Below are 144,179 nucleotides of genomic sequence, written 5' to 3'. Positions count from 1 at the left end.
GGATGAACAGGCTGGGTCTCTCTTCACTTGAAAAAAGAAGGCTGAGGGGTGACCTAATAGAGGTTTTTAAAATTATGGAAGGTTTTGATAGTGTAGATACAGAGAGAGAATTTCCACTTGTGGGGAAGAGCATACCTAGAGGCCATCAATATAAGATAGTCACCAACAAATCAAATAGGGAATTCAGAAGAAACTTCTTTACCCAGAGAGTGGTGAGAATGTGGAACTCGCTACCACAGGGAATGGTTGAAGCAAATAGTATGGATGCATTTAAGGGGAGGCTAGACAAGCATATGAGGGAGATGGGAATAGAGGGTTATGCTGATAGATTTAGATGAGGAAAGACGGGAGGAGGCTCGAGTGGAGCATAAACACCAACATGGACTCGTTGGGCCGAATGGCCTGCTTCTGTGCCATATATCTTATGTAATTCTATGTAACCATCATCTTTGCCCCTACAAGAAACTCTGTACCCTTGCCACTGATTCCATCATTCTCCCCGGCCACTGTTTCTGGCTGAACCAGACTTTCCACAACTTCAGCGTCCTTATTCAACCTGAAGTTCAGCTTCTGACCTCATATCCTCTCCTTCATAAAGACTGCTCACCTCCCCCTCCGTAACATCACCTGCCTCTAACCCTCCTTCAGCCCAACTGCTGCTGAAGCTCATCCTTATCTTTGTCACCTCCAGACTTGATTGTCCCTTACCTGCCTCCCATCCATAAACTTTGGCTCATCTGATACTCTGCTGCCCATATTCTATCCTGCAACTAGTCTCGCTCACCCATTATCCTTGTCCTTGCTCCCAGTTCCACAAGGTCTTTAATTTAAAATTGTTGAATGCCTCGTGCCAAATCTCTGCATTGCCTTGCCCCACGGTCAACAACCCCCAGAACCTTGCAATTCTCTGAACCCCTCCCTTTTCTCCAACATTTGCAGCAATGCCTTCTTCATTAATCTAGGCCCTAAGCCCTGGAATTCCCTTCCTGAACCTTTCAGCCTCTCCACCTTCCTCTCCCCTTGAACACCGTCCATAAAATCTACCACTTTGGCCGGGTTTAGGTCACCCTACCTAATATCTCCTTCTTAGGCTCAGCATCCATTTTTTGTCTGATTTCGCTTCTGTGAATTGCCTTGGGATGTTGCTCTAGGTTAAAGGCGCTATGTAAAGGAAAGTTGTAGTTATTGTTGGTTATACATTAAAATTAGCTGGGCCAATTCTGTGAGTGAGCCTCATTTTAATCTCAGATATATCATGACAGAAAAAAACATGATGATGGCCCAGAAATTCGAGTCAGGGGCTTCCCGCGGGTGCAAGCCCCTGACCTGCACTTACCTTGCGCGCCAGCCGTTGAGCTGTGGGCCCCTGTGGAATTCTGATCCGGGGCCTGGTCCAGCTGCCGGCGCGCAGTGCTTGCATATCCCAGGGGCGCAGTTAGTTCGATGCATCCCCTGGGATCACGTGGGCCATGGGGAGCCAATCGGAGCAGGGAATGCTCCATTCATAAGTCTGACAGGAAGTGCTGTCAAGACTTATAAATACTACGGCCCCAAAATAGCACTAAATCTTCAAATACATTTTTTTTAAATCACATTTTTTAAATCTATATATATAAATCGGTCGATCTGTCATTCTGTCTGTCATTCTGTCTGTCATTCTGTCATTCTGTCTGTCATCGCGTGTGCGTCTGGCGGGCTATGCACTCGAAAGTTACAGGGCGTACCTACGCGCGCGTTACCTCCAAAGAAAGCTTACGCTTCCGAGACGGTTTTAAGCGTATTTACGTTTCGGCCGGGCTAAAATCGCGCCTGCGGTATCCCAAAAACCTTCAACATTCCGCTCATTAGCATCTCATTATCCGCTCATTAGCGACAGAGTGACCTCGAGCTCGACCAATCGTACGCCGGGTTGCTGGCGTGTGCCGCCGGGCCAATCGGTGCGTGTGTGGCCGGGCCTTATCGTTCTGAACCGAGGTGAGTTGCCGCCATCTTGCTTCCAAACTTTTCCTTTCTTTTTCCCGCTTTCTGCGTCTTTAAAAAAAACGTTGCTTTTAAAACACATATTGTTTTTTAAAAAAATGATTTAGAAATGAATTAACTTATCTAATCTCATTAATTTTCCTACCTTTCCCCGTTTTTCCAGGTAGGCCTCGGAGCCTCGGCTTCTCCTCCGCACCCACGCCCGAGCTAGGCACCTCCCGGCCCCACTCGAAGGCTGGAGGGGCGGGCCTCAACCCAGCGCCGCTACCTTACTAAAGGGTGCGCGCGCAGCAGGATCTGAGACGCGGCATCTCTCTCTGGCTCGGCCAGGGGGCGGGGCTTGCTGAGCATCAATGGTTACCCTGGCAACCGGGCCCGCCGGCCGTCTCGCACAGCCGCAATCGGCGGTCTTCACCTCGGGGGGGGGGCGCGACCCCCGGGGGGCCGCGACCCTCGGGGGGCCGCGACCCTCGGGGGGGCCGCGACCCTCGGGGGGGCGCGACCCTCGGGGGGGCCCCCCGCCCTCCCTCCCCTCCCTCCCCCCCGCCATCCCTCCCCTCCCTCCCCCCCCGCCCCCCCTCCCCTCCCTCCACCCCCCCTCCCTCCCCCCCGCCCTCCCTTCCCCCCCTTCTCCCCCTTCTCTCCACCCCTTCTCTCCCCCCCTTCCCCACCTCCCCCCCTCCCCCCCTTCCCCCCTCCCTTCCCCCCTCCCTTCCCCCCCTCCCTTCCCCCCCGCCCTCCCTTCCCCCCCCGCCCTCCCTTCCCCCCCCAACCCTCCCTCCCCCCCCCCAGTCACTCTCTCTCTCTCTCTTCCAACAACAACATGCCCTCGAAAAAGCCTCGGCACCGCCGGGCACTTCAGCTAGTAAACTATAAATTACATGAAATAACTATTTTAAACAATAATTTAAATTTTTGAAAAAATAATTTTATTTTCTAATGGGGCTAAAAATAAACTTACCTTGCTTTAAAGTATTTAAAAATAATAAACCTGTGGAAAAAATGTTTTAATTTTAATTAATTCACTCCTTACCTTGTAAAAAGCAGGCCTTACGACTGCTTTTTACATTTCTAAATTCTGCAGGCTTACGTTCCCGGGATAACCTGTAAAAAAGACCAAAGTTCGATGTGCACGCGCAGCCCCTCCTGCGCAGGCGTTCAACCTCTGAACCCCTTCGTTCGGAGGAACCGACGTGCCGGTTTCCCGCGCATGCGCAGTGCATGCAGGAAACCGGCACTTCCATTGGGCCTACGGGTGAGTACCCCGTGCGTACTCACCCGTGGAGACCTGAATTTCTGGGCCGATATATTATAGACAAAAATGCCTAATTTTTTGTCAGAGCACCTTCCACGTGAACCTAAAGATTAAAGAATATTACTGGTAAGGGAAGATTCCAGGAAACTATAAAAAATAACGTAGGAGAAGGTAAACCAACCTGCTGGGCTTTTATCAAATTTCCCGATTTTTAAAAAACTGAATGCAGAATTTCAACTACATTCTCTGGATTATTCGTCAAGTAACATAACCACTACACTACTGTATGCGGTACAACAACAACAACAACAACTTGTATTTATATAGCGCCTTTAATGTAGTAAAATGTCCCAAGGCGCTTCACAGGAGTATTACTGATGCGCTATCAATTACTCATAAAAGACTGAGAGTTAAGAGGGTAACTAAAGGCTTTTATTAACAAAAGAGTGATGGTCTGCCTCGAGTGGTCGACCGGTCCAGAAATACAAAGGGCTGGGGAGCAGTCACCTTTATACTAGGACTTGTGGGAGGAGTCAGCCGAGGCATGTCCAGGCATGTACACAGTGGAATACAAACAGTGGTTTACCACAATTACCAGACAAAAAATTTGACACCGAGCCACATAAGGATAAATTAGGGCAGGTGACCAAAAGCTTGGTCAAAGAGGTAGGTTTTAAGGAGCGTCTTAAAGGAGGAAAGAGAGGTAGAAAGGTTTAGGCAGGGAATTCCAGAGCTAAGGGCCTAGGCAACAGAAGGCACAGGCACCAACGGTTGAGCGATTATAATCAGGGATGCTCAAGAGGGCAGAATTAGAGGAGTGCAGATATCTCGGGGGGTTTGTGGGGCTGAAGGAAATTACAGAGATAGGGGGGGTGAGGCCATGGAGGGATTTGAAAATAAGGATGAGAATTTTGAAGTTGAGGCGTTGTTTAACCAGGAGCCAGTGTAGGTCAGCGAGCACAGGGGAGATAGGCGAACGGGATTTGGTGCGAGTTAGGACACGGGCAGCTGAGTTTTGGATGACCTCAAGTTTACGTAGGGTAGAATGTGGGAGGCCAATCAGGAGTGCGTTGGAATAGTTGTTGTAACAGTGCGTTGGTACTCACTGATCGAGCGCAGAGCAGTCTTCTGACTTCAGGGATGTGGGGCAGAATGGAATGAGTTGTCTCTTACATCTTCTAGACCAGGAAACAGGAACAATCACTTGGGGGGGAAGGAATGACAGGGACCATCCTCCCCCAAATTCTTTTAAGTATGCATTAAGTCCCCCTCCCTTTTCCATTCCAAAATCTTGGAATTGCTCCTGATGTCCGACCCCCCCAACCCCCATTCTTCTTTATGTGGTTGTGCTGTAAGGGGTGGTGGTGGGTCAGCTTCACCTCTGACTTGTGAGCGGTTCGAATCGCTCCCACTCCCTTGGTTCTAGACCTGGGACTTATTTGGGGATAGTGATGAAAAGTGCAGCAGACAACTGAATTTTGGTGAAAGGAACAAGATCTTTATTGAGAAAGAAAATATACAACACAATAATCTTAACACTCTAAATTGGGGGAACACTTCAGAATATACGAGGGAAAATAACAATAGACAGAATACTTCACCCCTCCCAATCCCACTTCACTAGCTAAGTTGGGCTCCAGAGGGCCAGGGATGATGCTCACCAAAACGACTTCCTTTGACAGTTGTAAAGGTTCGCGATCTTGGGGTTCTCTAGATGTGTCGGTTGGGGCCTGCCATACCCCGGACATGGTAGAGGACTTCACCTGCGTGGTTGGTCAGTCTTTGCGAGTCCGCTGATGCGGTAGGGTGCGTATTGGATCTATCAGGTAAGAACGCAATTTCTTTTGGTCAGAAGTAGGGTTTAAAGTCTTTTCAGTAAAATCTTACCCAGGGGTAAGTCAGGATAGATTGTAGAGTGGAAAAACTTGCGGATCTTTGGTTTTCTTCTGAGTTGGGTTTTGTTGGTCGCGGTGGCCCAATATTACCCGGTTGCTGGTAATATTTGGTTGTTTGTTTTATGGGGCCCCGGTGTGTTACTTCTTTGAGAGGGAGAACTGCTTCGAGATGGACTTCTTGATCCCGATGTTGGTGGATCTCTTCTGGGTCGACGAATCTTAACTTGAACTCGAACGAACTCAACTCTGAACTGACTGCTGTAAAAACAGGCCCTCAATTATATCGTTTGAGGCCTGCTAATCTGCATGCCAAATCAGTTCTGTCTCTTTGTTAGTTTTGGCGGGCTCGTTAACATTGATGGGTTAAAAATTGCTTAATAGGTTTCGGGATGGTCCCATCGATCTTAATTGGTTTAAGATTGCGCGAAGTGGTTTTGGGGTGGACCCATCGATTCTTAAGTGGTTTTAAGCGATTGTTTAACCTCTTGTTTAATTGCAGTAACATTTGTCTTTTCCTGTGGGGCCCAAGGTTCTTTTGTTAGTTGGTGGCATGTTCTGCATTATGTATACTTTGGATGGTTCTGTAATTTTGGGTGGGAACTGCAGTTCCGTTGGTCTATTGTCATTATGTAAAATGACTGAGACAGTCCAGATAGTCCCCAGACAGCTTGGCTAAATGCCAATACTCAAAACTGTCCATTTACAGAGGCCAATCCCAATTCCTTTTGTTGCAGCCCCCTTTTCTTCCACAGGCTCGAACATGCTTTTAAAATAAAAACCAAAATCCTGGAGTCCTTGATTTTTAAAACTCCCCTTAGGTCCAATATTCTTATACCATTCTGACATGGTTTATTGACAGTCCAAAAATCCCTTCCTTAGGGTAATCTTCTTGGTTTTGGGGAATCTGTTGAATTTTGCGAATCTTACAGTGCTACTTGTAGTACTTGAGTCTAACAAGCGTGATTGAAGTCAGGCACTGGAATATCAGTGACAAGCATGTTCCTACCAACTCTAACTGCCCTTTTTCAACAAAGAAGTTACCTTATTTCCATTAAAACCTTTGTTAAAAATGCACATGAAGGAGTTTCATTACTAATATCTTGATTTTGATCTACACACCCCCACCACCAATAATAATGAATAAATAATCAGAAGTTGACAAGTACCCGACTTTCCTTCAATATGATACGCAGCAGTTTTTGCTCAGAAATCATGTTCAAGGTGAACCACTTTGCCATAACATCACATGGAAATAAGTGACCTCTTGCAGCGAGTGCCAGTGTGTGCTGTAGTGCTGTGCAGATTTTAATTAGATTACCCACTGACTGACTGGATAAATGGAGAGCAAAAAGATGTAAAGATTTACATGTGAATGCATTGCAGAAAAAACATGAACAGGGAAATTAGAAAAATGACTTAAACCTCAGGGCTCTTTTTATTGTTGATGTTATTGTGTCATCTTTGTGTCTTTGCCTTTCATGTGTTACTCGTGTTTCCTCTTGAGACTCGGAGAGCTGAAAGCAGTCAATAAACTGTGACAATCACAAATGATATCCAGAATTAATAGTTTGACGAAACTCCATTGTATGAGCCTTTTCATGTCCCTTCAAGTGTAGCGAACTTGAAATGACATAAAAGTGACAATGAGGTATTGGTGTCTTGTGCAAGAGTACAGGAGCATAACAGCGGTACAAGCTATGTGGTAAGATGTGATTCTGTGCCCCCAGTTTTCCATGCAGAAAGTTTTGATACTCATCGGTGCCATCGGGACAAGCACTCAGTGAAGCCCTGGGATTCTCACAAAAAAGCTAGGAGAAATCAAAGGGAAAGTCATTCCCCCCTCCTCAGGATTCTGTCACACGGTGGCTAAGTCAGTACAGGTAGACTACCCTTTATCCGAACTTCCGAAAATTGAAACCCTCTAAAAACCGAAGGTTTTTTTGTTCAGCGTAAGTCATGCGCACGACTTACGCTGAGCAGAGGGTCAGTGTAAGTCGTGCGCACGACCCCCTGCGGACCCCCCCCCGCGGACCCCCGCGGACCCCCGCCGGCCCCGACCCCCGCCGACCCCCCCGCCGACCCCCCCGCGGACCCCCGCCGGCCCCGATCCCCGCGGAACCCCCCCGCGGAACCCCGCCGACCCCGACCCCCGCCGACTTACGCTGAGCGTCAGCGTAAGTCGTGGGCACGACCCCCCGCCGACCCCCCCGCGGACCCCCGCCGGCCCCGACCCCCGCCGACCCCCCCGCGGACCCCCGCCGACCCCGACCGTAAGTCGGCATCGGCGGGGGTCCGCGGGGGGGTCGGCGGGGGTCGGGGCCGGCGGGGGTCCGCGGGGGGGCCAGTGGGGGGGTCGGCGGGGGTCGAGGCCGGCGGGGGTCGGCGGGGGGGTCGGCGGGGGTCGGCGGGGGTCGGGGCCGGCGGGGGTTCGCGGGGGGGTCGGCGGGGGGTCGTGTGCACGACCCCCCGCCGACCCCCCCGCGGACCCCCGCCGACCCACCTTCCGAAATCCGAAATTCTCCGAAAACCGAAACACGGCTGGTCCCGAGGTTTTCGGATAAAGGACAGTCTACCTGTACTGACCTTAACAAATATCTGGCAGCTGGAGGATTTTCTCCCATCTTAGTCTTGGACTGCTGCTGGAAACAGAGAGGACTAAACATTGAGAAGTAACATTTTGAAAAAGGAATGGCGGGGGAGAACAAGACAAGAGATGGGAACTGACGCGAAAGGGAGCTTGTAAAAAGAAGCTCATAAAAATTCAAATGGAATTATTCAACCAGTGATCTGTAATACTGTAATACAATCACCTAAATTCATTGACATTTAAGAAATCACATAACTGTTCAAGCCAGCCCTAATTCTCAATTTACTATGCAAACAACATCATTGGAGCCATTTATTTAATGCAAAGTATACTGTAATAAATAGGACTTTGGTGTTGGGGTTAAGTTAGGTGGTTTGGGCAGGGGGACAGTGTCTCCCTGTTTATGTTCTGCTTTATTGCTGGAGTTTCTGCTACATTGGAGTTGGCCATTTCTATTTGGCTCACGTCTTTCAGGACGTCTTGTCCTGCTTTTCTTGCCAATATTTGATTGTTTTAACTCCTGACTGGAGTTACGGTATGTGACGTTGGCCCTGGTCCCCGTAACATTATGGCTTCCAATCTTTGAGTTGCTTGCTCTAGGGATGCAGTTTATTTAATCTGGAAATGACCTGGCTCCTGAGTGAACCTCCTTTGCTAAACGTGGTTTAACTACGGAAGACACCTTTTGTCTTCCTGTATTCCAGTTTTCAACTTTAAAGGTGATGAGCAGTACATCCTAGACAGCATTCTTATTGCTCTGCATTGCTGGCCCAGTGCATGTGTGAAATCCTGTGCCACATTATGAATCCCCACACGTAAGAATCATGCTACAGTTGCCAATCCAGGTTTAGTATTATCGATAGAGTTACAGAAGGGTTGGATATTTCCTCATTTTTGTAACTGAGGTAGGAATGTAAGTTAAAAGTTCTGTAAAATAGTATCCCTGATACCAACAGCTGGAGTTATCTCTTAACATGTACCCCTGGGATTACTTTGTGATACCTACCATTTGGAATTACCTTTTCACATTAGCTTCCACATTAAATGCTCTGACTTTGAGAGCTGCAAAATTATGCAATATAAAAGACCAAATCCATTTTCTTTTGAACGCATTCCGTGGTTTTGTGAACTGATTGAATGTGACTTCACCACATATTGCACTGCACATCCATAGAAGTTTACACAAAATCAGTATTGAATGTAATGTAAAAGATATCTGCATCTTGGAATTGAAAAAGTCCTTTAAATAGTGTAAGAGTTAAATGCGCTATTTAAGTTGGGTTGGAGAGTTTGTTAGTAAAACAAAATGAAAATATTTTTCAAGATATTATTTTTGAAATATCAAAACCACCCCTCAGACTGGAATGTAATATTTCAAGCATTACTGATCTGAATATATATTTTACAACTCAACATTATTAAGGGAAAATGAACATTTTGGACACATATTTCTCAATTCCATGAATTCCAATGATCTGAGTGGCTGACAAGGCTCCAATATATTTATAGTTTCATTTCTGGATGTCCTATTAAACACATCTCAGTTATTTTTGAGAAGCCCATTTACATCTGCACTGCAGATCAAAATGAAGGGCCAAGTGCAGGTTTCAACATTTGAAGCGAGTAAGAGAGAAGGCAAGACAATCAAGAAATGTATATGTGATCCCAAACTTGTTTTTTTTTAAATTCGTTCTCAGGTTTTTGACATTTACTGTTAAGGCCAGCATTTACTGCCTGATGTAAAAAGACTACTAAGCATTTGGTTTGAGTATAAAACAAGGCTTTAATCAACTGTTTCACAACCATGAGTTTCTAGTTACATCACTAGTTCCTGGTTACAGAAACATCCTGAGCAAGCTGGGCCCACGCCCGCGTATTTATACTCCTTGGACGGCGCCACCAGCTGGCCGCCCAGTGTTACTTCATGAGTCATGATAAGATTCATGACACTGCCCATCCCTAGTTGCCCTTGAGAAGGTGGTGGTGAGCATTTTGCTTGAACCGGGATCCTCTGGTTCCATGGGCATCCTTGTCTGGATAGACCATTGCAATGCTTTCACCTTCTTAATGCATAGAAAGAGGTGAGGGTCCTGAAAGTAATTGCCTTCAGACACTAACAGGACTCTGGACGGCAAGACTGGCAAGGAAAGGCTGCCAAAGCTGAGGGAATGTAGAAAAAAAAATCTCAGGACAACTCCCAGACTGCAGGGCTGATGTTCCACAGCTTTAATAGTCCCAGGTTGTTGACATGGCGCAATAATGGCCTAACTCACTTATGCCATTATTTCCTGGAACTTTTATCTTTCAATAATGGTGCACACCATTCCTGCATCATTGCTATGGAGCAAGTTTCGAGCAACGTCCGGCCCTAGGTTTTAGAAAAGATTTGCTGTCATCTCACTGCATAAGTAAATGTCTGCATTGCTACTTAGTCTGGCAGGGTTTCAGGTCTTACTGCGTAGTAGGTGAAGTCTTACACAAAAACAAGAAGTGTTCAAGTGTCTGCCTCTATTCAGTCAGATTGTTATTATTTAATCAATCAGTACTTAGCTAGCAGTTGTATTATTAATTTTGTCTTTGTTGAATAACGATTTTTAATTGAAATTTTCAACCTGCTAATGAGATTGTAAGAACATGAGCTTTGGAAATGTGTTGGTCCCGACAATATAATTGTGTCAGCAGGTGTGAGCATGAAAATCAGCAAATCACAATCCCACCTGTAATAATGATCCTTTAACACTTCTCGAGCAGCAAGCAGGCCAATGAACTGTTAGAACGGTCAGAAAGTTTACGAATACTTCCCCCTATCTGGGATGGCTGTTCCAGCACCTCTCTGTGAGGTACATAATTTGGATATGCAAAATGGACTTGCGGCAAATTTGAAAAGCCTGATTTACAGACCAGGCCCCGTGTGCACTGGTAACCACTGTCATGCAGTGATGTGGGCAGAATCTTGGTAGGGAGAATAGTCCCAAAGTAATAAAAGGAAGCTGCAGTGTGGCAGGAAGCCATAGCAAGCTCAGCACAGTGCTGATAAATCTGAGGACCTGGCTAGTGGCCTAGAAGAAGTTACACAACTTAAAAAAAAAGCATAAAAGTACATGAAGTGGAAAAGCATGTACTGCAGGAAGGAATTTCCAAATGCCAAAACACCCTGGCCTAGATTTTCAGTGTGCTGTGAGACGGGCTTTTAGGCGGGCGGGGGGCAAAAATCCCGAATTCGGGGGTCCCGACACCATCCCGCCCAAAACCCGCCTCCACGTAAGTTTCAGAGGAGGCGGGTACCCACCCCGCACTGGGACCCGCCGACCCGAGGCGGGAAGGGATTAGTGCCAATTAACTGCCTGTTAACAGGTAGTTAACAGGCAGTTTTTAGCCTAATCCCTATTTTGAGGGGTGTCGTGTGGGATTCCCGACGGCTCCAAACCGCGCCAGGTTAGAGCAGGCGGGTCGTCGGGTTGAAGGACTTGGAGGGGTCGCGATATCAGTGTTCAGGTGAGTGATGGGTGCATGAGTGCAAAGGTAAGAATTTTTTGCATCTGTTTTCACTATGGAGAGGGACGATGTAGACATAGAAATAGGGCGGGGGGACTGTGATATGCTCGAACACATTAACATCGAGAGGGAGGAGGTATTGGCGGTTTTAGCAGGCCTAAAAATGGATAAATCCCCAGGCCCGGACGAAATGTATCCCAGGCTGCTGTGTGAGGCAAAGGAAGAGATTGCGGGGGCTCTAACACACATATTCAGAACCTCTCTGGCCACAGGGGATGTGCCAGAGGACTGGAGAACCGCTAATGTAGTTCCATTATTCAAGAAGGGGAGTAGGGAAAAACCGGGGAACTACAGGCCAGTGAGCCTAACATCATTGGTGGGAAAATTATTGGAAAAAATTCTGAGGGACAAAATCAGTCTCCACTTGGAGAGGCAAGGATTAATCAGGGATAGTCAACATGGCTTTGTCAAGGGAAGATCATGTCTGACTAATTTGATTGAATTTTTTGAGGGGGTGACTAGGTGTGTGGATGAGGGTAACGCAGTGGATGTGGTATACATGGATTTCAGTAAGGCCTTCGATAAAGTCCCGCACAGGAGACTGGTCAAGAAGGTAAGAGCCCATGGAATCCAGGGTGCCTTGGCACGTTGGATACAAAACTGGCTTAGTGGCAGAAGGCAGAGGGTGATGGTCGAAGGTTGTTTTTGTGACTGGAAGCCTGTGGCCAGTGGGGTACCACAGGGATCGGTGCTGGGTCCCTTGCTGTTTGTGGTCTATATTAATGACTTGGATATGAATGTAAAAGGTATGATCAGTAAGTTCGCGGATGATACAAAAATTGGTAGGGTGGTAAATAGCGAGGAGGGTAGTCTCAGTCTGCAGGACGATATCGATGGGTTGGTCAGATGGGCGGAACAGTGGCAATTGGAATTTAACCCGGAAAAGTGCGAGGTGATGCACTTTGGGGGGACTAACAAGGCAAGGGAATACACAATGAATGGTGAGACCCTAGGCAAGACGGTGGGTCAGAGGGATCTGGGTGTGCAAGTACACAGATCCCTGAAGGCGGTGGAACAGGTGGATGAGGTGGTAAAAAAGGCATATGGGATACTTGCCTTCATTAGCCGAGGCATAGAATATAAGAGCAAGGAGGTTATGATGGAGCTGTATAAAACACTGGTTAGGCCACAGCTGGAATACTGTGTGCAGTTCTGGTCGCCACACTACAGGAAGGATGTGATAGCTTTGGAGAGGGTGCAGAGGAGATTCACCAGGATGCTACCAGGGCTGGAGCGCTTCAGCTATGAAGAGAGACTGGGCAGATTGGGTTTGTTTTCCTTGGAGCAGAGGGGGCTGAGGGGGGACATGATTGAGGTGTACAAAATTATGAGGGGCATAGATAGGATGGATACTAAGGAGCTTTTTCCCTTAGTAGAAGGGTCAATAACTAGGGGGCATAGATTCAAGGTAAAGGGCGGGAGGTTTAGAGGGGATTTGAGAAAGAACTTTTTCACCCAGAGCCTGGTTGGAGTCTGGAACTCACTGCCCGAAAGGGTTGTGGAGGCTGGAACCCTCACAACATTCAAGACGCATTTGGATGAGCACTTGAAATGCCATAGCATACAAGGCTACGGACCAAATGTTGGAATATGGGATTAGATTAGACAGGGCGTGATGGCCGGCGTGGACACGATGGGCCGAAGGGCCTCTATCCGTGCTGTATAACTCTATGACTCTATGACTCTATGTAAGTGTGTTTGGTGTGTCTAAATTGTGTAAAGAAGTTTAAATTACCTGTACTTACCTTAACAGCCTTTCTTCCTCTAGGTTTCGGGAGTCCATCACACAGCCGGCACTGAAAGCAAAATTGCTGCGATCTGTCAAAAGTGACAGCCTTCAGCTTTTAGTGCCGGTGAGAGTTCTAACTGAGTCTATGTAGAAGGACTCAGGTTAGGAGTCAGACTGTCAGTGTTTGATAGCTTCAAACAGCTGTGAAATGCTGATATTTCATCTGTCAAGACCTCTTGACAGATGAAATTTCAGTCTGTGACATCACCTGTTGCCGGGTGGCCCTTAATTGGCCTGCTGAGCCTGCTGGGCGGGCTCAACAAGGTCAATCAAGGGAAAATCGCGTGGATTGGCCGCATCTCGATGTAGGCGGGCCTAAAACCCGAACGTTGTAGTCCCGCCTCCTTCCCGACAACTTAATGCAAATCGACCCCCCTGTCTCAATCCTCACTGCACTTATCTTTGATGGCAAAACTTGCATATAACAGGAGTCACAACATGGAACAGTTGATGAACTCTACAACATGAAACATCTGACTTCTTATGAGGCTATGTTGAACTTTTTAAAAATTTGTTCATGGGATGTGGGCGTTGTTGGCAAGGCCAGCATTTATTGCCTATCCCTAATTGCCCTTGCAAAGGTGGCAGTGAGCCGCCTTCTTGAACCGCTGCAGTAGCAGTTTAGTACAACTGAGTGGCTTGCTAGGCCATACCTGCTTGGGATGGAGAGCTTGGACCAGAATGGAGAACTCATAATATAGACCACATTATTCAGTCTATGATTTTCTTGCCATGAACACAAGAGGAGAGTTCAGCAAAACACTGATCAGAATAGCATTGTTAATATGAAGAAAAGCAAGAAGAACTGTGATGGAATGAAAGATTGAAGGTGAGAGGTGAGGGAAGGATTGCTGTTGGACACCAAACTGTATCACGTCCACAAGTGTGAGAGAGGTGCTGGAACAGCCATCCCAGATAGGGGGAAATATTCAAATCTGAATAGATGTGAAGGAATAAGCAATATACCTATTCAGAAAAATATACCATTCTATGAAGAATTCTGACTTTATTAAAACATGACAAACTGGGCTTGAAAATCTATAAACCTAACAATGGAGAAGCTGTAAACAGCATACAAGCTATTGAGATAAGATAAGTTGTTGACACTGAATCAATAGCCTTATTGAAACAGGAGGTTGGAGGTTCCTGAAAGTCTGAAGCCTTAGACAGAACACAATGGTATACCCTGTTAAGGTGTTTTAAAGTACACTTTGTAAAGAAACACATAACATTAAGAAACATATGCCTTCGTGGGGATGGCATCAAGTGGGGGAGGCACCAGCTGTCACATTGCTTTTGTGTTGAACTTGGAACACCTAGGAGGCACGAGTCTGTGTGGCAACCAGTTGAGGTAACTAAGAAGACAATGGTGCACCCGGTTGAGGTGTTTTTAATTTACACGTTGTAAAAAGACATAAATAGAATACTTTGGTAAGAATGACATCAAATAGATGCACCTGCTCCACGCCATTTTTTATGATACATTCGAACATCTAAAGGAGAGACATGAGTCTGCAATGCTACAAGCTGATCTAACTGTAAAAAAAGCAGGGGTCAGCAGAAAAATGATGAGATAATTAGCTTACATCAGCAGAAAACTTCAAAGGAAATGCCACTGAGAAAGTGTATAAAAGTTGAACTTTCAAATGGGAAGACAGATTCGCTTGAAGGGGCAAAGCGATTCTCGGCTTCAGAGGCAAGCTTTGTAAGTCTACAACTCTTTGAGTCTCGGGGGTCAACGGTATTGTATTTGATTTTGGTGGATATCCTGGAATAAGACTAAGCAATGTAAAAATGTAATGAAGTTAAGATTTGAGAATAAGGATCTCTGATAATAAGAATTGTAAGCTTTTTGTATTTGGAACTGTTAATGTTGCGATTGAAACACCAACTGTAAATTACATGTCGGTTCTTTAATAAATCTATATATTTTTAGAATTGTCTCACTTCTGTATCAAACTTGCAAACTCAATCTCTGTACACTCTTTGGTGAGGAGTTGCAGAATTCTGGGGGAGTTTTCTGGACCCTCATAATATCCGGAATGTTACAGTCTAGCTAAACATATTAAAAGTGCTATCTGGAGGATGGTAACATCTTCAGATTGTTCCTTTCCTTTAGGGAGAGATAGTCCGGACCTTTAGACCCAATTAAGCGTCTTTAGGATGCGGCTACCTCTAACTTTAGTTGAAAGTGAACGTCTGGGGAATACGCTTGATCCGGGGTAGCCCTAAAGGGGCTACGACTAATAATTATCCCTTCATAGACAGGCTTTATAGAATGTTAAGAGCCTTTGAGGAGTAAAGAGATGGTTGGCATGAAAGAGGCCACCAATGTTGCTGAAGGGAGCTTTAGCAATGGAGGAGCTGTGACAGATCCTGAGGTCAAGCGCATCAATAGATGAAGAAGGAGAAAGGGGTGAGAAATCAAAAGTAAAAGATGATGTGGATAACTTTCAACTTCAGTGGGGAGTAAAACTGGTGGTATTGGATCAGCTGCCTGTTATAGACCCTGTCCAATCTTCCTTTCTGCTGACTCCTATTTAGATTTGCGCATGTCGTGAAGAAACATTTAACATACATCTATATGTACGATCTCAGAAAAGGGCCTAGGAAATATGCATTAATCTTGACGCCAGCTTGTTGTGGTGTATTGGGTGATGCTTCTCTTCCTATATATTAAACCCAGGTCAAGTTTTCAACCATCATTGAGTGTTAAACCCCTAATAGTTATACATTTTAAGTGAAGGAGCCTTCCCTCAAACATCAGATGGCGCCAATATGCTGCATGAGAGTTGCTGGATGCAGATCTACGTTTGCAACCTTTTGCAATGAGTTCTTCTTCTTAGACAGGGCACTGAGGGGGTGATGCCAGTTGAACACAGCTGAAATGGAGGGGAAAGACAGCTCCACACTCACATCCCATTAGTATCTGATTCATGGTCGCTTTGACATAGGAATGGGAGCAAGTTGGATGGCTGTTTTTTTCTGCTGGGGATAATGGGGGTGACATTTGTCCTGGGCAATAGCCTGCAATCGGGCAGGGTGTAAAGTGGGTGGCTGATTTGCTATTGCCTGTTTTGTGTTTCCGCCCAATACCAATTTCACCCCTGTGAGAGTCGGGGTGAAGGGGAAATCCAAGAAAGGGACCAGGGAAAAAATGCCTCAATATATATTTAAAAATACACTATATTTGGCCCAGAAATTCGGGTCGGGGGCTTCCCGTGGGTGCAAGCCCCCGACCTGCACTTACCTTGAGCGCCGGCAGTTGACCTGTAGGGCCCCGTGGAATTCTGATCCGGGGCCTGGCCCAGCTGCCGGCGCGTAGTGCTTGCGTGTCCCAGGGACGCAGTTAGTTCGATGCGTCCCCTGGGATCACGTGGGCCATGGGCAGCCAATCGGAGGAGGGAAAAGCCCATTCATAAGTCTTGACAGGAAGCCCTGTCAAGACTTATAAATACTATGGCCCCAAAATAGCAGTAAACCTTCAAATATTTTTTTTTTTAAATCACACTTTTTAAATAATCTATAAATTACATTAAATAACTATTTTAAACAATAATTTGAATTTTTGAAAAAATTAATTTTATATTCTAACGGGGCTAAAAAATAAACTTACCTTGCTTTAAAGTATTAAAAAATAATAAACCTGTGGAAAAAATGTTTTAATTTTAATTAATTGACCACTTACGTTGTAAAAAGCAAGCCTTACGCCTGCTTTTTAAATTTCTAAATTCTAAAGACTTAACCCTCACGGTAAAACCTGTAAAAAAAACATAAGTTCAAAGCGCACACGTAGACTCCCCCGCACACGCGTTCGACCTCTGAACCCCTGCTTTCAGAGGAACGGAAATGCCGGTTTCCCGCGCATGCGCAGTGTATGCAGGAAACCGGCACTTCCATCGGGCCCACGGGTGAGTACCCCGTGCGTACTCACCCGTGGAGACCCGAATTTCTGGGCCATTACATTTTGGCAGTATGTACAGGAAGAATTCGTCTGATTGGATAGTTATTTGTTTTGCACATTCGGTCAAATAGAAACAAAAATCAGATTTGTAATTAGATATTTTGAATTTAAAAGACAGTTTGCAGATTGACGGGTTAATCAATCCTAGGATTTAAACAAACTACAATGGCTGGAGGAACTTCCCCTCCCGGTCTTACCAGAGACCGTTGGCCTAGAAATTGGGTATAGCCCCGCTTGGGGCGTTAGAATTGGCGGAGCGCAAATTTTATAGCCAGACGCAACTTATCGACACCTCGTGCGATATTGGGTTGCAGCGCCCCAAAGGTGATTGAGGCGCGAGTTCAGGCGTTACACAGGGCACCTAAGGCGCTAACATGCCGGCGCAACCCAATATCGGGGCGTCCAGCCACAGCGCAGGTGCTCTCAATTACCCATGACCATGAGACTTGCAGGCACCGGCCAGCTCTTAAAGGGGTGGGTCAGGCAGCTCCAGCATCCACACTCTGCGCCTTGTAGGCCTGCAAATCGGCGCAGGCCCTTCTCTGGCGCAAAAAACTTGGAGCATATGGAGAGGGTGAGGCAGAGAGCAGAGCGCTTCACCAATGAGTCTCTGGAGGAATTGGTGGCCGTAGTGGAGCGCCGCCGAGATGTCCTCTACCCCGACAATGGCATAGGCCTAATCATAAGGACTACCAACGAGCTTGGAGGGATGTTTCTCAGAGGGTCAACTCCAGCAGCATGGCGACCAGGAGCCCTGTGCAGTGCAGGAAGAAATTCAATTACCTCACTCGGGTCGTGAGGGTGAGTGGAGTTAATGTAAACTTATGCATCCCTGCATTAGCACCTGACTTTATGGCTACAGGGTGTGCTATGCCCCACTGGCCATCTGTCAGCAAGCACCCATGGCCCTTTCTGGTCACACACATGCACAATTGACTCAGGGCATCATGTAAGGGCTGGTCCACCATGGGGGGCATGAGATGATAACCCAGGGCATCATGTAAGGGCTGTTCCACCATGGGGGGCATGAGATGATAACCCAGGGCATCATGTAAGGGCTGTTCCACCTTGGGGGGGCACGAGATCATCATTCAGGGCATCATGTAACATCACTTCCCGTCCTTTGCCCTGCAGGCCAAGCTGGCGAGAAACCACAAGGAGCAGCTTCGCACCGGAGGAGGCTGTCCTCAACTGGAGCCTCTGACGGATCTCGAGGAGAGAGTCCACCAGATTGTGGGAGGACGTCTGAGTGGTCCTGTCACCACTGCAGCTGCCGACCCCATTGTCCACAGCGATGGTAAGGTTCTCTACTATTACAGCTGTCACCTTCCAGTTGTTTCCCCCGCCAGCATGCTTTCTCAATGTGGAGCCATGTCATAGCATTGCCGCACTGTTGCATCCCTTGCTGCCAAACTGTCCTTTTGCTAAAGCCACTCTTCAACCTCCCTGCTTTCAGATGCTGCATCACCAGCTCGGGAGCCGGCCCCTCAAGCTGCCAGTGCCAGTGCCTCCGGAGGCGATGACCAGGAGGAAGCCGGACCATCCGTGCCAGCCTCAGGGGAGCCACCGCATCTGGAGACTGGGGATAGTAGTTCCCTTGAGGGGAGGGGGGTGTTCTGATGAGGAGCCAGTTGTAGGAACCAGCGGCCTGCAGCAATGCGCGGGGGGTAGGGACGCTCGGGTGCTGTCTCCCCGGAGGGCGAGGCAGGCCACCATGACTGCTGCACAGAGTGCAGAGGAGTGCGTAGCCTTGCCGAGATGAGCACCCAGGCCCGGCTCAGGCACACTGAGCAGATGGCTGCAGTGGGGAGGATGCCTGAGTTGATCGACACACTGGCAAAGAGTGTGCTGGGCTTTGGGGCAGCAATGGAAAGGACTGTCCAGGGCTTTGGCCCTGCAATGAAAAGGTCTGTCCAGGGCTTCGGCCCAGCAATGGAAAGGTCTGTCCAGGGCTTGTCTGATGCAGTGGAAAGGTCTGTCCAGGGCTTGTCCGAGGCAGTGGAAATGTCTGTCCAGGGCTTGTCCGAGGCAGTGGAAAGGTCTGTCCAGGGCTTGTCTGAGGCAGTGGAAGGGTCTGTCCATGCCTTGTCTGAGGCATTGGAAAGGAGTGTTCTGGCCTTGTCCGAAGCAGTGGAAAGGACTGTCCATGGCTTATCCGAAGCACTGGCACCTGCCACGCAGGTCCTCACTGCTGCCACGCAGTCACTTGCTGGCCTCGTCCACACGCAAATTGAGGCCACGTGATCACTCTCTGCTGCCACCCTAGCTGCATCAGGCAGGATCACCCCAGGCCCTTGCAGCACCACCACCATGAATCTGTGGAGCAGTCGATTGTGCCATATGATCCTGTGCGGCCCCGTCAGAGTGCTAGTGTTTCGGCCGACCACAGTGCAGGTGTCCTCTCTCTGCATGTGAGCAGTCCTGATGCCACCGCTGGCACGTCAGCAGAGCAGCTGCCACCACCTGCGCGGCAGACTGCTAGCAGACATGCCCAGTTGGAGCAGCCTGCTTGCGGGACCTCCAAGCCCAGAGGTCGTCCAGGCCGTCCCTCAGGGGCTTCAGCGCTTCCAGACACTCAGCAGGCGTCCCCCAGCCTTGACGCAGCCACTGGAGTCCAATTACGGAGGAGCTGCAGGGAGGGAAGTGGCCGACCTCGTAAGAGGAGTCGGTCTCCATCAAGGGGTCACCAGTAGAGGGAGGTGCTAAGACGTCTCTTTTTCCAGATTTAAGGCCGTCCACACCTGCTGTGTTTGTTTGTTCTGGTTTGGTTAGTTTCGCCGGGTTGCCAGACAGTTATCTGTTAGTTTGTTAGTGATGATTTCTGTTACCATTACGTTGTCATGCTGGAAGGAAGCACTTGTTTGAAAATAAAGAAAACTTTTTATTTACAATCGACCTGTACACTATTTACATTCATCGATGCCTTCATAGGCTTACAGCGAACCGGAGGGTGCTGTTCGATTCACAGCCACCATTCCGTCCGAGGGGCCTAGAACTGAGTCCTTATGAGCCTCTGACGAACGGCCCTTCCAGTTTCTGGAGCCCTCCCATCTTCCTCCTCCTCCTCCTCCTCCTGCTCCTCCTCGCCCGCATGCTCCTCCTCCTCCTCCTCCTCCTCCTCCTCGTCCGCCTGCTCTGCTGGACCTTGAGGGTCGGCTGGCATTGGCTGGGTGCGTCGAATGGCCAGGTTGTGGAGCATGCAGCAGACAACAACGATGCGCGCCACACGCGCCGGCGAGTACCGTAGGGCGCCCCCCGAATGGTCTAGACAATGGAAACGCTGCTTCAGCACACCAATTGTGTGCTCCACAATGTTCCTGGTGGCCTGATGGCTGTTATTGTAATGCTCTTCTGCCGGGGTGCTGGGCAAACGGAGCGGGGTCATGAGCCATGGGCAGAGAGGATAGCTCTTGTCGCCCAGAAGCCAGCCTCGTGGGTGAGCCGGGGCCTCATAAAGGTCAGCCACTGAGGTCTGCCGCAGGATGAACGCGTCATGGCTGCTGCCAGGGAATTGTGCGTTCACCGCCATGATCATCTGCCGGTGATCACAGACCAGCTGCACATTAAGGGAGTGGAACCCCTTTCGGTTACGGAACTCCTCCGGATTCTGTAATGGCGCCCGCAAAGCCACGTGTGTGCAATCAATGGCCCCCTGCACCATGGGGAAGTCCGCAATAGCCGCGAAGCCCTGTGCGCGCTCCCCCTGCTTCTCCAGGGTCACAGGGAAGGTGATTAAATCACGCCTCCTTTTGTAGAGGGCAGCTATCACTTGCCGGATGCAGCAATGCACCGCAAATTGAGAGATATTTGATATGTCCCCAGCTGCTGCCTGAAACGATCCGCTGGCGTAAAAGTTGAGCGCAACAGTGACTTTCACGGCCACCGACAGAGAGGTCCTGCACCGTATCCGCGGCTGCAGATCCTCAGCAAACAGGTGGCACAGCTCAGTGACAACATCCTTACCAAATCTGAGCCTTCGCAGACACTGCTCCTCCGACATGGTAAGATAGGAGACCTGCTGCTTGAAAACCTTGGCAGCGTATGGTCGGATTTGGCAACGTCCATTGGCCCTCCTCCTTCTGGCCAATCCCGGCCCTCTCTCCCTCCGTCTCTGTGCCCTTGCCAGTTGTTCAGCAAGGATGACGTTCCCCTCCAAAGCAGCTCCCATTATTCTGGCCGACGAGTAAAACGCAGTCAGCTTTCTGGATCCAACTGTTCTGGCCAGGGCTGAAGGTCCCAAGGCTCCTCTGGCTCAATAAGAACAAGTCTGTGTAACTGAAGGTCTGCAACGCTCTCCAGCAGCGAGCAGTATGGCTAGGCCATATGGCTGCCGCTTTTATACTAGTGCTGTCCCCTTTAAAGAGTGCCCCCCGAGCCCGAGAAGGACCTGGTAACGTTCCATCCAACTGTCACTAATAGCGCCAGGCGGAACGGAGGGGGGTGCCACTGAATTTCCGGTACGGGGCGCCAAAAATGCATTGCACAATGAAATGACGTCATTATCTGGCTGCGCCCGTGAGCGGGCGCAAAGACTTAGCGCCGGCGCTAACAGGCTACTCAATATGGCAGGATGCGCTAGGATCACTGCGCACGTCCGAAAATTGGGTAACGCCCCAAATCTCGGGCTCTTTAGGCGCTAATCGCTGGCGCAACCAACCGAATTTCTAGGCCGTTCATGTTTATAAATTCACCTTGATTTTTATAACATGGGCTTCTGCAAAGAACATGAATGAATGGTTTGTCCTTCACTCCTGTGGTTTTCTTTCGCTACATTCACCCAATTTTCAACTTGAAAAGATGGCAAAAACATTCAAAGCACAAATCCATTTAAATCTGAGGTGTCTCATTTAAAATCCAACATGTTTTTTTCTGATGAATGGCATCTACTCTTCTATGACAGTTTGTAATAGTGCTCTTCATTTGTTCTATGTTTAGTCCACATTCCATCTTTTTATATCATTTTACAAATCACTCAAATGCCACTGTCAATACAATGACTGGAAGCAATATGCTTGATACTGTTCTACATCCTTGGCTGGTTTGAGTGAAGCATATTAAATAGCACTTATGCCAGGCAGGTTATACTCAACACAAACTCAAACAAATGGTTCGGAAGAATCCTGAAATATCAACCTTTCTTAAGATGCAAATGGGAGTGCTTTGTATTTCTATTGTTCTGTGTTTTTATTTCAGATTTCCAGCATTTGCCAGTGTTATGTTTGTCCCTAAAAAATTTTATGCTCCTGGAATCATAGAATATCCAGTACAGAAGGAAGTCGCTTGGTCTAAGACACCTGCGCTGGGGGTATCGCTTCAGGTGGACACGTATACCCCAATCCCATTTCTCTGCCCTTTGTCTGTTTTTATATTCTTCCTTTTCAGCTACTTATCCAATTCCTTTTTATATGACGCTCTGTCTCATTACCACTTCTCATAAAGCGTTTCATGCTCCGACAATCTTCTGCATGCTAGAGTTTCTTCTAATTTACCTCTTCATTTTCCAGTTGTAATCCTCAGTCTATGTCTCCTCTCTGTGTATTTGCTTGCTCAAAACCTTTCGTAGTTTCGAAAACCTCTCAGATCCTCCTTAACCTTCTCTGTTTCAATAAAACAAGACCCAATTTTTCAAGCCTTTCATCATAATGATAACGCCTTCATGTTCCTTGTGCCATTCCAGTTGATCTTCACTTTAACTTAAGCATCTTTCCAAGAATGGGGTGCTCAGAGCTGCATACAGTACTTCAACTTTGGCCTAACTACAGGAAGCTTTGTGATATCCGGCACCGATGGGACCGAGCTGTTGCTGTTCCCTCAAAACTGCCGGACACACCAGCGCTAATGTTGAAACATACGGAGATTTTGAGCTCCGTATCTGGCAACAAACCCTGTTGCTTAGCAACAGCTTCTAAACAGTCGGCCGTACCTTGCAAGCGTCTCTGTAGCGTCTCTGTAGCTTAGCAACTGCTTCAGCGAGACCTTGCAGAGCTTGACTGTTGAGAAAAAAGCAACGAAAAGAAAAAAAAACTACCGAAACGGCTCCTGATTTTTGCCGGATAAACCAAAGTTTCCTGTAATGTCTTATAGAAGTTCAACATCATATTGATGCTTTTATATTCAATGGCCCCTATGTATAAAAAACAGAATCATATTTGCCTTTTTTATGGCTGTTTGTACTTACACTCCCATCTTTAGAGATCTTTGTATCTGCACCCCTAAATCTCCATGTTCCTCTAATCTTTAAAGAGTTTTACCACTTAGAGTACACTTTCTTTCACTGGACTGAACTGCAGCTGTGCATGCAAGTTGTGTTGTTGTGGTGCAGTGCTTTTGGTAAATGTCCCCTTGTCCTTGCAATTCTAAACTCCACATTAAAATCCATCCCCTCTTCTCCACCAGCTGTACGAGTCTGACACAAAGTGGCTTTAGGCAATGTTAACCTAGTTTCTAGTAGACATGGGTCCACAATGCAAAATGTACTCAAATCAGCATAATTAGCAACTTCAGAGGGCGCACAGGATGGCTGGTGTGTACAAAGGAGAATTCACCCAGGGGCAATAGGGAGTGCTCTTCTTAAGTCACATCATTAGCGCTGAGGATTTTTCTTCTGCATCTGATCTGTGCTACAACTGATCTGAGTTTGTTAAAAAGCTGTTTCTATGACATACAAGGGTAGGTTTTGATTTTCACCGGCCGGGGCAGTAATCTGACAGAGCGGATCGCTCGCCCTTCATAGAATCCTCCAAATTTTCAAACCGTTTATTTCAATGGCAGGAAAATTGGGCGGGTTCCATAGGGGGCGCGGGTGATCTGCTCCACCAGAGGACGAAGACCTACCTCACGATTCGTAAGTAAGTGTAAAGGGGATAAACTATGAGTAAAGATTTGAGAAACTCTACAGCCTGAAGAGTAGATTAAGAGGAGACTTCACTGAAGCACACAAAGTAGTTAATCACATAGATAAAGTAAACCCAGAAGGCCAATTTTCCAACATTGCGCTGAGTGAGAGATTCATAAATTAATTTTAACTCTGTCATTGGTGTAATAATGTCTCTTTAGGAAGTAGAAGTTATCAAACACCTTACTAACAATGAAAAAGATTTATTTTTTCCACTGAGCCTTTTAGCTGGTAAGTATGCAAGGTGTTTGATGGCACACTATGTAAACATACTAAGTTTCTGTGTCAGAGGCTGGTAGGATCGAAGCTCTGTGCCCATGATTTGCATGAGAGTGAGTTCTCAATCCAGAAGAGAAAGAAAATACATATATGTATAAAACAGGGAGCAAAGAGTACTCATGTGAGGTTAAAGGACAGCCATGGGGAGGTGTTGAGTGGAATACCACAGTGCTTGGACTCTTGTAGTGTATTATTTACAACATACAATCTGGATGAAGAAGCAAGCTGTAAACTTGTTAAATTTACAGACAACATTCGAATAGGATGAGCAGTCAGGGCAGAGGGTGCAATTGACAAATTGCAAAAGGAGGTAGACCAGTTATGCAATTGGATGGCGAAATGGCAAACTAAATTTCATAGCACCAGTAAACTATTGCACTTAATGAAGAATGGAGTGACACAGGGATACAGTCAAAAAAAGCACAGGAAATTTAATGTCAAGACACTATGGAGAAGGAATTAAAAAGCAAATTGAATTCTGGAATATAAATCAACAGAGATTATGCCGAGGTTCTAGCATACACTGGTCAGACCTCATTTCGAATGCTAGGGTAGATTTTCTGACTGATGGGATTGTTCCCACTGGAGTGATTTTGTGGGTCAGAGCTGGCATACGCCAGGCGCAAAGCCCTCTGTGTAGCACCCCAAGAGAGCAAATGACCAAATCTAGACTACTGCTGTTTACAAATGACACTTCAAAAAGGGACGTATATGCACTGGGGAAGGTGAAGAGAAGTGATACACAAATGATTCCAAGTATAAAGTAGATGAGCTTTAAGAAAAAATTAGGGGAGTTTATGCTTTACAGTCTGAAGATAAGATTAAGGAGTGATTTCATTGAGGTACATATTAAATATGGTATCAGCCGTGGCTCAGCAGGCAGCACTCTCGCCTCTGCGCCACAAGGTCGTGGCTTCAAGCCCTACTCCTCAACCTTGAGCACAAAATCCAGGCTGACACTTCAGTGTAGTATTGAGGGTGGCCTGCACTGTCGGAGCTGTTGCCTTTTGAATGAGACATTAAACTCGTCTGTTCTCTCAGGTGGACGTAAAAGATCCCATGGCACTATTTTGAAGAAGAGCAGGGGAGTTATCCCCGGTGTCCTGGCCAATATTTATCCCTCAACCAACATCGTTAAAGCAGATTATCTGGTCATTATCACATTATGGGAGCTTGCTGTGTGCAAATTTACTCCTGTGTTTCCTACATTTCAAATCTGACTACACTTCAAAAGTACTTCATTGGCTGTGAAGCACTTTGGGACGTGCTGAGGTCATGAAAGGCGCTATATAAATGCGTTGTTCTTTCTTTATTCTTTGCAGCTTTAGTTCTCTTTTCTATATCTCTCTCGCTCTCTATCTCTCTCTCTCTTGCTCCCTCTGTCTATCTTTAGCTACTCAGGGACATCATTTGCATAGAACTGGCTAAGCCACAAATCAGGTATCAAAGACAACATTATGAATTCCACAGAAATTCAAAACTAAAAGTTTCTGTGATGTTCTACTTATTAATATGAATTCCCTGGGCCAACTGCATATCATTATTAATTTGAGGATGCTGCTATCAAATTACATCCACCAGGATCTATTGTCTGTGCTGGATAGAGGCTGCTAAGTATTCGGATGGTGTTTCTAATGAGCTTGTCGCAGACTGATGTGAAAACTCCTCTGACCTTCCTTTCGATATTGTAGCCTCGAGTCAGCAGTCTATCAGAAAATAACTGAAAATAAGAAGATGGAGGAAGTAACTGAAGGAAGACGAAATGGAGAAATTTAACTGAAAATGAAGTGGACAGTGAGACAGAGTGGGAAATGGAGCGAAGAAACTAGGAGGGACGCCTATGAGGAAAACAAGCAGGGGAGGAAAAAGCAGCTTTTCTTCTGCCTGTTATGTGATGTAAACACAGTGCACAGTACGAGACAGCTACAGAAAGGTCAAGTAAGTTACAGATTACATAGAATTACATAGAATCTATAGCACAGAAATAGGTCATTCAGCCCAAACAGCCTATGCTAGTGTTAATACTCTACACAAGCCTACACCTACGCTAATTACCTCTTTCCACCCTGCCCCCCCGCCCAGTATTCCCTTCTCCCTCATGTGTGCATCAAGCCGCCCTTTAAATGTATCAATGCTTTCAGCTTCAGCCACTGCATGTGGCAGCAAGTTCCACATTCCCACCATTCTGTGTGTAAAGAAATTCCTCTTAAATTATTTATTTGATCTATTCGTGGCTATCTTATATTTATGCCCCCTTGTTCTGGAGTCACTCACACACAAGTAGAAACAGTTTCCCCACTGCCAAGTTGAAAGACGAGAAGGGCTTGGAGAGATTGTACCAGAGATGATAGAATAAGACGTATGACTATCGAGAGAACAAATCAGAGGTTTCCCGTTTACTACAGACCACTGCAACCCTGGTTCAGGAAGTGATGATTAACTCCGCACTCAGGCTACTGTGTACAGTAACAAAATCACAGATAACGAAAGATCTCCACAGGCAGGCAAAATACTTTGTGAAGCTTTGCCACCACTAGTCCAGGATGTCTTTTGCCGTTGTTTAAAACACTGGGATATAGCTGCAGCAGCAGAGGGTATGATTTCAGTGCCAGCAACTCCTGCTGTACCAGTTACACTCCTGTAGAGGGCGGGCAGCTCAAGCAACCCATTTAAACGGCCAACCCTAAAAATGAAGCAGGCCGAGTTCAGAGCTTCAAGTGACGAGGGCACATATCTGGAATTTGGATGAGTGCCCGGGATTTGGGATCTGTGCTATTTTCCATTTATTAATGGAAATAAATGGAAAATCACACAGGTACAGGCCTGAATTTCTGACATGCACTCCCCTCACTGAAAGCCCTGCTCTGCATTGATCAGCTGAAGTTTACCTCAGAGCCTTCCTTAAGATAAGAAAGCTGCTGATAATATGTGAGACTGAGCTTTCTAGAGGATGTGCAGATTCCCCCATGTTTTGACCATCTATTTTCCCCAGATGAGTTTGGATAGAGTTACCAATCTTGCGCGTAACTGAAGATCGTTTTATTATGATTTCTCACTCAGTGACTGAATGGACGATGAATCTGGCCCACATCCCATCATTGATTGGAGATGGAAGGGAAATGCAATGTTCCATTTGGTCCCATAAAAATCTTCCCACCTGCTGCCAGCCACAGTGCCCTCTTCAACATCAACAACAACAACTTCATATAGCGCCTTTAACGTAGTAAAATGTCCCAAGGCGCTTCACAGGAGCGTTATTAAACAAAATTTGACACCAAGCCACATAAGGAGAAATTAGGGCAGATGACCAAAAGCTTGGTCAAAGAGGTAGGTTTTAAGGAGCGTCTTGAAGGAGGAAAGAGAGGTAGCGAGATGTGGAGAGGTTTAGGCAGGGAATTCCAGAGCTGAGGACCCAGACAGCTGAAGGCACGGCCACCAATGGTGGAATGATTATAATCAGGGATGCTCAAGAGGCCAGAATAATAATAATAATAATAATAATAATAATCAACTTTATTGTCATTGTTAGTGCACAAGTGCAGTACAACGAAATGTAAGCTTGCGGCTCCCGAGAGTGTACATTTAGATTAAGACATTTAAACATTCAACATTCATTTGGCTTGTAATACATTAACATAAACATAACCACAATAAAGTGCATTGGCAGATGTGCAGGCTTTACAGTTTATTTGTGGAATTCAGTAGGATGACAGCCCTGGGAAAGAAGCTGTTCCTAAATCTGGTCGTTCGGGTGCGAATGCATCTGTAGCGTCTCCCAGATGGCAGGGGGGTGAACAGACTGTGGCTGGGGTGGGTAGGGTCTTTGATGATGGTCCGTGACCTCCATAAACAGCGTTTCTGGTATATGTGCTCTATGGTCGGTATTAGAGGAGCGCAGATATTTTGGGGTTGTGGGGTTGGAGCAGATTACAGAGATAGGAAGGGGCGACGCCATTGAGGGATTTGAAAACAAGGATGAGAATTTTAAAAATGAGGCGTTGCTTAACCAGATGCCAATGTAGGTCAGGGAGCACAGGGGTGATGGGCGAGCAGGACTTGGTGCGAGTTAGGACAGGGGCAGCCGAGTTTTGGACCTCAAGTTTACGTAGGGTAGAACAAGGGAGGCCAGCCAGGAGTTCATAGGAATAGTCAAGTCTAGAGTCAACAAAGGTATAGATGAGGGTTTCAGCAGCAGATGAGCTGAGGCAGGGGCGAAGTTGGAAATAGGCGGTCTTAGTTATGGCGCGGATATGTAGTCTGAAGCTTCGACCCCCCTCCACCTGCCAGGTTTGCCTCCCCCCTTTAAAAGTTTATTACCAGCCCGGCTCCACAGAGAAGACACCGGATTTCCCATGCACCCCTCTCGATCGCTAAGCTGTCGCTATTTATTCCACTTGTGAAGGAGACTTACATCACTGACTCAAGACTGTCACTCCAGTCATGTGGAATAATAATCTTCAACACTTTTCCATGTAGTATCCCTCTGATATTTGAACTTAAATTCTGCATTTATAGCAACATTAAAATTTGGCACGTTTGACAAGTCGTATTCATTATTGCTGACATCCTGAATAACTCTCACATTCTTTAGTTTCACATCATAACTGATCCCTAGCTGATCAAATCTCACTCAGTCCTAATTCATACACCTAACCTGCACACTGAACTCCTGTCAGGTCCAGATTAACCTTGTCGTTGTTGTGGACATGTTGTATCAGGTGCAGTGATGGGGGTGGAGTTAAAATCAATCATTTTGACAACTTTACTGAGCTTGTTATGTTTGAGATTAGAACATTGACTGCAGAGCTCACTGTCACTGTTTTGTAATGATATAGATAGAAAGAAGGAGGAAAGAAAGTAAGAAAGAAGGAAAAAAGAAAGAATGATCCCACAAAGAGCAATTAAATAAATGACCAGATAATCAGTTTTAACTGTGGTTGAGGGATAAATATTGGCCAGGACACCAGAGAGAAGTCCGTCAGTACTATGCTGGAGTGCCAACCCAGATTTTGTGCTCAAATTTCTGGAGTGCAACTTAAATCCGCAACCTTCTCACCCAGCATTGAACAAAGGTTTTCTACCCTTTAACTGGGTGTAAATCTTTTGGATGGGTAAAAAAATATTTGGCTTCATTGTTAAGAAAATATACAAGCACGATACTCGCGTTGCACTCAGTACTGAAGAACAATTTGACCTGAGGTACAAGTAGTAATTGCAGTGGTTGCTGCACCATTGTTCATTTGCTATTGGACCATCTGTTGCTGTTAATGTGCACAACGTATGCTCATTAATTAACTGACATTTTACAACCTCATTTCGTCAAAATATCAACTAGAGGAACTTAAATATCATCGGTGTTTTCAAGGAGAAAGATAATTCCCCAAATTGCAGGTGTAATTGTTAGGACTTCAAAATCATGAGGGGTCTGGACAGAGTAGATAGAGGGAAACTGTTCCCATTGGCAGAAGGGTCGAGAACCAGAGGACACAGATTTAAGGTGATTGACATAAGAACCTAAGGTAACATGAGGAAAAACCTTTTTAACGCAGTGAGTGGTTAAAACCTGGAATGCGCTGCCTGAAAGGGTGATGGATTCAATCACGGCTTTCAAAAGGGAGTTGGATAAGTATCTGAAGGAAAGAAATTTGCAGGGCTACGGGGAAAGGGCAGGGGTGGGTGGGACTAGCTGGAGTGCTCTTGCAGAGAGCCAGCACGATCTCGACGGGCCGAATGGCCTTCTTGCGTGCTGTAACCATTCTATGGGTCATAGATTCTATGATTCTATGACCCATTCACCAACTCCCAAACACACACCAATTCAATCAATTACTGCAGAATCAGAGATATCTCTGTCATTCGAGACTTCTCAACAGCATCAAAAGACTTGTTTATGGGACACTAAATCAGATTTACACTTTGTGCTTTAACCTCTAGGACATGGGACTGAATTCAACTCACAGATAGAATAAAATTTTCCTCTTTCTGCCATGGATCCCATGTGAAATAATTTGGGGAAAAATTAAGTTAAAATGGATGGACAGAAAATCCCAGTGTCATCCAAGACTCAAATACCAAATGGCACTCCTGGCAGTGAAGCTCAGTTCTAGTAATACAATCTACAATCTTCATAAATTTACCCTTATATTGGTGTTTATGATGTGCAGGTCCCAACGAACCCTAGGATATATACAACAACAACTTGCATTTATATAGCGCCTTTAATGTAGTAAAAACGTCCCAAGGCGCTTCATAGGAGCGTTACCAGACTAAGTTTGACACTGAGCCACATAAAGAGATGTTAGCACAGGTAACCAAAGAGGTAGGTTTTAAGGAGTGACTTAAAGGAGGAAAGAGAAAGTTAGAGATGCGGAGAGGATTGGGGGGGGGGGGGGAAATTCCAGAGCTTGAGGCCTTGGCAGCTAACGATGATAGATTGCAACCCTTCCTGTCCCATTGAAGAATATGATCATCAGCAGAGCCTGTTGTACAGAAATGCATACAAAATGTAACTGGGTTGCATTCATGAAGTGGCCAAGTCAATTTTCAAAGCCTGGTCTCTAGGTCGGCTGATACACGATCTTTGAAGCTGGGTTTTGGTCACAGAAATCCAAGAGGGCAAGATTCAAGGGTCTGCTTTGCTGCCAGAAGACCAACGGATGTAGCCATGGACACTGACCCTGGGGTCAGCATCGTTAGTATGTTCAGGACGGGTGCGTTACCGATGCTGCCGCTATCTGCTGACCGAAAGATAGCGCAGCACATAACCATTCCACTGAGGTCCCATCCTGGGCCAAAGAAAAATTGCTCCAACGGATCTATTGCTTAGGCCTTTTAAGGACAGAATCCCTAAAGTAGCCCAGGAACATCCCATGAAACTACCCCTGAAACACCAGGTAGATTCTGGAGGTGGGGAGGAAGATTTGCCCATGGTGCTATCCCACAGAGTATAACCAGAGCTAAAAAAAAACTGGAGTGGAATCCAGACACAACCAGGTTCTGTCTATTTTCCAATCCCTTGCCCAGAGATCTAGGAACGTAGAATAGGCCATTCTACCCCTCGAGACTGTTCCACCATTCAAATAGATCATGGCTGATCTGTACCTCAGCTCCTTCTAACTGCCTTGGGGAAAAATTCAGTATCGCCCCGTTTGGGGCGCCATTATCGGCCTTGCGCAAAGTTTAACGCCTGGCGCTAATTATCACCTCCAACAGCAAACTTGGCTTTTATCGCCCCTGGAGGTGATTGGAGCGCTAAATCAGGCGCTTCACACCTGTCTTAAGGCGCAAAGGCCGAGGAGCGAGGCACTACCTCAGAATGCTGGCGAAGCAAGGAAGGGCAAATCAAAATAAACCTGCAAAGTGCTGCTCAGTACCCAAAACTCCTTCACACAGCGTTGAATCTCTCCAGATGTCTCTCTCTCTCTCTCTCTCTCAGAATGCGTGGTGCAAAAATGTCACTGACAAAAAAAGGCAGGAAGCGGTCGCCTTTAAAAAGCGCTCCCCTAGTCCCTTTCTGACAGCATAACGCTCCCCTGAACCTGTCGTTGCTAGCGGCAGGCGGTAAGGCAGGGGGCGCCACTCAATATCCGGTCCGGGGCACTAACGGGGCGTTGCGCGTTCGACTGACGTCACGATCTGCCGGCACAGGAGATCGTGGCGGTAGTGTTTAGTGCCGCCGCAAAATGTCTAGTTAATTTCGCGAGCGGCGCAAACATCGTCATGCCCGGGCACTAGTTGCTTTGCGCCCCAATTGGCGCCCTCTTAAGGCGCTAACGGGATATGCAAACAATTGAATTTTCCCCCCTTAATATCCTTACCTAACTGGCCCAATTGTATCTTTGCCTGGGCCAGAATTTCAGGCCCCTTGTTTTTAGAACAGGGAGTGTGGGGAAGGAAAGAGAATAGGTAGAAAATACAAAAGGGTGAACAGAATATTTAAAATATTTTATTTTCAATTAAAATTGTGTTTTTAATGTTAATCTTAACTTATTGCTGTTTGCTTCTGCATTGGATTGAGCTGAAAATTTGCCAAATTGCTGGCCTACGGAGATAGTCATTTCCCTGGACCTGTCAGTGACCAAAAGTTTATTAAATTCTCTCATACTTTTGTAGATCATTGCGCCTTGGGACGTCAAAAGTGCTATATAAGTGTAAGCTGTTGGTGTTAAGAACATAAGAACATAAGAAATAGGAGCAGGAGTAGGCCATTCGGCCTTTCGAGCCTGCTCCGCCATTCAATAAGATCATGGCTGATCTTCTGCCTCAACTCCATTCACCGGCCCTATCGCCATATCCTTTGATGCCCTTACTAGTCAGAAATCTATCGACTTCTGTTTTGAATATATCCAATGACTGAGCCTCCACAACCCTCTAGGGTAGAGAATTCCAAAGATTCACCACGCTCTGTGTGAAGAAATTTCTTCTCATCTCAGTCCTGAATGGCCTACCATTTATCTTGAGGCTCTGGCCCCTGGTTCTAGACTCCGCAGCCAAGGGAAGCATTCTCCCAGCATCCATCCTATCAAGCCTTGTAATAATTTTGTATGTTTCAATGAGATCCCCTCTCATTCTTCTGAATTCAAGAGAATACAGGCCTAGTTTACTCAATCTCTTCTCATACGACAGTCCCGCCATCCCAGGAATCAATCTCATGAACCTTCGTTGCACTCCCTCTACGGCAAGTATATCCTTCCTTAGGTAAGGAGACCAAAGTTGTACACAGTACTCCAGGTGTGGTCTCACCAAGGCCCTATATAATTGGAGTAAGACTTCTTTACTCCTGTACTCAAATCCTCTTGTAATGAAAGCCAGCATACCATTTGCCTTCCTAATCACTTGCTGCACCTGCACATTCACTTTCAGTGACTCATGTACAAGGACATCCAGGTCCCTTTGAGCATCTGCATTCCCCAATCTTTCACCATTTAGGAAATACTCTGTCTTTCTGCTTTTTCTGCCAAAGTGGCTAACTTAACATTTATCCACATTATATTCCATCTGCCATGTTCTCGCCCACTCACTGAGCCTGTCAAGATTCCCTTGAAGCCTCTTCACATCCTCTTCGCAACTGACACTGCCACCTAGCTTTGTATCATCAGCAAATTTGGAAATGTTACATTTAGTCCCCTCATCCAAATCATTGATATAGATTATGAATAGCTGGGGCCCAAGCACCGATCCTTGCGGTACCCCACTAGTCACAGCCTGCCATCCTGAAAAAGACCCGTTTATCCCTACTCTTTGTTTTCTGTCTGTTAACCAATTCTCAATCCATGCTAGTATATTACCCCCAATTCCATGTGCCCTAATTTTCTTCACCAGCCTCTTGTGTGGGACCTTATTGAAGGCCTTCTGAAAATCCAGATACACCACATCTACCAGCTCCCCTTTGTCTACTCCACTAGTTACATCCTCAAAGAACTCCAATAGGTTTGTCAAACAGGATTTCCCTTTCATAAATCCATGTTGACTTCTGCCCAATCTTACTATTAGTTTCTAAGTACCCAGTTATTGCAGTTACAACATTGTTGTTCTATCGGATTAAAAGGTTTGGTACCATGCAGCTGTGCAGGTCTCAGCATCAACCTCTATTCGATGGTTTATTGAACTGAATGCAGTATTCCAGATGGGGGCTGACCAAGGCCCTGTACAACTGAAGCATCACTTCCTTCCCTTTGTATTTCAGCCCGCTTGGCATTGGTACAAATGGTCGACAACTCCCCTATGATACACATATATATGTGTGCCACTGTCAGCTGTTATATGGTATATTATGATTACAATTCATAGAATAGAATCATAGAATCATAGAATGGTTACAGAACAGAAGGATGCCGTTTTGCCCATCGAGCCCATGCTGGCTCTCTGCAAGGGCACTTCAGCTCGTCCCACTCCCCCGCCCTTTCCCCGTAGCCCTGCAAATTTTTTTCCTTCCTTTTGAAAGCCATGATTGAATCTGCCTCCACCACCTTTTCAGGCAGTGCATTCCAGATCATAACTATGTAAGTCTTGCTGTCCTATTCTCAGGCTTATATTTATTTTTTTCAACCGTGAATTACAAGGGAAATAATTAATGAATCATCCAAAAGCTCTTAAGTTAAATAAGGTTGTTTATTAAAGGAAAAGAAAAGAGAAATGAAAACAAGAACGTTTATAGATTTAAATGGCAATACAAAGCCCTTCTTAGTCTACTTGGCAATACAAAGCCCTTCTTAGTCTACTTGGCAATACAATGCCCTTCTTACTCTACCCTTAGCAATAAAGATGCTCTAGCAAAACAATGGCCCAGAAATTCGGGTCGGAGGCTTCCAGCGGGTGCAAGCCCCCGACCTGCACTTACCTATCACGCCTGCTGTTGTGTTATGGGCCCGTGTGGGATTCCGATCCTGGGCCTCCTCCAGCTGCCGCCGCGCAGTGCTTGTGTATCCCAAAGGCGCAGTTAGTTCGAAGCGTCCCCTGGGATCACGTGGGCCATGGAGAGCCAATCATAGTAGGGAATCTCCATTCATAAATTTGACAGGAAGACCTGTCAAATCTATGAATAGAGATCGGCCCCAAAACCTAACTAAAACTTCAAATAATTTTTTTTTTAAATCACATTTTTAAAATAACTATAAATTACATAAAATAACTATTTTAAACAATCATTTAAATTTTTGAAAAAATTAATTACAGTTTTTAACGGGGCTAAAAATAAACTTACCTTTCTTTAAAGTATTTAAAAATAATAAACCTGCAAAAAAATCGGAAGTTCCAGGCGTACCCGCTGCCTCTCCAGCGCACGCGTTTGACCTGTGAACCCCTTCCCTCAAGGGAACGGAAGTTCCGGTTTCCAGCACATGCGCAGTGCATGCACGAAACCGACACTTTTGTTGGCCCTACGCGTGAGTACACAGCGCGTACTTACCCGAGGGGACCCGAATTTCTGGCCCATTGCCCAAATATGTTCTAAGTAAATGGTCATACAATCACCCCGAAGTGGCCAGCTCTTGTTGACTGCAGCTCTCTCCTTCCGACGATCAGTCTCGTTCCCTTCTTGTTGACTGCAGCTCTCCTTCCGACCCCTTGACTGCAGCCTGATCCTTGTAGGCGAGATGACCGGCAAGGCCATCTCCTTCCGACTGCAGTAACGAAGTTACCTTAACAGCCTCTTTTATATCTTTTCCTTTCAATGGTGGACAGGATGTTACATCGTCAAGGCCTCACTGACCTAGCGATGATAGCCTTAGGTCATGATAACCAATAATATATCATGATTTTTGTTTAAAAACTTAAAGTTAAAGCCTGCATGTGAAGACCACAGTAACAGTTGATTGGCTGGATAGCTCACGCAAAGCTCAACTGTTTAGCTAGCAAACTTCCTGATAAGGATGGTTTATTGAAGAGGCCCATTGAATTCTGTGTTATCTCATCATGGCCTAATTCCTCATTGTTTACACAGACATCTCCTTTAGCTACACAATGGGCTGGATTTTCTCAATGTAGGCGAGTTGGAGGCGGGACAGCTGCTTGTCATGTCAAGGTCCCACCTCCATCCTTGTCTGACCAACCAGAGGGATTTTCCCCTGATTGAGCTTGTTAAGCCCACCCTGGGGGCTCAGCAGGCCAATTAGGAAGGAAGTCACTGACAAAGCATGTCAACGTCAGACGTGCTATCTGTCAAGACTTCTTGGAAGAAGAAATGTAAGCATTTGACAGCTCTGTGAAGCTGTCAAACACTGACATTCTCTGTAGTTTGATGAGTACTTGTGTTCAGGACTCATCAAACCTTTCAACTTTGTCGATTTCAGATGACTGTTGGCTTGGAGGATCCAACAACCAGTCTGTGAAATTGACAACGAGGATGTCAGGTCTCCCAATCCAGAGCGATGCCTCCCTTCCGGAGGAGCTTAACAACTTCTACACTCGCTTCGACAGGGACAACATGGAGCCGGCTACCAAAGCCTTGCCACCCCCGGAAGACCAGGTGCTCACTCTGTCGACCTCCGACGTAAGGGGTGTTCTACGCGGAGTGAACACACGAAAGGCTGCTGGACCAGAGAGCATCCCTGGACGGGTACTCAAGGAGTGTGCTGATCAGCTGGCTGATGTCTTCACCGCCATCTTCAATCTGTCATTGGCCCAGGCAGTAGTCCCTACATGCTTCAAGACCGCTACCATTATTCCTGTGCCAAAACAAACGGCTGTGACGTGCCTGAGTGACTATCGACCTGTCGCACTCACACCCATCATAATGAAGTGTTTCGAGAGACTGGTCTTAGCCCACATCAAAGCCAGTGTTCCTGCCTCCCTTGACCAACACCAGTTTGCCTATCGTGCAAACAGATCAACGGAGGATGCAATCACAACTGCCCTACACTTGGCACTGAATCACCTAGATGGTAAGGAGACCTACATCAGAATGCTGTTTATAGACTACAGCTCAGCATTCAACACTATCGTCCCCAACAAGCTGGCCACCAAACTCCAAACTCTTGGCCTGAACACTTCCCTCTGCAACTGGACCCTGGACTTCCTAACAAACAGGCCCCAGTCTGTCAAATTAGATAACCACACCTCCCCTCCCCCGACCCTGAACACGGGGGCCCCACAAGGATGTGTGCTGAGCCCCCTCCTCTACTCCCTCTTCACCCACGACTGTGTGGCTGTTAATGGTTCCAACACCATCATCAAGTTTGCAGATGACACCACGGTAGTAGGCCAGATCACCAACAACGATGAGTCAGCCTACAGGGAGGAGGTCCAGCATCTCGTGAAGTGGTACGCCGATAACAACCTGGCCCTTAACACCAAGAAAACAAAAGAAATCATTGTGGACTTCAGGAAGTCCAAAGGCGGAAGTCACCCCCCCATCCACATCAATGGGGCTGTGGTGGAAAGGGTGGACAGCTTTAAGTTCCTCGGAGTCCACATCACGGAAGACCTCTCCTGGTCCCTCAACACCTCCTCTCTGGTGAAGAAGGCCCAGCAGCGCCTATATTTCTTAAGGAGGCTGAAGGGATGTAATCTGTCACCCCTGATCCTCTCTAACTTTTACCGCTGCACTATTGAGAGCATCCTGACAAATTGTATCACAGTATGGTATGGCAGCTGTAGCTACTATGACCGGAAAGCCCTGCAGCGGGTAGTCAAAACTGCCCAACGCATTACCGGCACCCGGCTACCGACCATAGAGCACATATACCAGAAACGCTGTCTACGGAGGTCACGGTCCATCATCAAAGACCCTACCCACCCCAGCCACAGTCTGTTCGCCCTCCTACCATCTGGGAGATGCTACAGATGCATTCGCACCCGTATGACCAGATTTAGGAACAGCTTCTTTCCCAGGGCTGTCATCCTACTGAACTCCACAAATAAACTCTAAAGCCTGTACATCTGCCAATGCACTTTATTATGGTCATATTTATGTTAATATACTACAAGCCAAATGTATGTTGAATGTTTAAATGTATTAATCCAAATGTACACTCTCGGGAGCCGCAAGCCTACATTTCATTGTACTGCACCTGTGCACTAACAATGACAATAAAAGTTGATTTGATTTTGATTTGATTTGATGAAGGCTGTAGGAAGAAAACAAGGTAAGTGAACATTTTTTTACACTTATCACTCACCTTACATACTTACCACTCCACACTTGCACCCATCACTCACCTCTACATCTTATTTCCAGGTGCCTCCGACAACCGCAGACCTCCTTCACGTCTCCTCCAACCCGGCGGGGTTCTCTGAGGTCGGGAAGCCTTCATCTGTGAAGGTAAAATGGCACAAATCCTTTTTTCTGCCTGTTAACTACCTGTTAACAAGCAGTTAAAAGTATTTAATGCCTTTCCCGGCTCCAGGAGACGGGACCCGAAGCAGCACATCTTCCTGCATCCTGGCAAAAGGGCACGGAGGCGGGATGGGGGCGGGTTTGCCATCCGCCCCCACTTTCTGCTACTTTACAAGCAGTCCCGCCTCCATACCCGCCTCCTCGGGGCTTGGAAAATCCAGCCCAATGTCTTTGTTCCTTATTAATAGCACTGTCTGGTTTCGCTGTTTTGCCACAGTCCAGCTTGAAAATTGTGTCAAAAATGGCTTCTCTTCAGACAAATACTCGCTGCGTAAAAAAGTTTTTCCTTACGTCGCTTTTGGTTCTTCTGCCAATAACCTTAAATCTGTGTCCTCTGGTTCTCACCCCTTCTGCCAATGGGAACAGTTTCTCTCTATCTACTCTGTCCAGACCCCTCATGATTTTGAACACCATAGTTGAACACACAATAAAAAAAAGCCTCATTATAGAATGGTAAAAAAAATCCCCTGTTGTTTATGTACAGTGCTGTGAGTATGAGGCATGCGGTGGTTCTTTTAATTCATTGTGTGGGTTTGATCTGTGAAGGAATTGAAATGCAATTTCAACAGGTCGAGAGATGAGTGTTATTGTCAGCACTCTGCACCTGCTGAGTGCCAGCAACCTGTTATTTCTGGACCCCTACAAAGAGAGTAAGAGCTGCTCAAGGCATCCCATCCCGATCAGATGGTATATTGCAGTCGTGTTAAGAGCAGTTGAACCCATGTATAGGCACCTTGCCATATTGCTCCCATTTTGAACCACTTCTGAATGAGCTTCATACAGTAAAAGAAAACACTCAGGATCAGAAGATGTCACCATTACTTATTCCTAGGAGGTCACTGTTCTTGTATTCTAAAGGATCCCTGTCACAAATCTGCAAAATGGCATTGAAAACAAACCGCAATGAATTAGGGCAAAGATGATTAACCCCACCCGAGCGTACCGGTAGAGAGCATCTCGAGTAAATCAGAATTTCCTTCTGTGCAAAGTTTTTATTTGCAGAAGCTGTTTCTTTGTTTCTGTTTTCAATAACTGAGTCAGAAAGGGGCTTATAGATTTATTGTGCTGTCAAATTGAATGTGTCAATTATATAAAATGAAATATTGATTGGGTTGTAGTCAGTCAGCTGGAAGTACTGACCCTGTCTGTAAACAAGGATGATTTTAAATATAACCTCTTCCCCGAGACAATTTTTCCAGCAGACTAGAACACACATCACAGATCTGGACGGCAGCCAGATGAGGAGGCAGAGCACCTGTGCACTCCTGGCTTCTGTTCCTGTTATATAATGTGCCGGCTTTATAAATACACACTTAAAACATGAATACATCCTTCTCACGTATCCACCAGGATTCATGGGGCAAACGTAACTTCCGAGTTTGATCCTTTTTACCTCATAATCTTTCATTTTCAATATTTGTGAATTGAGTCATAAACACTCAATTTAGAAAAAATCAGACATAAGGAAAAAACACGCAGCTCATTGAAACTCTGCATTAACTGCCCCAGCATAGCATCGATATTTGGATTAGCCCCAATGTCTTTGCCCCTACTACTTTACTCTTAGATTAGTCCAAACATCTAGCACTCTCATGATAAAGTCAGCAGGCACACCATTCCTCATTTACTATTACACTGACTTTTTCCAGTCCAGTTATCGACTGGTGAAATTTCACCCCCTTTTCAATAAAAGTGTTCATTCTTCGGAATTCTCTACCCCAAAGGGCTGTGGATGCTGAATTGTTGAGTATATTGTAGGCTGAGATCGATAGATTTTTGGACTCGAGGGGAATCAAGGGATATGGAGATCGGGCGGGAAAGTGGAGTTGAGGTCGAAGATCAGCCATGATCTTATTGAATGGCGGGGCAGGCTCAAGGGGCCGAATGGCCTACTCCTAATGCTTATGTTCTGACATTAATGAACTACTTTTCACTAATTTCCATTTATGTCCTCAGGTCCTACTTCCTCGCTGTCGTTTGTAGTCATTATTGGTAGTGATTGGTGACAGGCTACCCAATCATAAAGGGGACACTGCTGAGCCTGGCTATCCTCTCACCTTCACACACATGACTTTTGCACAAAAGTCACTGAAACAATGTCAGTAGTGGGAAACTTGATGGATTTTCTCCTTTCAAACCCAAAGATGTCGAGGCCATTTGACTTGTTCCTACCACTGTTCAAGCTGTGATTAGCTCACAGATTAGAGATGGAACCTGCTTTGTTCAGCTACTCACTGGATACACCACCAGGGGAGCCTCAACATTTAACTTACATCGAGATTTTCAAAGTATTAAAAATGTCTGAAATATTCCTGGAATTTCAATAAAAGGTAATTATTTAGAAACTAACTGGACTTTTTATTGAAGCTCTTTATTAAAATCTCATGTGGCTGAGCCATAAAGACCAGCAATATGACTAGCTTCAGTTCCCAGTCTGTGTTAAGTGAGCTTATCTTAGCTTGGCCAAGATTGGACACTTTATAATTTACTTTGCTAGTTGAGGTAGGGGAGGGAAACAAGCAACCAGGTTTCCAGTATTAGACTGCTAGCCAGTAATGAGTATTGAGTGTGTGTATGGTGAGGGTGTGTGTGTGTGTATGGTGAGGGTGTGTGTGTGTGGGTGTATCGTGAGTGTGTGTGCTCTGTGTGTGTGTGTGTGGTGAGTGCATGTGTGCTCTGTGTGTCTATGGTGTGTGTGTATTGTGTGTGGGTGTATGGTGTGTGTGTGTGCTCTGTGTGTGTATGGTGTGTGTATGGTGTGTGCATGTATGGTGAGTGTGCATGCTCTGTGTGTGTGTGTGTGTGGTGAGTGTATGTGTGCTCTGTGTGTGTATGGTGTGTATGTATGAGTGTGTGTGTGTATGGTGTGTGTGTGTATGGTGAGTGTGTGTGTGTGCTCTGTGTGTGTATGATGTGTGGGTGTACGGTGTGTATGTATATGGTGTGTGTATATGGTGTGTGTATGAGTGTGTGTGTGTGGTGTCTGTGTATATGTGTGTGTGTATGGTGTGTATGGTGTATATGTATGAGTGTGTGTGTGTGGTGTGTGTGTATGGTGTGTGTGTGTATGGTGAGTGTGTGTGTGTGCTCTGTGTGTGTATGATGTGTGGGTGTATGGTGTGTATGTATATGGTGTGTGTATATGTGTGTGTGTATGGTGTGTATATGGTGTATATGTATGAGTGTGTGTGTGTGGTGTGTGTATATGTGTGTGTGCGTGTAGACATCAGGACTGAGCTCAGCCATGCTTTATGATGCCATGGTTGCACTCACTGCCGAGGCTCAAACTTGAATAGTGGTTATTTGGGAAAGGGCTAAAGGATGACCAGTGCTCAAAAGAGGAGGGAGGCGAGAAAGTTGTCTACAAAGAAAATGAAAGGTTTTGTCGTGACATTTTTATTTAAGGTACTACAAGATTTTAAAAATATGACTCGTGTTTTCTGCACATATGGTAATGGAATGTGCCTCCTCTGTGCATAATGTTTAATCTGGAAGTTATTAAGAGACTACTCATACATGGTCTCAACTCACAGAGAACTGCTATGTGCCATGACAGGTGCCTCACTGTTAGTCCTGAGTGGTTTTACTTTTAATCTTCTTTTCATAATTATATTGAGCTGCTAGAGATAGTTCCCCTTTTTAAACAAATCCCTCAGCAAACAGCTTACTCCTCAAATCCTGACAGTTAACAAGTCTCTTATTAAAACTGGGCTGCAATGTTGAAAATCCTGAATTAATACTGCACATTCACCAACTAGTGGAAATAACCTATCACTATTTACTCTCTCAAATCCATTCAAAACTTTGAACACTTCACTTAGCTTCCTCTGTTCCAGTAGATACAATCCACGTTTTTCAAATGTCTCTTCATAACCATGTTCACCACAATCCAGCTTTTGGAAGAAATGTTGAACCGAGGTCCCATCTGCCTGTTCAAGTGGTTGTGAAAGATCCCGTAGCGTTCTTTTGACAAGGAGCAGGGAGTTTCTCCCAGTGAAAATACATTTTGGGATACAGTATATGAGTATTTTGAGACCTGACCTATAAGTGTAGCATGCTTGGGCGGAAGAGGTGACTTGGGACCTACGGTTCCCAATGCTCTCCACCACTGGGGTTTTCCCCGGATCAAATCTGGGCCTGTTGTGGACTAATTGATAGAGATTGATTGCTGTGATTTGTCTACAACTCCATTATTGTTGTAGAGGATGAACTAGATGGACCTTGGTCTTTTTCTCGTCTAGCAATTCCTGTGTCCTGGCCAAAATTCCTCCCTCAATTAACACACCCAAAACAGATTAACTGGTTATTCACCTTATTACTGTGTGCTGACCCTTGCTGTACTGATAAGGCTGCTGCGCTTGTCTACAAAACAACAGTGACGGCACTTCAATATTAATTTATCGGCTGTGGAGCATTGTGGGATATCCTGAGGGTGTGAAAGATGATTTACAAATGCAAGTTTGTTGTTTTATATCCTCTCGCCCCCTGATATCATCCTTATGAATCTATGTCACACTGTTTCCATAGTTCCAATCTCCTTTCACTCGTGGGATGTCCAAAACAGCACACAGTACTCCAACTGTGGCCTGTTATGTGATCTTGTTTTATATATTTGCTTACATCATATTATTTTCACTACTTGACCTTACACAGAAATGAAGAGCACTCACTTCAAAGACTCTGAATGAGATAAATGAACTGTTTTATTTTAAATACTTAATATTAGGAAGAAGTTAAAGACCCAAACACAATCTCAAAGTTTCCACAAAGCTGGTAAATGGCTGCTGCTCTGCTCTTGTGGTTTAGCACATCATCGGAAGTGAATGGTCCTGTAATTGCAAAGATGTCAACTCTACATCGAAGGTCACAGGTCATACTTTCACCTCACAGGCCAATTAAGCTGACTGCCACTGGCAGCATTATACGATAACTAACAGGGAAGCTTGCTAATGAAACATTTTGCCTGATTAGGAATTTGTGCCAGTTCATTCTAATAGGCAGCCAGCTGATTTACAAGGGTGCTTTAGGCAAGGCTTGCTGTCTTCATAGTCCTCATTCTTCAACTACAAATATCCATTGCTGGATTAGCACATGTAATTAAAACAGTAGCCAGAGTTCTATTAACATGTAATTAATTAACAACTGTGACCCTTTGTGATGAAAGATGATTCGGTGTTTCACAAACAAATGAGATGCAGCCATAATGATTGAGAAGATCTTGCCTAACCTGCTGCCGCCATTTTGTGGACACAGTGCTAGGCAATTCTATCAACAGGTATAACCAGTCTTACTAGCAACTGCTGTCCTCTAGAGATGGGGTAGTAGAGTTAAAGTGCGATTAAACTACATGTATGGGTTTTAGGTCAATGCCATACCTTAGAGTGATACACAGCCAGTATACTAGCTCTCCAGTCAAGGAAACTGAAATCATTTGCAAATGTGCTTAAAATATGTGTACAGCTTCACTCACTGTCACTAGGTTGCTGGTTAACTGATAATGTTAGCAAAGAGATGACGAGTTAGGATTTGTTACAAATGTTACAGCGGTGTCAGAAGTGGGATCACAGGTCACACACACAGATTACCCAATGGGACTTAGGAGTCATAGGTCACTTTATTAAGGAGTGGCAGTTTAAGTTAAGTACAACACGCAATCAAGATTGACATAGTCGACACACGACCGTGACAAGCAGCCGGTACCAGTCCTGATCGGACAGACGGCTGGCGTGCGCAAACAGTTCTTCCCCTCCCTTCACCGTCTGTGCTAAAAGCTCTTTAGATATCTCTTCTACTCTCTTTTTAGGGGTGGGCCTAGGCTAGATTATCAAAGATACAGTCAACAACCTTTCTAGCACACAAACAGCAGACAGCGAGTCTGGAAACAAGGTCACCGCCACGGTGCAGAATGTTAGAACATCCGCAGGGAACCAAGAACATCAGCAGATTCTAAGCGTCTATCCAGTTATTCTAACACCAGTCTGAAGAGACCTTTTTTTGTCTCAAGTTATTTCTTCCAATTCACGATTTCTTACAGCACCCAAATGATTACATTGAATACTAATGTTTGCAGAAGTACATTTCGAAAATGAAGTACAAACAAAAGAAGGATATTTTGCAGTTATTTTCACTAATGCCTACTTGCTCAGTCAGATAAAGTTGAAGAGAAACAGTGATTATGAAGTACTCCTGGCCAAAGCATGAGTTAATTGACATGATTGAGAACATAAACATAATTCAAGATCTTGTCTATTGGTGTCGATCTGAAATTTAGCTGAAAACTCTGAAAGATTAAACCCGACGAAGGATGAAAGAAATTGATCAGACTGGAAGGCCAAATCAAAACTAATGTTCAACTTTTTTTGTTTTGTTCTAAAATGTGGGCAATGCTGGCAAGGTGGCATTTATTGACCATGCCGAGTTGTCCTGAAAAGTGGTGCTGGGCCTTTTCCTTGAACCACTTCAGCCCTTATGGTGATGGTGCTCCCATGGTGGCATTGGGTGGGAATTACAAAATCTTAACCCAGTAACGCTGGAGGAGCGGCAGTATATGTCCAGGTTAGGATGACTTGGAGAGGAACTTGCAGGAAATAGCGTCCTATGATCTTGCTTTACTTGCCCTTCTAGGTGATAGGTGCCAAATTGCTTGTTGGGTGGTCGAAGCAGGCTTGGTGAGATGCTGCTGTGCACCCTGTAGGCAGTATATACAGTAGCTACAGTGCACTAGTGGTGTCGAGGGAGAATGCTGAGCTCAGCTGCAGGGGTGCTGATCAAGAGAACAGCTTTATCCTGGACGTTGGTGAGCTTTTTGAATGCTGTTGCGGCTGCAACCATCGAGGCAAGTGGTAAGCACTCCTAATTTCAGCCTTGTAGGTGGTGGAGTCAGGAGCTGAGCCACTCGTAGCAGGGTACCCAGCCTTTGCCCTGTGCGTGTGGCCATCATGTTGATATGGCTGGTCCAGTTAAGCTTCAGTTCAATAGTGACTCTCAGTATGTTGATTGTGGTGGGGGGGTGCTGGGGGGGCGGTGGTGTGGTGCTCAGCAATGGTGGCGTCGTTGAAGATCAGGGGAGGTGTTAGGCCTTTTCTTCTTGCAGTTGTTTATTACCTGGTACTTATGTGGTATTGTAGGAATGGCTAGATTCCTAACCAAAGGACTGAGGTCGAGTCAGTCTATCAAACAAACAATGTTTAATACTATTCAACAGAGTTTAACATGAAAACACAGGAGAACTAATTTACAGGTCTGTACTCTTTGCTGGCTCCACGAGGACTGGCTAGGGCGGCTCCCCAGCCTGACATCATGAGGTCATCACGTTTTCCCGCCGCTGGAGGATCATGTGATCAACGTGATGACGTCATCGCATTTGGTCTCATACTTAAAGGGACCGCGCTATGTACATGCAATAATATGAACAAAGATACAGATTCATTCTGTAGCTAATAATTTGTTAAAGATAATTATATACATTAGATCAGAGTCCCCTGGTGGCTCTGCCACAATATAACTGTTACCTGGCACTTGTTGGCCCAAACCTGGATATTGACCAGATCCTGCTGCAAGCTGGCATAGGCTGCTTCATCACTGGAGGAGTTGTGAATGGAGCTGAACACTGTGGAATCATCAGAGCAGAGCCCTACTTCCTGACCTCATGATTTAGGGAAGGTTATTGATAAAGCATTTGGTAATCATTCAGTTAAGGATGCTGCTCTGATGAACTTCAGCAGTCCTGGGGCCACGATCTCTGATCTTCAACAATCACAGCCATCCTCCTGTGTATCAGGTATGATCCCAGCCACAAGAAGGTTTTCAACTTGACCCCCATTGACTTCAGTTTTATTAGGGCTCCTTGATGCCTTGCTCGGTGTAATGCTGCTTTGATGCCATGTATAGTTATTCTCACCTCTCCTCTTGCATTTAGCACTTGAGATTAAATAGTGACATTTCTAAAATGAACTGCATGTTCAAGATAAGATTGTTTTTAAAAGAGACATTGTTCTAAGAGACTTAGGGGGAAAAATTCAGTATCGCCCCGTTGGGGGCGCCATTATCGGCCGTGCGCAAAGTTTAGCGCCTGCCGCTAATTATCGCCTCCGACAGCAAATTTGGCTTTTATCGCCCCTGGAGGTGATTGGAGCACTAAATCAGGCTCTTCACACCTGTCTTAAGGCGCAAAGGCTGAGGAGCAAGGCGTTACCTCAGAGCGCTGGCGAAGCTCATGTGATGTCAGTCAGCAATGGAACACAGACACACTGGCGCGGCCAGTTCTTAAAGGGGAGTTCTGACGAAAGGTCATCGACCTGAAAAGTTAACTCTGTTTCTCTCTTCACAGATGCTGCTTGACCCGTTGAGTTTCTCCAGCATTTTCTGTTTTTATCTTAAAGGGGGGTGTTGATTTTGCTCTTCATCCACACCCTGCTCATTGCAGCCTTGAATCTCGGCCTGGAGAGACCTGTACACCAAATCTGCTGGAAAGAACAATGGAAAGACCCAGGGAAAGAGCTCAGAGTGCAGCCCCCACAGTCTCTTCTAAATCGATACAAGGAAGGGCAAATCAAAATGAACCTGCAAAGTGCTGCTCAGTACCCAAAACTCCTTCACACAGCATTGAATCTCTCCAGAAGTCTCTCTCTCTCTCTCAGAATGCGTGGTGCAAAAATGTCACCAACAAAAAAAGGCAGGAAGCAGTCCCCTTCCTGACTGCAAAATGCTCCCCTCAACCTGTCGTTGCTAGCGACAGGTGGTAGGGCAGGTGGCGCCACTCAATATCTGGTCCAGGGCGCTACCGGGGCATTGCACACTTGACTGATGTCACGATCTGCCAGCGCAGGAGATCGTGGTGGTAGTGTTTAGCGCCACCGCAAAATGTCTAGTTAATTTCGCGAACGTCACAAACATCGCCACGCCCGGGCACTAGTTGCTTTGCGCCCCATCAGCGCCCTCTTAAGGCACTAATGGGAGGCACAAACCAACTGAATTTTTCCCCCTTAAGGTCGGAGTTGGTCCAGCCATATTGAGATTGAAGGACGTTTGTGCAATGTGTTTCTACTGCCCTGGCAGGAAGGCTGAAATCAAAGGTTAACCCTAAATGGTGAGACGTGGGAAGAACATCCGCCCCAGCTTCAGTGCACCACCTCTATTGTAATTTGATGCCAGCCTCATTGTCATGATGTGGGCACACGTTCTGTATGGAAAACACCTGTAATTAGGAGATTGTCCCTTGGTGGGTGGGGAAGCTGTTGTTGCATTAGGATTTAAAGGCAAATAATTTGCAGATTCCCAAGTCAGCAAACGGCTTTGGGAAAAACCCATAGAGCGTAGCCCAGGAAGAATAGACAGAGTTGGTGGCTCGGGGCATCAGGAAGCAATGACAAAAGAATTCAAACGATCCCAGCAGTGAGAATTTACTGTAATCTTCCATTAATGCAGTACACTAAACTTGTATTGTTGAGTCTGTGTTTTCAAATGTAGTTATGCTGAATAACAGGACACAGACTACAGAAATAATTAAACAGGTCTTTAGTGATTGAGGGTCAGGGCTGAACTGAGATACACTTTGCTCCGCAGGGTTTATATACCGGCGTGGTCACCACCGGTACTACAATGTACAGGGGCCATCAAAAAGTAGTCCATCACCTTAAGGTATCCTCTTAAGGTAGTACAGGCTACATGCACTACATGTATGGTACTTATAATTACCCCTCCACACTGTCTGAGGATGCTGTCAATCTTTACCACGAATGCTTGTTATGCAACAGGGCTCACTTTGCATTCAGCATATAAAGAATCTTCCCATCTATCAGCCATCACACCCACTAAGGGCTGTATGCTGACAGTCTGATGCTATTGCATGTCATCTTGACAATTGGAACTTCTCACTTCTCAACACTGTTTACAGGAGGAGACAGCCCATAAAATGGAGAGAGAATACTTAAAGGAGAAGGACTCTCTTACATTCATCCGCTAGCCCCATAGGAAGAGGAAGCCCGATGCATACTGGGAAGGCAAGCTATCGAGGGTGCTGGACATGGGGAAGTAGGAAAACTGTCGCAGCTTGGGACTTATCATAACCTTCTGATGCTCTTCTCATCCTATTCTCGAATTAATTTCCTGGTAGCGAAGCATATACTTAAGCATTTTACCAGATCACTCCTTCTACTGAAATCTGTATATGAAGGTTGCTCACAAAGACTGTAGTCTCTCCTCCTCCTCTCTTTCCCTTAGTGGGCCTCAGGAAGACAAGCCAGGCACCAATATATCTGGGCACTTCACAGCACACACTGTCACTCACACTATCCTTTCCAAGCTCCAGTTTAGATACATCTACCCCAGTGAACACTAGGTAAGACACACAGGGTGAGCAAGCAGGAGCAGGTGGTGGTGGTGTTAGTGGCAAAGGAGAAAGAGGGGCCTGCTGACCACAGCATCATTTTGTGCCACACCTCAATGGATTAGCAAGGGGGTTTGGAACGTATGAGATCTGGTTTTAAAAAAAAGTTGCTTTCTGAGCATCACATTTTGTTCCAGTCGTCGGAAACTATGCAAAGCAGCATGCTGTAGATGGTGACTTGGGTGGAGAAGTCCACTAATCGCATAAGCACAGCTTTGCTTGACAGTCCACAACACTGCTGTCTACCATGGAACATACAACAACTCAGGCACACGCGCAACAATTGCTCCCATGTCAGAGATCATTTGGGCAGCCAATTCTTCCATGGATGCTCAGACTGTTCCTCCTATAGATGCCCGGGGTTCTAGCGCGGACCAATCTATCTACAGGAAACTTTGGTTTACCCGGAGGTTAACTGTCCAGAATGCTCGAGCCACTGGCAAAAATCAGGAGCTGTTTTGTTAGTTTTTTTTTCTTTTTGTTGCTTTTTTTTCACCAGTCAGTCTCCGCAAGGTCTCGCTGATGCTGTTGCTAAGTTACAGAGACGCTTGCAAGGTACGGCCGACTGTTTAGAAGCTGTTGCTAAGCAACAGGGTTTGTTGCCAGATACGGAGCTCAAAATCTCCGTATGTTTCAACATTAGCGCTGGTTTGTCCGGCAGTTTTGATCTAACGGCCCCAGCTCGGTCCCGTCGGTGCCGGATACCAGAAAGTTTCCTGTATTCTAGCTTCAACAAGTTCAGGGATTCGTAAGAAAAGACCACTAGGCGGGGCTTCATTGATCCCGTTGGCGCAATTAGTTCTGCGGTAACACGAATAAGTGGCCATGGTGAATTTGTGCCCAGTAGCAGGGCACAGCAGAATGGGCCAATGGTGTTGCCTCGTAGGAAGGCAACACATCCAGACCCTCCTGCCATATCCCTCCAGTGCCTGCACTTGTGGCAGAAAGTGGCCAGAGAGCTACGAAAGTGGCACAGTCAGGAACTGGTTCATCCCGGGGCAAAGCAGCAGTGCCGGATCATTGCGTTCATTGTTTATGGGGAAAATAAGAGCAAAAGGAAGTGAAATTCAGTGTGCAACCTTATTAGCATAATTAGCACTGGCCAGAAGTGCAGCTACCCTTTGCTTGCAGAGTTTCTTCGCTTCAAAATGCAGCGTGCTGTGAATCAGCCTTGGCACACTTACATCTTCATTGGAACAAAATCGAACAGCATGATGCGCAGTCACTTACTGACACAGATGATGAACTGCAGGTTGGATATGACTTATCACTATGCAGGTGTCCTTCAACTTACAACAGCTCATAATTACTACAATGATTGCATGACAAGGTGGTAGAGAATACCAGGGGCCAAACCCAAATTGCTGGAGGACTGAGAAATGATAAATCTTTTACTCCCCTGCAGGAGGCCCCGCTGTATATTCTTGCATATAAGAACATAGGTGAAGCAGGTCAAGTCAAAGTCACAGTGCAGGCTAATAAAAGGATCATTCGCACTTATATCTGGTTCTTCTTCAAACTCATTTCCACACAAGCATACACAGGCTGTCCCAAGCATCCCACTCAGTTGATATCTTGGAGTGTTAGCTCTGTTGGAAGGTGTGTCTTGGAACCAGGCTTCTAACATTTGTCCCTTTTCTACCATCAACGGCTTGAAACAGGAGAAACTAGGACTTGTAGTGGCTCAGGACAAGACGGCACCTCCCTGGCCCTCTGTTGCTCTGGTTAATGTTTGAAAGCAGGAACACTGCTACACACATCCTGGGGGATACAGTTACTGAGCTTAGGAAGTTAACACATGGGTGAGTCACAGTGCAGTGGTAAGGAGCAGCAAGTGGTGGTACCACGGGAGGATCAGGAACCTGCTGCCTAGGATGGCCATATGGCTGCGATCATTGATCCCTTCATTATGGGCCAGCAGATTGGCAGATACAACAATAACAACTTGCTTTTGTGTAGGTGCCTTTAACATACTGAACTGGCTCAAGGCGCTTCACAAGAATGCTATCAAACAGAATTTAACACTGAGCCATATAAAGAGATATTAGGACAGGTCAAAGAGGTAGGTTTTAAGAAGTGCCTTAAAGAAGAAGAGAGAAGTAGAGAGGTGGAGAGGTTTAGGGGGGTTTGGAATTCCAGGGCCTAGGCAGTTGAAGGCATGGCCGCCAATAGTGAAGTGATGAAAATCGGGGATGCACAAGAGGCCAGAATTTTTTTTTAAATTCGCTTATGGGATGTGGGTGTCACTGGCAAGGCCAGCATTTATTTCCCATCCCCTAGTTGCCCTTGAGAAGATGGTGATGAGCCACCTTCTTGAACCACTGCAGTCCATGTGGTGAGTGGTTAGTTACAACTGAGTGACTTGCTAGGCCTTTTCAGAGGGCAGTTAAGAGCCAACTACATCGCTGTGGGTCTGGAGTCACATATAGGCCAGACCGGGTAAGGACGGCAGATTTCCTTCCCTACAGGGCACTAGTGAAACAGGTGGGTTTTTACGACAATCCGATAGTTTCATGGTTACCATTACTGATACAGGAAACTTTCATTTAACCGGAGGTTAAAAGTCCGGAAAGCTCTATCTACCGGCAAAATTCAGGAGCCGTTTTCTATAAGTTTTTTTACTTCTCGTTGCTTTTTTTTTCCCAGTCAGGCTCTGCAAGGTCTGTAGCTAAGCAACAGCTTCAGCTGGAGACGCTTGCAGCTGCAGCCGACTGTTTTGAAGCTGTTGCTAAGCAACAGGGTTTGTTGATTCACACGGAGCTGAAAAGCTCTGTATGTTTTAACATTGCCGCTGGTTTATACGGCAGTTTTGATCTAACGGCACCAGCTCTGTCCCATCAGTGCCGGATACCAGAAAGTTTCCTGTACTAGCTTTTTATTCCAGATTTATTTAATTAACTGAATTAAAATTCCCCAGCTGCCGTGGTGGGCAGGAGTGCAGTGATCTCAGAAACCTGTAGGGCTATAGGAGTTTACAGAGATAGGGAGGGGCGAGGCCATGGAGGGGGAGGGGGTGCGAATGATCCTTTTATTAGCCTGGAAGGAGGTGCAAACAGTTAAGTTGATGGCAGTGGTGACTTTACCTGGGACTAGCACTGCTGTCCATATAGATGTGCCCTGATGGCACAGAGCTTATGGAGCCAGTCATCTTCGATGTTACCAGGTTGCTATTCCAGTCAGGTGCAGGGAACCTGACTCTGATGCCAGTTGACTTCCATAGCATGCCTTATTTTATCTGTTCCTATTTCAACTGGGAAAGCAATGCAATCAGAGTGCTTTAAAAATAACCCACATCAATAAATTTAAATTGTTCTGTTAACCAGCAAGGGACTCTACAGTGTGCTTGCTTGTTGCTCCCTGAGCTGGAGTGAATGGTTGCATTTTAATAGCCCCTTTTCCAATTTTGTTCTTTTATTATTTCCTGTTTTGCTGAACACTTGTAAGTGCTTCAATTACAGTAATCTTCCTGGGGCTTTTACAAACAATATTCAGCTTTATTTATGGAGACATAAATATTCCAAATATGTTCCTATATAACAACAGCAATTTGAATTTGTGCAGCGCCACAAAATGTCCCAAGGCGCTTCACAGCTGTGTAATCAGGCTAAATAGTGCCAAAAAAGAAGATATTAGGAGGTGTGACTAAAAGCTTGGTTAATGAAATATGGGGGAAAAGTTCGGATGGTTTGCGCCTCCCGTTAGCGCCCAAAGAGGGGGCTAATGGGGCACAAAGCAACTAGCGTCTGGGTGGGGTGCTGCTACCGCCTCCTGTGAAATTCAGGGGGCAGTTAACGGCGGCGGTAACCGTTAGCGCCCCACGGCCCTGCACCTCCGGTGATGACGCACCGGCCGTGATCTTTGGTACCGCCACCTGACTTACCGCCGGACGCTATGTCTGACAGGGTCAGGGGGCATACGTGCGGTTGGGTCGGCGCAAATTAAAAGGGGAGGTGCAGGGCGGCCATTTTTGTTGCTGGCCGCCTGCCAGCACCTGCCCCCAGCTGGGCCCAGGGTTGCGCTGTGCTAGGCCCCTCCCCTTTAATAAGGGGAGGAAGGCCTGCAGTACCGCGGCATGTAGCGCCGCGATATTCACTCGCAGCGCCCCAAGAGGGAGGCGGGGCGCTTCCAGTAGGGCCGCGCCTCTCTCTTGGGGCGCTACCAGTGAATTTCGGGCGCGGGGGCGGAAGTTAGCACCCCAAAGGGGGCGCGACCCAATTTTGCCCCCTTAGGCTGCCGAGGTTGTCAATAGCCTGGTTCAACTTGAGGCAGTGGACAGAGAGGGGGTGGAATCGGTGACAATTTATAGAAAATGGCTTCCCAGCGTTTAACTGGTGGAAATCGTACCTCATCAAGACTGGATGTCAGACAAGCAGAAACACAGAGAAATACAAAAAAAATTGCAGTGAAAATAGAAAACAAATCATTATAAATGCCACTGCCCCTTTAAGAACTCCCTAACACACAGAGCTGTATTCTGCTTACAAGAGATAAACAGGCTGAGTGCATAACGGGAAATCAATTACATTCTAATTTTTATATATTCAGTATTTTAGTTATCTACTGAAGCTCTTGTGCAAGATGTGAGAGAGCAATCTATGCAGATGTTAAGCCTCATTGCTGTGGGGGTCGTGCCTCCAGTTGCCTGGGCCCTAAGCTCTGCAATTTGCTCCCTAATCCTCTCCGCCGCTCTCCCGCTCTCTCCTCCAATAAGACCCTCCGTAAAACCAACCTTTCACCTGTCCCATATCTCCATACGTGGCTTGGTGTCAAATTTTGTTTGATAACACTCCTTGAAGTGCCTTGGGACATTTTAATACATTAAAGGAGCGATATAAATGCAAGTTGTTGTTGCAGTTGCTTGATTGCACTGGAGAAATGCTGGGATCGGTATTGCCAGATGTCTTATGCTCCATTCACCCCAATCACGCCTCTGAGAATGATCCCACCAGCTGGACAATATAGCCCACAGTGACTTATGGTACATACTCATACAGATACCATTTACTGATTGACCTGCTGAGTGTCGCCAACATTTTCTGTTTCGGTTTAGTGTTACATAGAATTTACAGCACAGAAACAGGCCATTCGGCCCAACTGGTCTTCTTCTTCCTAGGCAGTCCCTTTGAACCGTGGATGACTTGCTTCCACATTAAAAATTAGTCCGCAGGTGACTGATGAGTCCAATGCGGGACCTACAGTCTCTGTCACAGGTGGGGCAGACGGTGGTTGAAGGGGCGGGTGGGTGGGGTGCTTGGGTTGACATGCACTCCTTGCGCTGCTTGCGCTTGGCTTCCGCTTGCTCCCGGCGAAGAGACTCGAGGTGTTCGGCGCCTTCCCGGATGCTTCTCCTCCACATTGTGTGGTCTTGGGCCAGGGATTCCCAGGTGTCGGTGGGGATGTTACACTTTTTCAAGGAGGCTTTGAGGGTGTCCTTGAAGCGTTTCCTCTGCCCACCTGGGGCTCTCTTGCCGTGTCGGAGTTCCGAGTAGAGCGCTTGTTTTGGGAGTCTTGTGTCGGGCATGTGGACAATGTGACCCGCCCATCGGAGCTGATTGAGCATGGTCAAAGCTTCGATGCTGGGGATGTTGGCCTGAGCGAGAACACTGACGTTGGTGCGCCTATCCTGCTAATGGATTTGCAGGATCTTGCGGAGGCAGCGTTGGTGGTACCTCTCCAGTGTTTTGAGGTGCCTGCTGTACATGGTCCATGTCTCTGAAGCATACAGCAGGGTGGGTATCACAAGGTTTATGCTCCACACGAGCCTCCTCCCACCCCTCTTCATCTAACTCTATCAGCATATCCTTCTATTCCTTTCTTCCTCATATGCTTATCTAGATTCCCCTTAAATGCATCTATGCTATTCACCTCAACTGCTCCTTGTGGTAGTGCGTTCCACATTCTAGCCACTCTTTGGGTAAAGAAGTTTCTTCTGCATTCCCTATTGACTACCTTATATTTATGGCCCCTAGTTTTGGTTTACTTCACAAGTGTAAACATCTTCTCTACGTCTACCCAATCAAACCCCTTCCTAATTTGAAGGACCTCTATTAGGCCACCCCTCAGCCTTCTCTTTTCTAGAGAAAAGTGCCCCTGTTTGTTTAGCCTTTTCCTGATAAGTATAACCTCTCAGTTCTGGTATCATCCTTGTAAATCTTTTTTGCACCTTTACCAGTGTATCTATATCATTTTTATATCATGGAGATCAGAGCTGTGCACACTCTAAGTGTGGTCTTACCAAGGTTTGATACAAGTTTAACATAACTTCTCTGTTTTTCAATAATTTCCCTCTAGAAATGTAGAAATGAAATAACAATGCAAAGAAAAGCAATGCTATCACTACAAAAAAAAGGGTTTTATTAGCATACAGAAACAGGAATGATTATGCTAATAAGTCAATAAATAGAGAAATCCAATGGCAGACAGAAATACCATCCGATAACCTCGAGGATCCTATGGGATCCTCTCGAACACCACCTTAATACTGGGGATCCCAGTATAAAAACATATGATCTGTAAGGTCAGCGTGGGAGGTGACCTTGGATTTCTGCACCTCAGGCAACATTTGATGGCATATCTGTCAAAAATCTCTTGTGTGATTCACCTCCCATGCGCACATACTCTACATTATATTTGTACCGCAATTTCCTTCAGCTAACGTTTTGCTCGCAGCTACATGACTTTATCGTTCCAATTCAGTTAGGAAATATAGTAAGTAATTGCTAACTCCAGTGCTAAGATGAGCATCAGGGGTTGTATGATCTCTAAATGTGATTTCAGGCTGCCAATATTTGCTCGTAACTGACAAGTAAAGGAGCAACAAAAATGATTGCCCCTGGTTACATAAATTTACATATTGCAATGTGTTGTTTTCTTGCAATCAGCCAGTGAAAATCATCAATTTGGAATTGTTTTCTGTAAGTCGATCTTTTTGCAACTCGCACAAGGCAAGGCAGCCTTCGCATTAATATATTGATAGCAGGAGCCACAGGATGACAAAGTGTCACATGCGACTGAACAATACAGGAACTCTTACAGTTACACCCAGGAGGGTGAGCAGCCAGCATGATGAAAACTTCCACTCTACATACAGTTTGAGTTTGAAAGACTGGCCGGCGGAGAGAAACCCAAGGGCTTCATGCTGGCTGGGATCAGCTCCATTTTCTGATGCAGAAAATGGATTCTTCTCGAGACTTGGATCTGAAATTTATTTTGGGCTGGTGCTGGGATAAATGAGAAGTGGTGAATATATTTGCATAGATCAGGAAACAGGAATTTTTTTTTTTTGTCTCCGCCAGCCTGTCTTTCAAACCCAAATTGTATGTAGAGTGGAGGCCTTCATCATGCTGGATGCTCACCCTTCCTGTATTGTTCGGTCACTCATGACACTCTTTCATCCAGTGGGCCCTGCTGTCAATTCATTCATGTGAAGACTATCTTGCCTTGTGCTAGTTGTAACAGAAAAATTCTTTTTCTCCACATATTTTTTTCCCATAGGCACTGACTCAATGGGCCAAATGGCCTCCTGCTCTGTGGTAAATTCTACGTATTGTTGCACTCGATGTATGCATCCAGAATTTATGTTAATGTAATGAGATATAAAACCAGTTCACTGCACTGTAAGACATTCTGATTGTCTGACAGTTTATAGAGTTCCGACTCGTGGAACACACAGCACAAAACCCAATGAATCTGTGAAACTTATTTTACTTAAAAATCAAGAGGTTACAAGTAATTACCATAATACAAACTGTACTCAATTCATGTACTTATTACAAACAAGCACCTAAAATCATTTACTTTAAGCTCAGGTTGAAGGGATAATTACAGTCCTAGCCCTTTTGGGCTATCCCAGACCAGGCGTATTCCCCAGGCGTTCACCCTCAACTAAAGTTAGAGATAGCTGAATTCCATAAGATGCTTAAATGGGTCTAAAGATTCAGGCTATCTCTCCCTAAAGGAAAGGAATGACTGAAGATGTTACCATCCTCCAGATAGTACTTTTAATAAGTTGAACTAGTCTGTAACCTTCCGGATATTATGAGGGTCCAGAATACCCCCCAGAATTCTGCAACTCCTTACAATAGAGTGTACAGAATTTGGGTTTGCGAGTTTATACAGAATTACTCTTTGAGACAATTCTAAAAATATATAGTTTTATTTAAGAGCCAACATTCAGTTAACAGCTGTTGAATCAGTCACAACATTAACAATTCAAAATACAATTAGCTTACATTTCTTATTTCTCAGAGATCCTTACTCTCAAATCTTAACTTCGTTACATTTCTACTTTTCTTACTTATTTCTAAATCCAGAACATCCACCAAAATCAATTACTTTGACTTCCCGAGACTCATAGTTAAAGACTTACAGAGATGCCTCTGAAGAGTTGAGAAACATTTTGCCCGTTCAGCGAGTTCTGCCTTTCTGTTGAAAAGGTCTATTTTTATACTCTCTTGGCAGTGGTTTCTTCTTTGATGTTCTCTGCTGATGTCAGCTAATTGTCTTTATTGAGACCTCTGCTTGAATGCTTTCTATTGTTACTGTCAATTCAACTATTGCTTGCATAATTATTTCTCTACCTTTAGGTGTTCCAAAAACTATCATAAAAACAATGACAGCTATGGTTTCTGTTTGATGTCTTTCTTACAAAATGATTTCCATTTAATTCTTAATATTGGCTTTACTGGTTTTTAGCAGAAATTGTGACTCTCCTTACTGCTCCAACTTCAATACAAACACAATGCAATTTCTTGGTGTCATCTATTGAAGTCATATTTTCAAAGCCTTCCTGTTGCTATTATATTTACAATATGTAAATCAAAACCACTTTAACTGTGTGTTTACTTGTTTTCTAGCTCTCTCAATTGGTTGCATATTTAATCTTATGGTTCCTGTCATCCAAGTTTAACATAAAAACTATTTGACCAGCAGATGTTTCTTTACTTGATGTCATCTGTTCAAAGGCACTTGCCTCTTTTAATGTTTGTGTTTCTGTTTTATGTGTTATTTGGTAACACCTTAAACTGGGTCTTTTCATTGTGTTACCTCCAAACTCTAGACCATTCGGAAGCACCAATGGTTTGCTTCAATCTTTCATTGTTTTAGTATATTTAACTAATTCACATTTCTAAGCTTGTTTACAACTTTGTTATCAACTGACCTTTATCTCAGAAGCCTGTTCTCTGTTTACAGCCTATGTCTCTGAGGTTTTACATTTTTAAACCCAGTATATCATGTATTAATAATATTAGAAATCTGTTCATGGTATTGTGTATTTCTCTGAATCATGGCTATTCCTTCACAAGGTGATTATAAGTAAAACCACATACGTTACTATTCACCAGATGAGAGGTTAATTCAATGATGAACTAGACGTATGGCTAACTTTAACTGGCAACTGACCAGGTCACCATCGACTATAGCCCCGACTGCAGCACCGAATGTTTTGAAACAGTACCTTTTATACCCCAAAATTTGGCAACCCTCCCACAGTGTACGTGTCCCTAATTATACGGCATAATGGTCGGCAGTTGTTTCCCAGACCCTCTTATCACTAGTCCATTAGGCAACTGTGGGCCTTCAAGGCTACGTACATTCCATAGTCTGAAGATGTTTCTGCTATTGCACTGATTTCACAGTCAATAGTTTGTCCCCACAGAACTTCGATAAGCTTGTTTTCCATATCTGTTGAAAGACAATTGGCAGCTTTTACAGCTTACAAGAGAGTTTATTTTGCAAAGTTCTCGCAGCAACCAGTCTTTGTTCTTGTGAAGCTTGATGGTAAAATTTGGTCACTTTTAGGGCGCGATCTTGCCAGCCCTGGGGATGCGGGTATGGAGGCGGGACTACCGGAAAAATGGCAGAATTTGGGGGCGGGTGCCCAACCCGCCTCCGTGCCATCTTGTCAGGATGGGCGGGCTTAACAAGGTCAATCAAGGGAAAATAGCGTGGGTTGGCCAGAAGTTGATGGAGGCGGGACTGGAACCTGGCAAGTGGGAGCCCCGCCTCCAAAAGCTCCCCATTGGCAAAATCACTCCCTTAGATTCAGTCAAATGGTGATTCAGTCAAGTTTATCATGACAGTGTTACAGCACATACCTCATATTTAGGCATGATGGGCTTGAATTTCCCAGGGCCATGGAGGTGTTAAAATTGCAAAAAGTGGTGGGTGGGCCTCCATCCCGCCTCCATCCCGCCTCCAAGCAATTTTCAAGAAATCGTGTTTCCTGCTCCCGTCTCCGCCCCGCCTCCAAGAGAGAGAGCGAAAATGAACATCTTGTAGAGGCCCATCAACCAGCGGCAGCATTACGCGAGAACATTGCTGCCCGGGATGCAAGGAACGCATTCATCTGGGCCAGATTTGCTTAGCCTAGCCAATCAAGCACTTTTGCCTCACAGCTTGTTACCAGAGCTTCGATAATGGCCAAGAACCAGCGGATTCCTAACAATTTGACCACCATACTGACAATTGCAAGTAATCCTAAGCCCTCAATGTGGAAGCCCCATTAGCAAAATGACACACGCCACAACTGCAGCAGTAGCCATCAGATTTTTTATTTACAGTAAGCATCTGATGGCTTTTTAACATTAAACATCAAATTTCACCCAAGTAACTACCCTTGTGACTATTTGTGCAGTATCTTTCTCTTACGCGTGCTCCTACGTGGTGCTTCCCCTGTGGCTTCAGCAGATGTGGTGACCCCTTGCTCACTTTCTTGCTGCTCCTGTCTCGACACCTTTGGCGGACATCCTCTGGGGTTGCGAACCTGTGAGGGCTCGCCAACAGTCTGCTGCTCCTGCGGCTGTGCAGGGGTTGAGACGCTGATCTCAGTTGGGTGTGGACTCTGGTGGGGCTCTGACAGAGGGCTCAGCAGTGGCATGGAAGTGTAAGCACTTGGAGAGGAGCCCCCACTTCCTTGATGTCTGCCACCAACTTCCCTCTCATGGCTCAGATCCCCCTCAGCGCTTGCAAGTGGCTTGAGAGCACCTTGCTGCATATCAGGCGGGCCATGGGGACCCATATCTGCACTGGCAGTCCTACTCAGAAGGACTTCCATGAAGGTCTGGCTTCGCAGTTCAGTAGATGACCATCGCTCCTCCAGAGATGTCATTCTATTCAGAACACTCACCATGTTTTCTGCACTCTGGTGACTTATCACCTCCATGGAGGTTGCCATCCTTTCCATGGTGATGCGTTCATGCGCCAATGATTCCACAAAGGCTCTGCTCATGTTCGCAATGGACGCCTCCATTTGCTCCACACTCGCAGCGAACCTGGAGACAAAACCTGCCAGAGACTCCTGCACCTGTTCCTGGAGTTCCAGCACTGCTGATCTTATGGATGGACCCAGAGGCAGAGGGTCAGCATGCAGCTGAGCCGAGCTGGGAGATTCCTGCGCCCTCCGACTAGGACTCTCCACTGCTGTCCCTGTCTCCACAATCTGCTGATGCTCACTTGTGAGCTGTGATTCACCAGGTGACAACACTGAACTATCTCGCGAAGGTACCACCGAGGTGTGAGTGTCTGCACTGGTGCTGGGTGTGCTGAATTCTGCTGACGCTGCACCCTCAGAGGTTGCAGCTTCCTCTGAGGAGTCTGGATGGTCAGGCTCTTCCTCCTGGCTAGTGGGGACAAGTGTTTGCGATGGTCATGTGGGGGAGTAAAGGTCAGAGATGTGAGGCCAAGGTTACATGCACATTGCACATTGCAGATGATCATAAGTCCATCTGTTAGATCTTCAGAATCATTATCAGTTACTCATGCAATGTCAATGAGAGAGATGGAAAACTATTCTGTCACCAGCTTGCTGTGATGCGCCCGTCTGTCCGTCCCCCACTTGTGCATCGTCCTCCACTCCCACAATCTCCAGGGCCACCTCCTCCCAGGGGTGAGCTGGGCAACTGAGGGTGGCCCTCCTCCTTTCCTTGCTCCTTCCCTCTTATTGTGAGCTCTCTTTTCCTGCAATGAGGGAGACAAGTGGAGGCTGAGTGAGAATGAAGGAGTGAGTGTAGAGATTCCATAGCATCGATACTTAGTAGGAGACAACGATGGAGTGAGGTTGCAAGACCAAGGGCCCTCCCAGTGTGTTGTAAGTTGTTTTCATAGCATCAGAGTGATAGGGAGTGTGAGGGCTGCGTAGTCGAATAGATAGGTGAATGTGAGCATAGAGAGAGAGGGAATGGGTAAGGGTGCATGGATGTCAGTGTCAAGTGGGATGTGGAGGAAGAGATTTCTAAAGCTGAGTGCTGGTGAGGACAGGCAATGGGGATCAGATTGAGGGTGATGGGAAAGACATACTCACTTTTCCAGTGCGCAGAAGGTCATGAAACCTCTTCCTGCACTGAAGCCAGGTTATGCAGGTTATCAACAGAGAGTTGACCTCCTGGGCCACCAGGATCCATGCAGCCTTGGTCTGCTGGGGAGGCTTCTTCCTCCCTGAAGAAGGGAAGAGCACCTCTTTACTGGCGCTTGCTCCCTCCACTAAAGCCTGCAGGGCAACGTCATCAAACCTGGGAGCAGACCTAGGTCTCTCGCTGGTCATTCTGCCTCCAGGTCCCTCTAACATGAAAAGCCAAAATGTTGGCAGTCTGCAGAAGAAGCAAGGCTTCTTGCAGACCTTAAATGCAGCAGCAATGATGACGTCATTGGAGGCGAGTTTCAGACTGAAAAAACTAATTGGGCCATGGGTTCCCACACGCTGGAACTCAATTCCCCACTTAAGTTAAAATCGTATCATTGTCCTACATCGATTTAGAATCGGGTGGCTAACACGAAAAGCGGATTACACGACCCCAGCCCACCCCAGTGACAAAACCGAGCCCGATGTCTCCATAATACATCAGTATAATACATACACTCATTTAAATAAATACATTCTAAAAGATAGCAAAGCTAATTGACTGCCAATGTATTAGCCTTAATCAATGGATTATTGCCTTTTCTGAGTGTGACTTATGCCAACAAATGATGTGGGAATGTATTGTGTTGCTGAAGTTAATTGAATCTGTCCAATAAGTGGCCAAATGAATGTTCTCAATTGAAAACACGGCCATGTTAAACCTCTGTTGGAATTTGAAAATTCATATTATTACTGCCAACTGCAGCCAAATGCTTAGATTGGCAGTTACCACATGCCAGTAGGTCGAGAGGAGAATTACTGCTCGTCAGGAAATCACCCCAAGGTCCTGATTGGGAACCATTTCTTTTAAAAGCGATAACAGACATCCGCCTCTTGACCGTCTCATTTTTAGCCTGGTAACTTGTAACTTAAGGCACAGCTGTCCATACCTTATGAATTATGATTGCTTCATAACATTTTGCTACAAACATATATTTTGGTATTGTCTTGTTACTTGCACGCATATCTATCCAAAATGAAAATGCATCATCAACTGAACGAGTAAAACAATCAATTTTCCACAGAAATATGCTTATATTTGGGTGATTATTTTCCCTGCTAATCAGGTGATGATGTCAATGCTTGGAATGCAGTTTCTTTCACCATTAAGTGCTCCTAAGGTCAAATAACTATAAACTGCATCAATGGGCTAGATGGGTGACTGTAAATTGGATTCAGAATGCTCAAGTTCATTTTTCCTTACAGCCACATCAGAAGCATATTTCATCCCATCAACCCAGATTGGATTCGAGCCCAGATTCCCAACTGCAAGCAACTACAAGAGAACACAGGCAGGTTAATAGATTGAGCAGATAGATTTCACATGAAATTTAATGCGAGGTGTTACATTTTGGGAGGAAGAATAAGAAAAGGAAGTGAAAGAAAGAAAGAACTTGCATCAGTGCACAATCTCTTACGGCTTCAGGGCTTCACAGTGCGTCACAGCTAATTAAATACTTTTGAAGTGTAGTCACTGTTGTAATGTAGGGAAATGAGGCAGTCAATTTGTGTGCAGAAAGTTCCCACATACATGAAATAAATGACCAGATTATCTTTTTTTTAGTGATGTTGGTTGAGGGATAAACATTGGAGAACATCGGTGCTCTTCTTCCAATAGTGTCACGGTGTAAGCCCTCACCCCTGAGACCTACAGGTTATTGGTTCATGCTTGAGATTTACGAGGAATTACACAAGACACATGAGTTCCGTCTTTAAGATTTTATTGTCCTTAAGACAGATTCAAAACTCCTATTCGAGCAGTACAACAATAATGTTACAAGAGATCATACTTACAATCACCCGCAGATGATCAGTTCAGCTTTGATTGTAGGTCCTCGTAAAGGAGATGACTGGCCAGGCCACCTCCTTCCGACTGCAGCGCTGATATCTTTTATAGTCACTGCCTTTTATACAGTCCTTGTTCTTCTCTGTACATTTCTATCAAGCAGGGGCTGTGAGAGGCATTCCTCCAATGTTCAGCTTAAGTTGTTTGAGCTGTGAATCTCTCAAACATACACTTCCCGTGTCTACCGACCGTTTGGTCACAATACACGCTGTGCAAAACTCGTTAACTTGTGTCCTGTTTTGCAGACCTCCCAAGGTCTGTCTTCTCCCTTCAGCTACAGGTGTCTCCTTTCATGACCCTGGGGCCCCAAGGCCGTTCACACCATTTGCCTGAAGATGTTGCTGTCTTTGTAATGCCCAACAGTTTGTTCCTGCTCAGGGTCTGTCGCTTCCTTATCTGATTAACAGCTTGTAGTCTTCACAGTTCACAGTCGCAGCAGTTTATTTTACATTTGTTCAGCAGAAAAACTCTTGGTCAACTTTTAAGTTTGGTCAAGTTACAGCGAACTTTTACAGTAAAAGATTACGGCACATGCTTATATTCTTACAATGGGATCTTACATATCCACCTGAGAGGACAGATGGAGCCTTAGTTTAACTTCTCATCTGATAGACGGCACCTGCTACAGTGCAGCGCTCCCTTAATAATGTACTGGGGTGTCAGCCTAGGTCACATGCTCAAGTCTCTGGCGCGGAACTTGAACCCATGACTTTCTTCACTCAGCGGTAAGGGTGCTATTGTTGAGCCAGGGCCACACTAACTGGTAAAACATTAACACGTGTAGAGGAGTTGATAAACCTGCGGGTTCAGATACGCAAATCTTCAAAAGTTGGAACACAAGCTGATAGAGCTGTAGAAAAAAAATATGGAATCCTATATTCTATATATAGGAGTCCAAAAGCAAATAGGGAATGCTAAACGCATACAAATTATTGGTTTAGTCACATATTGTGTATAGTATACAGGTTGAGTGTCCCGAATCCGGCAACCTCAGGACTAAGGCTGAGCCGGTTTTCCAGTTGTTCCGGACTTTGGAACGTGTTCCTGATGACCGAAGTCTGGAAACGCCCCAGGCCAGTTTGCGATATTTCCGGACTTCGGACATCAGAAACACGTGCCGAGTCCGGAAATGCCTGGGCCCAGGTTGTGCTATTTCCGGTTTTTGGTAAGCCTCCCTCAGGGTGTCCGGATTCCGGAACATTTGACGGATTCCGGACCCCTGTCACCAATCATCCCGGAGTCCGGATTCCGGAACTCCGGATTTGGGGGGACGCTCAACCTGTATTGTTTTTTTGTCACCTTACTTAGAAATGATGTCAAGGCCATTGAGAGGGTGCAGAAGGTATTCACTAAGATGATACAAGGCATGAGATGCTTTCAATAATTATGATAGAACAGAGAAACTATTGTTAGAACAAAGAAGACTAAGAGGAGATCTGCGGGAGGTCTTCAGCATTATGAGGGGTTTTGATAAGGTGGATTGAGAAAAACCATTTCCACTGGTCAGTGGGTCGTAACTAGAGGGCATAAATTTAAGATAATCACTGAAGACTGAGGGAAGAGGCTAAGACAATTTTTTTATGCAGGCAGTATGGGGAATGTCCTACCACAAAAAGTTTTTTTTTAAGCAGAATCCACAATAGCTTTTAAAAGTGAATTGAATAAATATTTGAAATAGAAAAATGTAAAAAAGATAAGGGGAAAGGGATTAAGTGGGTCACTCTTTCAGAGAGCCAGAACAGACATGTTGGATCAAATGGGTCAAGTATTGGAATGTTATTCATGCAAGATCTTGTTCTAATGACTTATGACATAGACTTCTGAGCTCCATGTCCAGCAATCTTTACACCTCACGATTGTAATGATCAGTAACATGTCATTCTAGAATGGCACACTAGGTGGAGCTGTATGTTTAGTAGTGGGCTACCCACAAGGCAGTAGTCAAGATGGATGCCGGTACATTAGTCCACATGCCTGAATAAATGACTAGCTCAAGCTAGCTGTTCATAATGAAAACGTCTATTTATTTATGAACATAACATGGTACCAGGATTGGTAATATCTGCTGAATATTGTGAAACGCGACATGGAGAATTTGAAGCCACCGGAGGGTTTGAAACTCACGGGGAATGTTGACTGCAATTGGCGGACTTTCAAACAACAATTCGAACTCTACATTGCTGTCATCGGGTTCGGTACGAAGCCAGATGCAAGGAAAATAGCGTTACTGCTCACAGTTGCAGGCCCGCAGGCAATAGAGGTATTTAAAATGTTTGGATTTGATTAAGAGGACAGAGAAAAAATGGACGATGTGCTAAACAAGTTTGATACACATTGTTCTCCCAAAAAGAATGAGACCTATGAGAGGTATGTGTTCCGTTCACGGACACAGCAGCAAAATGAGACTTTTGATAGCTTTGTGACTGATCTGAAACTGAAAGCACAGACATGTAATTTCTCTGAACTGAAATCATCCATGATTCGTGACCAGATTGTGTTTGGTATTCATGATAAAAAGGTCAGGGAATGTTTGTTGAGAGAAACTGAACGAACATTGGAGAAAGCTGTGAAAATATGCCATGCCAGTGAGCTAGCTCAACAGCACGCAAAGACTTTCAGTGAAATTAATAATAATGCGACTGTAGTAAGGGATAGTGCTGCTGTCGGTGCTGTGTCCGACAAGGGGAAGAAACATGGGCAGAACAGAAATGCAAAGCAATCGGAGGATGGAATTTTTAATTGTAAACGCTGTGGTTACCAGCACCAGTCAAGACAATGCCCAACGTTTGGGAAAATGTGCACAAAATGTAATGGAAAGAATCACTTTGCCAAACAATGCTTTTCAAAAGTAAAAACAAAGAAAGGGCAACAAGTCACTGTGATTGAGGACACTGATTTAAGTGAGACATTTTTTGTAGGAATGGTGTCATGTGACAATATAGAAAAGGATACAGAAAATGTGCAGCCCTCAGGAATGGACAATGCTGAACAAAAAGTTAATGCAGTAAAAGAGGACAAATGGATGATGCCACTGCAGGTAAATGGAGCATTAGTTACATTGAAACTAGACACTGGGGCAAAAGCAAACTTAATCAGTATGAGTGACATTAAAAATATGAAAGAAAAGCCTAAAATACAGAAAAAGTCAGTACTACTGAAGAACTATAATAGACAGAAAATAGATAGCTTAGGTGTATGCACACTTAAAGTGACAGTCAAAGACAAAGTGCATCATCTCATGTTTTCTGTTGTGGCTGGAGGACTTGATTCACTACTAGGTGACAAAGCTTGTGAGGACTTAGAACTGGTCAAGAGAGTCTACCGTATAAATTGTGCCATAAGCAGACCAGATGACTCAGTGGATTCTGGAGTGAGTAATTTCCAGGATGTCTTCAAAGGATTTGGAGTTCTACCATTCACTTACAAGATCCAGCTAAAAGTGGATGCTCAGCCAGTGGTACATGCTCCATGGAGAGTTCCAGCACCCCTGCATGACCGGCTCAAGAAAGAACTGGACAGAATGACCACACTAGGAGTCATCAGGAAAGTCGAAGAGCCAACAGACTGGGTTAACTCCATGGTATGTGTAAAGAAAAAGAACAATGATCTAAGAGTATGCATGGATCCAAAGGACTTAAATGCAAACATAAAACGTGAACACTACCAGATTCCCAAGCGAGAAGAAATCACCAGTGAAATGTCAGGTGCCAGATACTTCACAAAGCTCGATGCCTCACAAGGATTTTGGCAACTAAAACCGGATGAAGAGAGCACCAAATACTGTACCTTCAACACACCATTTGGCAGGTATTGTTTCCTCAGAATGCCTTTCGGGATAATATCTGCATCTGAAATCTTTCATAGAGCGATGGAACACATAATTGAAGGTCTGGAAGGAGTTCGGGTCTATGTTGATGACATCATCATCTGGGGCTCCACACTGAAAGAACACAATGAAAGACTGATTAAGTGCTACAGAGCATACGCCAGAATGGACTGAAGCTCAACAAAGCCAAGTGTCAGTTTGGCATCCAGGAAGTCACTTTCCTAGGAGATAATCTATCTGGTAAATGAATAGAGCCAGATATGGAAAAAGTAAACGCCATACTCAACATGGCCCGACCCACTAACAAAAAAGGAGTGCTACGCATCATGGGGATGATACACTTCATTGGAAAGTTCATTCCTAACTTGTCAGCCAAGACAGCCTGTCTGCGAGACCTGCTACATAAAACAAATGAGTTCGCATGGACAGAAAGACATGAACAAGAGTGGATGAACCTCAAAACAGTGCTGACAACCACACCTGTACTCACCTTCTTTGACCCAACAAAGAGAATCAAAGTGTCAACGGATGCATCAAAAGATGGCCTAGGCGCGGTCTTGCTACAAGCAGAGGGTGAAGATTGGAAGCCTGTTGCCTATGCCTCCAGGTCTATGACTGATTCTGAGTGTCGATACACCGAGATTGAAAAGGAATGTCTAGGCTTGGTAGTTGGACTAGAAAAGTTCCATGGCTACATATATGGACTTCCCACCTTCACAGTTGAGACAGACCACTGCCCACTGGTTGCCATCATAAAAAAAAATCTGAATGAGATGTCTCCAAGGATTCAACGACTCATGATGAAGCTGCAAAGATATGACTTTGAACTGATCTACAAACCAGGCAAACACATAGGGCTAGATTTTCAGTATAGACAGTTTTGGGGCGCTAAGCTTAGCGCCCGCCCGAAGTTATCGCCCGCCCCAAAGTAGCGCCCCGTTGCCGGAAATTCAGTGGCTTCGCCCTAAGAGGTTGGTGGAGCGCTAAAAGAGGCGTTCCACTAGTATCTTTAGGCGCTAAGCCGGCGGTGGAGAGCGCAACACCCGAGCTCGGGCGCAGCGCACGGCAGACACTCTGGTGCCAGTGAGCTCTTAAAGGGGAAGGGTGCATGTATTTTTTTCAAATGCAAAGTCTGGGGAGAAACGGGAGGAGGAGGAGGAGGAGGAGGAGGAGGAGGAGGAGGAGGAGGAGGAATGATGATTGGTGCCCGGAAACATAAATAGTCCGTTCAGAACAACACACAGCTTACTTCCACACAACACATGCAGAGTGCCTTTTGTACGAGTGCCCTTTAATTTGCGCTCCCCAGGGTGTGTTGCGTTCCATTTTACAAACGCTCTGGACGCCAGGCGCACAATGGGGCGGTCCGACTGAAGTTTGGATTCGGGGCGGCCAAAGGGCGTTGCACGAGGATGTGACATCATTTTCTGCGCGCGCATCCGGGCGGCCGCTAAACTTTGCGCCGGCGCTAACGGGCAACTTAATTTGGGGCGGGGCGCAAACTGCGCTGCGCCCAGGCGCTACACGCATAGCGCCCGAAAATCACTTCTCTTAAGGCGCTAACTGCTGGCGCAAGCAACTGAAAATCTAGCCCACTGTTTATTGGCCTGGCATAAATAAGGACATTGAGAACATAATAGGCATATGTGAGACATGTCAGAAACACCAAAACAAACAAGCAAAGGAACCAATGATAGTAGCTGACTTACCAACAGCACCATGGCAAAAGGTTTGTATGGACCTCTTTCATTTGAATGGTAAAGACTATCTATTAGTGATTGACTGCTATTCTAACTATCCTGAGATGGCGCTGCTCTCAAGCACATCAGCAACCAGTGTCATAATGCATATTAAATCCATCTTCGCCAGACATGGAATTCCCAGGATTGCCATTAGTGACAATGGTCCGTGCTTCAACTATAAGGAGTGACAACAGTTTGCAGCACATTATGACTTTCAACACATCACATCCAGTCCTCTGTATGCTCAGTCGAATGGCAAGGCAGAGAAAGGTGTTCAAGTTCTCAAACAGCTACTGAAGAAAGCAACAGAAAGCAAGTCTGATCCTTATCTTGCCCTGCTGAGCTACAGAGCCTCCCCTTTAGACTGTGGTTCTTCACCTGCTGGACTCCTAATGGGTCACAAGTTGCGCACCACGCTACCCTGCTGTGCAAAAGAAAAGCAGAGTAAGGAACTGAGACAGAGACTTCAACTGTTAAAGCTGAAACAGAAATCACACTATGACAAGTCATCCAAAACTCTGAAACCATTGACAAGGGATGATGTTGTCAGGATTGAGGATCCAGATGCATGGAACAGGAAAGCTACAGTTCTTGAGGAAGTAGGACCAAGGTCATACACTGTTAGAACTGAGGAAGGACAGATTCTCAGGAGGACCCGCCGTTTTCTCCTGAAAACACAAGAAACTATCCAAGAGCAAATCGATGACAATGCCGCAACTGAATCTTGTCACTCACCACCAGAACAATCTAACACAAACACACATACAGGCTCTCATGCAAACACATCAGACTTACCTGTGCTGAGAAGATTCACATGTGAAGTAAAAAAGCCTGATAGACTTCATCTTTGAAGACAGAGAAAACTATAATAAAAGAATGAAAAGCTTAGAGTTCATAAAGTAAAGCTTTGAAGATGTGTTGACTGTTGTGAAGATGTTTATGTCGTTATGGTTGATTGATATTGATTGATATTGATTTTGTTTAACCTCAAAGGAAGGGGGATGTAATGATCAGTAACATGTCATTCTATAATGGCACACTAGGTGGAGCTGTATGTTTAGTAGTGGGCTATCCACAAGGCAGTAGTCAAGATGGATGCCGGTACACTAATCCACATGGCTGAATAAATGACTAGCTCAAGCTAGCTGTTCATAATGAAAATGTCTATTTATTTATGAACATAACAACGATGATCCAGGAATAAAGGCTGGGATAATTGGGTGCAGTTAAGACAACTGTATAAAGCACAGACATCTCACAGATTGTGACACTTGCAGAAAGCGTACCAATGGACAAGTCATAGATCTCCTCTGGCTTGGTGTAGGCACTGATGCTTGAGACAAGAAGCAGAATCCCAGCAGTAACATTGCCTGGGAGAGCGTTCCAGGGCAGGAGAAACTGTGTGTGAAGTTTCAGTGCAGCTGGTCTGTGCACACGCTGTGGATCAATACCGAATGTTCAGGTGCAGCTACAGCTGTGCTCGAGCAACTCATCTGGGTCTGCTCTGGTCATAATCCCCTGGAAGGCTGACAGTTCAGTTACATCTTTCTGATGTTGTAGAGGGTGAACTCTGGCATGGCGTAGACCACCCTTATCAAGTTTACTGATATTCTATTGAAGATGATATTTGCTTCGGTGAACACTGAAGTTGCTGATGGTGAAAAGTTAACCCATACTTGCTTTAAGATTCCTACTTATTTACCAGCAGTTGAAATAAACCTTCCCATTTGTTTTCCCTACAATAGATCAGCTATGGTTACCAAGCCCTTGATCTGAATATTTATTTCTGATAAGAGAACAGGAGGGTGGACAGTTTCACATTCGCTTTTTCTTAACACAGTTGTTAACTTTCTTTTTTTAACACTTACTGCACCATTTGTTCCAGGTACTGTTCAATTTGATCCATATTTATTCAATCGTTCCTTATCTTTCAGATTCTGATACAGAGTTAAGCATTCTGCAGAAAGGAATGCCGCATTTGATCATATTTAAACCAAATAATTGAACAGAATTGGGTGCAGCATGTGGGATCATCGCAAAGATGGTGCAATGAGAAGGTAAATGTCCATTTATCACATTGTGGTACAAAAGCAAAACACTGCGGATGCTGGAAATCTGGAAAAAAAAACAGAAAATACTGGAAATACTCAGCAGGTCAGGCAGCATCTGTGGAGAGAGAAACAGAGTTAACGTTTCAGGTCAATGACCCTTCGTCAGAACTGGAAAAAGCTGGAGATGGAACAGGTTTTTATGCAAGTGCAGGGGCAGGGAGAGGGCGGAGGGAAGGAAAGAATAAAAAGGAAGGTCTGTGATAGGATGGAAGGCAAGAGAGATTAAGAAACAGTAAGAGAGATTAAGAGATGGTGCAAGACAAAAGGAGATGGTAATGGGACAAGTTAAGAACCAAAAGATGGGTCTAGATGAAGTGTAACTGGCACTGGCAGAAAGAAAGACAGCTGCCATGTGGGAGAGAAAAAAAAATGTATAAAATAAATGAAAAAAAAGGATAGGGACAGAGGTTATGGTCTGAAATTGTTGAACTCTATGTTGAGTCCAAAAGGCCGTAAAGTGCCAAGTCAAACGATGAGGTGCTGTTCCTTGAGTTTACGTTGAGCTTCATTGGAACAATGTAAGAGACTGAGGATGGTGAGGTCTGAGTGGGAGTGGAGCGGAGAATTAAAGTGACAGGTGACCAGAAGCTCGGGGTCACCCTTACGGGCTGAACGGAGGTGTTCCACAAAGTGGTCGCCCAATCTGCGTTTGGTGTCCCCAGTGTAGAGGAGACTGCATCGTGAGCAATGAATACAGTATACTAAATTGCAAGAAGTACAAGTAAATTGCTGTTTCACCTGGAAGGAATGTTTGGGGCCCTGGACAGTGGGAAGGGTGGAGGTAAAAGGGCATGTGTTTCATCTCCTGTGCTTGCATGGAAAGGTGCCGGGTGAAGGGAAGGGGTGTTAGGGGTAATAGAGGAGTGGCCAGGGTGTTGCGGAGGGAGTGGTCCCTTCGGAATGCTGAAAGGGGAGGTGCTGGGAAGATATGTTTGGTGTTGGGATCACGCTGGAGGTGGCGGAAATGGCAGAGGATGATCCGTTGAATGTGGAGGCTGGTGGGGTGAAAGGTGAGGACAAGGGGAAACCTATCGTGGTTCTGGGAGGGAGGGGCAGGAGTGAGGGCAGAAGTGCAGGAAATAGAACGGACACGGTCAAGGGCCATGTCAACCACAGTAGAGGGGAATCCTCGGTTGAGGAAAAAGGAAGACATGTCGGAAGCACTAGTATGGAAGGTGGCATTGTCAGAGCAGATGCGGCTGAGACGGAGAAACTGGGAGAATGGAATAGAGTCCTTACAGGAAGCGGGGTGGGAAGCAGTGTAGTCCAGGTAGCTGTGGGAATCAGTGGGTTTGTAGTGAATGTTTGTCAATAGCCTATCCCCAGAGATGGAGACAGAGAAGTCGAGGAATGGAAGGGAAGAGTTGGAGATAGATCATGTGAAGGTGAGCGAAGGGTGGAAATTGGAAGCAAAGTGAATGAATTTATCTAGTTCATGGCGAGAGCAGGAAACAGCGCCGATGTACTGGAAAAAGAGGTGAGGGAGGGGACCTGAGTAGGACTGGAACAAAGAATCTTCCACATATCCCACGAAAAGGCAGGCATAGCTGGGACCCATGCGGGTTCCCATAGTAACACCTTTAATTTGGAGGAAGTGAGTGGAGTCAAAGGAGAAGTTGTTCAATGTGAGAACAAGTTCAGCCAGGCGGAGGAGGGTGGTGGTGGATGGGGACTGGTTGGGCCTCTGCTCAAGGTAGAAGCGGAGCGCCCTCAGGCCATCCTGGTGGGGGATGGAGGTGTAGAGGGATTGGACGTCCATAGTGAAAAGGAGACGGTTCGGGCCAGGAAACTGTAAACTGTAAAAGTGGCGGAGGGCGTCGGAAGAGTCATGGATGTAGGTGGGAAGAGACTGGACAAGGGGAGAAGAAATAGAGTCGAGATAGGAAGAGATAAGTTCCATGGGGCAAGAACAGGCTGAATCAATGGGTCTACCAGGCCAGTCCTGTTTGTGGATCTTGGGAAGGAGGTAGAAGTGGGCTGTGCGGGGTTGGGGAACTATGAGGTTGGCGGCCGTAGAGGGAAGATCTCCAGAGGAGATGAGGTCAGTGACAGTCTTGGAAACACATGTATCACATTGTGGTGTTTGTCGGTGGATTATCGAGTGAAAGAAAGATAGTGTGAAGCTCTTCTTTTTATTACATGGGAGATTTTTAATTTTCATATGTTTATGACTAAATCAGATCATTTAGAAACAGTTCAAAATAAGCAAATTTGCAGTGGATCTCTCCCAATGGGTAAATGCACCGTGCACCGTGGTGCCGACCCATGCTGGACTAGGAAGGCCCCAGGTTTGATTCTTGCTCTGGACTCATTGGTTTGAACTCTTACTGTGGTGGGGATTCAACAAGTGACCTTGTTGTCTGTAAGCTATCTAGACAGGATTGCCGTTCCTGATGGCTAGCCGATGACTCTTGCTGGAAAGCATATATGGACATCAGGCAAGGGTCGAATTGAAATGAGCTGCAGTGTCCTAGCATGATCAAATAGGCCTGCTGACTGTCTAGCTTCACAGATAAAGAATGGCCACTTAGGGCAGGTTTACATACATAGGATTACATAGGATATATGGCACAGAAACAGGCCATTCGGCCCAACCAGTCCATGCCGGCATTTATGCTCCACTTGAGCCTTCTCCCGGCTTTCCTTATCTAACTCTATCAGCATAACCCTCTATTCCCTTCTCCCTCCTATGCTTGTCTAGCCTCCCCTTAAATGCATCTATACTATTCGCTTTAGCCACTCCTTGTGGTAGTGTGGTATTCTCACCACTCTTTGGGTAAAGAAGTTTCTTCTGAATTCACTATTGAATTTCTTGGTGACTATCTTATATTGATGGCCTTTAGTTATGCTCTTCCCCACAAGTGGAAACATTCTCTCTGTATCCACTCTATCAAAACCTTTCATAATTTTACAGACCTCTATTATGTCACCCCTCAGCCTTCATTTTTCAAGAGAAAAGAGACCCAGCCTGTTCATCCTTTCCTGATATGTATAGCCTTGCATTTCTGGTATCATCCTTGTAAATCTTCTCTGCACCCTCTCCAGTGCCTCTATATCCTTTTTATAATATGGCAACCAGAACTGTACGCAGTACTTTAAGTGTAGTCTAACCAAGGTTCGATACAGGTTTAGCATAACTTCCCTACTATTCAATTCTATCCCTCTAGAAATAAACCCTAGTGCTTGGTTTGCTTTTTTTATGGCCTTGCTAACCTGTGTCGCAACTTTTAGTGATTTGTGTATTTGTACTCCGAGATCCCTTTGTTCCTCTACCCCACCTAGCCTCGCACCATTCAAGTAACGTGACCTCCCTATTCTTCCTACCAAAATGTACTACCTCACATTTATCTGTGTTGAACTTCATTTGCCAATTATATGCCCATTCTGCAAGTTTATTAATGTCCTCCTGTAATTAGTTGCAGTCCTCCTCAGTATTGGCTAGCCACCCCAAATTTGGTGTCATCCACAAATTTAGAAAAATAATTTTGATTCCAAAGTCTAAATCGTTAATGTAAAGTGTGAACAACAGTAGTCCCAGCACTGACCCTTATGGAACACCACTATCCATCTTCTGCTACTGTGAATAGCTACTCTTTACCCCTACTCTCTGTTTTCTGTCTTGAAGCCAGCTAGCTATCCATTCTGCTACTTGTCCCCTGACTCAGCATTCTCTGACCTTGTTCATCAATCTATTATGGGGTACCTTATTGAAGGCCTTTTGAAAATCTAGATAAATTACATCTACTGCATTACCCTTGTCTACTCTCTCTGTTACCTCTTCAAAAGAGTTCAATGAGGTTGGTCAAGCAAGACTTTCCCTTTTGAAATCCATGCTGACTATTCCTCATTATATTTTTGGTTTCTAGATGTTCTTCTATTTTCTATCAGGATGCGGGGGCTGCTGACAGTAAAATGGTCTCCCAGCAACAGCCAGCTCCCTCCAGGAGAAGAGGGAAAAATTACAGAGGAGTCATGTGTATTCAAAGGAATTAATAACTGAAAATGTTGTGTAGAATGGTTGACTGCCTTAAAAGAGCTTTCGTATCTTCAGTTGTTAATGACAAATTATTCACTCATTTTATGTGGAGGTGTTGATTTCCTTGCTACACGGTGCTCATGATTATCAGACTTTTCACCTTTGTTTTGCTGTACAAATCTGACATCTTCAAAGTCATAAGGATTGGCTTTGTTCCATTAATTGTTCCCCACTTCAGCTGTCAGTTTTAGAGGCAAATTTCATATTTCTGAAGGGATTACTGAGTGCAAGATGTTTATGTATTAAAGGCAATTGGATGGCGTTATCAAAACATCCATCGTCTGATACCCATGAGGCTAGACCTGATTGGCTGGGAATATCATTATTATGTGCAAAGTGTATTCTGAAAATGCTGAAATAATCATTTGGTTATCGAAGGATAACAATTTTAAATGAGTGTAAAACAGCTGTTGATAGGAAGTGTTCACTCATAACGCTGTTCAAACCCCATGAATATTCACGCTTTTGTTCAACTCCAATGTGACTTTGAGAAAGAAGCAGTGAAAGGGAGAGCATTCTCTAACAAAGCTGAATGACACTCATTTCTGTGGCATACTGTTCCATGTGACATTTACAAAATTGTTAACAGGGAGTGACTGGAGATGGAAAAGAATTCAAAGCAGAGTCAGGGGGTTGTAACTAATCAACCCAAAGGGTGAGAGAGCTACGTACTTCCCAACATCATAAATTAGCTGATTTTTGACATTCCACTTCACCCAAGTTGGTAACCGTGTTTGTACAATTAATTATTTAACAGTTGGAAATAATAGCGCTAGACAAAGATCTTTTGACATCACCCTGATTACTTCCAGGTTAAAAAAGCCAACTGCCTTCTGCCATTTCAGATGCATGAGAACCTCTAACACAACACATGCTATTGACAGCTTCTGTCACAATAGGGCAGAGCGAGCATTTTATTTCAGCCAAGTTCTGCATTTTCACTGCTTTCACTGTCTCCAGGAGTTTTTTTTAATCTTTCTGTCACTTAATGGTAAAGCATTTACTGCTTTTTCCTGAATAGATTCAAACAAACAACAACAACAACTTGTATTTATATAGCACCTTTAACGTATATAAAATGTCCCAAGGCGCTTCACAGGAGTGTTATCAAACAAAAAATTTGACACCGAGCCACATGAGGAGATATTAGGGCAGGTGACCAAAAGCTTGGACAAAGAGGTAGGTTTTAAGGAGTGTCTTAAAGGAGGAAAGAGAGGAAGCGAGGCGGAGAGGTTTAGGCAGGGAATTCCAGAGCTTAGGGCCCAGGCAACAGAAGGCACGGCCACCAATGGTTGAGCGATTATAATCAGGGATGCTCAAGAGGGCAGAATTAGAGGAGTGCAGATATCTCGGGGGGTTGTGGGGCTGAAGGAGATTACAGAGATAGGGAGGGGCGAGGCCATGGAGGGATTTGAAAACAAGGATGAGAATTTTGAAATCGAGGCGCTGCTTAACCGGGAGCCAATGTAGGTCAGTGAGCACAGAGGTGATGGGTGAACGGGACTTGGTGCGAGTTCGGACACGGGCAGCCGAGTTTTGGATGACCTCAAGTTTATATAGGGTAGAATGTGGGAGGCGAGCCAGGAGTGCATTGGAATAGTCAAGTCTACAGGTAACAAAGGCATGAAAGAGGGTTTCAGCAGCGGATGAGCTGAGGCAAGGGCGGAGACGGTCGATGTTACGGAGGTGAAAATAGGTGGTCTTAGTTATGCTGTGAATATTTGGTTTCAGGGTCAAATATGACACCAAGTGTGATTCGATGTACAGGATGGATTATGATGTACTAAAGTGAACAATTCTCATTGCTTTAGACATGTCATCAGAAGTGTACAGACATAAGTGTAAAATGTTATGGAAAACTCAGGGTAGTAATTGCAGAGATCTGGCAATAGAAATGAAAATAGTGCAGGAAACTCTCTTTTAACCGGCACCTAACTAACCGGAAATCTCTGTTAACCGGCAAAATTCAGGAGTAGGTTCAGGTAAGTTTTACTTCATATTAGTGGCAGTTCCTGGATCTGTGGCTGTGTAACTGGGGTTCGTGCACTTGTTGCTAAGCAACAGGGACGCTTGGTCTGTGGCCGGAGTTCCTGCACATGTTGCTAAGCAACAGGGAAGCCTGGATTTGTTGCTGTGTACGGAGCTCTCGTACCTTTTAAACTATACCTCTCTGTAATCCGGACTTGTTGATAAACCGGCACCACGCCGGTCCCGTTGGTGCTGGATAATAAAGGGTTTCCTGTATTGTAGTTGTGGTTAGAAGAAAAGAATATATGACTAATAATGAACTGTGTGAATGAATGTTAAGAGATTATTTACTGGAAGTCATTCCGGATGATTTCAGGGTACGGTTGCTCAAAAACCCCAGAATTTGGAGAGATGAGCATTTTGTGGTTTCCAGGGTGTCGAGAAGTTGGTGTATGAGTAGGACAACCAAGGTCACAGGCCAATCGGCTGGCAGTAGATCTGTTGACACCACGTGAGCAGGAGACCATTCAGCTCAGCAGATTACAGAGTTGTACTTCTGGGGATTCTAAATGTTGTAGATGCAACAGCATGGGGTAAAAGCAGGCAATTGTCTGTTGCGAGGAGGAACCCGGGGCACAGAGAGGGAGAGGGAGCGCTACCCTGAGACAAGGAAGGATGTTCCCGATGGCGGGGGAGTCCAGAACCAGGGGTCACAGTCTAAGGATAAGGGGTAAGCAATTTAGGACTGAGATGAGGAGGAATTTCTTCACCCAGAGAGTGGTGAACCTGTGGAATTCTCTACCACAGAAGGCAGTTGAGGCCAATTCATTAAATATATTCAAGAAGGAGTTAGATATATTTCTTAAGGCTAAAGGGATCAAGGGATATGGGGAGAAAGCAGGGACAGGGTACTGAATTTGGGTGATCAGCCATGATCTCATTAAATGGTGGAACAGGCTCAAGGGGCTGAATGGCCTACTCCTGCTCCTATCTTCTATGTTTCTATGTTTCTAAGACATTGCCAGAAGCTGTATGGCAGCACCAAATCCATGGAATGTAATGCACACCCAATCACTGTAAGCAAGGAGCTATGTTATGGGACATAGGCCTAGAAATTCAGTATAGCCACTTTTGGGGCAGTAAAGTCGGGCGGCCGCTAAAGTTTGCGCCTGGCGCAAAGTCGCGCCACCTTCGCCGATATTCAGTCGCATCGCCCCAAGAGGTTGCTGCTGCGCTAAAACAGGCGATGCACGACTATCTTTACACGCTAAGCCGTCGGTGCTGAGCGATACCCCCGAGGCCGGGCGCAGCGCCGGTGCGGCGAGTTGTTGATTGACGGCAGACACTCTGGCGCCGGTCAGCTCTTAAAGGGGGAGGGTGGATTTGTTTGCCTGCCACGCCCTGCACACTGCAGCCCTCAACCTAGGCCTGACCACTTCAGCTTCACCTGCACAACGCCCAGGGCTATGGAGAAGGCCAGGGAGAGAGCGCAGCGCTTCAGCGACAGTGACCTGAGGCTGCTGGTTGGCGGACTGGAGCGCAGGCACCATGTTCTGTTCCCAGAAGGTGGCAAGAGGCCGCTGCCCAGCGCCTACCGGAAAGCCTGGAGGGAGGTCTCAAACAGGGTGTCTTCCAACAGCGTGGTTGCCAGGACTCCTGTGCAATGCTGGAAGAAGTTCAACTACCTCACTCGGGTTGTCAGGGTGAGTACCCTTTCCAGTGTCCTCCTCATCCTTGCATGTGCACCTCACTTTATGGGCAAAGGGACCTGAAAGCCCTAATGGCCAGCCCTCATCCAGCAGCTATGGGACTGTCATGAAAATCACTTGCACATTCAGCACTTTACACACTGTACAAGCTATTCGACCATGGGAGGCATTGCAGACAAGATCAGGGCTACACACTGTACAAGCTATTCGACCATGGGAGGCAGTGCAGACAAGATCAGGGCTACACACTGTACAACCTATTCGACCATGGGAGGCAGTGCAGACAAGGTCAGGGCTTCACACTGTACTTAGAGGCCGTCCTTTCTCTTGCAGGCCAAGGTGGCGCACAACCGGCGGAAATGAACTGACACCGGGGGAGGCCGTCCTGACGTCAAAGAGCTCTCCGACCTCGACCAGCGTGTGGAGCGCATTATGGCAGGCCGGCTGATTGGCCCCGTCGCCACTGGAGATGCCGACCCTGTTCTGGGCACCAATGGTGAGGGCATCACCTTTTTGACCTCTCTCGTTACACTTGCGCCTCAGATCAGCATCCTTTGCCACTGTCCGACCAATGCAGTGCATGGCAGCACTCATGCCTCCCTCGCTGCCACCCTGTCCTCACTCTAAAGCTACTCTTGTGCCTTCCTGCTTTCAGATGGTGAATCGCCAGGTGAGGAGGCGGGCCCTCAAGCTGCCACTGTCAGCGCTTCCGATTCCGAGGAGGAGGAAGAGGAAGCCGGCCCATCAGTGCCACCCTCAGCCGCGCCAGCCCATGGCGAGGAAGGGGACACGTCTTCCCTGGAGGGGAGCCAGGGGGAAGGGTCGGAGGAGAGTGAAGCTCCGGGGCCCAGCGGCCTGCAGCAACGCGGGAGGGGTGGGGAAGCTCGGCGGACTTCTCCCCAGAGGGTGAGTGCGGCCTCCAGTCCTGCGACGGTCAGCGCAGAGGAGGTGCGGCTCCTGGAGGAAATGGCCGTCCAGGCTGAGCGCAGGCACAATGAGCTCATGGCTGCAGTGGCAAGGATGCCTGACTCCATTGAGTCTTTGTCAAGGAGTGTGCAGCAATTTGGAGCAGCACAGGCCAGGAGTCTACAGGACTTCACGGCAGCACAGGTGGCTTCGAGCCAAGTGCTCAGTCATGCCGTCCATTCACTGGCTGTTGTCATGCGGACACAGACCAGGGCCACACGGGCACTAACTGCTGCCACCCTCGCTGCATCAGCCAGGCATCGCCAGGGCAGCCCAGCAGTCTGTTCTTCAGCTGTTTGCTGCGCATGCTGCAGTGCTGGCCCGTGCGAGTGCCAATGTCTCAGGCGACCAGCGAGCACCTGCGATCTGCCAGGTTGGCACCATTCCTGCAGCCGACACTGCCACTCCGCCATTGCAGCTGCCACGAGCCGCTGGACAGACTGCTGCCGCCCAGGCAGAGTTGGAGCAGTCAGCAGCCGGCCCCTCCAAGGCCAGAGCTGGTGCAGGCCGACCCCCAAGGGCATCTGCCGTCTCGCCATCTGACCCTCAGCAGCCTTCCCCCAGCCTTGCTGCAGCCACTGGGCTCCCATTGAGGAGGAGCTGCAGGGCGGGCAGGGGCCAGGCAAGGATGCAAAAGGCATTGCCCTCACAGGGCAAAAAGTAGAAGCTCTGCACAAATGCCTGGTGCATTTTTTAAGGCCGAGATTGGTGTAGTTGTGTTTTTGTAAGGCCGAGACTGGTGTCTTTCTTTCTTTTTGTAAGGCCGAGACTGGTGTAGTTGTGTTTTTGTAAGGCCGAGACTGGTGTCTTTCTTTCTTTTTGTAAGGCCGAGACTGGTGTAGTTGTGTTTTTGTAAGGCCGAGACTGGTGTCTTTCTTTCTTTTTGTAAGGCCGAGACTGGTGTAGTTGTGTTTTTGTAAGGCCGAGACTGGTGTCTTTCCTTCTTTTTGTAAGGCCGAGACTGGTGTAGTTGTGTTTTTGTAAGGCCGAGACTGGTGCCTTTCTTTCTTTTTGCAAGGCCGAGACTGGTAGTTTTGTGTTTTTGGGGGGGCTTCTCCACATGAGGTTGTAATGTGGGAAGGGCAGAGGTTTGCAATAAATGATTGTTCTTAAATTGCACTGTGCATGGTTTTTTTGTCAAGTCCTGGTTGCCCTGCTCGGCTGAGGGCTTGTGGAGCGGCTACATTCATCTGCTGACATTGGCACAAGCCATTCCCTGAGAGGGGGCCTAGAAGTGACGTTCAATAAGCCGGCGACGGGCGGCCGTTGCACTTTCTGCCTCCCTCCTGTGCTGGCCCTCCTCCTCCTCCTCCTCCTCCTCAGGTGGTCCTCCAATCTCTGGTGGCAGTGGCTGAGTCCTGCGGATAGCCAGGTTGTGCAGCATGCAGCAAACGACCACGAAATGGGAGACTCGCTCTGGCGAATATTGTAGGGCTCCACCGGAACGATCCAGACAGCGGAACCGTTGCTTCAGGACGCCGATTGTTTGTTCGATGATGTTCCTGGTCGCTTGATGGCTTTCGTTGTATCCCTCTTCAGCAGGGGTGCTGGGCGCACGGAGCGGGGTCATCAGCCAGGTACACAAAGGATAGCCTTTGTCCCCGATAAGCCATCCTCGTGGGTGAGGCTGGGCCTGGAACATGTCTGCCACAGAAGTCTGTCGCAGGATGAAGGCATCGTGGCTGCTGCCTGGAAAGCGGGCATTGACAGCTAGGATGAGCTGCCTGTGGTCACACACCAGCTGGACGTTGAGCGAATGGTAGCCCTTCCGGTTGCGGTAATCCTCGGCATTCTCCAGAGGTGCCCGTAAAGCCACATGCGTGCAGTCAATGGCGCCCTGCACCATGGGGAAGCCCGCGAATGCTGCAAAGCCCATTGCACGCTGTTGCTGCTTGGCAAGGGCCATGGAGAAGGAGATGAACTGACATCTCCTTTTGAAAAGGGCATTGGTCACCTGGCGGATGCAGCAATGCACAGCGAACTGGGAGATGTTGGAAATGTCCCCAGTGGCGGATTGGAAGGAGCCGGTGGCATAGAAGTTGAGAGCCACCATCACCTTCACTGCCACCGACAGAGACGTCCTGCTCCTCAGCTGTGGCTGCAGATCACCGCCAAGCAGGTGGCAGATCTCTGTGACCACCTCCCTTCGGAATCGCAGCCTCCGAACACACTGCTCATCAGACATGTTGAGATAGGAGAAATGCTGGCGGTATACCCTGGGTGGGTAAGGCCTCCTTTCCCGACGCCTGTTGCCCCCTCTCTGTCTAGCCAGGGCTGCCACTCTCTCACGGCGTCTGTGAGCCCTTTGGATGCAATGGAGAAAGCCAGCGTTTGCACCCATTGCAGCCCCCATAATATGTTAGCAAAGAATGATATGTCAATGAGGCAAAGACAAGTGGAAAGCTGTGGCCTGAAGCCGCAAGTACCTGTCCGAGTGTTGAGCCAAAGCAGAAAGCTCTCTACCTTGGTCTCTCTGCAAAGATCCGTCTCTCAAGAAGGAGTGCTGCGAAATGGCAGCCTTTGCTAGTGCAGGAGGAATGCCCTTTAATTTGCGCCCCCCGCGCCCCGCATCGACTGAGCACCGTTCCACTCTACCAGTCGCTAGGGGCGCCAGGCGCACAATAGGGCGTCGCGACTGAATTTCCGGTTGGGGGCGCACAAAGGGCGTTGCACGAGGAAATGACGTCATGATCTGCGCGCGCAGCTGAGCGCGCGCAAAGACTTTGCGCCGCCGCTAAATCTCTAGTGAAGTTGGGGAGAGGCGCAGTTCGCGCTGCGCCCGGCCGCTAGCCGCCTAGCGCCCGACATCCACTCCTCCTAAGGCGCTACCGGCTGGCGCAACCAACTGAATTTCTATGCCATAGTCTGATGCTGGTCCACCCACATTTGTTGTGGACCAATTAGCTTTTAGATAAGAGAGGTATCTACATTCATGGTATTTTGGTGGTGAGAGATGAATCCTTTGTCAAAACATGGCTAGGGTCTCCATTTTCGACAGGTGAAAAGCTTGTTTTAGTGCCACTGTTACGAAATAATTTAAATGTTAATGCATTGAAATGTTTGCAATTACTCGGAGTTTGGAGTTGCTGGCAGTTTGTACAGGAGCAGGGGCTCTACAAAGCTCAACCAGGTCAAGGGGTGACAGTGTCTGGGGGCAGGGGATCCACTGTACTATCTCCAGGCATGGTGCGGGGTGGTGGGAATGCATGCAATGAGACAGTGAGTTACCTGCAGTTGCTGTTCAGGGCGGTCTATGAAGCCCAGTGGGGCTGGTACAGGTCTAGTACATTGACCCTGCGCACGGGATCATGTGGAAAGAGGCCACAAGCAAAGATTTCGCAGAGTAGTCTGAACATATGGGGCTGTCTTCTCCAGGGTACAGGATGTAATATGATAATGGGTCAACATCATAACTTGGCAATGATAAGTTAGCATTATGGGCCATGTCTGCTCAAGGGGAGGATGCAGGGGGGAAAATCGTTGATTCTAAGAGCAAAGCAAGTCTCTTGGTGGGCAAAGTTGCTCCAGTTAAACATTGGGCTCAGAGACAGCAGAATGCTGAGGCAGTGCGAAACTTTCAGCCATAGGCATGTTATCTCACACCTGGCACAAATAAGTGTACAGGTTTTGGATCTTAGGAAAATGCACTAGGGTCAGTGTTGAGTCAGTCAGACGAGTCCCACCGTACCACACTGTTGATAGCGCAGGAGAGGAAAACCTAGACTTACGAATTCCTCTTTCCAAAGCTATTTTCTGCCTCTCCCGAATTGGATCTGCCACGCCTAATTCAGAGAGGGAAAGTGGTGATCTGCTTCCTGGCCCTTATAGATGCCATTCTGAACTTGGCCACAAACATAGAAACATAGAAACATAGAAGATAGGAGCAGGAGTAGGCCATTTGGCCCTTCGAGCCCACTCCGCCATTCAATGAGATCATGGCTGATCATCCAAATTCAGTACCCTGTCCCTGCCTTCTCCTCATATCCCTTGATCCCTTTAGCCTCAAGAAATATATCCAACTCTTTCTTGAATATATTTAATGAACTGGCCTCCACCGCCCTCTGTGGGAGATAATTCCACAGGTTCACCACTCTCTGGGTGAAGAAATTCCTCCTCATTTCAGTCCTAAATGGCTTACCCCTTATCCTTATACTATGACCCCTGGTTCTGGACTCCCCGGCCATCAGAAACATCCTTTCTGCATCTAGTCTGTCCAGACCTGACAGAATTTTATAGGTTTCGATGAGATCCCCTCTCAATCTTCTAAACTCCAGTGAGTATAAGCCCAACTGACACAATCTCTCCTCGTACGTCATTCCTGTCATCCCAGGTATCAGCCTGGTGAATCTTCGCTGCACTCCCTCCATGGCAAGAACGTCCTTCCTCAGGTAAGGTGGCCAAAACTGCACATAATACTCAAGGTGCGGTCTCACCAAGGCCCTGTACAGCTGCAGCAAGACATCCTTGTTCTTGTACTTGTTCTTGTACGAGAGCTGTATGAGAGAGACCCAGGGTGTTCCTCCCTCCAATATTTTTTTCTTTATCGCCTGACCTTTGATGCTTCCTTAAAGTGTTCTAAAATCAGGACCTCATTAATGTGCATGATTTGTGGGTGTAAACCAATCTCCCACCACACTGCTAGGACGCCATGTGTGTTGTCACTCTGGTGCTTATCGCGCTCAGATTATTAGAAGTCCACGGGCCTCACTCACCCTCAGAGTTGTCTAAGCGAGGATACTAAATAAATATTGGCCAGGTGCTCAACAACCAAACTTAAAGGACAGGAAGAGAAACTATTACAATGAATGAGCTAACCGATTGCTGGAACAAAGACTTTTCATACTTTCAAGCATTTCACCCTTTTAAACCGCAGAGTTTCCGCTTTGTGTGCAATCAGCAATCTGGACCCAAATTGAGCTCAAAATTGCGTTGGGTTTCCGAATTAATTTTATGCTTCAAGTTTCCACTCAAACTCATTTGCATAGTCGCGAACATAAAATCGCCCATGAACTAGTGCAATCGGGCGGCGTTTTAGAAAGTAATTGTTTTGGATTTTTTTCTTACATTACAAAATATTCCTGGTGCAGTTTTATTACTGCTCTCTACTTTCTGTCCCTTAGCCAATTTCGTGTCCATGCTGCCACTGTCCCTTTAATCCCATGGGCTTCAATTTTGCTAACAAGTCTATATTGTGGTGCTTAATCAAATGCCTTTTGAAAGTCCATCAACTGCACTATCCACATTAGCCCTCCCCATTACTTCATCAAAGAACTCAAACAAGTTAGTGAAACACAATTTGCCTTTATCAAATCCGTGCTGACTTTCATTTATTAACCCATACTTTTCCAAGTGCCAATTAATTTTATCCTGGATTATTGTCTCTAAAAGTTTCCCCATCACTGATGTTAGACTGACTGACCTACAGTTGCTGGGTTTATCCCTCTCCTATTTTTTGATCAGTGGTGTAGCATTTGCAATTCTTCAGTCCTCTAGCACCACTCCAATATCTAAGGAGGATTGGAAGATTGTGACCAGAGCCTCTGTAATTTCCACCCTTATTTCTCTCAGCAACCTAGGATGCATCCCATCTGGACTGGGTGACTTTTCTACTTTGAGTACTGACAACTTTTGAAATAATTCCTCTTTGTCAATTTTTATCCTATCCAATATCTCTACTAACTCCTCCTTAAATTGACAGCATCCTCTTCTTTCATGAAACAGGAACAAATTCATCTTACCAATTTTTGATAAGTTACTTTACTCCATGTGTTTTGTATCATTAATTGATACATTTTATAGGGGTCAATTTACTTAATGATGGATTGAATAGTAAATGAGAGTATTTTCCCTTTTTTTTAGCTCCTAACAAATCTAGGAGCTGGATCTAATGTAGACCTGAACAGTCAGCTAGAGAAAGCATGAAGTGTTCCTCTTTTTGTTGAACCAAATTAACTGTGAATTAACTGTAACTTAATCAAACTTTAACTAAAACTTAACAAATTAAACTAAAATTTGGTTTGCCGGGGTGACGATGCACACCAGTCCCCACGGCGCCCACCGGTCTCGGAAGGCCTCAGGTGCACCAGCGGACATCGCGTGCTCCATCTCCAGGGCCACCCAGGTGCGAATATAGCCGCGGAAGAGAGGCAGGCAATCGGGCCGGACGACCCCCTCGATCGGCCGCTGCCTGGACCTATTAATGGCCACTTTGGCCAGGCCCAGGAGCAGTCCCACGAGGAGGTCCTCCGACCTGCCCGCTCAAGCATGAAGTGTTGATGCCATGTCACCTCTCTAAAAGGCACGTATTCACTATAAATAACGCCCTGTGCATCATTCCAGCTCAGAGGTAGGTCTGCTTTACTGCTTAGGATCCTCAGATCATTGTAGAAAGCATGAGAAATTGGAGAAGGACCAAGTCATATGAGACGCAGCTACTAAACAGAATGTGCAACAGGTGCGGAAGGTCACTATGGCCTTAACCACCTGTTGTATTTGGAAGGATGTGCAGAAGAAGGTGTTCATGTTGAAGAAGAATAATGTTCAGATAAGCAATGAGAATCACTGTCATTAATCTCATACTGTGATATAATGGTATGACTGTTAATTACTTTACGTTGCTATATAAGGATAGGCGTGTCAATTATCTTACATTGCCTGAAATTCCACACAAGGATATTGTTAATCATAATTTAGCTAGTACCTTATTGGAAATAAAGCAGCTAATTAACGCACAAACTCTGTTTCTCCCTCCGCAGATGCTGCCTGACCCGCTGAGTGTTTCCAGCATTTTCTGTTTTTATTAAAGATATGAATCAGCTACTTATACATAGATTAACATTTAAAACAAAGGTGAAGCTTTGGTTCTTGCCAATTTAAAACTGTTCTCCGACAATTGTTCCAATAATTGTTATTATTTGCAAGTGTGAAGCTGATGTGCTCTTCTGTAATATTGCGCTTTCATTTCAAATTGCCCTCAGTAAATAAAATAAGCCTCATTTTTCCAATACCCTGACAACACCAAATTCATTTATTTTATCAGGAGACTCGTCTTATGAAGTCTGATTTTTTTTTTCCGCTAACGATAAAGCTTCAACCAACTCTACAATGCAGCATAGAGTTTGCTGCGGCCTGCATCAACTGTGCTGTTGCCCCAAGTTCTTACAGTGTGCCTTTGTTTTATGCTCATTGCACATAGCTCTGTGTGGTAAGTTGATAAATGAGTTTACAAGTCTTCACTTCCAGGACTGTATCTTTCTATCACAGCATTGTGTTATTTTGTGGAAAATCCTTCCTCAGTCCAAGTTTTAATCCTTCCCATTTGCGTATTTGTAGAATATATTCCATTATCTAAATTCCTGTATGTTATTATATACAAAAATTGGCGTGCAGTTCCACCATGTTTCTCAATCGGTAAATCATTTTTCTGTTGCTGGAAGTGTTTATCAGTCTTCCAAAGTTGCTTTTTGCAATTTCTCTTTACTCTTCCCAGCAGTCAATCACTTTGCATTGCCAGTAATAAAACTGACTGGGTGGTTGCTCAATGCTGGCTGATCTCTGGGCTGTGTCGTATATATTGCGTAAAACTGTGAATGTTGCTTGAACGAAATGAAATGTTGCAAATTAATGGTGATTGTGACAGATTACTAATCTAAAGATACTGCATCTGCTGCATAAAAATGCTTCCTCCTGTGGATTATAAGCAGGAAAATTCACCGTTCATACACTGAGCTTCCACAGTGCTCAGTCAGAATGATTTAAGTCAATAAACCAACACAGCCCTAGTGGGCAAAGGATTCTTGTAATGACGCAGTGCGCCTGTTATACATTCATCATTTTAATAGGATCTTTTCTCAAGTACCTAGGAAGAAGATGTGAAAATTCAATTCAAAAGGGTTTAAGCCAAGATCCTTTGTTGCTTTACACTCTTTTATATCCCATATTATAGGCCCCTGATATAGCGAAGTGAACCCAGAAGTAAGTTCAGCGCGTCTGTCAGTGACTGTTTAACTCAGCCAGCTCATTAGCATTTTACTTCCGGGTTTGGCATCCACTGTGCGGCAGCGGGTGTGATGAGGGACCCGCATAACGCGATCTCAACGCCAGTATTTAAAGGGCTAATCCGAAGATGGGATTTGGAGGAGTTTGGTGTTGGAAACAACAGAGGAGGAAGTTTAAGAATGGATTCCAGACAGTCATTGATACCTCGCTTGATGTGCTGCTGGGGTCAGTGAGGAGCCAGAGAAAGATACTCTTTCCCAGCAATGGGAGGAAGAAACCTTCTGCTGACACCAAGAAGGCGTGGCTGGAGGTGGCCCAGGAGGTCAGCAGCAGGAGCGTAGTGCCACACTCCTGGATTCAGTGCAGGAAGCTCTTTAATGACCTAACCAGGTCAGGAAAGGGGAGTACATTTGCACATTCACCGACATCCTGCTGTGCGCATCACCCCACCCCCTCACTCTGCCTACTCCATTTCATCACTCCTCGTGCCTGCCTTCCAAGTGCACCCATCCCTCTCTTCCTATGCACTTCATCACATCCCCATCTATCCATCCACCATTGCCACTACCCATGATGCTTAAGCTATTTCATGCCTCTCCCTGATAGTCACCCTCACCATACACTGCATCCAACGGGTGAACACATGCCATTACACTCATTCATTTGTCTGTCATTTCCCTCCTTGCAGGAGAAGAGAGCACAGAACACGAGGGAGAGGGAGGGACCTGGAGGTGGGCTCCCACAGATTTCCTAGCTCACAAGTGCAGAGGAGAAGGGGCTGGAGATCAGTGGAGTTTCAGTGTCGCTGGCTATTGGAGATGGGGAGACGAGGACCTCCCAGCTACCTGGTGACAGAATTAAATATCAACAACCCACATGTCATACAACACTTAATCATGTTGACTTGATTTCAACAGCGAGTGAAATATGATCATCTTCATAATGATAACTTGCCAGTACTAATTCATGCCTTCACACATGCAGCAGATGTTTGTGGAGGACACGGACGACGATTCCTCAGAGGAGCTGAATCCTTCTGAGGGTGCACCATCACAGGACTCGTGTACACCATGCACCAGCTCAGATACTTGCAGTTCGGTGGGACCAGTTAGAGAGATAGTTGGGTTTTCACCAGCAGACTCACACTTCACAAGTGAGCAAGAGCAGATGGTGGTAGCAGGGACAGCAGAGGAGAGTCCGCATCCTCTCCAAGCTCTGCTCAGCTGGGCACAGGTGCTGTACCCCAGAGGGGCCATCGGTTAAAAGGAGACTCATTGAGCAGCAGCAGAGAATGTGCGATACACTGACAGGCTTTTGAAGCACACTAACCATGATCGCAGAGAGAATGAAGGAGTCCACCTCAAGCATGACTGGGTTGATATCAAAGGGCATTGCGATGATGTGTTCGCCCATAGATAGAATGGCCAGCTCCGTGGAACATCAAACACTCCAATCAAATGAGTCCATGCATGTCTTAACCACAGCTGTGCAGACTCTGGATGACAACATGTCTGCCACCTTAAGTAGGATGACAGATACCTTAGCCTTGACCTTACAGCGCCCCAGTGATCTGCACCAAAGTGCTCCCCAGCACAGTGGTAGCAGTGAACTGTGTCTGGGTCATGAGAGGGATGATGGAGAAAGAGGACATGGACGTGTCCACTCAAAACGTTTCCTCTTCTCACCCATTGCCCCCTCTCCCTCAGTCAGTGCCCGACATGCTGCCTCATCTCCCGATGGCCGAGTCTGCCCCCACACAGGGGCAGGTGGAGCAGTCTTTGGCGGGGCCCTCGTGGGCTAAACAACCCGGAGGTCATCAGCCAAGATCATCTCAGCAGTCAGAGCAGGGATGGGAGCAGCCTGCCCCTTCCTCTGCTGAAGCCACAGGGGTTACATCAAATAGGAATGGAAGGAAATAGAGAGAAGCTTTGTAATTGCTGAAGGATATGCACATGGGTGTATGATAAAAAGTAATGTTGTTTAAGTTTCTGTTGTTTAGTTAAAGCACATAAATGTTATTCTTTTGCACCACTTTCTTGGTTGTTGGGTGGCAATTCACCTTTTAACTTGTTTGATGATCAATTAAAGACATGAAATAATGGGGACCAATGGGGGGGCTGCCGGGGAAGGCCGGTTATTTGCAGGACTGTTTTGTGTTTGGGGCATTGGGAGTGGTGGGAACAGTGGCCGTTGCATGAGCTTCTGACATCGGTCCCCTGGTGCAACCTAACTAAACCTTACATTAATAAGGGCACCCCTGGCATCCTGGGCAGCAATGTGAGCAGTTGGTGGTGCATTGCTCTCATCATTTTCCTCCCCCTCGTCTTAGAAACATAGAAACATAGAAGATAGGAGCAGGAGTAGGCCATTCGGCCCTTCGAGCCTGCTCCGCCTTCAATGTGATCATGGCTGATCATCCAAATTCAGTACCCTGTCCCTGCCTTTTCCCCATATCCCTTGATCCCTTTAGCCTCAAGAAATATATCCAACTCTTTCTTGAATATATTTAATGAACTAGCCTCCACCGCCCTCTGTGGCAGAGAATTCCACAGGTTAACCACTCTCTGGGTGAAGAAATTCCTCCTCATTTCAGTCCTAAATGGCTTACCCCACCTCCTCCTCAGAATTGTCAGAAGAGGATCTGAGTTCTGCGTCTTATTCCACCTGCAGGTCCAAACCTCGCTGCTGAGCAATGTTGTGCTGAGAGCAGCACACCACGACCGTTCCACCCTGGCTGGTGTGTACTGAAGGGCATAGCCAGATCTGTCTAGACACCTGAAGCGCCGATGGCTTGTTCGAGCACATATCTGGTGGTCATATGGCATTCATTGTCGTGCTGTTGAATTTCATTGGTCGGGTTTCTGACCAAGTTTGAAGTGGGTATCCCTTGTCTCTTAGTAGCCACCACTTAAGTCTGCTTGCAGGTCCGAAGACGTCAGTATTATGTCTGACATTGGTGATAGGTACTCGATTGCCTTGGCCTGAGCACATAGAGTTTGATAGTGCTGTTATCATTGCATTGTGTATAGGTATTCGATTGCTTGTGCCTGGAAGTGTGTGTGTGTGTGGCAGCCATTATAAAAGCAACATGAACTGAACTCTGCTGACGGTCTCTGGATTATCTTTGCAAACGCAACAATCAGGGAGCTTGGGTTGCCACAGGATGAAAGCATCTTGGCAGCTCCCTGAGAATCTTGCACGCACCTGCATAAATACCTTTTTGTGGTCGCACACCAGCTGCACATTGATGGAATGGAAGCCCTTGCGGTTCATGAATACTCCTGGTTGATTGGTGGTGCCTGTATTTCCACCTATGTGCAGTTGATGATGCTCTTCACCTGTGGGAAGCCAGCCAGAGAAGCAAACCCAAGCACTCACCCACTCTGGCTTGTGCCATCGCAGGCAAAATTGACATAATTGCCGGGTCTGGCAAACAAGCCATCAGTCACCTGTCTTATGTATTTGTGGACCGCCCCTCCGTTGCTGCCTTCTCTGCTGCTCCCCGCTCTGCTGTCCAGCTACAGGTCTCTGAACAGCAGGCTGCTGCTGCTGCTGGTGCTGAACACACTGGTCCTCCTCCAAGGTCCAATCTAAGGCAGCCAAAGCGCCACCTATCCTGCTGTGATTCAGAAAACCTCCAAAGTGTAAAAAGTAAGCTGTCAGCAAAAGTACTATGAACAAACCCTTTCCCACTAGTAGGTAAGAAAGCAGCTGTGAGTACTGAGTGTTTCCATGAGATTTATTCCGCCCCCTCAATTGCCATTTTGTTCTCATCTTGCCGTCTCTGGCAAGTTTCAGGAAGCCGGGGAAATCCATGGATGCGCCGATTAAATTTAAAAGTGAGTAAAAATATCGCTCCAATTGAGCGATTAGCATATGTTAATAGGCAACCCGTCTCTCCCGAGGGGGTTGCACGCAAGCAGCCTAATGTGCTCAAGTTAAACGTGAAAGTTGGTGGTTTGGAGCCTGCTTCCTGACGCACTGGCATTTTTGCTGGTATTCAGCCCCCTTCCCACTCCCAAACTCACGCACTCCTCCAGATTAAAACTCCCCCATAGTCACTGTGGTGATTATGTTCACCTTGGAATGGGACAATAGGAATTGAATGTTCTCTGTTAATTTACGCTTCTAGGCGTGGTAATATTAATTGTGTTCTTGCTGAAAGATTACCAAATTGTTAAAAGAAGTGTTATTGACCGTTAACATCTAACAACTGCACTTTTCTGGTGAATGTTTTGGAGGGAACTGCATTCAACTTAAAATTCCTCCATACATTTAACTGCAGGAATGTGCATTCCTATATTTGAACAGATCATCCCTACTGCCTTGCCAGCTAACTCAACACAGACCGAGGTTCAAAAATGGGACCATTTTTTCTGGTCCCATCTGGGCAGATGCCGTAATCAACACAGCCATTGGAGGAGCTACCAATTAAGCTTCATCATTCATCTGCCCTGTACAGTAAATAAGTAAAATAAGGATATTTGCACTTTGTTAGAATAGCCCTTTATTGTGTTAGAGGCATCACCAGCAGGCCTTTACTCTGTTAGTGAAATTAGATACTGCAAGTGTTTCATGTCTTGAAGCCTTAAGTTTACTGTTGAGCTGACTGAAGTATCTTGAACTAGTTACAGCAAAAATAGAAAACATTCTTTTGAAGATGGTCCAAGCTAATAGGACAGTTCTAAGATGGTACCGAAGATGGTTGTCTTTTATTACCTGAATTTCAGCCCTTCAATGTGATCATGACTAAAGATAAAAGATGTGCTTTTTTTCTCTCTCTCTTTCTTTCTCTCCAAGTACAGTCATTTCTTGAAATGTGAGTATCATGCATAGAGGATAAAAGGCTCTTCCAGGTGCTTAGTTCTGAAGGTTAGAATCCATGGAGAACAGAAATGTCATTAATGGAGTGATTCTATTCAGATCCTCTTGAAAGTTAAATCTTAATTATGGTGCTAAACCATGGCCATATGCACAGTTGTCATCTCCCATTTGCCACCTTAAATGTCATGAAGATTGAGTTAAACTAAACTTTAGGGTTTCTTTTTATTGGGAAGAATCAAGGTCCACAGTGGGGCACCAGCAATGTTGAAAGGTGGAATTCCACCCCCTCCCCCCACCCAACCCTCTCCGCCTCTCTACCTCTCTCTCCTCCTTTAAGACGCTACTTAAAACCTACATCTTTGACCAAGCTTTTTGTCACCTGCCCTAATGTCGCCTTATGTGGCTCGCTGTCCAGTTTTGTTTGACAACGCTCCTGTGAAGCGCCTTGGGACGTTTTACTCCGTTAAGGGCGCCATATAAATGCAAGTTGTTATTGTTGGAAAAAGAACAGGAGAGAAGATGAGTTCAATCAAGAATTAGTGGTGAGGTGATGCCAAGCTCAGGTTTTGAAGGCCTGTAGATTGGAGGAGGAAGGGAACATTGAGGCAGGTGAGAGGTTCTGATGTCCTGGGAATGAACACGCTAGTGTACAGTCAGTGTATTCCAAAATTCAAAGTTAGTATATGTAGGCCTAGAAATTGAGTTTGCGCTGCGCCAGGGCTTTAGCGCCGGAAGTTAGCGCCGGCGCTAAAGCCCTTTGCGCGCGCCAAAAATTCAGTAGCGCCGCGCCCAAACGGCTGCCGGCGCTACTGAAGGGTTTTAGCGCCTGAAAACTGGTGCAACGCGCCGCATTGTGGCGCTATTCCGGCGCTGCGGCGCCCGCTGCGGTGCGGCAGGCTCGGGAAGTGCAGGCCTCCTCCTTCCGTTAAGGAGGAGCTGCCTGCACCCGGCCGCGGCCCGCGCAAATCTCATCAAAAATGAGCCCGGCACCTCGGACAAGTGCCGGGCTTGCATCTGTTCCGGGGGGGGGGGGGGGAGAAGTCCGGGGAGGGAGCTGCGGGCAGGCGGCCGGCGGGAAAGCGGCCGGCCGCCGCGCCTCCTTAAAGCGCCGGCGCAGACTCCGGCAACACTCGTTTGCCGGAGTCTTAGTTGCGGCTGCCACTGGCGAGGCGGCCGCAACTGAATTTCGGCTTGGGGCCGGGTTACCACGGCAACCGGGACGCTGCGCACACCGATGACGTCATCGGTGCCGGCGCAGCGCTACCGGTCTACCGCCGCGGAAGGGCGCCAGGCAATTTAGGAACCGGCGCCAATTGCAGCGCTAGGCCCTCTAGCGCCGCAAAATCGGTGCTAAGGGCACTGAATTTCTAGGCCGTAACATTTTATCCTGCCACCATGATGGTAATGAATATCAAAGCAATGGCAACCAAAAAGCATGCCATTGCCATGTGATTTGCTCTCTCCCACCCCAAGCCCTTTCATTCCTGCCCATGTCCACCTGAGTTGGCATTAGGACCACTTGCCGGTGGAGACCTGCTTGTATTTGGTGGGAATGAGTAACATTTCTTTAGGCTGCTGGGCCGTTCACAGTTTGCATTTAATAAAAGATTTGATTATTCCTCTAGATTTTAAGCAGTTTGGCCCAGGAGCCAAGGCCGTCCTAAAAACCGTATCGTTCGCGGAGACGGGTAGTAGAGCTTGGGGCAGGCAGGAGTCTTTTGGGAATGTTTTAGAGCTGTATCTTTCCCCGCCTTGCTGGTGGAAATGAAGACTATAAACAGAAGAAGTTGCCAGCAGGAGGCCAGAACTGTCACCGTATTATAAATAAACATGTTATGGCTCCAAGGATTAAACCCACAGAGATCATAATAATTGTCATCTAATCGGCAATTTCAAATGTAAAATAGTACCAGCTAAGAGAAACAAACACTGATTACTTGTATTAATATTGTGAAATCTTGACTAAGTGAATTATCTAACCTGCTACACAAAGCTATATTTTAACATTACAGACAGAAAAATAGCATTACATATTAATAAAGCACTTTATGTTCCTCACTAACACGTCCAAACACTTTTTATATGACGGAAATATTTGGAAATACAGTGACTGTTATGTAGGCAAACACGGCAGAAAATTTATGCACAGCAACATCCCATAAACCAGCACTGGGATAAGTAACAAGTTACTCTGTTTTAGGTTCAGGAGAAGCGTGAGGGTCAATGATTGGCTGTAAATCTTTGCTGGACTGTTCTGTGCCCAGAAGCTTCCAGTGAGGACTTACCTGTAGGTGTGGGGCCTAGCTTCGCCATCAGCCTGCAGTTACCAGAGAAACTGAGCAATTGGGACTTCATAAGCAATATTTTGCCATGTAAGAAATTAACCACTGATCATTGTATGTTGAGAGATAGCTTTTGGGTAGGTCTGATCAGTGACATCAAATCTAACGATAGGTCTGGTCAGTGACATCAGACATATGTAATATGGAATATTGAGCGTAAAACCCCAAAACACAAATCTCCCTTGTGTCTCGCTAAACAGACTGGACACAGGTTGTGATCTGACCAGTGAAAAGCCCATTTTAAGCATAACTCCATCATGCTCGACTGTTCTGAATGCAAGCACCGCCAACTCAGTATTCCTGTCCGTGAGTGTGCAAAAGGTGTGGCATTGACACATTCACACCAGGCCCAACCTGAATTTCTTTCTGGGCTGCCATTCAACACTATGGTTTTTAGTAGGTGAAGTGCTTGTGCTCATTTCATGTGTGAGTCTCAATAAGGTCATAAACTTAATGCCAAAGTATTTAAAGGAAATTTAATACAATTCAATTCCATTGCGTTTGCTCTTTTTCGGTCGTGCACCCATTGTGACTGGGAAATAGGCAAGCTCCATATGTCTTTGTATGGAATTTTTGCATTAGAATACCATTTTAGTGATTTTTTTCCCCCGCATAACTATATTTTTATTTATTTTTCAGAAATATTTTGGGGGGGTTCAAGTTTTTTTTTACTTGTTATGGCAAGTTTGTTTTTAAAGTGCCTCAAAAAAATATTTTGTGATTGCGATGGTATGAGACGAGAGGAGATCAGCAGCCCCAGGCCACATCTACTGACCTTGTCACACTTATGAGGCAATGCCCCCCAAGACAACTTCCTCAGCTTGCTCTTGTTCTGTAGAACACAGTTTTGACGTCTGCAATAAGGGCACCTACAGCATAGGGGCAGCATTGCCAGTAGTTGGCAAGATTGGCACTGCCCTAATTTGATATGCCTATGGTTCATTCTAGGCTAACACTGCAATTTCAAGCATGAGAATGCATGCAACGCAATGAAAACATTGTACGGCTGAGCAAAGGCCTGGCATGGGAGCAAATAAATATGGAACAGGTTGACAGGCAACATTTTGAGAGATGGAATCTTGTTCCATCTATCTGCTACATGACACTGTTAGCTCGATTTACCTTGCCAGCGTCCTTAAAGCATGTTGTTTTCTTTTGCATCTGTTGCCAGATGCTGGGGACAGAGATCAGTGTGACTACGGACAGGCATGGGGCGCTGGCATCCTCTGGGGAGAATGCCCTGGAGTGGTAAACAGCCGCCTCGTGCAGCAAAATAGCCGCTCATCAGCCATCAGACAAGAGTTGTGCTGTACTGCTACTTGCTCACAGTCTGCGTTTCCTGCCTGAATGTTGGGTTGGGAATCCTTCAGCCTTGCCTGTCATTTCGTCCCTTCCACACCGTCCCTGCAAAGACTGCTAGCTTTTGACAATTTTTTTTTTGAGCCTTTAAGAAGGTGTCACACATTTTCATCCGATTAAATATTAGGCCTTTGATTTTGTGCTGTAGCCCTTTAAGCGCTGCAGCACCCTGATATCCTGTGGCGTCCCCGTCATCAGATCCCCCGCAAGCTGCTGCCACCGAACCCTTTTCTCATGATTCCACAACATCACAGACATTTGCTTCTAAGAGGCTGAAACAGGAGCCTGGCGGTTTCAGTCTCAGAAGACATCAGCAACGCTGTGCTCTCATCCTTTCATGGTTCCACAGTAACATTGGCCAAACGTTGCTGAGAGACTAAAGTGAAAGCAAGCCGTGACTGAGTCAGTGTACAAGCTGCAGAAAGAGAGCCAGGTACAAACCATAATGACTAATGCATAATTTATGATTGATAAATAGAATCAAAGATGGTTAGTTATGAACAATATAGCTATGGTTCAGTTGAGAGGACGAGGTGATGGCACAAGACAGGAGCACATATCACAAGTCATTCACGCAAATCATGAGAAACTCAGGGAAACGAAAAGCTTTTTTATAATCGCTGCCCACTATCCATCATTTTTGTCTTGTACAGAGGCACAATAACATCAAAGCAATGCTGACATCAGTTGAAAGCATTTCAGAAGTAATAAAAAGCGTGAAGTTGCAAATATTGGAAACCGGAAACAAAAATGGAAAATGCTGGAAGCATACAGCAGGTCCGTCACTATCTATGGAGAGTACAGAAAATCCCTGGGATCGATTTTCCTAACTCCTCACCTGAAGGCTATTGGGTCACCGGAGTGCAGTGAACACAAGACAGGGACAAGCACCCGCCTGTACCTAGGCGATCCAGTAGTCCCAGTAAATCTATCCCAATGACTCAAGCCAGGTCCTTCAGAGCTTATTGGAAGCTTTGTTGATCAAAGAGTGTGAGCGGCTATCGCGACATTCTCAATGTAGCAGAATATTGCTCTGTGATTGGCAGAAGGATATCTAAAGGAGTTCATTTTAAATTAACTCGCCAGGGGAATGGTGGGGGGGGGGAACCCCATGGGATTGGGTGGAATACCGGTTTTACACCCCGCACAATATTACTCTCCAGTGACTTCAATGGGGAGTAAAATTGGGCGAGTGTAAAACCAGCATTGCACCTGTTGTGTATGTACCTTTAAGAGAGAACTGCTTTTATACTGTAGTACCGGCAGTGACCACACCTGTATATAAAGCCGTAGCAGGCTTCTGTACTTTCAGTTCCAGCATACCCTCTGTTCAGTAAACACCTGTAATTTTTGTTCTCCTGCAGTCCGTGTGTTATTGATACGCGGGCATTACACTGGCGACGGGCAGGTTCGAACTCACCTGCAGTACTGCATCACCTCACGGGGATCCATCCCTGAAACGAAGCTTCTTGGAGGCCGAAGTCAGAGCAACGGGCGTCAACCGCGGGCAACCGCCCAGTGATCCATCGAAGTTCAGAGAATCGCAGGGGAGGCTGTGGCGAGCTGGGCTTGGCTCCCCAGTCAAGGTGTTCCAGCAAATCATGCTGATAGCAGGTAGTGTGCTGACCCTTCCGGACTGCAGCGGGCTTGAGCTCGATCGAGCAGCTCTGCAAAGGGGCCGTGCAGCGTCGTCGGGAGGAAAAGAGAGAGAGAGAGGGTGGAGCGCACAGGGCGCGGTCGGTGCTCAAGAACCGGGCAGCGTAGAGAAAATAAAACGAGGGGAAGGAAAAGAGAGACGCGCCGAAGCCGCGGGGCGCCGCCATTACCCTTTAGAACGCTAGGAGCAGCATTGGCAGCAAGGGGAAGAAGGAAAAGCGCGGGAGGCGCCATTTTAAACCACCCAAGATGCCGAAGAGTGGCAGTATCACTGCTTTCGACAACGAAATAGAAGACTGGACCACGTATGTGGAAAGAATTCAAGTGTACTGCAAGGCAAATGAGGTGGCCGATGGAAAGAAGGTATTATTAAATTTGATGGGCGCGAGAACGTACGGCCTATTGCGGAATTTAATTACCCCAGCTAAACCAATGGAGAAAAGTTTTGAAGAGATTGTCAATGATATACCTATCATTTCATCCAATGAAAAGCGACGAGTTAAGATAGTAACTATAGGTTTTTATTGGCTAAATGACAGAGCCCACCCTCGTGGGTGATCGGGTCCAACAAGGAGGAATACCAGCCAGTCAACCACCTTTATACCTGGGCAAGCAGGCGGAGCCATGGGCGGAGTCAGCTGTGGTCAGCCCAGGTATAACAGCGTGACAAGAGGTGACCTTGTGTAGTGATACAACAATGTAAACAGTGATAACCATAGTGTAACGATATAAACAGTGATAACCATAGTGTAACGATAGTGAACGATAAAAGTGGTTTACCACATTCACCCCTTGTTTAGATTTGAGTCCGGCGGGGTGAAGTGTACTACCAGTTCGGGTATGTCAGTCTGTCCGGAGGCCTCGTAAGTCTTTCTGATCGGCGCAGCAGCGGTGGCGGTGATGCAGTATCCGATGTTAATGCTGGTGTCTGCGTGGTCGGCGAAGGCTCGTGGGGTTCCGGCATGCCGTCTACCTGGGCTGGATTTGGGGGGGTGGTGGGGGATAACGGTGGTGTCTCAGGGGTGCCCGAGGATGCAAGGTCTCGTAAGGAGACTGTGTCCTCCCGCCCGTCTGGGTATGCCACATAGGCGTACTGGGGGTTGGCGTGCAGGAGGTCCACCCTCTCGACCAGGGGGTCCGTTTTATGGGCCCTCACGTGCTTTCGCAGCAAGACGGGCCCCGGAGAAGTCAGCCATGTTGGTAGCGAGGTTCCCGTAGTCGACTTCCTGGGGAAAACAAACATTCGTTCATGGGGGGTGGCGTTAATGCCGGGAGGACTTCCTGCCAGCGAGAGGTTGGCAGGCCCTTAGACTTTAAGGCTAAGAGAACGGCCTTCCAGACAGTCGCGTTCTCTCTTTCCACCTGGCCGTTCCCTCGGGGGTTGTAGCTGGTGGTCCTGCTTGCAGCAATGCCTCTCGCTAGTAGGAACTGGCGAAGTTCCTCGCTCATGAAGGATGAGCCCCGGTCGCTATGTATATAGTTCGGGAACCCGAACAAGGCGAAGAGGTCGTTCAGGCATTTGATGACCGTGGTACTGGTCATGTCTGGGCAGGGGAAGGCAAAGGGGAAACGGGAGTACTCATCAATGATGTTGAGCAAGTACACATTACGGTCAGAGGACGGGAGGGGCCCCTTAAAATCGATGCTCAAGCGCTCGAAGGGGCGGGTGGCCTTGATCAGGCTTGCTCTGTCCGGCCTAAAGAAATGCGGTTTGCATTCGGCACAGGTTTGGCAGTTCCTGGTCATGGTCCTGACCTCCTCGATGGAGTACGGCAGGTTGCGGGCCTTAATGAAGTGGTAAAGTCTGGTGACCCCGGGGTGGCAGAGGTCGTTGTGGAGGGTCTGCAGTCTATCAATTTGCGCGTTGGCGCATGTACTTCGTGATAGAGCATCTGGGGGTTCGTTCAGTTTACCAGGCCGGTACAAGATATCATAATCATAGGTGGAGAGCTCGATTCTCCACCTCAAGATCTTGTCGTTCTTGATTTTGCCCCTCAGCTTGTTATTAAACATAAAAGCGACCGAACGCTGGTCGGTGAGCAGGGTAAATCGTTTGCCTGCCAGGTAATGCCTCCAGCGTCGTACTGCCTCCACGATCGCCTGGGCCTCCTTCTCGACCGAAGAGTGTCGGATCTCAGGGCCCTGGAGGGTCCTTGAGAAGAAGGCCACGGGTCTCCCTGCCTGGTTAAGGGTTGCAGCTAGGGCGAAGTCGGATGCATCGCTCGCCACTTGGAAAGGGATAGACTCATCTACCGCGTGCATTGTGGCCTTAGCAATGTCTCCCTTTATGAGGGAGAAGGCTGCGCACGCTTCTGCCGTCAGGGGGAAGGAGGTGGACTTCATGAGGGGTCTGGCTTTGTCCGCATAATTCGGCACCCATTGGGCATAGTAAGCGAAGAGCCCCAGGGTTCTCTTCAGTGCCTTTGGACAGTGGGGGAGGGGAAGCTCCATGAGGGGGCGCATTCTTTCGGGGTCGGGGCCGATGACTCCGTTCTCTACTACGCAGCCGAGGATGGCAAGACGCGAGGTGTTAAACACACATTTCTCCTTATTGTAAGTGAGGTTCAGCCGTTCGGCCGTATGGAGGAATTTCTCCAGATTAACATCGTGGTCCTGCCGGTCGCGGCCGCAGATGGTGACGTTATCTAGATAAGGGAACGTGGCCTGCAGCCCGTTCTGGTCAACCATCCGGTCCATCTCCCTTTGGAAGACCGAAACCCCGTTGGTGACGCCGAAGGGAACCCTAAGGAAGTGGTAGAGGCGGCCATTCGCCTCGAAGGCGGTATACTGGCGGTCCTCAGGGCGGATAGGGAGTTGGTGATAGGCCGACTTAAGGTCGATGGTGGAGAATACCCGGTACTGTGCAAACTGATTGACCATATCAGATATGCGGGGAAGGGGGTATGCGTCCATCTGGGTGTACCGGTTTATGGTTTGGCTGTAGTCGATGACCAGGCGGTTTTTATTGCCGGTCTTAACGACTATGACCTGGGCACGCCAGGGGCTGTTGCTCCTCTCGATGATGCCCTCCTTCAGGAGACGCTGCACCTCAGAGCTAATAAAAGCTCTGTCCCCGGCGCTATACCGCCTGCTCTTGGTGGCGACGGGTTTACAGTCGCGGGTGAGGTTAGCGAACAGGGAGGGGGGCGGGACCTTGAGGGTGGATAGGCCACAGGTGGTACGCGGTGGGTGGTTTAAAGGCTGCTGGTTGTTGACTGTGAGTGGGGGGAGGGGTCCACCGTATGCCAAAGTGACACTTTGAAGGTGGGATTGGAAGTCCAGCCCTAGTAGGACGGCAGCGCAGAGCTGGGGCAGGACGAGGAGTTTAAAATTTTTATACTCCGTGCTCCTAACCGACAGGGTCACAACACAGTAGCCGCTGATGTCTGTAGAATGGGACCTCGACGCCATCGAGATCCGGTTGCGCGTTGGCCGGACAGTGAGGGAGTAGTGGCTCACCGTGTCTGGATGGATGAAACTCTCCGTGCTTCCGCTGTCGAACAGGCAGGTCGTGGCGTGGCCGTTTACTTTGATGTCCATCATGGACTTGGACAGGTGACGCGGGCGAGCTTGGTCCAGTGTGACGGAGGCTAGTGTATGGCTGAGTGAGCTGCTGTAGTCTGCGGGTGAGGCGGTGGTCGGGTCTGGAGACAAGGTGGCGGACGAGTGTGGTGGACAAAATGGCGGCGCCCACGACGTTGAATAAAATGGCGGTGAAGATGGCCGCCCCCACAACTCACATGAGGCCCCGCTGGCGTCGGTGGCCTTGATCAAAGATGGCCGCCCCCACTACTCACACGAGGGGATACTGGCATCTGTGGCCTTGATGAAAGATGGCCGCCCCCACAACTCGCATGAGGCACTGCTGGCGTCTGTGGCTCTCCCCCTGCAGGCCTTCGCGAAGTGGCCTTTCTTGTGGCAATCGGAGCATGTCGCGTTTCTTGCAGGGCAGCGCGTCCTCGGGTGTTTCGCCTGGCCACAGAAGAAGCAGCCGGCGGCCCGATCACGGGGCTCCGATGTCACAGCCGGTACCGGGGGTGGCGGTCCCAATCGGTTCTGGGACGCCGACGCTGAGGTAGGTCCCAGAGGCGGCGGTGCGAGGGGTATTGCGGCCGGGGTCGGGCCCGAGTCCCAGGGTCGCACAGCACAGTACCTGGAATACGCCTCGAGGTCCCGATGGGCCACTTCCAGAGAGCGAGCGAGGGCTGCAGTTGTATTCAGGTCGAGGTCCTTTGATTCGAGCAGTCTTTGCCGTGAGTAGTCGGACCGAAGGCCTTTCACGAAGGCATCGCGGATATTCCCTTCAGTATTTTCTGCCGCCGTTACAGCTTTAAAGTCACAGTCCCTGCCGAGTGTTTGTAGCGCCCGTAAAAATTCATCTACAGACTCTCCTGGCTGTTGCGAGCGGGATCTTAGGAGATGTCTGGCATACATAGAATTTACCGGGCTCCAGTACTGCTCTTTCAGCAGATTGAGGGCGTCCTCGTATGTAGTAAGGTCCTGGATGAATGCAAATACTTTAGGGCTCACTTGGGTGGTCAGAACTCTTAGTTTGGATCCCGGAGGCACGCCGGATTCTCCCAGGTAGGATTCGAAACAGCTCAGCCAGTGTTTGAAGTCGAGGGCTGAGTTCGCTGCCTGTGGGTTTAGCTCCAAGTACGGCGGTCGGAGGGCTCGCAGCCAGGCCGGCTGCTGTGGCTGTTGTAGCTGGCCGTTTGGCTGGTCGTTTGGCTGCTCCGGTCCACTCATTTCAAAATTTAGCCAATAAAATTGATATACCTATCAATTCATCCAATGAAAAGCGACGAGTTAAGATAGTAACTATAGGTTTTTATTGGCTAAATGACAGAGCCCACCCTCGTGGGTGATCGGGTCCAACAAGGAGGAATACCAGCCAGTCGACCACCTTTATACCTGGGCAAGCAGGCGGAGCCATGGGCGGAGTCAGCTGTGGTCAGCCCAGGTATAACAGCGTGACAAGAGGTGACCTTGTGTAGTGATACAACAGTGTAAACAGTGATAACCATAGTGTAACGATATAAACAGTGATAACCATAGTGTAACGATAGTGAACGATAAAAGTGGTTTACCACAGTCAATATCTTACAGGAACATCTAAACCCTAAACCGCTGCTGATAGCAGAAAGATTCAAGTTCCATAAAAGAAACCAGCACAAAGATGAGAGCAATGCTAACTATCTTACGGAACTACGCAAGTTATCGAAGCACTGCCAGTTCGGAGCAGGACTGGCAGACACCTTATGGGATAAGTTTGTCTGCGGGCTCCAGAGTGAAGGAACCCAGAAACGACTACTTTCGGAAAAGGACCCGACGCTAAAACAGGCTTTCAGCGTGGCAGTATCCTACGAAGCAGCAGCATGAGGAGCTGCAGAAATACAACAGAAACCACAAGAATATAGCGCTAACGAAATGGCATATGGAGCAGAAAAGTGCTATCGCTGCGGCAGAACAACCCATGATCAGAAGGACTGCTGGTTTAAGGACAAAGTATGCAGGCAATGTGAGAAAGTGGGACACATAGCAAGAGTCTGCAGGTCGGGAAAGAAAACCAACACTAAAAGAACTACTAATGAAAATTACAAGAAAGTAAAAAAAATGACAGACAGTAGTCCAGAAGATCAGGAGAGTGATAATGACTCCGGGAGCAGGAGACTAAGTTGTCTAAAGTTACACAACGTGATCGCAAAGGAGGATCACCGAACCATTTGGGTCACCCTCATGGTAGCAGGGTCCCAAGTAAAGATGGAATTGGACACAGGATCAGCCCTAACTGTCATGAATCGACGAGACTATGAGCGGCTATTCTCACACATACCCTTGAAGGACACGTCCATTGTATTGAAGACATACACGGGGCAAAAAGTCTACCCCAGAGGAAAAATAAGGGTGCCCGTTAAATACAACAGCAAGGAAACACAGAAACTGTATCTATATATACTACAAGATGGAGGACCACCATTATTGGGACGTGAATGGATCCGAAAAATACAATTGGATTGGCATTCCATTCAGGCGCTAACTGTGGCTGACAAAAAGGATGACGACGTCACACCTGGACGACTGGCAAAAATTCTAACTGATGCGAAAGAGGTGTTCCAACAAGGACTTGGGACTCTAAAAGGAGTAACGGCAACGATAAAAATCGAAGATAACGCAAACCCAAAATTTTTTAAGGCCAGACCAGTACCATACGCGATCCACCCAGCCGTTGAAGCAGAGCTGGAGAGTCTGGAGAATTCGGGTGTGCTGTCCATGGTGGACTGGAGCGAGTGGGCCACACCCATCATTCCTGTAATGAAGAAATCATTGAGCAGCACGCCTGGGGAGCCGAAGAAGGTTCGCATCTGTGGGGACTTTAATGTAACTGTGAACCCAGTCCTGCACACAGTTCAATATCCACTTCCACAGATAGAAGATATTTTCGCCTCACTATCTGGAGGGAAACGCTTTACGAAGATTGATCTGGCCCAAGCGTATCTACAAATGGAGGTGGAAGAAGCATCTAGGAAATACCTCACGATAAACACTCACAAAGGTCTTTACCAGTACAAGCGACTGGTATTCGGGGTAGCATCAGCCCCGGCTATTTGGCAGAGGGCAATGGAACAAGTCCTGCAAGGGATCCCGGGGACCCAGTGTTATTTGGACGACATCCTGGTTACGGGCGAAAATGACAGTGAACACCTTGCCAACCTGGAGCAGGTGCTCACTAGATTACAAGAATATGGGCTACGAGCCAACCGCCCCAAATGTGAGTTCTTCAGGAGACAAATCTCGTATTGTGGCCACATGATTGATGAGGAGGGGTTACATAAGTCCCCAGATAAGATTGAGGCAGTAGTCAAGGCTCCAGCACCGGAAAATATGTCACAACTGAGGTCATTCCTCGGGTTGGTGAACTACTACCATAAGTTCTTGCCGAATTTATCTACAATTCTGCACCCACTGAACGCCCTGCTGCAAACTGGAGTAACATGGAAATGGAGTGATGAGTGTAAGCGTGCCTTTCAGAAATGTAAATGCCTAATCACTTCAAAAGAAGTATTGGCCCACTACAATCCAACACTACCGATTCGGTTGGCATGTGATGCGTCTCCCTATGGCATTGGAGTGGTGCTGCCACACAAATTCCTTGACGGTTCAGAGAGGCCAATAGCCTTTGCGTCACGCTCGTTAACCTCAGCCAAGCGTAACTACACCCAGATTGACAGGGAGGCCCTCAGCCTGGTGTGGGAGGTGAAAAAGTTCAATCACTATCTGCACGGGCAGAAATTCACCCTACTGACTGATCATCAGCCTCTGGTCTCCATTTTTAATGCAAAGAAGGGCATTCCGGTGATGACGGCGCAACGGCTGCAAAGATGGTCCCTTTTTCTAGGGGCACATCAATACGACATAGAGTACAAGGGTACGAAACAGCATGGAAATGCTGAAGGGCTGTCGCACCTACCATTGCCTACGGTGGAGGAAGCACCTGCAGTGGACCCTGTTGAGATATTCCATTCGACCATAGTCGAATGTCTACCTGTTACAAACTCAAGTATAGAGAAGGAAACCCGAGATGACCCGACACTCTCTCGGGTCTATGATTTGACGGTGAAGGGATGGCCAGCACATGGCGACTCACTGTTGCCAGCATTCTCGCTAAGGAGAGAACAGCTGTCAGTGTGCCGGGGGACCTTGATGTGTGGATCCCGAGTGGTAATTCCACCCAAGTTGAGAGATAGAGTGCTCAATGAGCTTCATGAGGGTCATCTGGGAGGGGTAAAAATGAAGAGCCTAGCCAGGGCATTTGTGTGGTGGCCGGGAATCGATAAAGAAATCGAGGATATGACCAAGAGATGCACAGGATGCCAGAAGGTCCAAAATGCTCCACCACAGGCCCCGCTACACCCATGGGAGTGGCCCTCATCTCCATGGCAATGGGTACACATTGATTTTGCTGGTCCATTTATGGACTCAATGTTTTTAATCGCTGTGGATGCACATTCGAAATGTCCAGAGGTCATCAAAATGTCCTCCTCCACCACGGAGAAAACTATTGCTGTCCTATGGACCATCTTCACCAGGAATGGCTTGCCAGAACAGATTTGCTCTGACAATGGACCACAGTTTGTGTCCAAGGATTTCCGGAAGTTTTTGAGGAATAATGGGGTGAAACATTACACATCTGCCCATATCATCCAGCCACAAATGGGTTGGCTGAGAGGTTTGTTCAGACCTTTAAAAAAGCAATAAAGGCGATGTATAATGACGACATACCACTACAACACAAGGTGGATAATTTCTTGTTTGCTTACCGGAATGCGACACATGCAGTCACCAACCAAGCTCCAGCCATAATGTTCTTCAACCGAAGGCTAAGATGTCACCTGGATTTGCTCAAACCAAACATAAGACGAGATGTTGAGGATAATCAATTCCAGCACATCAATGAGAAGCCAACCAGGAGCTTCAAGGTAGGGCAACCGGTCTTGGCCCGCGACTACCGAACAGAAAAATGGCAGCCAGGAACAATATGCACACAGCAGGGACCACTAATGTACACAGTGGACGTTGGAGAGAGCATCGTGAGATGCCATGCTGACCAGATTCTAGAGTCACAGGAACAAGTCAAACCCATACCATGAGCATGCACACCTGGTGATGAACCCGAAGTACAGATTGCGTCTACCTCAGAATCAGTGGTATTGGAAGCTGATGAACCAACCAATGACAATGAGCCAGAATCGACTCCGCCGCAAGAACAGGATACTCGAGAAAGGCGCTATCCAGTCAGGATCAGAAAGCCTCCTCAAAGACTGAATTTATAAATGATTACTTCAGTTGATGTATATAGTACAGAGAAAATTGTAATTGTAATTAGTTATTATTTAATTGTTAAATGAATGTTATGTACTGTTTATCTAAAAGGGGAGGAATTGTTGTGTATGTACCTTTAAGAGAGAACTGCTTTTATACTGTAGTACCGGCAGTGACCACACCTGTATATAAAGCCGCAGCAGGCTTCTGTACTTTCAGTTCCAGCATACCCTCTGTTCAGTAAACACCTGTTACTATTGTTCCCCTGCAGTCCGTGTGTTATTGATACGCGGACACTACAGCACCCAATCACAACAATTTCCCAACTGGTGGCTTAGGTTAAAATTGCCCCCATAGTTGCAGAATCTGTAGAACTTGAATGTATTAAACATTTGGAAGCAGTTTTTCTTACTAGGATCAGAGTATAACAATTATCACTGGCACTTACAAGAGCTTAAACGACCCCTTTCTTGTCCTGTGATCTTTGTTCTGACACAAAGCATAATTTTTTGACTGTATTAATGTAATACAGTAAAATAAACCTTCATTGCAGCAATGTCACCCTTCAAGAAAATGTATGAATACAGCATGCATCTGGGACACTGTTTCTTCTCTTGAATTTAGTTGTATTATTTCCATTGCAATAAATTTTCAATAAGTATTGACAAGCTAATTTGGCAATTGGAATTATTTCTTTCTGCACCTAAAGGAACATGTGTTATACTGTTGCTCCAGATGAACAAGCAGACCTTTCAGAACTATGAAGTGATGGTAACCATGGAAACAATGAGATTGTCATTAATAGGATTTGGGAGTAAGTGAGGTCACTACCCTGGTGAAGCTGGCTTTGCAGAATAGGGAGGGAGGCTTGTGCTCGTGATTTCCACACACGCTGACTCCCTGACCTCAGCCAATTCATCAGGGATACAAGCAAGGTGTGACTCGACACTTTGTCACAGAGGGAGTGAAAATTTGAAGGAGGTTTCTCACCTAACAACTGGTTACAGACTGTCATTTGCAGAGGCTTAGGAGCATGTCAGCTCCGCACCTCCTTAGCTGCAGCAAGGTAGATTGGGGAGAGGGTGATGTAAGAACGTGAGTACATTTTCGAGGACTAATTCTTGCTCGAACGGAATGCATATTGGAGACCGGGGTATTGAATCAGTGCCCTAATTCGCTGACCCACCTCCCTGATAAAAGAAAGACTTGCATTTATATAGCACTTTTCACAACCTCAGGATGTCCCAAACGGCTTTACAGCCAATTAAGTACTTTTGAAGTGTAGACACTGTTGAAACGTAGGAAATGCGGGGGCCAATTTGCGCACAGCAAAATCCCTCAAACAGTAACGTGATAATGACCAGATAATCTGCTTTAGTAATGTTGGTTGAAGGATAAATATTGGTCAGGACACCGGGGAGAACTCCCCTGCTCTTCTTCTAAATAGTGCCATGGGATCTTTTATGTCGACCTGAGAGGGCAGATGGGGTCTTGGTTTACCGTCGCTTCCGAAAGACTGGAGTACAAGGGTGTGGCATGAGCTGTATGCTCTCCCGTTAGTGTAACGTCCTGTTTGGGGAAAATGGTAGAATAACCAGTGTGCTTTTACGTGCTTCAGTTTGGCTAGAAAGCCAACAGAATGTAGCAAGAACTTTGAGAGGACCAGGCTAAGCCTGTAGGAGCATTCTGCTAACTGGAAGCCCAGCATTGCGAATCGAACCCTGCAATCTGCTATGCAATGTTGTAATATGTAAAGATTGCTGAGTGACATGTGTAGGATAGTGCACCATGACAGGTTAAATGGCTTGGAATAGGCATAGAGCATGATGGGATAGTTAGCAGATAATGTGAAGGAACAAAGTGTGCACTTTCAGCAGCACAAGAAATTAACTCATGTTAATTGACAGGGAAACTGAGATAAAACAGAATAAGAACAGCTGGTGTAAAGTGTTACTAACTGCTTAAGTATAACTAACTGGTAGATAGGGCTAGAATGATTCTTTGGTAATCTTAGAATTAGGTTTAGATAATTATAAGATGAACAACGTGAAGAGAGGGTGCCAGAGCTGGTTAAGTAAATATAAGATTATATGGAGAAATATTGAGAGATGAGTTCAGTACAACAAGGTAAGGAATGCAGGATTCAGCAGCCTCGAAGACTGGCATAGATAAGACTTGGGGTCCCAGACCACATCGATTACCCTCATCTTTCCATGGTTTCCACAGCTCTTCTGACAAAGTTACAACAGGCGAGATGGGAGAACCCCCATTAATTTCACTGTCTGTCCTCCACGCCATTCAAACCTGACACAGAGGGTTATGTTGCATATGGACAAAACCACCAAATTGATAAATTTATGAATGTAAACAACTTGCCTTTATATAGTGCCTTTAACATAGTAAAACATGCCAAGGTGCTTCACAGGAGCATTATCAAACAAGATTTGATACCGAACCACATAAGATATTAGGGCAGAACGAGGTAGGCTGTAAGGAGGAAAGAGAGGTGGAGAGGTTTAGGGAGCGAATTCCAGAGCTTAGGGCCTCGGCAGCTGAAGGAATGGCCACCAATGGTGGAGTGATTAAAATCGGGGATACTCAAGAGGCCAGAATTGGAGGAGCGCAGATATCTCGGAGGGTTGCAGGGCTGGAGGAGGTTGCAGAGATATGGAAGGGCGAGGCCATGGAGGGATTTGAAAACGAGGATGAGAATTTTAAAATCAAGGTGTTGCTTAAACAGAAGCCAGTGTAGGTCAGTGAGCACAGTGGTGATGGGTGAATGGGACTTGGTGTGAGTTAGGATACGGGCAGCAGTGTTTTGGATGATCTTAAGTTCATGGAGGGTGCAAGATGGGAGACCAGCCAGGAGTGCATTGGAATAGTCAAGTATAGAGGTAACAAAGGCATGGATGAGTGTTTCAGCAGCAGATGAGCTGAAGCAAGGGTGGATACAGGCGATGTTATGAAGGTGGAAGTAGGCGGTCTTAGTGATGGCGTGGATATGTGGTCGGAAGCTCACCTTGGGGCCAAATATGAGACCAAGGTTGCGAACAGTCTGGTTCAGCATCAGACCGCTGCCAGGGGCAGGGATGGAGTCGGTGACTAGAGAACGGAGTTTGGGGCGGGGACTGAATACAATGTCTTTGGTATTCCCAATATTTAGGAATCCATAGTGGGGATATTCTTGGGAGTGCGTTTGCAATTTTGTAAAATCAGCTATCAAATGTATACCATAATCCTTATGACCCAGGTCCATTAACCTACAAGTCATAAGGTGACCATTTACATTTAATATTTTTTCTGATTTCTTGTAGATAACATCAAAAATAAGAAACCAACAAGTGTTCCTCTTTGTAAGGGGGCACAGTTACCAAAATAGCAGGTACTTTCAAACTTCATGTGTCTGGTCTGGATCTCTCCCCCAATGTTGGGACCCACTTGAACGACATTTCTCTGAATGTACCAGCCTCCAGACTTACATGAGTGCTAACTAAGGTCACAAAACCAGAAACTCACAACATAGGGAATCCTCTCCTCCTCTGATCAGGGAACCACATGTGAAATGTATGGAACCCCAAAGCAAAGTCCTCCCCCACCACCTCTGCCCCCCCCACTCCCCCAGATACTTCGAGCAAAGGCTGAGACCCAGCGTGACCAGTCCTGGCCTATTTCCTAGGCCTTCACATGGATATCCATACATCAATGTTTGATTCCATAGTACTTGCTGTAATCCTAGGAAACCCCTACATAAAAGAAAGGGAACATGTATTCCTCTTGTTTTAGTGAACATCATTTATTCAAGCCTATCTTGGCACTTTTCCAGAGTCCTGCACCAGTTCTGTTCATTACATCATGCCATGTACAGTGAGTCTATTAGGAGGGTTCACTCACTTTCCTCAGCACCACCTTTTACAACAGGACTTCCAGACTGTTCAGTCAGGGGCAGTTTTTGCACCTCTTCTTTTAACAACAGCCAGCTTCCACCCAAAGATTCCCTTCTCTTTAAATGCAGCAACCCTTTAAGAGCTGCTGTGCTTTGTATTTCTTGTTTCCCGGTGAATCAGAGCTCTCTGGGGATGTAAAAAATGGTTAGGAAGCTTAGATACATGTACATAGAATCCAACCTTCATGGTGCAACTGGAAGCACCTGGAGCATGGGCCACTCTTTACCATGATTAGGAGTTGAATTCTTTTTCTCATGACCAGGGCATACTCTGCCATCAACAAAGTAAGTCAAGGAATTAGATTTATTCAAGTGTAAAGAAGCAAAGAATGGAAAGATGGTTGTTACAGAATGTTTTAGGAATTAATAATGTTCATTAAAAAAATGCATGTTTGCTGAGAAATTAAGTTACACAGTCATTCTATTATGCTGAAAATGTTGTATATGGTTAAATAGAACGAAGAATTTCTTTATCAATTTAGTAGAATTTGCCATTTATAAAGCAATTGTTTGAACCAAGATTAACTGGAGCAAATATCAATTGAAAATTAAACTTCACTCAAACAAGGACTCTCTGATTATAAAACGCAGTTACTCTGCATTTATATGTTAAACAGAACGCAACCAGAATACTCAATCACTTATCTATCAGACTAATTTTTTCTCAATTACAATGCAGTGTGCTACTTTTATCTGAGTATTAGGATTGTAACAAGAGAAATTCTCCAAGTTCTGGTCCCCATACTTATCTACGACAAGTGGCAGACTCTCCCTATCTACATCCAACAGCACCAAAGTTGGGGGAATTTCTATAGCCAAATGTCACATAGGAGGGAAACATCAACTCTTCTGATTCTGGACACTCGGAAAGCTTTGTCTGCTGAACCAACAATCCACCAGCAATGAGAGAATAGCAAATATAGCAGTAACCCCAAATACAACTGCCACTTAATAGAATGGGTTGCCAGATTGTTTCCACAGCTTTTTTTTATTCGTTTATGGGATGTGGGCGTCGCTGGCAAGGCCAGCATTTATTGCCCATCCCTAATTGCCCTTGAGAAGGTGGTGGTGAGCCGTCTTCTTGAACCGCAGCAGTCTGTGTGGTGAAGGTACTCCCACAGTGCTATTAGGTAGGGAGTTCCAGGATTTTGACCCAGCGACGATGAAGGAGCGGCGACATATTTCCAAGTAAGGATGGTGTGTGACTTGGAGGGGAACTTGGAGGTGGTGGTGCTCCCATGTGCCTACTGCCCTTGTCCTTCTAGGTGGTAGAGGTCGCGGGTTTGGGAGTCATTGTCAAAGAAGCCTTGGTGAGTTGCTGCAATGCATCTTGTAGATGGTACACACTGCAGCCACGGTACACCGGTGGTGGAGGGAGTGAATGTTTAAGGTGTTGGATGGGGTGCCAATCAAACGGGCTGCTTTGTCCTGGATGGTGTCGAGCTTCTTGAGTGTTGTTGGCGCTGCACTCATCCAGGCAAGTGGAGAGTATTCCATCACACTCCTTACTTGTGCCTTGTAGATGGTGGAAAAGCTTTGAGGAGTCAGTAAGATAGTAATGAGGGGCACAAATTTAAGGAAATCACAGAAGAATTAAAGGGGAGTTTAGAAAATAAATTGCACAGAGGGTGGTTAAAATGTGGAATTATCCGCCACAAACTATTGTTAAAGCAGAGTCTGTAAATTCTTTAAAAGGGAATTAGATCGGTGCTTGAACAGAGGGTATTAAAGGGTGTATGGACAAGCAGCAGAGTGGGATAGACCTGGCGACATGTGGAGAAAATCAATGGCACAGACTTGATCAGCCAGATGACCTATTTCTAGAGAGTGACATTCTATGATTCTGCTACAGATAACGTAGAAAGAAAATAATCACATTATTATTGGGGGAAAGTAAAGGAAGCTTTTGTCAACATCTTGTCCAACAATCAGTGACTTACTGCACTCCAGCAGTTCAAGGCACCGATAACATCTCAGTGACTCAGAGTTATATATTCTGGTGAAGGAATCAATAATCAGATGTCTGATCGAGTTTCTGGGTTTTCACTCGAGCTATTTCCCCCTAGTTCAGAATTTCAGACCACTCCTGTAGGCGAGCCTTGCTTTCTGTGACATTGCTTTGCCTGTCTAATACCCGGGTAGTTTATACCGAGCACAGGGACCAAATTGTCACCAGGAATTTCCTTTGGCAGAAACACGAACATAAATGGGTTTCCACAAAACTTCCGACGAAGCTTGGGGAAACTCCAAGGAAATGCCAGCATGTATCTGAGCCACGGGTTAAATCATATGCCCTGATGTGATCTTCCTCAATATCAAAAGTTAGTAATTTGTTAGACCGTGGCTTTGGCTATAAGCTGCCAAGCAGATTTATTAACTGATAAGTGAATATACTGTAGGCTATTTACAGGTGTAACTATGCATTCTCAAAAGATTAACAAGTTGTGTCTGCTGTATTACAGCACAATGTAAACTGATCTAGATAGAAGATCCCTGAATATTGAAGGTCTATTGTTGGCATATCTCAATTTCTCTTGTGGCTTTAGATTGATTATCCAATTTGAGCAAGGCAGACTGAGCATTACTTTTCAAAACATGATCATAGAATCATAGAATAGAATCATAGAATGGTTACAGCACAGAAGGAGGCCATTTGGCCCATTGAGCCCATGCCTGCTCACTGCAAGAGCACGTCAGCTAGTCCCACTCCCCCGCCCTTTCCCGGCAGCCCTGCATTTTTTTTTCCTTCAGGTACTTATGCAATTCCCTTTTGAAAGCCACGATTGAATCTGCCTCCACCACCGTTTCAGGCAGTGCATTCCAGATCCTAACCACTTGCTGCTTAACAAAGTTTTTCCTCATGCTGCATTTGGTTCTTCTGCCAATCACCTTAAATCAGTGTCCTCTGGTTCTCGACCCCTCTACCAATGGGAACAGTTTCTCTCTATATACTCTGTCCTGACCCCTCATGATTTTGAACACCGCTATCAAATCCTCTCAACTTTCTCTGCTCTAAGGAGAACAACCCCAGCTTCTCCAGTCTATTCACGTAACTGAAGTCTCTCATCCCTGGAACCATTCTTGTAAATCTTTTCTGCACCCTCTCTAAGGCCTTCACATCCTTCCTAAAGTGCGGTGCCCAGAATTGGGCACACTACTCCAGTTGAGGCCGAACCAGTGTTTTATACAGATTCATCAAGACAAATCAAGACAAATTAAATTTCAATATGTGTCTCTTCAACTCAAAGAGCGAATATACAAATAAAACCCACAAGATAACTGTGTTTGAATTAAATAGCCACGTATTTGCTATTGCAACTGTTTCAACTCACTTATTTCAGCATCTTCAGTTATTATCTATCTAAGAAAAGCAACATTTTGTCTTTCTTGTTGCATTCCAAGGGTAAGGCTTCTTTGAAAATATGTTACCAGATGTCACGGTCAATATATGTGAACTTCTTAATCATCCAGGACATTTGTGATTGCTGTCTTTTTCCCCTCACAAACTAATACCTGATCTTCTGTTCTCATGTAATCCCAAGTATCCTTTGGAGACACCACTGATGAAATGTTTCAATTCTGCTTTCCTTTGCTTGATTGAAGGTCAAAGTTCCAATCCTCTGCAGAAATGTGCAGAGAGCTGGTGGATTCGAGCATGATTGCCCATCACACATGAAGTGTTGAAAATATATTTTCTGTGTAAAGTGAATCTCTTTAATTACCACAAATGATTTCATTAGGGAAATGTAACTCAGTTGGATTATAATTAACCTCATAAAATTAGAGATCTTTGAATTTGTTATTGGCTCCATTTTATCAGAAAATATTAATGTGATTTAGGAAGAGGAATGTTACATAGAATTACAGAGAAATGGACAGCACAAACAGGTCATTCGGTCCAACTGGTCCACGCTGGTGTTTATGCTCCACATGAGCCTCCTCTTACCCCTCTTCATCGCAACCTATCAGCATACCCTTCTATTCTTTTCTCCCTCGTGTGTTTATCTAGCTTCACTTTAAATGAATCTATGCTATTTGCTTCAACTGCACCTTGTGGTAGTAAGTTCCACATTCTAACCACTTTCTGGGTAAAGAAGTTTCTCCTGAATTCCCTATTGGATTTATTAGTGACCATCTTATATTTATGGCCCCTAGTTTTGAACTCCCCCACAAGTGGAAATATTTTCTCTACATCTACCCAGTCAAACCTCTTCATAATTTTAAAGATCTCTATAGGTCACCCCTCAGACTTTTCTTTTCAAGTGACTGTCTGCAATCAGAAAAGAAACAGATTTCTTAATTTATTCTGGGGCGAGAATTATATAATATAATGCCTAAAGCAGTGCCTTCACAGCAAGAAACAGTCATCTGATGCTTCAGTTCCGACACTGAACACTATCACCCCGTGCAGCTGAAAGAGATCCTGGGAGTAGCTATAGCTTTGTTAATTGACTTGAAGTACAGTTTCCCCAGAGGCCTGGTGCTAAATAAACTGCATGGTTTGGTACTGAACCCCACAGGCCTGCAGGTCCTGGGTTTGATTCCTGGTCTATGTTGAATTAGCTAATCTTGGCTGGGGCAGCCATGGGGGCACTATAATTTGCCTCAGGGCTGGTGAGCTAGTCGGGGCTCCCTTTCCTGATTACTATCCAGTGACCCCTGGTGGAAAGTGTATGTTTGTGGATGCTGACTGGAGATAGGCTCAATGATGTGGTGTCCTCAGTGGTCAGATAGCCTGTACACACTCACTAGCTACAACAATAACAACTCATTTATACTTATATAGCATCTTTAATATTAAAAATGTCCCAAGGTGCTTCACAAATGTAGGTAGATAAGGAAAATGGAGATTGAGCCAAAGAGATAGATATTAGAAGGGTTGACCCTAACCTTGCTCAAAGGTATAAGTGCTCAAAAGGTTTTTAAAGGATGAGAGTGAAGTGAAGGGATTTAGAAAGAGAATTCCAGAGAATGGGTGGAAATGGCTGAAGGCTGAACCACCAATGGTGGGGTGATGGCAGGCTGGGCACACACAAGGCCAGAGGCAGAGGACTAAAGGTTGTGAGAGGGGATACATATGGCTGGAGGAGTTTGTAGAAATCAGATGCAGAAATTTGAAGACAAAGGGCTAGATTTTCAGTTGCTTGCGCCAGCAGTTAGCGCCTTAAGAGAAGTGATTTTTGGGCGCTATTCGTGTAGCGCCCGGGCGCAGCGCAGTTTGCGCCCCGCCCCAAATTAAGTTGGCCGTTAGCGCCGGCGCAAAGTTTAGCGGCCGCCCGGATGCGCGCGCAGAAAATGATGTCACATCCTCGTGCAACGCCCTTTGGCCGCCCCGATTCCAAACTTCAGTCGGACCGCCCCATTGTGCGGCTGGCGTCCAGAGCGTTTGTAAAATGGAACGCAACACACCCTGGGGAGCACAAATTAAAGGGCACTCCTCCTGCACTATAAACGGCAGTCTGCATGTGTTGTGTGGAAGGATCCAGTGTGTTGTTGTGAACGGTGTATTTATGTTTCCGGCCACCACCACCACCACCACCTCCTCCTCCTCCTCCTCCTCCTCCTCCCCCTCCTCCCCCTCCCCCTCCCCCTCCTCCTCCTCCTCCTCCTCCTCCTCCTCGTCTCCCTACTGTTTTGTCCCCCAGACTCTGCCTTTGAAAAAAACACATGCACCCTTCCCCTTTAAGTGCTCACTGGCACCAGAGTGTCTGCCGGGCGCTGCGCTCTGCACCGCCGGCTTAGCGCCTAAAGATAGTAGTGGAACGCCTCTTTTAGCGCTCCACCAACCTCTTAGGGCGAAGCCACTGAATTTCCGGCGACGGGGCGCTACTTTGGGGCGGGCGCTAACTTCGGGCGGGCGCTAAGGTTAGCGCCCCAAAACTGTCTATACTGAAAATCTAGCCCAAAGAGTTTTAATATGTTTAGGGACAGGGAGCCAATGCAGGTCAACGAGGATGAGATTGATGGTGTGCTGTCCTTGGTGGTCAGATAGCCTGTACATACTCACTAGCTACAACACTTAGTGCGAGACAGGATACAGGCAACTACATTTTGGACAGGTTGGAGCTTGTGGAGGATGGGAGGTTGCCAAAGAGGATTTGGTTAGGATTTGGAATGCACTGCCTGATAGGGTGGTGGAAACAGATTCAATAGTAGCCTTCAAAAAGGAATTGAATAAATACTTGAAGGAGAAAAAATTGAAGGGATCTGGGGAAAGAGCGGGGGAGTGGGGTTAACTGGATTGCACTTCGAAAGAGCTGGTGCAGACTTGATGGGCCGAATGGCCTCATTCTGTGCTGTACTATTCTATGATTCTATGAAGGGCATAGGAGTAATCGAATCTAGAAGTGCCAAAAGCAAGGAGAAGGATTTCAGCAGCACAGAAGCTGAGGTAGGGGCAGAACCAGGGAATGTTGCACAGATGGAAATATTGTGTTGCTCAATAAACATTAACCTTGTAGGATTGGCATGGTTTTCCGTGTTGGAACAGGTCCGAGGTTGGCAAACTGTCCAAAGGAAGATTCCAAGAAAAGCACTGGCTTCCCATCGCGTGCCAGCACGACTGTGTGGGGAATAAGAAATGCACCTGGAAAATATAGTAAAGGAAAGCTTTAAAAAGATTGAATGTTAGATTGACCAGGTTTATTCTAGCAGATTTAAAGCAGATGTTATATAACTAAACAATCCATTTCATATTAACACAGGAACTAAGATTGCCATTGAGTAAGTCGGTGGGAAAAACTGTTGCAAATGGAGTTCAATGTGGGGAAGTGGGAGGTCATCCACTTTGGTTCACAGAAAGAGAAATAGGAATATTTTCTAAATGGCGAGAAATTAGGAACTGCAGGTGTCCATGTACACAAATCACTAAAAGCTGGTTGAAACTTACACCTAAAGAATGGCTACTTCGGTGAGGGCACAACAAAACGTTAAAGGACATGATGAAAAAGTTCCACTGATTCAACTCATCCTTCTAATATTTCAACTCACCCATCCAACTGCATCGTGAGCTCTTCAAGCATTGTTGGCCACCAACACCTTAATAAATAATTCATTCGATAATGTCAATCACCCTTTGAGCAAAGAATTTTTCTAAGATCTGTTTTCTATTTACTTTTTTCTCATCTAAATGTCTTCCTGTTTTGCGGGCTTGACTGACCAAATAAAAAATGTAATAACTTCACATACTTCAGTGCGGTCATCGCCGAACCTTTTCTCTAAATTGTATAGCTCAGCATCTTTACACCACTCTTTAGCAGCATGCTTATTGTTCCTCACTGCATCCTCTTCAATGCATGAATGCCTCTTTTGAAGTATCATTACCAGAATTGGACACAAAGTGAAAGTGCTCCTGGGCACACAACTCCTGAGGTGCTGCATGCAACAAAAACAACAACAACTTGCATTTATATAGCATCTTTAATATAGTAAAACATCACAAGGCGCTTCACAGGGGAGTAATCAAAGAATTTGACACTGAACCAGATAAGGACATATTAGGGCAGAAAGAGATAGGCTGTAAGGAGTGTCTTGAAGGAGGAAAGAGACGTAGAGAGGCGGAGAGGTTTAGGGAGGGAATCCCTGAACTTAGGGCCTCGGCAGCTGAAGGTACGGCCGCCAATGATGGAGCGAATAAAATTGGGGATGTTCAAGAGGCCAGAATTGGAGGAGTGCAGCTACCTTGGGGGGGTTGTAGGGCTGGAGGAGGTTACAGAGATAGAGAGGGACGAGGCCACAGAGGGACTTGAAAACATGGATGACAATTTTAAAATCAAGGCATTGCTTAACCAGGAGCCAATGTACATCAGCGAGCACAGGGGTGATGGACGACTGGGACTTGGTTTGAAGAGACCTCACACAATAATATGAGTTCGGTTCTTATAAGTATTTTTTTTGGGCACTACCGGCACAAAGTATGTGATGCAATGGAATCACCGCCTTGCGTGGCGGTCAGAATGTCAGCTGGCAGCAGCCAATGAAGAGCTGCTATTCTATTTTTGAATCTATTTAAAATGCAATCACTGCATTCAGCATTTAGCTATTGGAGCCCGAGGAAATGCAAAGACACAAATGTTGGACGGTCCTATTACATGGAGATGATTTGAATTTTAAACTCACTCACTGCTGAGCCACTCTAGTTGCATTGTGGAAAAAGCTTTTAATTTAAATAGAGTTCATGGTCTTCATGAGTCTTGTGCACAGTTGGTGAGCAGGCTTCTATCACACTAGGCACCTACCATCACGTTTACAACCTTAGTGTGCCAACTGGGATCTGACTGACTGATTATAAAGCCTCAGCATAACTTCTGTAGTTAGTAGAGACTTGGAACCCACTGCCTGACTCTATTTGTATTTAATTGATTCCTTATATTGTTTTCACCATGAAATGATGAGTCTGCTGTCACTCACAGGCCCCCTGAAAGTGCGGTGGAAACAAATTCAATAGTAACTTTCAAACGGGAATTGGATAAATACTTGAAGGGGAGAAAATTGCACGGCAATGGGGAAAGAGCGGGGGAGTGGAACTAATTGGAGAGCTCTTTCAAAGAGCCAGCACAGACACAATGGGCCGAATGGCCTCCTGTGCTGTAAGATTCTCTGATTTTGTAAAGTTAACCTGTTCTAATTCGGCTCCCTTCATTGAATACCTATATCATGCATTCTTTCTTCCAATGTGCAATACTTTGCATTTGTCAGTATTACTATTTAAGAAAGGAGGGTGAGAGAAAACGTGGAACTGCGGACCAGTTAGCCGGACATCAGTAGTAGGAAAATGCTAGAATCTATTATTAAGGACGTGGTAACAGGGCACTTAGAAAATAATAATAGGATTGGGCAGAGTCAACATGGATTTATGAAAGGGAAATCGTGTTTGACAAATCTGTTAGAATTTTTTGAGGTTGTAACTAGCAGAATAGATAAGGGGGAACTGTGGATGAGGTGTATTTGGATTTTCAGAAGGCATTAGATAAGGTGCCACACAAGAGGTTATTAAACAAAATTAGGGCTCATGGGATTGGGGTTAATATACTAGCATGGTTGAGGATTGGTTAATGGACAGAAAACAGAGAGTAGGAATAAACGGGTCATTTTTGGGTTGGCAGGCTGTAACAAGTGGGGTACCGCAAGGCCTCAGCTATTCACAATCTACAGGTACATCAATGATTTGGATGAGAGGATCAAATGTAATGTATCCAAGTTTGCTGATGATACAAAGCTGGGTGGGAATGTAACTTGTGAAGAGGATGCAAGGAGGCTTCAAGGGGATATAGACAGGCTAAGTGAGTGGGCAAGAACATGACAAATGGAATACAGTATAATGTGGAGAAATGTGAAGTTATCCAGTTTGGCAGGAAAATAGAAAAGCAGAGTAATTTTTAAATGGTGAGAGATTGGGAAATGTTGGTGGTCAGAGGGACCTGGGTGTCCTTGTACACGAATCACTGAAAGTTAACATGCAGGTACAGCAAACAGTTAGGAAAGCAAATTGTATGTCTTACTGCAATTATATAGGGTCCTGGTGAGACCACACCTGGAGTATTGTGTACAGTTTTGTTCTCCTTACCTAAGGAAGGATATACTTGCCATAGAGGGAGTGCAACAAAGGTTCACCAGACTGGTTCCTGGGATGGGGGGATTATCCTATGAGGAGAGATTGAGTAGACTAGGCCTATATTCTCTAGAGTTTAGAAGAAAGAGAGGTGATCTCATTGAAACATAAAAACATTCTTACAGGGCTTTACAGGGTAGATGCAGGGAGGATGTTTCCCCTAACTGGGGAGTCTAGAATCAAGGGTCACAGTCTCAGAATAAGGGGTCGGTCATTTAGGACTGAGATGAGGAGAAATTTCTTCACTCAGAGGGTGGTGAATCTTTGGAATTCTCTACCCCAGAGGGCTGTGGAGGCTCAGTCGTTGAGTATATTCAAGACAGAGATCGATAGATTTTTGAATATTAAGGGAATCAAGGGACATGGGGATAGTGCAGGAAAGTGGAGGTGAGGTAGAAGATCAGCCTTGATCTTATTGAATGGCGGAGGAAGCTCGAAGGGCCAAATGGCCTCCTCCTGCTCCTATTTCTTATGTTCTAATGTCATTTATATGCCCAAATGCATCACCGATCTAAATCCTCCTGCAAACTCTTAACGGCATCCACTGTCCCTACTCCACTCCACATTCTCGTGTTGTCTGGGTCATAATATGGGGATACCTTCCACAGAAATGCTAATCATACTAAGCTTTACTTCTCCACCAGTTCTCTCAACTCGTCAGACATCAAGGCCTAGAAATTCAGGTGGCTGCGCCACCCGTTAGCACCTTAAGAGGGCGCTAAGTGGGTTGCAAGCCACTGGCCACGCCTCCCGCCAAATTCAGCGGGACGCTAATGGTGGCGCTAGCCATTAGCGCTGCGCCGCTACCGATGATGTCATCGGTGTGCGCAGCGCCCTGCTGACGCCCCAGCCGCGATATTAGGAAGTGCCCCCTGCTTTACCGCCGGACGCTGTGTGCGACCGGTTCAGGGGGGCCTACCTGCGGCGGTAGAGGCGCAAATTAAAGGAGAGGTGCGGGGCGGCCATCTTTGTTGTTGGCCGCCTGCCAGCAGCTCTCTGCGCTCCCGTCCCCGGCCTCCTAACCCCCACCCCCGCGGAGTGCCGGCTGCGTTGCAAGAGCCCGGCACTTCTCCTCGGTGCCGGGCTCTTTTGCCAGCACTCGCGATCCTTGGTGGCCCAGCTGGTCCCCAGATCGCGCAGAACAAGGCCCCTCTTCTTTAAGAAGGGGAGGAAGGCCTGCAGTACCGCAGCACGACGTGCCATAGCGTGTGGCGCTGCGGCATGTTGCGCAACGATATTCAGTTGTAGCGCTCCAAGAGGTATGTGGGGCGCCTCCAGTAGCGCCGCGCTTCCCTTTGGGGCACTCCAACTGAATTTCCGGCGGGCGGCCGCCAATGCTTCCGGGGCGCTACTTTTAGCGCCCTGGCGAGGCTGGCGCCCCAAACGGGGCGCTACTGAATTTCTATAGGCCTAAGACTTGGATAAATCACAATTTTCTCCACATAAACATTGGGAATATAAAAGCCTCATCTTCAGCCCCTCCACAAACTCCATACCTTCATCATCAAATCCATCCCCCTTCCTGACCACTGTCTCAGATTGAGCCATCCAGTTCACAAATGCAGTGTCCCACTTGACCCTGACCTGAGCTTCTGCTCACATATCCTCTCCATCACCAAAGCTACCTGCTTCCACCTCGGTAACAGTGTCCATTCCACCCCACGTCTGTTTATGTGCCGCTGAAACTCTCATTCACGCCTTGGTACCTCCAAACTCGATTATTTCAATGCTTTCCTGGCCGGCCTCCCATATTTTACCCTCTGTAAAATTCAGCTCATCTAAATCTCTACTGCCTGTATCCTATCCTGCTCACCAATCACCCCTGTTCTTGCTGATCTCCATTGGCTCCCAGTCCCCCAGTACCTCAAATTTGAATATTAAATCCATCCATGGCCTTGCCCCTCTTTATCACTGTCACTTCCTCAAGTGCTGCAACAACCCCCCACACTCTCCGTTCTGGCCTTTTGTGCATCGCAACCTTCCTTCACTCCACCATTAATGGCCCCGTACCCTGGAACTCCCTCCCTAAACCATTCTACTTTTCACCTCCCCTTCTTCCTTTAAGAATGTCTATAAAAGCCATGTCTTTGAACAAGGTTTCGGTTACCGCTCCTAATATTCTCTGGCTTGGTGTCCATTTTTTTGTGTGTGGAATGCCTTGGGATCTTTTTCAAGGCATTAAATAGATATGAGTCGTTCTTGCTGTTATCACTGTCTGTAAAGTGAACAACCTTACATTGGTTTCTACATCCAAGTCATTTAGGTAGATACAAAACAACAAGGATCCAAATGCTGACCCCTGCGGTACCCCACTCAGTACTTCCCCGCTCGTCTGATTCTAGGCCTTTCATGCGGCCTCTCTATTTCCTATTATTGTTCTATTTCCTTCTTAGCCTGTCCCACCTTCTACCCTGGATTGCCATGTACCAAGGGCAGCTGGTGCCTTTGAAACTGTCCTTCATTGTAAGTCAATACTTTCAGGGTAAAAAGAGACAAAAATAGGAAGATAAAATTACTGAAAAGCTGGGCCCAGCTATGCCACCCAAGCTAACTACTTTTTTCACCCCCCCTTCACTCGGTGGCTCGAAATCCATTCCTCAAACTTAGCTTTCAGACAGGCATGGAGATACAGGGCAGCTGATACAATGAACTTTGTTTACTGCAGGTAGCTCCTGCAATTATCAGGTAAACCAGCAGCTGAAAAATGACCATTGTAAGATTCGCAAAATTTCCACATTTCCCCAAAGGTTACTATTAATAAAAGGGACCCTGCATGGACATTTTAAAAAGGGTACCGAAAGATGGCATCCGCACCTCGTGACCAAAAGCCTGCAAGTTTTAAAAGCTTGGACTCTGTGGCACAAGCAGCTTCTGGGGAAATCGAAACCTAAAATGCAGTTTCTGTGAAGAAGGACTTTTGTGTTTTGAAAAGCAGACAGAACTCTGAATATGCATTAAGCCAAATTGTAGACAGACCAAAACCAGTTAGGCCTATACTTGAGGCCATCAAGTTGTTTGCATAAATAATCGGAAACAGCTTAAGGAAGCCATCGAGGCTGGACAGGCCGATTAAGATGCATTAATAACAATACAGCTCAGACATCAGGCCAGTAGGTGCGATCAACGGCCATCTAAAAACAGTTAGTTTAGATTGCTACAATTATTTAAACTAGCCCGCCAAGATTGGGACAATGAACTAACCTGATTTGGCGCTCAGATAAGAGCCATCCGAAGGAGTATAATTGTAGGCCCACCGACAACCGACGTTCTCTTGCTCTTGCTCCTTGCCCTCGTGGCTGCTGCTCCTTTTCCGCTCCCGCGCTTGCCGCTGCCCGTGCCTTTCCCCACTCCATCAGGGACGCCCGGCATTGTACCAGGCGAACACGGGCAAACCAGGCCAGACGAGGTGGGATGAGACGAGATGAGGTGAGGTGAGATGAGACGAGACGAATTGGGAGACGATTGAAGAACGCTTCGAATAATCGGGCCTTCAATTCAGCCGACCTGCGACTATCTTCATGCAAACTCCAACTGCCGCCCGAGGAAGAGGAACCATCATCCCTGCAAGGTAAAGTACCCAAGCAAAGACTTTAACCTTGGGGTACTTTTGCCTGGACGATGCCCTTGCAGCGCCCTGAGACCACGTGACGACGGCAGGCCCCAGAGAGCACAAAGAGCGAACCCCAAGCCCCACCGCTGTTTGAACTCAGCAGATTTTGGATTGGTGAGCATGAATTCTGGCCCCTCATAGCTTAATCTAGTTAGGTATAGGGGGTGGGATAAGGATAAGGGGATTGTTAAGATAGTTTGTTTTCCCTCGATGTGCCGTGTGTTCCCCATTCCCTGTAAAAGTATAGTTATTTTGTATTTGCCTGTAATTTTATACTAGTAACTTCTCGTAAGACTGTGTTATTTCCTATTTCAATAAAATGTTGGTTTTCTTACATCCAAACCACTTGTCTACTCGAGTCTTTTCTGTATCGCCGCCTGTACCTAAGTCCGGTGTCTAGAACCCAGGGGCGTGGGAGCGATTCGAACCACTCACAGGCAGTCAGGGGCATAACTGACTGGGCGCACACGCCAACCACACCACCCCCGTTACACCATATAGGTAAATAATTAAACCATTTAAATAAATAAATTGATGGACAGAAAGATGCTAATTTGACCCTGTTATGGAAGGCTATGAAAGGCGGGTAAATGGAATTGAGGTACAGATCAGCCATGATCTAATTGAATGGTGGAACAGGCTCAAGGGTTGAATGGCCTTCTCCTGTTCATAGGTTCCTATGAAATATGATTTATTTTTCTTTTAATGTTTCAGGCCCATTAAAAGAAAAATCATACTTCACTCCCCACTCATGGCCTCCATATTTCAAACACCAGGAGACTCATTAATTATAAATTCAATGGTATAATTTCCACTTCAAATGACCAAATATTTTACCATCACTTAAAGATCCTTGTACACCTTCAGCAGTGATTGAACGTCTGTGTCTCCACTTCAAAGCTTTCCATATGCCATTATAAACCTTTAAAATCTGTATACTTAAGGGATATATGTCAGAGCCACTGAGCTTGCAAGGCAACAGATGGTTAGTGCATATTTAAGAAAGATAGGCCTAGAAATTCAGTAAGGCGCTGCAAGGTTTGCACCCAGTTACCGCCTAAAGAGGGCTTCTGCGCCAGTAGAGGAGGTTGCGCTGATATTGAGCTCGGCAGTAATGGCGGCGGTAGCCGGTAGCGCTGCGCCGGCACCGATGACGTCATCGGTGTGCGCAGTGCCCCGTTTCCGCCCCGATGCCAGCCCGACGCCCATATTCAGTTGCCGCCGCCTCCTCCATGGCGGCCGCTACTAACATCCGGAGACCAGGGCCTTACTGCAGCTTTAGTGGGGCGCATAAAGGTGGAGGTGCGGCTGGCCGCTTTTTCGGCGGCCGCCTGCCCGCACCTCCTTCCCCGGCCTCCTCCACCACCCCCCCCCGGGGCATTGCCGGCTGCTTTCCACGAGCCCGGCACTTCTCCGTGGTGCCGGGCTCATTTGCCGGCACAATCCAGCGGCGATCTCCCCGTTGCAGGCACCTCCACCTTAAGAGAAGGAGGAGGCCTGCAGTACCGCAGCCTGCCACACCACATCGGGTGGCGCAGCGGCACTTAGAGTGCTGAAATTCTGTTTCAGCGCCCCAAGCGGGGGCGGGCACACCCTGGAATAGCGGCCGGTTCCGACTTGGGGCGCAAAAAGTGAATATCGGACGGTCGCACATGGCTCCGCGCCCAGCGCTAACTTTTGGCCGTTAGCCAGCTGGCGGGGCCATAGTGAATTTCTAGGCCATAGACTTTAAATTACTTTTAAATCATTCGAACTCCTATGGTGTAGCCTTCAGTTGAAATTTTTTTTTAAATGGTATCTTTACTTGTAACTGACTTGATTAATCCCATCTCTCTCATTCTTTCCCGTTCCTCTTGCTCTTTCCCATTCTCTACTACTTTTTGTATTTCTATTTATTGTCCAACTGATCTTTATTTCTCTGGTTCTCTCACACTTTTCTTTTTGTGGAGTCCATCTCTCGAATTGTCTCCTATGTTTTTGCGCACTGTTTTACTCTTGTATAAGTCTCTCCTTTGCATCACTCTTGTCTGCCTCCCAATTTCTCTTCATGGCTGCCAGACATGTTTCTTTATTGATGTGCTCAATGTCTCTATCTGACATTTTGTAACATTCAGATAGCAGCAAGCTGGCAGCCAAGATTACCTGGTTGGGTTCAGGTGTAGAGAGGCTGCCTGGAAGGTGGTGAAACATGCACGGCCATGGGGAGAAAGTGGGGATGTGGGACGAATTCAATAGTTTTCAAAGAGCTGAAACAGGCATAATGGGCTGAATTATATCATTCTGTGCTGTAAGGTTCTATGATTCTATGGGCTGGATTTTAATTCAGGGGCGGGTTGGGGTCGTGTAATCCGCATTTCGTGTTATCCACACAAATCTAAATCGATGTGGGAGATTGATGCAAATTTAACTTAATTGGCCAATTGAGTTCCAGCGTGTGGGAACCCATGGCAAATGAGTTTTTGCAGTCTGAAAGTCGCCTCCAATGACGTCATCATTGCTGCTGCTGCATTTAAGGTCTGCAACAAGTCTTGCTTCTTCTGCAGACTGCCAACCTTTTGGCCTTTGCTGCTACAGGGACCTGGAGGCAGAATGGCCAGTGAAAGACCTAGGTCTGCTCCAAGATTTGACGACGTTGCCCTGCAGGCTTTAGTGGAGGGAGCAAGAGCTCATAAGGAGGTGCTCATCCCTTCATCAGTGAGGAAGAAGCCTCCCCAGCAGACCAAGGCTGTGTGGCTGCAAGTGGCAGAGGAGGTCAACTCCTTATCGGTAACCCGCAGAACCTGGATACAGTGCAGGAGGAGATTTCATGACCTTCAGCGCACTGGAAAAGTGAGTATGAATTTCCCATCACCCTCAATCTGATTGCCTCTCCTCACCAGCACTCAGCTTTAGCAAACTCTTTCTCCACATCCAACTTGACACTGACATCCATTCCATCTCTCTCTATGGTCACATTCACCTAACTATTCGACTATGCAGCCTTCACACTCCCTATCACTGTGATGCTATGAAAGCAACTGACAACACACAGGGAGGGCCCTTGGTCTTGCCACCTCACTCCATCTTTGTCTCCTTCTAAGTATCTATGCTATGGAATCTCTACACTCACTCCTTCATTCTCACTCAACCTCCACTTGTCTCCCTCACTGCAGGAAAAGAGAGTTCACAATAAGCGAGAAAGAGCGAGGACAGGAGGAGGGCCACCCTCAGTAGCCCACCTCACTCCCTGGGAGGAGGCGGTCCTGGAGATCGTAGGACTGGAGGACGATGTGCAACTGGGGGACAGACAGAGGGGTGCGTCACAGCAAGCTTGAGACAGAATAGTTTTCCATCTCTCTCATTGACATTGCATGAGTCACTGATAATGATTCTGAAGCTCTAACAGATGGACTAATGATCATCTGCAATATGCAATGTGCATGTAACCTCGGCATCACATCTCTGACTCTTTCCTTTACTCCCCCACAGGACCATCACAAGCACCCGTCCCCACTAGCCAGGAGGAACAGCATGAACATCAAGACTCCTGAGGAAGCTGCAACATCTGGGGGCACAGCGTCAGCAGAATTAAGCGCACCCAGCACCAGCGCAGACACTCACACCTCGGTGGGACCTTCGGGACATAGAGTAGTGTTGTCACCTGGTGTATCACAGCTCACAAGTGAGCATCAGCAGATTGTGGAGACAGGGACAGCAGTGGAGAGTCCTAGTCGGAGGGCGCAGGACTCTGCTAGCTTGGCTCAGCTGCATGTTGACCCTCTGCCTCTGGGTCCATCCATAAGATCAGCGGTGCTGGAACTCCAGGAACAGATGCAGGAGTCTCTGGCAGGTTTTGTCTCCAGGGTCACTGTGAGTGTGGAGCGAATGGAGGAGTTCATTGTGAACATGAGCAGAGCCTTTGTGGAGTCATTGGCACATGAACGCATCACCTTGGAAAGGATGGCAACCTCCATGGAGGTGATAAGTTGCCAGAGTGCAGAAAACATGAAGAGTGTTCAGAATAGAATGACATCTCTGGAGGATCGATGGTCATCTATTGAACAGAGAAACCAGACCTTCATGGAAGTCCTTCTGAGTAGGACTGCCAGTGCAGATACGGGTCCCCATGGCCCCCCTGATGTTCAGCAAGGTGCTCTCAAGCCACTTGCAAGCGCTGAGCGGGACCTGATCCATGAGAGGGAAGTTGGTGGCAAACATCAAGGAAGTGGGGGCTCCTCTCCAAACGCTCACACTTCCATGCTACTGCAGAGCCCTCGGTCAGAGCCCCACCAGAGTCCACACCCATCTGAGATCGGCGTCTCAACCCCTGCACAGCCACAGGAGCAGCAGACTGTTGACGAGCCCTCACAGGTTCGCCACCCCAGAGGACACCCGCCAAAGGTGTCGAGACAGGAGCAGCAGGAAAGTGAGTAAGGGGCCTCCATGTCTGCTGAAGCCACAGGGGAAGCACCACGTAGGAGCACACGTAAGAGAAAGATACTGCACAAATAGCCACAAGGGTAGTCACTTGGGTGAAATTTGATGTTTTATGTGTAAAAGCCATCAGATGAATAATGTAAATAAATAAATCTGATGGGTACTGCTGTAGTTGTGGCATGTGTCATTTTGCGAATGGGACTTCCACATTGAGGGCTTAGGATTACTTGCAATTGTCAGTATGGTGGTCAGAATGCTAGGAATCAGCTGGTTCTTGGCCATTGTCGATGCTCAGAAAAGAAGCTGCGAGGCAGAAGTGCTTGAGTGTCTAGGCTAAGCAAATCTGGCTAAGATGAGTGCGTTCCTTGCATCCCGGGCAGCTATATACTCGCATACTGCTGCCACTGGTTGATGGGCCTCTGCAAGATGTTCGTTTTCGCTCTCCTCCTCCTCCTCTTCCTCATCTGAGGAGGATATGTGAGGAGCCACTTGGTCCTCAGGAATCTGCAAGCCACGACGCTGTGCCATGTTGTGAAGTGCACAGCAAACCACGACGATTCTGGAGATCCTGGCTGCTGAGTACTGCAGGGCTCCACCTGATCTATCCAGGCATCTGAAGTGCATCTTCAGCAAACCAATGGTTTGCTCAATTATGGCTCTGGTGGACATGTGGCTGGAGTTGTAGCTCTCCTCACCTTCATTGGATTGCCTCCTCAACGGCGTCATTAGCCATGTCCTCAGGGGATATCCCTTGTCTCCAAGTAGCCATCCGTTAAGTTGGTCTGGTGGACTGAATAGCAGAGGCACACTAGACTGGTGCAGTATGAAGGAATCATGGCAACTGCCAGGGTACTTGGCACAAACATGCAAAATTTCCTTCCTGTGGTCACACACCAGCTGAACGTTGAGGGAGTGGAAGCCCTTGCGGTTGACAAAAATACCTGGATTGCGATGGGGTGCCTTAAGGGCCACAGGTGTGCAGTCAACGATGCCCTGCACCCTTGGAAAGCCTGCCAGATTAGCTAACCCAACCGCACGCGCCGTGACACTTGCTTGACCCTTGGTGAAATGGATGTGATTGTGCGCGATGGCAAAGAGGGCATTGGTACCTGCGTAATGCATTTGTGTGCGGCCGCCTGGGAGATGCCGCTGATGTCTGCTGCTGATCCCTGGAAGGAGCCTGAGGCAAAAAAGTTGAGTGCGGTGGTGACTTTGATGGCCACTGGTAAGGGTTGTCCACCTGGTCCTCTGGGCTCCAGCTCTTGTTGCAGCATTGCGCAGATGTCACCCACTACCTCTCGCGAAAGTCGGAGCCGCCTTTGGCACTGCTGCTCAGACATAGTGAGGTAGCTGACCCTGTGTCTGTAGACCCTGTTTGGGGGGTATCTCCTGCGCCGACGGGCTTCCATGCGCTGGCCCCTTCTGGCCTGTGCATCTTCAGGTGGGTGAGCAGCAGCTTGGCGCTCCTGCTGGTGCTGCTGCTGTTGGTGCTGCTGTTGTTCCTGGTTCTGCTGGTGCCGCGGCTGGTCTTCGTCCTCATCTAATGCCCAGAAGGGAAGGAAATCAATGGCTCCCATGCTTCTGGTATATGCCTCAGTTGAGGAAGCGATCAGTGAAGTTGACGAGAGGGGTTTCCCAGGAGGTCATACTGGAGATGGGTGTCAGGCTCCAAACTTCCACAGCTGTGGTTATGCCTTCTACAGAGACTACAAAGCCCTCCACCTGCAAATGATGGCTGATCAAATCTACTATTTAATGTTTGACCTGCAGCTGAGAGTCAACAATCCAACTGTGCTCACGCCAGGTTTCACCATCGTGTTTCAGAACAGGCGTGTTTCACGTGGGGAAAGGGTTAAAATCGCGAAGGCATATCAAAATGGCATTATAGAGCCAATTTAGTGCTTGTTAAGGGCCTTAACGGCCTATCTCGCCTCGGAGGCGGGACGGAGTCAGGACCACTAGACACAAATTACTTAAAATTGCTTGGAGGCGGGATGGAGGCGGGCTTGGGCCCGCCCGCCAGTTTATGCGATTTTAACCCCCCACACGCCTCCAATCCTGCCTCCATGGCCCAATGAAAATCCAGCCCTATGTGTGAGTAAGGGACACAATGAAGGGCTTGGAGGAAGGGAAAGGCTGGGAATCAGCATGTGGAGGGACTGAGTGTGGCTTACTCATAGAGAATCGTGTCTGGGGAATCTAGGGTCCAAGGCTTGAGAGCAGTAAGTAACTTGGGAGGTAGCAGATGGAACCTGGAATCACTCAATGTGATGGAGGGGGAGACTGTGGTGTGGAGTTTGAGAGTACATTGATGGTAAAGTAACATTGTGTAAGAGACTGGGAGCACTCAATGGCTAGGTCTAAGAGCACACTGGAAGCTAAAGTCGTGAAGTACTCGTTGGGCCCAGTCTTAAAGCACTGGAAATGTGAGAGCACTTGAGGAAGAGCTCAATGAGTGCAATTAATGAGGGAGTGAGAACATTGCTAGTGTTCAGGAACACTTGGTGTGATCTAACAGAACTGGAAAGTGTGGAAGCATTGGGATAGCTGCGGTTTGTAGAACTTGGGGAGGCAGGGTACAGCTGAGCCACCAACCACAAAGATAGGAGCCGTAACTATACAGGGACCAGCAATAGCAACCATGGGATCCATGGCAAAACAGATCATGTCAGTTGTTATTCGAGAGTCAAGAGGGGGCTGAGACAGGAGAGAAACAGCTAAGGAGCAAGAAGAAGGAGCCAGGTAAAACCATTAAGGACCAGATTGTAAGGTTCCATCCCACCGTGGTCTTTAATATCTTAATTGTGTATCTCTTGAATATTGACAGTTTATAGGCAACTGGTCAACATTTACATTTTTCAAGCTCTATTTCAAAATTTTCAAAATGGATGATAATAGGACAACATCATCAAATTAATACTACATTATTAGCTTTATAAATCCAACTTTTTTTTAAAGTTGGACCTGTGACAATGACCTTGTTTAGTTTTTAGCCAATTTTCTCTCCTGCACTCCTGGAGTTGGGGTAGTTCCAGGTGCACCAACAACCTTCCAGAATCTCACCCATGTGTGAACCTCGTCGGGAACAATTAGCAGGCTAGTTGTTTCTGGAGAGCAGGCCAAACCCTGCTTGAACCCAGTGTCCCGAAATCGGGCACTGGATAAAGAGGAGGAGCATAAACTGCGGTTATTTTTTTACCTTCCTAGCCCAGAGGCACTGAGGCCAACTGTAGCAATCTTACTACCAGCATAACTGTGAACCCTGATGGATCTGATTGACATGTCTTGCCATAATACATAAATAGGTAAACACTCCAGCTGAGAGTAAGAAACACGGCATTAGCCAGCGAGACTAATAGACCTGAGACTTTTTTGGTTTGGTGGCTAACCTGCAATTCCCAACTGAGCCATTGTGGTGCTGTATATTTCCTACCTTAACATCCCAAAGCCTTAGTGTTAAATTGTCTCTAAATATAATTTCTTCTGCCAGGTCTGGAATCCAATGCTGAAACCTTAAGTATCTTCTATTTTCCCTTGTTCCATTTACCGCTGCCGGCAAATGCTTTGTTATCAGCACAGGGGATTAAGGAATTGGATTAGTCAAGTGTGAAAGAGTGAAGATGGGGAGATGGTGACAAGAATGCCAAGACTTTTATAGGTGAAAGCGGGGGGTGGTGAGGAGGGCGGAGGTGGGTGATGTTTTTTCTTGGAAGGAATGATTACATTGTGAAATGATTTTTTATGAAAGAAGTGCACATGACCAACATTCAAAAGAATTTACTCTCAGCTATTTTCACACTGTCAACTGTGCTGAAGATGCGCCGTCAAGTTTAATTTAACCTGTTGTATTCTTTTGACTTTCACACCACTCAGTAATCAATTAAGATTATTTTCCAGATTGTATTGCTTCTGTTTTAAGTCTTTAATATACTAGTGCCTAATGTCTTCTGGTGAAACTGATCAGAGAGAGTCAGCATGGACTTGTAAAGGGTAAATCATGTCTAACGAGCCTAGTTGAATTTTTTGAGGAGGGCACTGGTGTGGGGAATAAGGGAGTGTCTATGGATGTTATTTATATGGACTTCCAGAGACATCCGATAAAGTTTCAAAACAAGAAACTGTTAGCAAAAACGAAAGTGCATGGAATTGGAGGCAAGCTATTGACATGGGTAGGAAGTTCTTTAAATCCATTCATGGGATATGGGCATCGCTGGCAAGGCCACCAATAATTGCCCTTCAGAAGGTGGTGGTGAGCCGCCTCTTTGAACCGTTGCAGTCTGCGAGGTGAATGCACTCCCACAGTGCTGTTAGGGAGGGAGTTCCAGGATTTTGACCCAGCGACGATGAAGAAATGGTGATACATTTCCAAGTCAGGATGGTGCACGATTGGAGGGGAACTTAGAGGTGGTGGTTAGGAGGTAGGACACAGAGTAGAGATAATGGGTATGTACTCCAATTGGCAGGATGTGACCAGCGGTGTCCCCAAGGACTGTACTGGGGCCTCAGCTTTACACTATATCTATAAATGACTTTGATGCAAGAATAGAGAGCCATATATCCTAATTTGCTGATGATGCTAAGTTAGGTGACGGTGACGGGAATGGTAGCATAGTGGTTAGCTTACTGGACCAATAATCCAGAGGCCTGGACTAATGATCCAGAGACAGGAGTTCAAATCCCACCACGGCAGCTGGGGAATTTAAATTCAGTTAATTAAATAAATCTGGAATAATCACTAGTGTCAGTAATGGTGATCATGAAACTATCGGATTGTCGTAAAAACCCATCTGGTTCACTAATGTCCTTTAGCGAAGGAAATCTGCCGTCCTTACCTGGTCTGGCCTATATGTGACTCCAGACCCACAGCAATGTGGTTGACTCTTAACTGCCCTTTGAAATGGCAGAGCAAGTCAATCAGTTGTACACAACCACTACGAAAAACAAAAATAAGAATAAAACCGGACGGACCACCCAGCATCAACCTTGGCACCGGCTTCGGGCATGACAACAGCACACCTAGCCCAGTCGACCCTGCAAAGTCCTCCTCACTAACACCTGGGGACTTGTGCCAAAATTGGGAGAGCTGTCCCACAAACTAGTCAAGCAACAGCCTGACATAGTCATACTCACAGAATCAAACCTTTCAGCCAACGTCCTAGATTCCTCCATCACCATCCTTGGGTAAGTCCTGTCCCACCGGCAGGACAGAACCACCAGAGGTGGCAGCACAATGGCATACAGTCGGAATGGAGTGGCCCTGGGAGTCCTCCACATTGACTCCGGACCTCATGAAGTCTCATGACTTCAGGGCAAGCACGGGCAAGGAAACTTCCTGCTGATTACCACCTGCAGCCCTCTCTCAGCTGATGAATCAGTACTCCTCCATGTTGAACAGCACTTGGAAGAAGCACTGAGAGTAGCAAGGGCATAGAATATACTCTGGATGGGGGACTTCTATGTCCATCACCAAGAGTGGCTCGGTAGCACCATTACTGACCGAGCTGGCCGAGTTCTGAAGGACATAACTGCCAGACTAAGACTGCGGCAGGTGGTGAGAGAACCAACACAAGGGACAAACCAACTTGACCTCATCCTCACCAATCTACCTGTCGCAGATGCATCTGTCCAGGACAGCATTGGTAGCCCTGACCACCGCACAGTTCTTGTGGAGACAAAATCTCGTCTTCACACTGAGGACACCCTCCATCATGTTGTGTGGCACTACCACCGTGCTAAATGGGATAGATTCAGAACAGATCTAGCAGCTCAAAACTGGGCATCCATGAGGCGTTGTGGGCCATCAGCAGCAGCAGAATTGTATTCCACCACAATCTGTAACCTCATGGTCCAGCATATCCCTCACTCTACCATTACCATCAAGCCAGGGGATCAACCTTGGTTCAATAAGGAGTGTGGAAGAGCATGCCAGGTGCAGCACTTAGGCGTACCTGGGGAATCTGCAACACTGGACTATATACATGCTAAACAGCGGAAGCAGCATGCTATAGAGAGAGCTAAGCGATCCCACAATCAACAGATCAGATCAAAGCTCTGCAGTCCTGCCACATCCAGTCGTGAATGGTGGTGGACAGTTACTCAACTAACAGGAGGAAGAAGTTCCAGGAATATCTCCATCCACAATAATAGTCAAGCCCAGCACGCGAGTGTAAAAGACAAGGCTCAAGTGTTTGCAGCCATCTTCAACCAGAAATGCAGAGTGGAAGATTCATATCGGCCTCCTGCTGAGGTCCCCACCATCACAGAAGCCAGTCTTCAGCCATTTCGATTCACTCCACGTGATATCAAGAAAGGGCTGAGTGCACTGGATACAGCAAATGCTATGGGCCCTGACAACATCCTGGATGTTGTGCTGAAGACTTGTGCTCCAGAACTAGCCACGCCTCTAGCCAAGCTGTTTCAGTACCGTTACAACACTGGCAACTATCCAACAATGTGGAAAATTGCCCAGGTATGTCCTGTCCACAAAAAGCTTGACAAATCCAATCCGGCCAATTACCGCCCCATCAGGCTACTCTCAATCATCAGCCAAGTGATGGAATGTGTCATCGACAGTGCTATCAAGTGACACTTACTCATCAGTAACCTGCTCACCGATGCTCAGTTTGGGTTCCGCCAGGACAACTCGGCTCCAGACCTCATTGCAGCCTTGGTTCAAACATGGACAAAAGAGCTGAATTCCAGAGGTGAGGTGAAAGTGACTGCCCTTAACATCAAGGCAGCATTTGACCGAGTGTGGCATCAAGGAATTCTAGTAAAATTGAAACCATTGGGAATCAGGGGGAGAACTCTTCACTGGCTGGAGTCATACCTAACACAAAGGAAGATGGTTGTGGTTGTTGGAGGTCAATCATCTCAGCCCCAGGACATCACTGCAGCAGTTCCTCAGGGCAGTGTCCTAGGCCCAACCATCTTCAGCTGCTTCATCAATGACCTTCCCTCCATCATAAGGTCAGAAATGGGTATGTTCGCTGATGACTGCACAGTGTTCAGTGCCATTCGCAACTCCTCAGGTAATGAAGCAGTCCATGCCCAAATGCAGCAAGACCTGGATGACATTCAGGCTTGGCGGATAAATGGCAAGTAACATTCACGCCACACAAGTGCCAGGCAATGACTATCTCCAACAAGCGAGAGTCTAATCACTGCCCCATGTCATTCAATGGCATTACCATCGCCGAATCCCCCACCATGAACATCCCCGGGGTCACCATTGACCAGAAACTTAACTGGCCCAGCCACATAAATACTGTGGCATCAAGAGCTGGTCAGAGGCTGGGCATTCTGTGGCAAGTGTCTCACTTCCTGACTCCCCAAAGCCTCTCCACCTCCTACAAGGCACATGTCAGGAGTGTGATGGAATACTCTCCACTTGCCTGGATGAGTGCAGCTTCAACAACTCAGGAAGCTCGACACCATCCAGGACAAAGCAGCCCGCTTGATTGGCACCCCATCCACCACCTTTAACATTCAATCCCTGCACCACCGGTGTACCGTGGCTGCAGTGTGTACCATCTACAAGATGCACTGCAGCAACTCGCCAAGGCTTCTTCGACAACAACTCCCAAACCGCGACCTCTACCACCAAGAAGGACAAGGGCAGCAGGCACATGGGAACACCACCACCTCCAAGTTCCCCTCCAAGTTACACACCATCCTGACTTGGAAGTATATCGCCGTTCCTTCATCGTCACTGGGTCAAAATCCTGGAACTCCCTACCTAACAGCACTGTGGGAGTACCTTCACCACACAGACTGCAGCGGTTCAAGAAGGCGGCTCACCACCACCTTTTCAAGAGCAATTAGGGATGGGCAATAAATGCTGGCCTTGCCAGTGACGCTCACAACCCAGGAACGAATTTTAAAAAAGTGGCACAGTAAGTTATGTAGACAGGAGCAGAAAGATACTAAGAGATATTGATAAATTAAGTGAGTGGGCAAAACTGTTGAATATGTAGTTCAATGTTGGGAGTTCAGTGTGAGGTCACCCACTTTGAACCGAAGAAATATAGATCAGAATATTTTCTAAATGGTAAGAAGCTAGAAACTGTGGAGGAGCAGAGAGATTTAGGGGTCTAAGTACAGAAATCACAAAAAGCTAGTGGACAGGTACAAAAACTAATTCACAAGGCTAATGAAATGTTAGCCTTTCAGACCACATCTGGAGTACTGCATTCAGTTCAGGGCACCGCACCTCAGAAGGATATATTGGGCTTGGGGCGGGTGAAACACAGATACACTAGAATGATACTGGGGCTAAAAGGGTTAAATTATGAAGACAGATTGCATAGACTAGTATTGTATTCCCTTGATTGATTTCCTATCTGTCATCTAATGGCTCGGTGGTAGCACTCTCACTTCTGAGTCAGAAGGCTGTGGGTTCAAGTCCCACTCCAGAGAATTGAACACATGGTCCAGGCTGACACTCTATTGCCGTACTGAGGGAGTGCTGCACTGTAGGAGGTGCTGTCTTTCAGATGAGACAATGGCCCAGAAATTCGGGTCTCCACAGGTGAGTACGCACGGGGTACTCACCCGTAAGCCCAATGGAAGTGCCGGTTTCCTGCATGCACTGTGCATGCGCGGGAAACCGGCACTTCCGTTCCCCTGAAAGAAGGGGTTCAGAGTTCGAACGTGTGCGCAGGAGAGGCAGCGCGTGCGCATCGAACTTAGGTTTTTTTTCCAGGTTTCTCCGGGAGGGTAAGTCTCCAGAAGTTAAACATATAAAAAGCAGTCGCAAGGCCTGCTTTTTACAAGGTAAGTGGTGAATTAATTAAAATTAAAACATTTTTTCCACAGGTTTATTATTTTTAAATACTTTAAAGAAAGGTAAGTTTATTTTTAGCCCCATTAGAAAATGTAATTAATTTTTTCAAAAATTTTAATTATTGTTTAAAATAGTTATTTCATGTAATTAATAGTTTATTTTAAAAATGTGATTTAAAAAAAAATGTATTTGAAGATTTAGTGATGTTTTGGGGCTTATAGTATTTATAGGTTTGACAGGTTCCTGTCAAACTTATGAATGAAGCATTCCCTGCTACCATTGGTTCTCCATGGCCCAGGTGATCCCAGGGGATGCATCGAACGAACTGCGCCCCTGGGATACACAAGCACTGCACGCCGGCAGTTGGAGGAGGCCCAGGATTGCAATTCCACGGGGGCCCACAGCTCAACGGCCGGCGCGCAAGGTAAGTGCAGGTCAGGGGCTTACACCCGCGGGAAGCCCCCGACCCGAATTTCTGGGCCATTAAACCTAGGCCCTGTCTATCATCTCAGGTGGACGTAAAAGATCACGTGGCACTATTGGAAGAAAAGGAGAGTTCTCCCAGTGTCCTGGCCAATATTTATCCCTCAACCAACATCACTAAAGCAGAAAATCTGGTCATTATCTCATTGCTGTTTGTGGGACCTTGCTGCGCGCAAATTAGGCCGCCACTTTTCCCACGTTACAACAGTGAATACACTTCAAAAGTACTTTGTTGGCTATAAAGCGCTTTGGGACGTCGTGAGGTTGTGAAAGGCACTGTATAAATATCATTTCTTTCTTTCTGTTCTTTATCAGAACTGTAAAGAAGTTTAAAGATATTTTTGTGAATTGTTGGCCTGTATTTTCCGATGCCTACGGGTGGGTACGAGCTGTGTACACACCTGTAGGGACATTGGAAATGCCGGTTTCAGGTATGTGAAGTGCATGCGCAGAAAACCGGCATTTCCGATCTGCCAAGAATGCTCTTGACAGATCGGACGCCTGCCCTGGAGAAGGGCCTCTGCGGGGGGAGAGTTCCACTTTCTACAGAACCTCCGCCCGCTGAAAGCCCTTAGAAATCTTACGCCTGGTAAAAGCGTAAGGCCTGCTTTTACCAGCATAAGAGTTGAAAAAATTAAAAACTTAAATTTTTTTTTCACTCATTTATAATTTAAAAATACTTTTAAAAAAGGTAAGTTTATTTATAACCCCGTAAAAAAAACTTCAATTATTTTTTCCAAAAAATTAAGTTTTTGTTTAAACTATTTAATTTATTGTAATTTTAACTTATTTTTAAAAAGAGGTGGTTTTTAAAAAAATTTATTTAATGTTTTAGTGTGTTTTTGGGGTGATCTCCACTCATATATTTGAAGGGTCTATCTGTCAAATGTATGAAGGGAGATTCCCTTCTCCTATTGGCTGGCCTGGTTCACGTGATCCCAGGGACGCTTGCGAACCGCCTGCGCCCCTGGGATACGTGGGCCCTGCGCAATTCGACTGTGGAGAGGCCCAGGAGCGGAAGTGTCCGGACCTCGGGAGCCCCCAGGTAAGTTCGTAGATTTTTTTCCCGATAGGAGGCCTCCGCACGCATTGAAAATTGCTGTCAACTCTAAATCTAATGCTGGCAGTAACAAAGCAATATTGAACAGCAATTTAGTGAGTGCCCGTTAGCCCATTCAATAATTGCTCTTAAGTTCTGGCAGAACAAAAGTTGGGGCCTGAGTGCTCCAGCACTCTCAATGTGCATTACAGTGATTAAGGTCATGATTGTCATCATGATAGATTATTAAGAGTTCAGTGCACTTTGGAAAGGGAAAGCATCGCATATGTGGTAAATTATGAGCCGTCACCGTTATATTTTTGGGTCGTTTACTCTTTTTTTTACAGAGGTGGTGGGGGGTATTCAGTATCTCCGAACATTTCTGTGGTTGAGCCCTCACTCCCTTTGTTCAAGAGAATGTTTTCAACAGATATCTGGGTAAAATTTGTAATGTTCCCAGGAACAAAATAAGGACTGACATGAATCTTGTCATTCATGTGGAAATGACATATGAAGTAATACTGGGCGGCCTGCTGGTGGTGCTGTCCAGGGAGAGTATAAATACTCGGGCATGGGCCCAGCTTGCTCAGGACATTCTTTAACAGGAACTAGTGAAGGACACAACTAGATCTCCATGTTGAAAAACAGTTGATTAAAGCCTTGTTTAATACTTAGACCAAGTGCCTCGTACTTTTCTTACGTCAAGGGCTGTGCTGTAACATTTTAGGACAATTTTCCATCGCAATAGGCATACATTTTTTATCACAAATCAAATGCATCAACACTATGGGATTGTGTTCAGAATATATCATAAATGCAATCCCGTATAACTACTGATGTAGCTCCTGCAGTGCCAAGATGATGCTTAAACATTCTTTTTCAATCACTGAAAACCAAATTCTCTTGACAGTATCTTGGTGACTCAGATAAATGATTGGCTGTTCCTCTCCACGACAGCAATGATGTCCAAGTCCAATGCCTCAGGGAGGACCGTGAAAACTCGGGATAATCTGAACTTGCTGGCACAGGACATGCACGAAAGGGCATCTTTCAGCTTTACAAAAGTACTTTCCACATCAATGGAGTAAGTCACTTGCTTGGGATTCACCTTCCATGTCAAATCAGTTAATGGCTTGGCTGGATTTCTATTGCTAGGAATGGACTTGAGGTAATAGCTGGCCAATTCAACGAATGCCTGTTTCTTGGTTATGGGGCTGACCCAGTGCACAATGTGAGAAGCTTTGCTCAACTTGTAATGCTACTAATTCTTCAATGACATTTCCATCTTCTTTCTCTGGCATGGCTTATCCATCCTGGTCATCGAGATGGATGCTGAAGCTGCCTTTCAGGGAGATGACAGTTACTGTGGAAACCTTTCTTAGGGGGTCGCGGGGGGAGTTTGTACTGTAAGGTTGCCCCTGCTCAGTTCAAACAAGTGTAAAACTGTTTCAAGATACCAAGGGTATATACTTTATAATAATTCTGGTTGTAGCATGAGCTTCATTGAACCTGTGCTCCTCTTCTGTCCATAGTTGGTGCATGACTGTCATGATGAATGGCTGCATAATATAACCTTGATCTCCCAGGTGACCTTGTTCTACTTGTCTTCTCCTTTAAATAAGGGGGTTAAAGATGATTATCTTAAAATGATAGTCATGCAGTAATTCCAGGTAAGCAGGCATTGCCCGCCAGGGTTTCTGTGCTGTGGTCACAAACCAGGTGCACACTGAGATTCAGGTCATATAGGGCACAGTATCGTACATAACGCCCTGAATGACAACATGATAATCTATTGGACTCTGCGGAATCCAGCTGTTTAGCAGAATTATGCTAACATCTCATATTGTTGCTGTTTGTCATGAATAAATTAATACAGTTGTTAGCCCTGCTAAATAACGTATCTATAACCTTCCTGACACCAATGGGCAGCAAAGGGGCTGACATGGCAAATGTCCCCAATGCTAGCCTGGAAGAAGCCCAATGCATAAAAATTGAGAATGACAATGACTCTGACAGCCACTGTCGGTGCCATACTGATATCACATGTTGTGCAGAGGTCATTGCAAAGGCACAATTCTGTCAGAATGCCCCTGGTGAAGCTAAGCCTCTTCGGTTCTTCTGTGTTGCCATTGCCAGGGAGCTATGTCTAATAAAGGACATTGGCTGTTTAGCAGAGTGGTAGGACTTGACTGTACACTAAAAATGCCGCCTGACATCATGGGTAATCTTTTCTGCGCTTGCTGGTCCGTCTCTGCCAACTCCAGCACTGCCAATCCCAGTTGTGGTGAAAGTCCTAGAATGTAGGAAAAAAAGGAATCTACTTTCCTTTAAGTGAAGACCATGGGATAACATTTCCGTGGAGTTTCTCCCAATCTCCTGCCGTAAATTTGGCCAAAGATGGAAGGAAACGCCAGGGAAATGCCTCCTTATCTAAGGAAGGATATATTTGCCTTGGAGGCTGTGGAACAAAGGTTCACTAGATTGATTCCTGGGATGAGAGGGCTGTCCTATGATGAGAGATTGTGTAGAATGGGCCTATACTCTCTGGAGTATACAAGAATGAAAGGTGATCTCATTGAAAGATACAAGATTCTGAAGAGGATTGACAGGGTAGATGTATTATGTCCGTGTATAATTGAGACACGGACTGCAGGAGTTGGTTATAACAGGTCTTTACTGAATGGAGGCAACCTGGAACCACTATGCAAATGTTACTACACAGGCTTATATACAGGGGTGGTCACTACTGGTACTGCAGTATACAGGGGCTGCAGAATATAGTTCCTTCTGCAAAGTACATACACTACAATTCCTCCCCTTTTAGCTAAGCAGTACATAACATTCGATTAACAATGAAATAACATATTTACAATTACAGTTGCTAGCTACATTAGTTGAAGTTAAGCAATTATAAATTCAGTCTTTGAGGAGGCTTCCTGATTCTGTCTGGATAACGCCTCTTTGCGGTATCAGGTTCTTCTGGCAAAGTTGAGCCGGGATCAATGTCGTTGTTTGGTTCGTCTGCTTCCAATATCACCGATTCTGAGGTAGATGCAATTGGTACTTCGGTTTCATCACCAGGTGTATAGGATCCTGGTGTAGATTTGACGTTTTCCAGTGACTCTAGAATCTGGTCAGCATGGCGTCTTACAATGCTCTCTCCAACGTCCACGGTATACATTAGAGGTCCTTGCCGTGTGCAGATCGTTCCTGGCTGCCATTTCTCTGTGCGGTAGTCCCGGGCCAAAACTGGTTGACCTATCTTAAAACTCCTGGTTGGCCTTTCATTCATATTCTGAAACTGCCTGTTCTCCACATCTCTTCTGATGTTTGGCTTAACCAAATCCAAGCGGCATCTTAGTCTTCGATTGAAGAACATCATGGCTGGAGTTTGGTTGGTAACCGCATGTGTCGCATTCCGGTAGGCAAACAAGAAGTTATCCACCTTGTGTTGTAGGGGTATGTCTTCATTACACATTGCCTTGATAGCCTTCTTGAATGTTTGAATGAACCTCTCGGCCAATCCATTAGTGGCTGGATGACATGGGGCGGATGTGTAATGCTTAACACCATTGTTCTTTAAGAACCTCCGGAACTCTTCAGACACAAACTGTGGTCCATTGTCGGAGCAAATCTGTTCAGGCAGCCCATTCCTGGCGAATATGGTTCGTAAGACTGTGATAGTTTTTTCTGTTGTGGTTGAGGACATTTTTATTACCTCTGGCCACTTTGAATGTGCATCCACATAAATGGACCAGCAAAATCAATGTGCACCCTTTGCCATGGAGATGAGGGTCACTCCCATGGATGTAGAGGGGCTTGTGGTGGGGCGTTTTGGACCTTCTGGCATCCTGTACAGCTCTTGGTCATCTCTTCAATTTCTCTATCGATTCCCAGCCACCACACAAACGCTCTGGCTAAGTTCTTCATTTTTACCCCTCCCAGATGACCCTCATGAAGCTCATTGAGCACTCTATCCTTCAATTTGGGTGGAATTACTACTCTGGATCCACACATCAAGGTTCCTCTGCACACTGACAGCTGTTCTCTTCTCGGCGAGAATGCTGGCAACAGTGGTTCGCCATGTGCTGGCCACCCCTTCACCGTTAAATCATAGACCCAGGAGAGTGTCGGGTCATTTCGTGTTTCCTTTTCTATGTTTGCATTCGTCACAGGGAGACATTCGACTATGGTCGAGTGGAATATCTCCACTGGATCTACTGCAAGTTCTTCTTCCACCGTCGGCAACGGTAGGCGCGACAATCCATCAGCATTCCCATGCTGTTTAGTTCCTTTGTACTCGATGTCATATTGATGTGCCCCTAGGAAAAGGGACCACCTCTGTAGCCGTTGTGCTGTCATTATCGGTATGCCCTTCTGAGGGTTGAAAATGGAGACAAGAGGTTGATGATCAGTAAGTAGAGTAAATTTCTGACCGTGCAGGTAGTGATTGAACTTCTTCACCCCCCACACTAGGCTGAGGGCCTCTCTGTCAATCTGGGCATAGTTACGCTCGGCTGAAGTTAACGAGCGTGACGCAAAAGCTATCGGCCTCTCTGAACCATCAAGGAATTTCTGTGACAGTACCGCCCCAATGCCGTAGGGAGACGCATCACACGCCAGTCTTATCGGTAGTGATGGGTTGTAGTGAGCCAATATTTCTCTTGAAGTGATTAGGTCCTTACTCTTCTGAAAGGCCCGCTTACATTCATCGCTCCATTTCCATGCTACTCCCGTTTGTAGTAGGGCGTTCAGTGGGTGCAGAATTGTGGACAAATTCGGCAAAAACTTATGGTAGTAATTCACCAATCCGAGGAATGACCTCAGTTGCGACACATTTTCAGGCGCTGGAGCCTTAACTACCGCTTCAATTTTGTCAGGGGACTTATGTAACCCCTCTTCATCAATCACGTGGCCACAATACGATATCTGTTTCTTAAAAAACTCGCACTTGGGGCGATTGGCCCTTAGCCCATGCTCACGTAGTCTAGTGAGCACCTGCTCTAGGTTGGCAAGGTGTTCACTGTCATCTTCACCTGTCACTAGGATGTCGTCCAAGTAACACTGAGTCCCCGGAATTCCTTGCAGGACTTGTTCCATCGCTCTTTGCCATATCGCCGGAGCTGATGCTACTCCGAATACCAGTCGATTATACTGGTAAAGACCTTTGTGAGTGTTTATCGTGAGATACTTCCTAGAGGATCCTTCAACCTCCATCTGCAAATATGCTTGTGCTAGGTCAATTTTTGTAAAACGCTTCCCTCCAGATAGTGAGGCGAAGATATCTTCTATCCTTGGAAGAGGATATTGTACTGTGTGAAGGATTGGGTTCACCATCACCTTGAAGACCCCACAGATGCGAACCTTCCTTGGCTCCTCAGACTTATTGTTTAACGTTTTCTTCATGACAGGAACGATGGGTGTCGCCCACTCACTCCAGTCTACCTTAGAGAACACGCCTGCATTCTCCAGATTCTCCAGCTCTGCCTCAACGGCTGGGCGAATTGCATATGGTACCGGTCTTGCTTTGAAAAACTTGGGAATTGCATTCTCTTCTATTTTTATCGAGGCGGTTACGCCTTTACGACTTCCCAGTTCTTGTTGAAATACCTCTTTGGCGTTAGCTAAGATTGTTGACAATCGTCCAGGAATGACGTCGTCATCCTTTTTACCAGCCACCGTCAGTGCCTGAATGGAGTGCCAGTCTAAACTTATCTTTCTGATCCATTCACGTCCCAATAACGGTGGTCCACCATCTTGCAGTATGTACAGATACAATTTCTGTATTTCCTTGCCGTTGTATTCGACAGGCACCCTTATTTTTCCTCTGGGGTATACTTTTTGCCCTGTATACGTCTTCAAGACAATGGATGTCTCTTTCAAGGGTATGTGTGAGAATAGCCGCTCGTAGTCTCATCGATTCATGACGGTTAGAGCTGACCCTGTATCCAATTCCATTTTGACTTGGGACCCTGCTATCGTAAGGGTGACCCAAATGGTTCGGTGATCCTCTTTTGCGATTACGTTGTGAAGTTTGAGACAGCTTAGTCTCTTGTTGCCGGATTCACTATCGCTCATCTGGTCTTCGCGCACTTCCCCCCGCGCTGCTGCTAACGCCGCTCTCCGCGGTTCCCGTGGCAAACTGCAGCTCCTCGCTGCTTTCTGCGCGTTTAATTTTTCTTCTTTCCCCATCGTCGGAACAACCCTGCGGGACTCTTGCCTCCCTCTTCTCGGGTCTGTACGCTGCCCGGCTTCGTAGCACCGGCCGCG

This window comes from Somniosus microcephalus, chromosome 26 (assembly GCF_052327205.1).
Source record: "Somniosus microcephalus isolate GS21.2 chromosome 26, FLI_Smic_1.0, whole genome shotgun sequence".
Taxonomy (NCBI): Eukaryota; Metazoa; Chordata; class Chondrichthyes; order Squaliformes; family Somniosidae; genus Somniosus; species Somniosus microcephalus.
The sequence above is the reverse complement of the archived record's forward strand: the minus strand, read 5'-3'. Positions refer to the sequence as shown.